This window comes from Crotalus tigris, unplaced genomic scaffold (genome assembly GCF_016545835.1).
Source record: "Crotalus tigris isolate CLP2741 ecotype Arizona unplaced genomic scaffold, ASM1654583v1 scf7180000018549.3470463, whole genome shotgun sequence".
Taxonomy (NCBI): Eukaryota; Metazoa; Chordata; class Lepidosauria; order Squamata; family Viperidae; genus Crotalus; species Crotalus tigris.
The window spans coordinates 2,821,388-2,965,566 of record NW_024097072.1 but is presented as its reverse complement, the minus strand read 5'-3'; the positions used below and the strand labels follow the sequence as shown (position 1 = coordinate 2,965,566).

The 144,179-nt window shown below is 40.9% G+C and overlaps 1 protein-coding gene across 5 annotated transcripts; it reads right to left on the bottom strand.

Annotated features, from left to right (window-relative positions):
* Window positions 1-38,352: 38,352 nt before the first annotated feature.
* ZMAT4 (zinc finger matrin-type 4) lies at window positions 38,353-136,086 on the bottom strand. Of its 5 annotated transcripts, XR_005557994.1 has the most exons (8): window positions 135,349-136,086; window positions 111,586-111,687; window positions 95,657-95,746; window positions 82,859-83,015; window positions 77,347-77,567; window positions 55,770-55,807; window positions 53,575-53,671; window positions 38,353-38,794 (listed from the first exon to the last, which is right to left on the bottom strand). XR_005557994.1 is itself a non-coding variant. In XM_039354300.1 (7 exons), the coding sequence occupies exons 1-7, from the start codon at window positions 135,394-135,396 to the stop codon at window positions 38,779-38,781; spliced, it is 738 nt and encodes a 245-aa protein (XP_039210234.1). In that variant the 5' UTR covers window positions 135,397-136,086; the 3' UTR covers window positions 38,353-38,778. The 5 variants fall into 5 exon arrangements, 4 of the variants coding, with proteins under 4 accessions (XP_039210234.1, XP_039210236.1, XP_039210235.1 ...); XM_039354300.1 differs by lacking the exon at window positions 55,770-55,807 and having other exon boundaries at window positions 77,340-77,567; XM_039354302.1 differs by lacking the exons at window positions 53,575-53,671; window positions 55,770-55,807 and having other exon boundaries at window positions 77,340-77,567.
* Window positions 136,087-144,179: the final 8,093 nt, after the last annotated feature.

Sequence of the window (144,179 nt, the reverse complement as noted above, 5' to 3'; positions counted from 1 at the left end):
AAACGGTCATAAGTCACTTTTTTCAGTGCCCTTACAACTTCAAACGGTCACTAAATGAACTGTTTTAAGGTGAGGACTACCTGTATTATGGCTGAGAAGGGACTGGAACCTGCTCTCTCCACTGCTGGTCCAACACCTTCAATGCTATCTCACCTGTTTCTTGCTAGGCTGATTAAGAAGCATTCATCTAGTCCAGTGTTTCCCAAACTTGACAATTTTAAGACATGTGGACTTCAGCTCCCAGAATTCTGGAATTCTGGGAGTTGAAGTCCTCATGCCTTAAAATTGTCAAGTTTGGGAAACACTGATCTAGTCCAGAGGAAGGCAATCTTGGCCTACCCCTGATCTAGTCACTGTTAGAAATGACTAGATGTAATAACCAGGTCTCTGTAGCTGTTGTTTCCTTCCTCTCTCTTTAAATCAATCAATCAATCAATCAAACAAAAAAACGACTGTGGGAACAGGGGCTAATTCATATGCCACGAAGGGAAGATGGGGCTGTCTCTTTGTGTGAGGGAACCATTGAATCAAATGCAATCTGAGGAACGCAGAGGTTGTGGGCAGATCAGGCAAATAGGTGTCCAAATCCCTCCAGATTTATAGCTTGGTTTTGCTCACTGGCTCAATTTTCTATTTTTTCTTTTCTTTTGTTTTTAAAGACAGCAACTCAGTGGCAGTAAGTAGGGTTTTTATTGATGGTGCTGAAAAACAATATAATTCTATCCGGCAGTCAATAGGGAAAGAAAAGGAAGATCAATTACCCAGTTGAGCTGATTTGATTCCATTGTTTTATTTGAGACATAATTAACTCTTGGGGGGTCTTTTGAATGAATTGTTAAGGGAGAATTGCTTTTTTCACTGTCAAATGTAACCGAGTTTTATTTAAAGGGAAAAATAAGGTAAGAAATATTAATGAGGCAACTGTGAGAGAAAACTGGGAGAAATACAAAAGAATGTGATTGAAAATAATTGTTCCTTCTTGCCGGATACAAAATAATCTCTTCCTTGTTTATTAATAATTACCTCTCTCCTCTCCTTCCTCCTCCCTTAAAGCTAATTTAAAATTCTGCAAGATCTAAGGGCCGTTGGGCACTTTTGACACGAATAGCATGTGTACATGCCTGAAAGAAATGGCTGTCACAAGAACATAAACATAGAACAATACAATTGGAAGGGAGCTTAGGGGTCTTCTAGACCAACCCCCTGCTTGAGCAGGAGACCCGGCCTACACCATTCCAGACAAATGGTTGTCCAGTCTCTTTTGAAAGCATCCAGTGATGGAGCACCCACAATTTCTGAAGGAAAGCCATTCTACACTGGCTAATTGTCCTCACTGAAGAGCAGATCCATTCTTGAAATGGTCATTTACAGAGGAACCGGTGATGTCATCTGTGTAGTGTATTATGCCAGATTAGGGGCTGGGTTGCTGTCATCTTACCTTTACATGCATGCATTGATTTTTCTGAAAGTCCTGGGGGAGAAGAAAGGAAGGAGGCAGATATATTTCACTGAATAATATAAAAGGACAGATCTATTAGATTGGGATAAGGTTAAAGAATCTGAAGGTCCTGACATTTATTTAAAGATTCATAAGACTGCACAACTTTGCATAATGCACAATGTAAACAAACAATTAAAAAAACAATCTAAGAACAAGCAACGAATATATCAACACAAAATCTAAAATCTGCTTATATAGACAGAGAGAATAAAATGGAACAAAAAGTCTGGAGCTCAGACTTCTGGAATGGATGGATGGATGCATAAACATACTTATAGTTTAGTGGTAAGTCATGCGATGAATAGAGAGATTGAGAGGGACTAGAGAGAGGGATGGATGGATAGATAGGTAGGTAGGTAGGTAGGTAGATAGATAGATAGATAGATAGATAGATAGATGATAGATGGTAGATAGATGATAGAGAGAAAGATGCTATATGCTATATGATAGATAGATAGATAGATGATAGATGGTACATAGATGATAGAGAGAAAGATGCTATGTGCTATATGATAGATAGATAGATAGATAGATAGATAGACAGATAGATATAGATGAATAGATAGATGAATAGGTAGATAGGTAGACAGACAGATAAAAATTGGAAAGGGGATTCTGGAGATAAATTACAGATATGGAAGACTAGATGTCAGTGAAGATGTGGGAACAGTCTTATTTCTAGACAGACTGGAACAAAAAGAGCTTGACCCAGGGATCGCTCAAAATGGGGATCCACGAATGCTGCTCCCCCTATTTCATTTTTCCTGCTCTATGGCTCTTCCCTAAAGATTGCTCTGAAATGCTAAAATGGTTCTTATTCACAGGAAGTTACAAAGTAAATTCTGGAATCTTCCCATGAAGGATCCAGTCTGGGATCTTGCAAGCCCAAAAGGTTCTATAATATCATTTTAGGTAACTTGACATGCGTCCTTTCCTTTGCTCTCTTCCCAGCTTGTTGGACCCTGACTTTGAGTGCTACTTGCAAACGTAGCTTGTATGACGAAGTTGATGGAAGAGAGGTATGCAGTTCCCTGAGCTATAATTCATTTTGACTTTATTTATGATGCCTTCCTCAAGATCTCTGAAGTGGGCAATAGGACATTGTCACATGGCACCCTCCCCATGGAAAATCTAATTAAACTGCCTTTAAAGTGGAGGGATTTGCCACCGTTAGGGCAAGGTGACCTGAAACTTTTGCGAAACTCTAATAAAAAATACCTCCCCCCCCACCTCACATACACACGCAGGCTTCAATATCTCCTCCCCAAAGGGCATTCAAAGTGAAACACGCTGGAGCATTTTTATTGATGTAGCCTTTAGATTAATGTAGTTATTAAAGTGCTCGGAGTAGTGCAGAATGTCAAATAAATATGTGTCTAATTTTCTATCAGCAAAAGTGCTTGGCATGTCCCTTTCCTTAATGAGTTAGAAAGCTCCGTGCCAAGTAGATCCAGAAGGAATTTATAGTTTTGTTACTGACACTTTCAGGCAATCTTTTGGGTACCAGCACCTTGAAAAGACTCAGCCACATTGACCCTTGTTCTGGCTCTCCTACCATCTTAATTACTCTAATGGAATATGGGAATGACCTTGAGGGACAGGAGGAAGAGCTGCAGGCCAGACAAAGGCCAGACAAGGGGGCAGCTGTGTCCACAGAAGGACTAGGAGAAATGGCAGACATCACAGAAGAGACCCTCTCTAGTTTCTTAGGCAGTAAAGGTGAGGGGGGAAAGATATACTTTCAGACCCGCAAGTTTCTCTTAATGTAACCTTGCAATAAAGTCAGGGCTAGTACTTTTGGGTGGGCTTCTGGTCTGACAACTACCTACCTACCATGCTCAAGAAAGGGATTTGGCCTTCAAGCTCATAGTTTGCCAATCTTCCAGATCTCAGGAACTGAGCTCCCAATAATTGAAAGTACAATGTCTTCTGCTTAGGTGGAATTCAGCTTAGAAGAGATGCACAACTTGGATTATTTGCTGCTTAATATATTATGAGTTCATAATATAAAATGCAAATGTACAAAAGAAAATAGTGGGAAAATAAGGGAAGGAGAAGGGAAGGGGAAAGTGTAGGACAACGGGAAAAAAGAAAGAAAAGACACTGACTTCTGACTCCTTTTGGTGCAATAGAATAAGATCATAGCAGCAAACCTCACCTTTTTACTTTTACATCGTAGTATAAACCAGCCATTTCTATAACAGCAAACCTATCTAATCGGTAAAGCCCAAAATCAAATTTTCATTTTTTTCCCCACCTCAAGCACAAAGTCCAGAAGCGGTTTCCAAGAAGAAACAAAAGTAATTGTGTTTTTTTCCCCTTTAATTAAAGCCTTCAATTTAGCCATCTCTGCTAACTCCATCAACTTTTGCGGCCATTCGTCCATTGTGGGCATCAAGAGATGCAACCAACTCAGTTGAACGCCTCCCAAAATAATGATCTCAACAACTGTGCAAAAAACAAACCAAAGTGTGATGATTCCATGAGTGCCTGCAAGTAGAAACTATCAATCTTTTGCCTTAGATGGCCCAATGCCTTGTGATGGTTTGGAGCCATCATGTTTCCAGGTCGCTCTGTTGCTTCAGGGGTCACCAATTGTTCTCCACCCATTACACAGCTGTATTGATCACCGGAGGCCTTTCCAATGGAATGAATATTAATAAATTATTTATTAAATTATTAATGAAATGTTTGGATAGACTTGTTTTCCCAGCAGAAACACCTAAGCCCCGGGCCTTAGACCTTGTTCTCAGAGAGAAGGGAAGAGGAGAGGAGAGAAGAGAAGAGAAGAGAAGAGAAGAGAAGAGAAGAGAAGAGACGAGAAGAGAAGAGAAGAGAAGAGAAGAGAAGAGAAGAGAAGAGAAGAAGACCTAGTTTCAGAACAGGGTGAAGTAGAATTTAAAACAATGGAAGTATTTATTAAGCACTAAAAATAACTCATGAGCCATAGGCGTGACATTTTAGGAGCTGAACAAAGCTGTGTCAGCTGTAATTACTAGTAAGAAAAAGAATGGGGTGTCTAAATCTGCCTGGCTTGACACATTTCCTTGGTAGTAAATGTGGAAGGAGAATCTACCATATCTACGGTATCAAAAGGGAACAAAAAATTTCACACAGAGTGCTCAATGCTGTTTTCTTTGTTTATACAGAGAAGAATTTCCCAATGAAGTTGTCCACAGCAAGCCAGCCACTGCCTAAAATGCTGTAGACCTGAAGAAATGCCTGCAAAAAAATGAAGACTCCTCTCCTCTCCTCTCCTCTCCTCTCCTCTCCTCTCCTCTATCCTCTTCTCCTCTCTCTCTCCTCTCCTCTCTCCTCTTCTTTCTTTTCTCTCCTCTCCTCTCTTCTCCTCCCCTCCCCTCCCCTTTCATAGGGAGGGTATTTGCTGAATGTGCATATATAGCTTTCAACAATAGTCAAAGTCAGTAAAAAGAAATGTTTGACCAAACTCAAATTATATGCCATGCCTAGATGTGCCAAGATCATCTTCAATTTCAGGAGAGAGGGACTTATCTCCAGTCCAGAGCAAAGTGACAGTGACAGTGAATTGATAAGTGTACAAATCCACACTAGCCAACTGATTTTCTCCTGGGTGGGGAGGGTTGTCTTTTTGGCTCATCGTAGTGTTGATGAAGTATCCTTCCCAACGTCACAGTGCTTTTAGTCACCAATAAGTGATTTAATCCCCTGGCTACCTTTAGTGGAAGTTAAATTAAGGCTGCAAAAATGTAATTTTAAAGTCTTTCTTTCTTTAATTGTACATAACTACAGCATCTGAAGTTTGGGCGAGGGGCTGTCCATTCTCTGCAGCCATTGTGTTGTTATTCTCCACTGAAATGTCTTTTTAATGGCTTCCTTTGAATTAATCTGTCAGCATTACAGATATTTCTCCTGCAAATGCAGAAGATCCCAAAAGTAATTAAGCAACATTGCCAGGTCTTCCTGATTCTATTTATTGCCATTAGTTGAATCTATTATACCAGGATGAACAGTTTGTTAACAGCCAACTACACAAGTTATTTTAACATATGGCGGCAATGTCTTGGTAGCATGCCAAAGATGTTAACGAAAGAAAGGAGGATGGGACATGTAAACCGTGTTGTGCGTGGGGGCAAAAATTATATTGTTAACATAAATATTGGTGGTTGGCAAGAAAGATAAGACTTGAAAATGTGGTTGACATTGGTTTTACATTTCACGGGGCTTTGAAGAAGCAAGAGAGAAAGTGTGTTGGTGTTTCTGAACATTGGCGTTGAAAAAGTTTCATGAGAATCCAAAAGACAGCTAAGAAACAAACGAATAGACCATTAAATAAATCAACCCAAATGATTGAGACCCAAATGATCAGGCTCAAGTTATCATATTTTGGAACTTTATGTGAAGACTTGACAAATCTGTAATGCTGGAAAAGGTGGAAGGAAAGAGAGGAAGGGGGTCAATCAAAATATAAGCCGTGGCCCCAAGATCACACATGGGTCTCACAGGCTGAATGAATGTAGTTCTTGGAGCGCTTCTAAAGTTCCTCACTTAATTTTAACTTCTGTTGTGAGGGTGGAAGAATGACTAAACAAATGGATACTCAGCAATCGAAGCTCACTGCATAACCTGGGCAATCAGCCCTATTGTCAGGAATGGGAAACCAGGAGTCCAAGCAGTTCAAATGGACAATGGTTTATTGCAAGCTTGAATGCTCTACAAGGATCTGAACTATTAGCAATCAAAACAAATTGATGGTAGATGATAGTCAACAGAATTCAAGGTGGGATGGACTTAGATCTCTTCTGGGCCTGAAGGGATTCAAGATTTGACAGTGTGTTAGACCTCTGCCTTGGGCTCATGCTGGTCATCTCCGACACCTATTCCTGCCATACAAAGGCTACATATTTGAGCTGCAAATGTCTGCATGACTACTAGGTGGTTCAGAAAGTTTACTCTTTTTCCATATCTCTTTGACCCATCCTGATCTTTGCAATACAGATCTAATCCCCCTATGTTTAACCTAGTCCACATACAGTAAATGGAATTGATAAATAATGGCGCATCCAGCATTGGATAACTACCACACTACAACATATACAGGGTTGCATTTGAGAGTTGACGTGCAACAGGTTTTAGAATACATTTGATGATATACAGTACAATGCTATTTAATATTTGCAGTATTTAATCTCATCCAGAAATAAGTGTGTCCAAAAGAAAACAGAGCAGCAGAGATGAAAATGTATTGCCCATGCAAATAATGGAGATATATTTCTCTGCAATATTATTTAAATTAGGAGAATTTGCATGACAATTTCCCTCTCTCCCCATAATCCTTCAGCTTGATGCATCTACTTCATATGACTTTCTAGCTGCAAGTTGTTGAGCATCCACATTAATTGGATTTACTTTCTCTGTAAGTTAAATAAATATGTCTACCAGTGACATAAATGCAGCATACAATATAAGACAAACGGCATGTCCTCAATTATATTTTGTAGTGGCATAGCAATAATCAAATCTGCAACAAGGCCGTGCTTCTTCATTCAGCTGACAAGTGGGCAGCGAATGTTTATGTTCATCCTGCATGTTGATTGAAATCTGGACTGGGTGGTGGGAATGGTTACTCATTTGCAAATGAGGCTTGTAAATGAGATGGTGGGAAAGCAAAAGTGTTACAGAGGTTGGAGTCTTCTACCATTCCAAGCCTTGATTAAGGTGAATTGATAGCATCTTCTATTCACTTTCTCCTTTCAGAATACAGAGAAGAGCAACAAAGATGATCAGGGGACTGGAAGCTAAAACATATGAAGAACGGTTGCTGGAATTGGGTATGTCTAGTTTAATGAAGAGAAGGACGAGGGGGGACATGATAGCAGTGTTCCAGTATCTCAGGGGCTGCCACAAAGAAGAGGGAGTCAAGCTATTCTCCAAAGCACCTGAGGGCTGGACAAGAAGCAACGGATGGAAACTAACCAAAGAGAGAAGCAACCTAGAACTAAGGAGAAACTTTCTGACAGTTAGAACAATTAACCAGTGGAACAACCTGCCTCCAGAAGTGGTGAATGCTCCAACACTGGAAGTTTTTAAGAAGAGACTAGACAGCCATTTGTCCGAAATGGTGTAGGGTTTCCTGCCTGAGCAGGGGGTTGGACTAGATGACCTCCAAGGTACCTTCCAACATTATTATTATTATTATTATTATTATTATTATTATTATTATTATTATTATAGAATCCCTCATGTTCTCCAAGAAAATATCATGGCCTGTCCAGTTCTTTGGAAATCACATGATTTAGAATTGCGTAGGCTTAAAAGGTGTCATGATCCTACTAAACATCTTCTTGGAAACTACTGTCAGAAAAATAATTTGGGATTCCAACTCAAACTGCGGTTGCGCAAGAATAAATAAAAATGAAATCCAAATAGCTGTGAGGAAAGGAGAAATATTTATTCCCCAAAGCAAAAAGTTTTGCCTTTAGGGGCAGCTGCAGAGAAAATGAGTACAGAGACATTCTTTTATAGGGGAGCTTGTCCTGAGTGTGGAAGTGTGTGCATGCTGATTCTAGGGTGACGCTTGAGGGATGTGGGCAAGTATAGGTGCTGACCCCAGAGAAGGGGTGGATTAAATCAAATGTTGTGGATTGGGTCTCTTCGTTTGAATTGAAAGCATTATAATTGTGTTTACATTGTATTAATTGAATTTTGTCTGCTTGTGTGTGTTTACAATTTGAAATAAGTGTTTAATTAATTCTTACATATGAATAAGTTTAAAGGATTTTGGGGGTTGTAAATCAGTAACTTTGGGGAGACCTGAATCACTTAACGTATGATTCCCTATACTATATTTCTAACACAGCTGTAACATTTATAATTTCTTCCCACATTAGATAAAGAAGTTATAGGACATCTGGATCCTCTAAATCAGACAAACTCGCTATGTCACGTGACATTACGCGATGTATCAGAGCCCACGGGCCGGCAGTTTGACACCCCTGCTCTAAATAATGAAACTGCAATACAAAAGCTGGAGAAGGATTCACAATGGGAAATCTAGCTTAGACATACCCAGCAATTTTCCAGTTTGAGAAAAAGAACCTGGAACCAAATTATTATTTAATGACATGTCTTCTATACTTGTGTCTTTGGCTCTTAAGGACCCCACCTTCTTCTGTCAATAAGGTGAGGCAGAAATGATAATGGTAGCATCTTACTTGTAGAACACTATAACTGGTAAGAGTCTCCTTCTTCTCTTCTCACAACCAGGTGAAAATACTTTATTTTCCTAAGGATTTTAGAACCCATTCTTAGCGTGGCTCAAAACTCTTTGACTATTTTATGATGTTTGTTTTATACTTGGTTTTATTTGGTAGAGCATATGTTTTCCGAGCATTAGTTCTCCCACAGTTGGGGAAAAACAACATGACAGCAAATCTGATGGTTATAAAAACAAAGGACAGATGGAGGTAAGCCAGCCCACCAAAAGGAGGGGGCAGCGTAGTCCATTAAGAAGGGCAGGGGAAAAATGAAATATGGGGGGGGGGGTGTTGAACATGTTTTCTATATTTATGTTTCTGATATATTTCTGGTTCACTTCATTGGCTCATTGTCCTTTGATTTTTCCAGAACTTACCAAAGTTTTCATTCCTGGCTGAGAGATGAAATGTGACATTTTATATCACAGAATGTATTATTGGGCAACTGAGAAGAAAAAAAAAAGATGTATCTCCTAAGCCTAATTCTTAAAGTTAGCTCACGACAGTCTGGATCTCTGGGGAGGTGCCCCATATAGCAAATGTGAGGCTGGCAGCTTCTCTGTTATGTATCTTCACACTGAAGTTATCCTAAAGATGATTTTTCCACAAAAACAGCTCTGACTGGATGGTGAGGAATGGAAAGATTTATACCCCTTACAGACAGCTGGTCATTTGCATTCTTTTAGCAAGTTGTTAGTGCTACTTGCAAATGTGTGTGGAGCCTTCTTGGAACTGCCGAAAGGACTGTGTTGTAGATTGGAGATAGATCATGTCGAATCCCTCCCCCTCCGCTGAGAGAGGGATATTCAATTTTGACATAGATGGCCTCTTTGACCCCACAATTCCGTCAGAGATGAAGAAGCTTCTTGGATGAGAAGTGAAACGCCTTCAAAGAAAAACAAGAAAGTCCAGTTGCCTTGTGAAAAAAACGTCTTTGGGATAACTATGATCTGGATGCCTGAGAATCTCCATAGAGTCTTCAGACTGAAGTTATCAGATCTGGGCTGCAGACATTTGGATGACCACTAGATAGCAAGAGAGAGCTCCTGCTGCTATGTAGTTGTCTACATTTTGGGGGATCAGATCTAGTAGCTCAAGGTTTAATGTGGTGACCAGACCAGACCTGAAATCCTTCTTCCAAACCCAGTATTACAAAAAACAACTCAGATCAACTTTTTTGTCCGGGGCAAACTTTTACTGCTCCCTCCCCTGTCCCATAACTACTGTTACCACATTCATTGCAGCCCTCTAAAAGCCTCCACTGTTGAATTAGCACTGGTTCTCTGGAATGTTCTTCCTCTGGCTCTTTCTACAGTTTAGGCGAGCCTCAGTTCAAATGGTTACCCATGACCAAACCTTGATCTGAAACCATTGGGTTTTGCTGATTCCAGTGTGGAATTCATCACAAGCCCTTGGTCTCTGGAGGATGAAGGAACTTCATCCCATCTGAAAATTTACTGAAATAATTACAGACCAGAATTAACAAGTATTTTCAACCACAATGTGGTTGGTTTAGTTTTGGCTTAGAATGTTATCCATATCTGCCTACATATTATAGAGCTATGAGAAAGGAACTCAGGTGAACCCAGTCCCACAGTTTGCCGATCGCCTGAACTCCGCTTGTCATACTGTCAGCAAGAGATTTACAGGAGGGTGATTTTGAAACATCACTCCAGGAGATAGTATGTCATTATACAACATCGTTTGTAGCTTTGTTTCAACCCTCGTGGAACGTTTTAAATTTTCTCTGTGTTATGCCCTTGCCAAATAGCCTTTGCCAGACCCCAAATCTTTTGAATTCATCTCTCCGAGTTTTGACAGTCTGAAAAGCAATTGTGATGGATGTCTTTTAAAGATGAAGTATCTTATTGGGACCAAGGCCTTTGCACCCCAAGATCTGATTACCACTGCAAAGATCCCCAAAAAGTCACTTTGCACCCTTACCAAGAGAGTTTTTTTGGCCAGAAGTTGCCGCATTTGTGATCTAATTTAATTTCCGCCTTCCTAAAAGCGTCTTGTAGGAGTGAGTGGAAATGTTTCCTGAACTTCTACAGAACTATATATAACCACAAGATATGATGTTTGCAAATATTTGTGTTGTTCTGGGTAGTTGTTTGGTTGTCATCAAGTTGCTGGCAATCTAATTTTGATTCCCTGAGGAAAGAAAGATTGCTACATAAATGAACATCTTCGCCCACATCCTTCATGTCCTACTGGCTTAATCTGGAGGCAGATCACTAGATTTTTATTGACAATTTCCCAAGTTGATGCAACTTGAATATACTGGCTCTGTATCGTGATTGTCCTGCATTTTTTAATTAGTGCCAGAAAGAAAAGCTGTTTAGACAAGCTAGCTCTTCCTATTTACTCTTCTAAGTTGTGAAGTAACAAAGTTCCAACTCTCCCCTAGTTATTCCCCTCTTTTCTCCTAGCCGGTGTCAATGCCTGCAAGACACTTAATCGTCATTAATATCTAATTTTCTTTTGCTGATGCCTAAACTAAGAAAGTCTGAGAGTGGAGAGAGGAAAGAGAGGCTGCAGGGCTATAAAACCTGCCCAACGAAAGCAACCCCTTGATAAATTGAATTCTAGAGAGCGTCCTTGCCAATTGGGCTCGCCATGGCAATTGGGGCGGACCCCTGGTGCTGTAAATAATTAAAGGGGACAATTTAAATAAAAATGATGCTATTTGTTTCGGTCTTGGTATCTCATTTAATATCCTCCTGCTTTGGTATCCATCCTGCAAATTATAAAGTAGCCAGCAAGACAAGAATTTCAGAAAAACAAAGCCTTTGTTAACAGAATAAAATAGTTATAAGGGACCTTGGAGGCCATCTAGCCCAACCCACTGCTCAGGCAGGAAATCCTGTATCATTTCAGACAAAGAACTGTCCAATCTCTTCTTAAAAACTTCCAGTGTGGGAGCATTCACAACTTCTGGAGGCAGGTTGTTCCACTGGTTAATTGTTCTAACTGTCAGAAAGTTTCTCCTGAGTTCTAGGTTGCTTCTCTCTTTGATTAGTTTCCATCCGTTGCTTCTTGTCCTGCCTTCAGGTGCTTTGGAGAATAGCTTGACTCCCTCTTCTTTGTGGCAGCCCCTCAAATACCATGTCACCCCAATCCTTCTCTTCATTAAACTAGACATACATATTTAGAACATTCATATGTTCTGAAAAGATGCTTTTCTGGAGTATTGACTAGAGCTTTGGCAATGCCTGATTCAGGAAATGATAAACAAGCAGGGTTGATGATGGAACATCCCTTCAGACATTCATGCAAATATGACCAAGTGACAAATACTTTGGCTTAAGCACAGTTTGAAAACCCGATGCCTCAAATATGTTTAAGATTCGCATTCTGGGGTTGGGGTTTTTTTGTACATATGGACTGATAAACATGCATATTTTTTGTTTTTCACTGCATAGTGTTCACCTCTCTAGTGGCATGAAACCTTCCTGGTTTCGTCTCCTTTCATTATATCTCAACAGAAGATATCAAAGGAGAATTCTCTGCCCTGGGTTTTCACAGACTGACAAGTATGAGCAGGCTGCAGATGTGATGGAAAGACAACACCAGCCACTAACAGCCTCCATCACCCTTAAGCATAAAGTGACCTCAAAAATACCCCCCTCACTTTCTCTTTCATTGTGATGCCTTTCTCTGCCTGCAGCCTTCTGATCGCCCGTGTGTCTGTTAAATCCAAATCAAAAAGGAACTTCTTGCATGGAGCTATCAAGGATGAAACTTGGGCAGCTACACCTCTGTGTTTCAACTTGCCTTTAGATTAAAGGGGAGGGAGTTGTTACTTTCAAGTGGGTTAGATGGAGAAACAAAACTTCTTCAATTCAGCTGAAGACTTGTCAAGGACACCAGAACAGGTATGGATTTGAAGCAGATGGTTCCCATAACAAAGTGAACTTGTCGATATGGATTACATAAGACATTGGGGGTTTGGCTGGGAAAATTATTGTTTCTGTCTATGAATTGGTGTTGGAACCTCAGAGTTAGTTGTGCTTCGACAAAACCATGCAGTGTGTTCAACAGACCATAAGATTTCCAGAAACGGAATGAACCTGGAGTTTTATGTGGATTCTCAAGCTAGATGTTGACAGGAGCTTTTTTTTTGCTGCCTAAAGTAGTCCCACAGTGGGACAGACGGCAAATAAATCTAGCAAACAAATAAAATTAAAAACAAATAAACTTCTTTCCCCAAGATTTTTTTTTCCTATAGTGGTGCTTCTGTTCCTGCTAAGAGGGAATCCTATGGAAGAATCCTACTTTGGGGAAATTACAGATAGTCCTCGACTTACAACAGTTCATTTAGTGACAGTTCAAAATTACAATAGCATTGAAAAAAGTGAGTTGTGACCTTTTTCCACACTTAACGACCATTGCAGCAGCCCCATGCTCACGTGATTAAAATTCAGACGCTTGGCAACTGACTCGTCTTTATGACGGTCACAGTGTCCCGAGGTCCTGTGAGACCCTTTTGTGATTTTCTGACAAGCAAAGTCAAAATTCGCTTAACAACTATCTCACATAGTAACAGGAATATTGGGCTCAATTGTGGTTGTAAGTTGAGGACTACCTGTAGGGAAGAATATTTCCTTCTCTTGGGAGGCGTTCAGAAAAGCCATTGTCTCTCTTTCTTCAGTGGAGAATTTTAAAAGGTCATTTGTGTCTTTTCAAAATCTCAGGCAAATAAAAGGCATTCCATTGGCTCGTTTCCGAGACTGAACCTGACTGAATGCAAAATATGGATTTAGTATTCAAATCTTTGAAAATGAGCAGCAGGGATCCTTTCTGGCCGAATGAAGGGTATATTGAAAGGAAAAGCATGGGAGATATTTTTGCACATTTAAAAAAAAAAAGCTGCTAAAAGAAATTTCCTTGTCTAATTCCAATCCTTCAGGCGTTACTTTAATGCCTCCTGCTATATGATACAGAAGACTTTTGTACGAGGCATAAAGGCTGCTTTCTTGTGCTTTCAGATGCTGAAGCTCGGTCTTTCATTTTGCGAGAATGGATCCTCTAAATCTCACCCCAGCCATCTCGCCGTGATCAACTCTCGGTGGGACACCTCGCCACAGAAAAATCCACGTGGGATAACTCAGCACGATAAACGTTATCCACCAGGCATCATATAAATATCACACAGAATAGCCTAAAACACAAACTCTGCTAGATAGAAGTTTCCTGGGAATCAGCTCCTGCATGAGTCTTGAAAGCTCAGAAGACTAAATCTTTGGTCCTGACGACCAACCCAGATTGGATCCATCCTGCAAACCATTTAGAGAGCCATCCGGACGTTTCTGCAATGAATAATTCAACCAGTTCAAAATGGTTGCTCCCTCCCCCCTTCCTGGGTTGTGTAATTGTCTGAAAATGTCTTAGTTAGGGAAGGTATAGAATATTACAGTTGAGTCCTGAACGATCAAGAGAGAGGTAGGAGTGTTGTTACAATGGGGAAGGTCTTGTTTTAAATTTTAATTGAGATCAAGGACTCGTTTATCAATCTGTACTCCAATCAGGAACCAGGGCATGAATGCAGAAAACAGATGAAGGGGCTTGGCTTATGTAAGATTTTTAAAAGCATGACTCACGTCTTCACCCTCTTTTCTTCTCACCTTTTGAAATCAAATTTCCTTTTCACGTTTGCTGAAAGAATGACAAATAGAATATTGTAGCTTTGTTTTGTGCTGCTTCTTTCCATAGGAACAGAAACAAAATATCAAATACTTGTTTTCCAAAGATAATGAAATCTCCAGACAAATAGGGCAACGTGAATAAGAACATTCACAAAATTCTTTTTTTTTTTAACAAACTGGAAATGCATGGTCAAAAAATCAAAATGGAGCCCATAAAAAGGGTGGGTTTTAAATTGCGTCAGCACAATTGCCATCTTGAGGGTCTTTCCCCCCCTTTCCTGTGGCTACTTTTGGAAAAGTGGGTGTGCAGGCACTGCAATCACTGAGATTGGGATTACAATCTGGTTAAAATTACTAACTTGAAGGAAAGTCTTCCCTCAAGCCACTTGCTAATTTAAATACTAAACCAAACATTGGGAAGGACAGCAAAGTGGGGGTTTGATTCCAGGTCACGATTGTCCTTAATCTGACAGCTACTTTCCACAATCTTCAACAGAGGGTTGGAAATTGATTCAATTTGGAGAGATTTCTGGATCAGCAAAACCATTCATTTTCACTAAAGCTGCATTAGAATACTAGAGAAAAAAGGAAAAGTCTGCCAAACTATGAATATTTATCTGTCTTTCATCTTCGTCTGCCTGCCTGCCTGCCTGCCTGCCTGCCTGCCTGCCTGCCTGCCTGCCTGCCTGCCTGCCTGCCTGCCTGCCTGCCTGCCTGCCTGCCTGCCTATCTATCTATCTATCTATCTATCTATCTATCTATCTATCTATCTATCTATCTATCTATCTATCTACCTACCTACCTACCTACCTTCCTTCCTTCCTTCCTTCCTTCCTTCCTTCCTTCCTTCCTTCCTTCCTTCCTTCCTTCCTTCCTTCCTTCCTTCCTTCCTTTCTTTGGTCTTTTGTTCACCTGGGGAAATGGCTGGAATATTCAGCTTCACTCCTTTTGGTGAACATTAGTACATTAGCTCTCAAAGGCTGACAAACAAAACCATGGAGTCACTATGTTCACTACTGTAAACTATAGGAATTAGAACTCTGTTTATTTCTGATTTTACCCAAAGAATTCATTCAGGTTACTCAATTTGTAGGACATCTTATTTGTTCCACCTTATTTTTCTAGGGGGATTACCATTATCCTCTCCATGCACAATATCTGAGTTATGTAAACTGGGGATTATCAAAGTTGAAGTCTAGCAGATCTGGAGGTGGGCCAATTGTTAATTAAGTGATGCAACCCAATGGTCAATTTTCCTGTTGTGACATGTAGAATCAAATTTTAAGAGTGCTTCTACTATTTATATCATTTAAAACAAGCATTAAAATGTAATAAAAAAACCCCCTCACTGTCAAATCCTGGAACCAGAGAGGGAATAAATAACACAACCATTTTAAAACATTGCATCAAAAAACCCTATGGTTGTTCCTGAAACCTTCAAAAATACAATCAAATTGTGTTTGTGATGTGGTAGAAGAGAAAAACTATTAAATACAAAGCTGGAGAGTAATCAAATCAACCATATTTAATTTTATGTGTAAATAAAATCAAATTTAGTTTTTGCCTCGGCTCCATCTACGGATTCTTGGCATGCAGCCCACAGCATGTCCTTCAGAATGCAGCCTTCAGCCAAAATAATACACCCTTGTATTAAAGCAAGCTTGGCAGAGGAGAAAGGAAAAATTATAAATAGATACTAGTCATTAAATCTACAGTTCCTTCCATAAAAAAATAGGATCAAAACAAAATGAGTCCACACTCTTTTGTTTAAATAACTTTTGGTGCCATGACAACGAGAAGAAAGGAAATTTGGGCCACCTCTTTCTCAATTTATGGATCTCTCAGGGACAGAATTCAGGAAGATCTGGCTAAAATTAATTGACCTTCCTAAGGAGAAGCCATTCATCACTGGAGTTGACAATGAGGCAATTATTGTGGACCCAATTGTATGCTTGAAATTAAAGCTTTTGAAGCAGTTGAAAAGACCTTAAGTGCATAAGGATAAGGTCACTGGGACGAGGGACAAAAGAGACTGCTTGTTCAGAGCAGGGATATGAGAAAAATTTCATCTGGCAATTTTTAATAGAACAGTCCTAAGTCACATTCATGTGAAATTCAGTGGAGATCAACGGCTGTCTTCTAGATAAATGGAACTAATAATTCCCGTAATCTCTTGACACTGGCCAAATTGACCAGGAAATCAAAATCTGCAAAGCATCCAGTTGTCTTTTTGGAGGTCAGCGTCGTATCTTTCCAGCTTCTCATTGAATTCAAGCAATTTAAGCCAATCCCACAGTTTTAAAAATAGCATAATCCATAGGAGCAGGAATCTTGGTGGTACCAAACCTAGTATCAGCTGATGGGATTTGTAGCTCTTCCATACTCTTCCATCTCCTTTCTTAACCTTTTAGGAGCCAAAATATCAATCTTCTCTGTCTTTTCCAATGTCAAGAGGGTTACCTGAAGGACAGGAAGGGGTGGGAATTCTTGCCAGAAGGTGAATCAAACCAGAGTCCATAAACCAAGCAAGACATGTAGAGTCACTTCTAAGAAGTTCCTTTATTGTTTTTCATCTATAGCAGAAATCTTGCCAAACTAAAGCAACTACTTGCATCGTAACAGATATACTCTGAAAATGTCTAGGGAGTCTTCCTCCCAACCAAACTCTCTGAACTTTGCTTGGTACTCTGGAATGCAGCCCCTCCTTCCTAGGAATTCAGACTACATTCCACCACATCATTTTAGCAAAGGAAAATAATCTATATGTGCCCTTTAATCTACTGTTACATCTATTCTCCTACTGAATTTCATCCTTTTTTCTTAACTTAGTTTCCCATTTAACTTCATGGTTTCTTTCTTGGGCTGTGTTTTCTTTTTCCAAGTTGTTGTCACCGCATCTTGTTGCTGGCCCCTTCTCAAGGTCATTCTTTTAACCTCCGGGTCAATCTACTTGATTTATTTATAGAAATTATTTGGAAAGGTGAAGTGAACGGACAGATCGATATTTTTAATGAAATGTATGCTTTGATAGAATTCGTAAAAGCTCATTGATCATTAATTCCCAGAAGTTAGGTTTCTTCCAGTTGATATTGCTATAGTGTGATTTAAGATGACCACAAATGCATCACCACTGGATGTTGTCCAATTGATACGGTATCTCAGGAATCTTCTTTGCCAAAATGGCCTCATTCAGAATTTTGAAGCTTACATATTATAGCCTTAGATGTGTAGCGTTTAAACAAAAGATGCAATTTCCATGCCATCTGGACACCAGGCCCAGCACAGCATATTATCAGTCAGTTGGCATCTGAAGGGAAAAGCAGATTAAGCTACTTACTACATTTTCATTCTTAAGGCATAACCCAGCAAGCTGGCCAGCCCAAAATTTGTAATTGGGATAGATTTAGTTAGCCATATGTTAACGTTTATGTTCTTTTGTATTTAGTTAATGCTTTTGTCCCTTCATATGGTTTTTTGTGCATATATACACATACACACACATTGCTTTTTAATATACATTTTGTATAGGCTGTTCCAATATTTGAGGGATTCCTACAAATATGAGGGGGGTCAAACTATTTTCTAAAAACACCAAAAGGCAAGATGAGAAACAACGGGTGGAAACTAACCAAGGAGAGAAGCAAACAAGAATTAGGAGAAATCAAATAATGGAATGGCTTTGCCTTCAGAAGTTGTGGATGCTCCATCACTGGAGGCTTCCCAAAAGAGACCGGACAATCATTTATCTGAAATGGTATAGGGTCTCCTGCCCAAGGAGTGGGTTGGACTAGAAGACCTCTGAGGTCCCTTCCAACTTTATTGTTCCATGTTCTAAGTAAATTTAAAATTTACAGAGTTATTTCACTTATGGAGCCATACGCTCACAATTCTCAGCCATTCTTCCAAACTGGGAATCAAAGGACTCATCCAGTAAAGGACATATATAATCATTCCAGCCATTGACACATAGAGTGCCAGTCCAGCATATTTAGAAGGGGTGTAAGGGTGAGAATATAAACCTTGTGGGCACCTTGCATTTGTCACCTGATAGTTTGGCCGGCTGCCAGGAGGGGCACCTGGGTTGAATGCCAGGGTCTACTTGGCTAGACTTGCCAACACAGCAAACAGCTTAAAAACTTTTTGCTTGTGACTGCATCACATTCAGATCAGATTCAAGGTCCTGTTTTGTTTAGGGCTTCCCTTTCACACAAATCAAGGAAGCGCTGGCTTTCCTAGGCTGGAATTGTCCTTGGTCTTGAGAAGATAAGAAGTAGAAATTAAATTCTATTGAGCTGGACAGCCAGACCTATACATTGTTAAACTGAGAAATTTAATAATTTGGACCAATTGCTAGTTATGTCTCTAAATGTTTCTATATAGTCTAGGTCAGTGTTTTTTCTAACTTGGCCATTTTAAGCTGCGTAGATGTCAACTCCCAGAATTCTGTAACTATGGATATTACATAATTATTTTCCAGATAGGTAAATAATTCTAAAAATGTGCAAAACCTCATTATAACAAATCCATTTGACAAAGCTTTAACAATTTGATGCAATGAATCATGATGCACAGCAATTAGATCGACTGTGCATGTGTAAAAGATTCATTTTCTAAATCCTACTAGGAAATTGAAACTATCTGCCTTGCCAAATAAAATTGGAGGAACAAATCAAATCACTGAATCAATTTGGTCTTCTTGATTAATCCAGCAAATTGCATTGGCCCTCATTGCAAATCTACAATGCCTCTTTTCTCACACACCTCTCTTTTTTCACATTACAAAGTATAAATCAGCTGCAAATTTGTAAGGGATCTTTGGGGCCAAAATAGGACCACCTAAAGCTGTGAGTTGAAATAAACTGAGTGTTTGAAATAGAACTGACATGGTCCAACTAGAAGTGAGACTTCCTAGAGACCTTGTAGCCTAGTTAATAATTTCACAGGAGTCCGCTTGGGTTTAGATTTTGGAACTCTCTCAACAGAGATCAACTCCTAACCCCTGTCAATGACACTTGCAAGTGCAGAACCTCTGCCCTTCAAAATGTTGTTGGGGGTCTCCATTACCAAAAGTCTAGCTAGCATGCCTAATCAGAAATGATGGAAGTGTAGTCTATCATGACTGGAAAATTGCATTTTTTCCACCTGAGCTATAAATATTAACAGTAAAAGCAGAAAACTGTTTTCGTGTTCCTAAGTATGGCTAAACTGGACTGAGGAAATGGGTCAAAAAATTAAATCCTCTTGCATCCTTTAAGTCTTGGCCATATAATAAATCTTTGTAGGCTCCTCATAGAATTCGGCAAGAATTTTTGTATTTATCTCAGCTGTATGTTTTAATATACAGACAAATCTCCTGCCTATAGGTCAAGCTGAATGCCGAAACTGGAATTAATGTGGGAGATTCAGACTGATCCAGGGAATTCAACCAGATTAACTGAGGAGATCATTTTGCTCAACTTTATTTCCAGAAGGAATCCACAAGGAATCTATTCTTGCTTTGTAGAAAGAATGAGGATGTATAAAGAATCAGCAGGAATTGTCTTGCAATATTATCATTTTTCTCTGTCAGAGACTCACTATTTCTCAGAGTAATTGCCATGCCTATGTTAGATATGAGGTGATTACATCCAAATCCCAGAGCCTGCATTGCCTGGTGTTAACTCTAATTATCAAAATGAAGAGACAGGCATAATTACTAACCAGCTATTGGGAATGATGTCCTTATTGAATAAAGACAATTTCCAGATATTCCTCATGATGCATTCTTCAGGCAGTCTAATTAACTCTCACATACACATATTAGAATATTGGCTTTGGATGTTTGACTCAAAGATCCCAAAACGTGTCATCAAATAAGAATAGTTCTCAATGAAGAAAAGTATATATTTTGGATCCTTTATTATTCTAGGTTGGGCTCAAGGATCTTCTGGAAAACACCACACAGTAGTATTACATATATAAAACTGGGCAGGGCTTCAATTGCCTTGTTGTGGCTGCCATCTTGACTGTTTTACCACACTCTGCAAAAACCCTTGATTTTTGTATCTTTCTTTCTTTCTCCATCCTGTCTTTAATCCCCTGTCAAGGAGAAGGAAAAAGAGAAGGAAGAAATGCAGAAGGAGAAGAAAGAGAAGGTGAAAAGGGAGCAGGAAAAGGTGGTCTTTAAAACAATATTTCCTGAAATGGCCATGCTGACTGCTTCTATGGTGACCATCTTATAGTAGTCCCTCAGAGTAGCTGGTGGGATAAAAAGTTGCTGTGGAGAGCCACGTGCTTAGATAGCCGTTCCAAATTCTAAATCTGAATTGGATTTGGAAGCTAGCGGAATTTTCCCAGCATCCAATAAGAGAACCGGTTGTTCAGGTATTTGAATTTCACCACTGGTTGGATACCTCCGCCTTTGAGGACTGCATCTCTAATCTCTGTTCAAAACCTTCAAGAATAGACCAAATCCAAATCTAAATCTAAACTTGTTCTCTCTCTCTCTGTGTGTGTCTCTCACTTTGTTTTCTTACCTTCTTCATTACTTCATTATTGAGGTAGAAAAGCGTACCTTTAAACATTACCTGCACAGGGTAAAAACTCTGCCTGGGAATCTGCATAATTAATAAGCCACCTCAACATGAAGCAAAAGCAAAGTCCTGTCTCTTCTCCGTTGTCAACTCTTTCATGCTGAAAGCCTGCTGAGTTTCAAAGAGGAATCGGGCTTCCAGCCAAGACGAGGTTAGAGCACAACCTCACTGCAATCCATTAGTGCTAATGCTCCTTCTTGCCACCGTTTCCATTTCCACATTCCCTGCATTGTGCTGAGTGGGAAGCTGCTGCCGTTGTGATTTTGCTACTTTGTGCGCCACATCCTCTACAGCTAAATGGTCTGAAAAATAATCACCATATGGAGCCTGGCACGGCACAGCACAGCTGCCCTACAGAGAGAAAAAGCTGTGGTAAAGAGAAGGATGTTTGCAAAGCCAACCCACCATGCCATCATCAGCCCTGATGTCAACGTTAGCGTGACTTTGTAGAACTCTCAGTCACATAAGCGTTTATTGAGTTGCCCTCTGGAAAACCTAAAGGGAACTTCAAACATTGGCTGCCAAATCATCTTTCAAGAACAGGCTGATTTTAGAAGTTAGTTGGACTGACATAAGAAAGCTCCAAAGAGGATTGTCCTTGTGGACTCTTTTTCTGACGGCCCCTTCTGCTCTGCCTTTGCAATTTCTCAGTGTTTTCTTCTCTTGAGATACTGTGGAAGGACTTACTTGCAATGGAAGAATGGATGACGACGGTGATAGAACTGATGGAGATGACCCCAAAGTCATTTCCCTATTTATTCTTCAAATGAAAACTTTGAATTAAAATTCAGCAAACTCAGAGAGCATTAGGTGTTTGGTGGAGAACTAAATCAACTATCTGGGCATATGGGATTCCTATATGTACTTTATTCTGTGCTTGAATCTAATTATCTGGAGCTTATTTGGATTAGGGATGTGTTCTTTATTCTAACTCCAGATTGACTCTGGGTGCCTCACAGATTAGAACAGGATTACCCACAAAGGAGATGGGTGTCAGAGAAGTCAAGGTAGCAATCATAACCTTGTCAATGTGGGAGAAAACCTCTGCCCTTTTATTTGTGCTTTTGTTGGAGCTTCTGGATGATTAAGGTCACCATCCTAATTTGTTTGACCTTCCCGATGGATGTCTCTGGGTTAGAAATTTAGAAGAGGGGGGAAAACTTCATAAAAACCAGAATAAATCCAGCAGCTTTACCTATGGCTGGACACTTTGGGAGGAATTTTGAAGAAAGTGGAGTCTCTAATGCCATCTCCAGATTTTCTGGAATCTATTTCTGTCATCTGTTGGATCCTCCAAAGAAGGAAGAGCATGGCTGAAATCTCCTGGTCTGTTTTTCTGAATATTGGTTAATATTAAAGTCGACATGGTGGCCGGAGACCTTAGGGAGCTGACTCATTAAATACAAAATATTATTTTTTTCATCCTGATTTCAGTCTGGGATTTTATTATTTTTTTCCCAGGCAAGAGGAGATGGAGCAGTTTGCGGGCGCTAAATTTCATTTTTGTTATGTTATTGTTTTTTCTGCCATGTTTAGCTTTGGCATGTTGTAATATTTTGTATTTATTGCTGGTAATAATTGGATTACATTTTGCATCATCAGATTAGCAAAGGAATTTGCCCTTTGGAAAAGAAAATATGGCTTGGAAAATGTATTCTTTCTAAGTAATTAAACAGTTTAAATGTGCGTGATTTCTTTCATGCTGCATAATTACTTCTTCAATTCTAAATTTTGTATTCTAATGTTGCACAGAATCCAGGCAGAAAACCAGAAATGGCACTGAAGTTTTCCCTCTAAATAAGGGCCAACTTGATCACTCCTATTGATGAGTGATCACTCAATTTCTGCAACATACTCTTATTTACATAGGAAGGAAGGAAGGAAGGAAGGAAGGAAGGAAGGAAGGAAGGAAGGAAGGAAGGAAGGAAGATTAAAATCAGTAGGAATCTCTGATTTGCATCCAAACTTTTTCACAGTGGAAAATTGCTGATTAACCAAAATTATCTAGTTCTATGTATATATTAAATAAATATGGAAATCTTTGAGAGAGATTTAATTCAAAAGTATCTGACTGAATCTCTGACTGAAATCTTCAGAATCAGATTGACAATTCAGTCTCTCATCAATCCAAACTGGATGTCTCCAAAGAGATGCATCGATTCACACGGCATTTATAATTGAATCAGGAAATCAGATAGAATGACCTGATTTGACTTTCTGAACTGAAACATTGATTTTCCAAGTCAATTGAAATAATAAAAGTGGACCCACTCAACCATCAGAACTGACTGGAATGGGATCAGAATGCTTTTTTTTTTTCTTAAAAGGGGTTCGTAGAAATTGGAGAACGGGACACACAACACACAACCAAGTAGAGATTGGTTTATTGACAGCACCAGAGGCAAAGATAGGTCTGAAAGAGGGGAGAAATTATGGTCTTCCTTTATGGGTTTCTGCAAATTAGACCATATAATTGAATATAGCAGGCATTAGATATAACACAATAAGGTGAAATCAATAAGACCATTAGGGTGTAACTAAGAGATAATGGGGCAGGATTACAAAGACAATGAGGCTTTGAAAGAACAAGGAAATATTTGAAGGACACAGTTTCTTTCTAGGGAGTTATTTTCTTGAGCTTTCCCAAGGTCCTGCTCACTTCCTAGGATCATTTTGCAGTTTATCATTATTCCTTGACCTCCATATTATTATTATTATTATTATTTATGGCTGAACTGACAGGTTTAGTTTTCCAGAGAAACATATTTTTGTAATGAGAAGAGCTGCCCAATTTAACAATGTAGAGCTGGATGCAGAGATACAAAAGGTGTATTTGGGTTAGGGACTTTAAACTTAACTTTCCCCTCCCCAAAGTTCCCTTCAGAACCAATGCTCATCAACAGCACTTTTGAACAAAACCTTGTCTGTGATTCAAGTATAAGGCATTGAACATTTTAAGGCTAAATGCAGCATTCACACACTGTGGAAAGAAGGATTTTAGACCTGAAAAATCTATAGCATGTGAAGTGTTGCATTAGTTGGAACTTTGTTTGTCAACATCAGTTACAATATTTAACATTTCCTGCAAGGTTAGGAGTATATTTATAGAAAAATTATCTCTACTCTTTCATTCTGCAAATGGGAAATTACACTCCAGTCATGAGTATATATCATTCTTTGAACTCATTAGTTTAAAGGATGTCAGGGGGGGGGAACCCTATATTTTCCCTTGAATATGTGGGCAAATTTTAAGTTTACCTTCATCATAAGTTCAGTTGAAACATAAAGGCTGCAAGCTTTGGAGAGTTTATTTTCCTCTAGCCATTCTCTGCAAAAAGTACAGAAAAAAAAAATCCTGATTCTGTTTTCTATCTCTAAATGTGCTGTTTTCTATCTTCTATTTAATTGGAGGCAAAGAGGGCAAATGCAATTATATTGCTGATTGTGTGAAATCACCTTGTAATATTTTAAAATGCTTCACCTTGGCCTGAAGTCTTAGTTTGAATCCATTATAGTTGTGAATCTTAGGGGGGGGAGGAAATGAAAGGAAGCAAATGGCAGCTTATTTGAAAAAAATAACCTTGATCCAGCTAAGCATGTTTATTACAGCAGAATATGTTCACGAATATATCAGTTTTGATCCCTTATGCAGACAAATCCACATGCACGTGCCCAATAAAATGTGCACCTCAACCACTCAAATCTTACATTAAAGAAGAAAAAGGGTGCAAAAATCTGGGTGCATAAATCTCTATTTTCTAATGGGAAATTAGCTTTTCAACAATGTGCATTCTAGACGTCTGTCAATAACATCTACTTTTGAATATGTAGGTTCACAGTTCAGGATTTGGCTTCTAGATTCCCTTAAAGTTGGTTTTGTGATTGCCTATTTTTTTTTTTTTTTGTCTCATGCTACTTCAGTAATTAAATTTTTTCCCCCCTTCAAGCCAACTTTATCCTCTGAGGGTTCACGTCCCATGTCCCTATAGTTTTATTTGCAACAATTATGTCATTGTTTTTTTAGCTTATCTTTTTTTTTTTTTTTTGCAGAGGGGGGTGGACTCGTTTTGTCCGTCTTGTTTTCTTGGCAACAACGCGGGCGTCCTTTGCCTCTTTCCAGGATGATTTTCTAACTTCTTAAGCTTGTCCACACACCATCCAAGTCCTACTATAAGTAGGTCCATTCTTATTTAGCCTTCTCAAAATTCATCCAGGTTGTCTACGCCTGGCTACCTGCCATTATGACCTACTTGAGGGCATCCTAAGTCTATGTCATCCCCTGCTCTTCAAAAGCGAGCTAGCTGATGTATCTGTGTTTAATCCAGATTTAAAACATTCTTCTGAGAAGGATATTTAGAGGTATAAGATCCACTGTTTCTTCTAGCTAGAGAAAGATAACATCATCTTTGCCAGCTTATCCATCAATACAGGAGTTGATTCAGCTAATTTCAATGAAAATGACTCCTTTCTTTTCAGAGTTGCAGCCTTAATTACCCAAAGATCCATCATCCAGATTTTCAGAGATGTTTTTTTATTGTTTTTCTTCTTCTTCCGGATCTCCTATGTAACCTTTTCCAAAATTACTGGATAATGGTCTCTCTCTCTCTCTCTCTCTCTCTCTCTCTCTCTCTCTCTCTCTCTCTCTGTTTCTCTCAAGCAGCTAAGTTATTGCATAAATATCATTAGTTTAATTTATGGCAGGAGGTAATTCCAAGATCAAGGGAGCTCTGCTTGCTTGGCAGGATAAATTATTTCAGCAAACTGGCTTGGCATTTAACGATGCTCTGAGGTGGTTCCTCTAAACTGGTCCGACGTGAAAGCAGGCCTTGGAAATCTGTGGCTAAAGGATGGGTAGACAGGTGGGAGCTGATGATAATTTCTCAGCTGATCCACAGAACAACAGTCTGCTCTCCAGCCAAGCTGGGCATTGCTTCGGTGTTCTGCTGTCCCAGTGCAGCACATGGGCACCTATGAGCCTTTGCAAACTGCTTAGTTTGCTGGATTCTTAGCCAGGTTGTTTAACTGCATGTGTACCCGAGATGCTGTTTAGGCTGAGTCTGTTTGCCATTCCACCTGGTGCAAAAGGCAGAAGAACAACCTCCAACGCCCTTCTTGCTTTGCCTGTTTTGAAGGATCCACCCACAAAATGTTAAGTGTGGAGGCAGAATTCTCACTTTCTATTTTCAGGCAGGAAAAATGTTACTTGCTTAACAGCGGAGATTGGATGCAATTTCTTCCTCATTTCCTCCATTGGCACTTCACAATTCGTGCAATTCCATCATTCATGGAAGCCAACATTCCAGGGAGTTAGCATCTCAAGGAGAAAGGTACACAATGACTCTTCTGCCTGACATTCATTTTTTGGCAGTACATTAAAAAAATAACAGAGATAGAACAGAGTGGAATGGAATGGAACGGAACGGAACAGAATAGAGCTGGGAGGGACGGAGGTCTTCTAGTCCAACCCCTGCCCATGGCAGGAGACCCTATACAATTCTGGACAAATAGTTGTGCAATCTTTTCTTAAAAACTTCCAGTGTTGGAGCATTCACAACTTCTGGAGGCAAGTCGTTCCACTGATTAAATTGTTCTGACTGTCAGGATATTTCTCCTTAGTTCTAGGTTGCTTTTCTCTTTCATTAGTTTCCATCCATTGCTTCTTGTCCTGCCTTCAGGTGTTTTGGAGAATAGCTTGACCCCCTCTTCTTTGAGATATTGAAACACTGCTATCATGTCTTCTCCTGGTCCTTTTTTTCATTAAACTACAGGCATACCCAATTTCTGCAACCGTTCTTCATACTGTATGCCTTAGCCTCCAGTCAGCTAATCATTTTTGTGATTCCCCATCCCACCCCATTCCAAAAGGGAAGCATTCAGAAACACAAGCCTTGGTATTGGTACCATGCAGGAATGATTTGAGCATGTGAGAAGCTGTATGGCCACCTCTCACTCCCTTTCTTTCTAGTTTTGATTGCCAATTGACCAGAAAAAAAATCCCTATAGCTTACCAATAAAGGAGAATATTTCTAGCTTAGGGTGCCCTATAGCTTGCTTGCATGACTTTAAGAACAGAGTGAAAAGCTGCAAAGTTTTGAAGTAACCTATCAAGTAGTTTCACATTTGGAAAGTAATAAAAGGTATCTCTAAAGGACTAACCTTCCAACTGCATCTGAGAAAAGCAAAATCTTTATCAAGACACTGATATGGGCCCTCATGAAGAAGTAGCAACTTGTTAATTATTCAGTTGATTTTCTTTCTCTCTCTTTGGTCAAAGGTGCCAAATTAATTTATCAATATTGAGCACTGTTTCCCATTACCGGATGGATGTTCTGTATTATTTTAGGCTTGATTTCCATGCCAGGAAAAAATATATACCAAATTCTCCAAATCAAACAGATGCTAGATCCATGAAACACAACAACCTTTCCTACAATTATTTGGCATCCCTAATAATCATAATCAGCAAGGAAAGTTCACAACACAAAGATAAATATTATGCCTGTACATAAAGCTGTTTTAAGACGCATATTTATAAGTCACGGATGAAAATGTTGGTAGTCTTCCCTTATGAAACCAATGTAGAATCTATTTCTTCAGGATTTGGTCAAGATGGACAACGGCTATGTTTATCTGCATAGTATCTATTTAATATATATTATCATGTTTGGCTATATGCATATTCATTCCAGTTACTGAATCTCTGAATGTCTGCACAAACATTAGAAACGGAAATATATAATTTATCCTTGTGATCTGATTGATTCCAGAGAGAGATTACCTCTGAACATGGAAGTGCTATTACCATCCCTTATCATCCCTCAAGCTTTCCTGGCTTCTTCATGTATTCTTTTGTTTCTTGTTTTGAGGGACCTTTTTCTTTGTCCACCAAAGAAACCAAACTCCAACAAATGCATCTTTTGAATGCAGAGCAGCTGCATAGTTTATTCCCCCAATAGTGTTAATATGGAAATTTCTTGTCTGGAAAGGCTTGTTATTTTCCCAGTGTTTGTTATTTAGTGAGCATAAGAGAAGCACACCCCAGCGGTCTTTTAATGAAGGCAGAAGACAATGAGAATCAGTCCTTGTAAATATTCCTTAACAACACGCTTAATAACATGAGGTTCTTATATTTTATATTAAAATCACACCAACAGATTATTAAAAAACATATATATTCAGGGTTCCCCCCCCTCTGGTATGAAATGTCTTCAAAGGTATCTGTTGCAGAATTATACAAAGAAGATTTCAGTGAAATCAACACCTGATAGGAGGTGTTGATTCCTTGTTTATGATTTGGTAAAGAAGGCATTTTTTTCCTACCTTTGATCTGAGCCTTCCTTCCTTCCTTTCTTTCCTTCCTCCCTCTCTCCTTCCCTCCCTCCCTCTCTCCCTCCCTCTTTCTCTCCCTTCCTCCCTTCCTCTCTCCCTCTCTCCCTCCCTTCCTTTTTTCTCCCTCCCTCCCTCCCTCCCTTCCTCTCTCTCCCTCCCTCTTTCTCTTTCTCCCTCCCTCCCCTCTCCCTCTTTCTCTCTTTCTCTCTCCCTCTCTTCTTTTTTTGCTATTCTCTTTTTTTACTCTCTTTTCTTTCCCGAGGACAACCGTGTCACATTTTTAGCACACTCGGTTCCCCCCTTTTTACAACAAAACAAAACAAAAAGGAAACATGGGTGGCCAAGCAGCTATCTTTTCAGTTCAAAGCCTTGAGTGACTTGGAACTGGTGACCTTGGAAATTCTTCTTCTTCTGAGATATTGTTCCCCTGATACTGAGATTCTCCAGGGCTAATCTGTGGGGGGTTGTGGGCTTGCCAGCATCTTTGGCTTCATGTGTCCAATACTGTTAAAAGTAATTCCTTTCAATAAATTAAATCTATTCTTCTGTAGGTAAAGCTATCAACAGAGATGAATTTATAGCATACAACATAATGGGATTAAGATCCACACCAGAAAATAGATGCACACAAGGCAGATGTTTGCATTCTTTTCTGTGTAAACACTTCCACAATGCCACTTATTAATTTAAGAACAACTCAGCCATTTAAATTGGTTGTTTCACTCTGGCTGGAAAAGGGAAGAGAGGATGATAAACGGTTGAAACAGAACTTCAATAATTACCGTATTTCTAAAGCTACATTCCCCCCACACACATTTTCTATACCATTAAGTATCATCGTATTATGCCCCAATGTCTTATTTTCACTCCAGGCTTCTGTGGCAGTATTTGCTGAACTGCCTTCAGGCACTTTGGAGAATAGCTTGACTCCCTCTTCTTTGGGGCAGCCCCTGAAATATTGGAACACTGCTACCATGTCCGCTGTCGTCCTTCTCTTCATTGAACTAGACATACCCAATTCCAGCAACCGTGCCTTATATATAACTTCAAACAGTCACTAAAGTAACTGTTGTAAGTCAAGGATTATCCTTTAGGAGTGTTTTTGCGATACCCGAGAACAACGAACTGAACAGGGATGGACAAAACAACAGCAAGAGCAGATGCAGCCATGCCATGCCAAAGTAGAAGGCAGATACATTTAGAGTAAATGAGCACCAAGCACAATATTTTGATAGAATCATGCGAGATAATTACTAATTTCAAACCCTGTGAAATCAGGTCAGTTTTTGCAACTCTTTCAAAAGTCCTGGCTCAAAGTCAGTGGGCAATTAGGCAATTGAATCAAGCCAATTAGCTGCTTGGAGTTATTAGCAAAATCTTGGGAATGTGACATGCCTGTCAATGCTGTGGCATTTTCTCCAAGGCATTTGAGTTTGTTAACCGTGTAATCTTGCTGGATGTTCTCCTCTCTACAGGCCAATTTGGCCTACGTTTATTGAATTGTTACCGTCTTTTCAGGGTAGGGCTAACAGGTGTAGCAGCAAGAATCCAGATGATCACTTGATGGCAGGAGAGAGAATGTATTGTGTCTCTTTTCTACCATCTACCAGTTGGCTGGATGAGTTCAGCTTAGATCTGGTAGATCTTCTGAAACTACCAACTGTTTCCTTGCATCAATAAATATGAGGGTAAAAAGGTAGATGCTATATTTTTTTTATTGTTGATCTATTATTCTATTTTGATATCATTTCCTCCAGCCCATCTGACAGACTTCTGTTGACCCAGAGATTGTTGGATTGAAGGGGTCGTGGAAAGTCTGGAGGAAAGCTTAGTGGAAAAGCCATTTTGGATCTTTCCAGGGGGATCCTGGGTTATGGCAACATCCTACAGCAAAAGGTTCCTTGGGTGCCGACTGCCTCATTTCTTTGGAGGCAAGCAGAGAGGTCTATTGTCTCACACTTGTTATTGTTACATTTATGGAGACTGTGGTATTATTAGCCCTGCTGTCTAGTGACAGTTGGAATTACTTTCTTACAAATGTTCCGCTGGGGTCCCTACTTTCAATTGTTTGAAAAAGGGTTATGATGTGTTTGCCAGTCATCGGGGAAACGTTTGGTTTGAGGAATGATGCAACCTAAATGAATTCACACATACGTTTCAACAGGAAAAGCATCTTAAAAAAAAATATTGAAACAATTAAACAGATAGCTGAATGGAAGAAAAGGAAATGTTTCAATGTGGTTAATATTGTTTGCCTCTTAATATTAAATTGCATTAACCTCCAAGTCTTAGATTGCTTTACTGGGCCTGGAGTCTCCCTAGATAGAACAATATCATTTTAACAATTCTCATCCAGCATAGCCTAAGTCTGGGAATGACAAAAGTTGCAGTCAGGCATTATAGCAACTCTAAGATGGAGATTAAAGACTTTTTTCCAAGTTGAGATGCCAGATTTGGAACCTCAAGTTTTCCTAACGTGAAAACAGGATTTCCCTGCAAGATGTAGGTATTCTGTACACGTACCAGTAAGCCCAAATTGTCTGAACTTTTCTTTTCCATAAACAGGACATATTGGATCTATACTAGTATGGATTTACATTCAACTCTCATATTTAACTTGTATGTAATAATAATAATAATAATAATAATAATAATAATAATAATAATAGTAATAGTAAAGTTGGAAGGGACCTTGGAGGTCATCTAGTCCAACCCCCTGCTCAGGCAGGAAACCCTACACCATTTCGGACAAATGGCTGTCCAGTCTCTTCTTAAAACTTCCAGTGTTGGAGCATTTACTGCTTCTGGAGGCAAGCCGTTCCACTGATTAATTGTTCTCACTGTCAGGAAGTTTCTCCGTAGTTCTAGGTTGCTTCTCTCCTTGATTAGTTTCCACCCATTGCTTCTTGTCCTGCCTTCATGTGTTGAACAGATGCATGTTGGAAGCATGGAAGGCCTAGCTAAGTAAGCATCTCTAATGCATTAAGTCAGGCTGTGTGCAAACAAGGTAATTACTGGAAAATATGCAGTTAACATATCTCAGTGCCTTGATATTGGCTTCATTCTGAGAAATCAACAAACGGAGATGTAAATTATTCCACCATTTAGAGCACTTGCTGTCCAACATCCAGCAGATGTCACCGAGGCCAAAAGAATTCTGAAGTTTGATCTATATCCATCTTCATCTGATGATATATATTCACGCTGGGGGTTGCAAATAAAATTATGCATTAGCATAAATTAGTGAAAAGAAGCTTGTGTATTCCAGGGCATTGGTTTATGTCAAATGCTTTAACTTTGTGAGCCCAGAAAATTCATTATCATAGGGATAAATGATGTATTCAAGAAGCAAATGTCTCTGTCATAATTGATTGTTCCTAAAAAGGTCAGATTTAGTAACTGCAGAAGTGGCAGCTGCTGACTGCAATAGGACCGCTCAATATACACAATCCCCGGAAAGCAAAAATCTTGGAATATTTTTTTTTAAATAGAGCGAAGGTAAGGTGACCAACTTTTTTACAATGAAAAGGGGGACACAAATAAATTGAAGAAAAAATATCGTAAATAAAAGATATTCATTGCAACAATAATACAGACAACTTGCATGTGCAAAGTTTGCCAGCCGAGTGTTTTGGCGCGCTCAGCAGCAATTCCTATCGGCTTTCGAAAGCCAATAGGGGGAGTAGCACAGCTCATGCAAAAGTTGAAAAAAAAATCCATCAAAAAAAGGGTGCCGGAACGCCGTTCTGAGCGTTCTATGAGAAAAAAAAAAGCCCTGCAGATTAGTCTTCAAATATCGAAAAGGAGGACATGTGGGAGGACACTTTTCGAGAGAGGACAGAACTTACAAAAGGAGGACGGTTGGTCACTTTAGTGAAGAGAGTGTAGGAAAAATGGATTCTGGTGAGTATGGGGCAAATGGGTGAAACAGTCCTCCTGTAAAGCTAGCCACCTTAAAAAATATGTCCTTTAAGATGGCATGGGGTCAGGTTACCTGTGGGACTGTCTTTCTGATTGAGTCTACCTGATTGTTGTCTATGAGGCATGCTCCAGGTCCTGTCCATTAGGCAGTGTCATTCTAGAGAAGAACCTTTTCAGTTATGCCAGCCACCCTTTGGAGCATGGCTCCCCTAAACCCCTCTGGAGCATTGTTCCCCTAGAGATCAGACTTGGCCCGATGCTGCAGGCTTGTTAAGGCCCGAAAAACCGGTTTTGTTGCTGAGTCTGGAGCCTGCTGAACCCATATCTTGCTTGTGTGGTGTTGTTGATTTTATCTCACCTTCTGTATTTGTTATTTATTGTTTGGCTACAATGCTTTTGTTTGGGTTTTTTCCCCGAATCATGTGTTAGAAACGGGCAGGCATATAGATTGAATGAATGAGTTAAGTAAATGTATGTATATATGTATGTATGTATGCATGTATGTATGTATGTATGTATGAACTTTTAATTTTAATTCATTCTCTGTTTAAACAGTCTCAATTTGCTCTAAAGACCAAGACACTTCAGAAAGGAGTGCTGGACTTTGAACATACCAATCAGCTGTCAAAAGGCAGAGAGCCCAAATGATTAGGGAAATGAATAGTTATTGCCTTCTCCAGATCTCAAATTTCCATTTATATTACAGTAGTTGCTTCTATATGTATAATTACACATTACATAAGCCTATATTTTCCCCTTCTCTTCCCTTTCCCCCCCAAACTATTAGTGGAAAATAACTGGTAGAGATTAACTCCCTAAAAACTAAATTACTGGCTAATTACCGAACAAGTAAGAGTCAGGCTGTTAAGGGAATCCTTGATGATGACCTTTTTCTTACAACGAGGGAAAAAATATGGAATGTGCTTCATGACATCATTAGACAGACTTTGCCTTTGTGTCCTGGCATTGGGACATCACGTGCAAGTAGAGATAGTTCTCAACTTATAACAGATTGAAGTTATGATGGATCCACCAAAAGGGACATGACCCGTGAACTTCCAACAGTCCGCAGTCATGCCTATATTTATGGCTGTTGCAGCGTCCTGCGGTCACATGACTGCAATGTACAATGTTTTTGCTGAAAACCAATCTTCTGGTTTCTGGCAACACTGCCCCATAGCAAACACTTACTTAATGACTGTGGATTTGCTTAACAACCATGGTGATACACTTAAAGCACACACACACACACACACACACAAAGATTGTAAAATCAGGTCAGTCATTGATGACCTGCTTCATGACAGTCCCAATTAATGGGCAGGCTCCATTGCAGTCATAAGCCGAGGACTAACTGTATAGAACAGGCAGAGGTTGTGTCATGGTTTTGCAACAAAGGTTTCATCGCCCCCCCCTTTCTGTGGGTGTGACATATATGTGTAGAAAGCACTACCCAACAGAGCAGTCCTTTTCAGCTTTGGTGGGTTTAAGAGGGGTGAACTTCAACTCCCAGAAGTCCCCAGCCAGCCATGGGGAATTCAATTCTGGCAGTTGAAGTCCACTCTTCTTAAAGTTGCCAACGGTGAGAAACACTCCAATAAAGGCAGAAGATAGATGCTATATATTGCTGAAAAAGCATGAAGTGGCTGAACGCCTCATAATCCAATGAATATATTTCTGGCTATTTTAATACTAATCTGCAGGATGAAAATCCTTACCGTAAGAAAAGAGTACAATGGGTTGGGTTTACCCCAAATTCACACATACCTACTCCCTAAGAATGAGCAAAGCAGCTTTTCACTGCTTGCAATCTCCTCTTTTCCCCAAGATGAACTTTTTGTGATCGCAGCGGGGGGGGGGGGAGAGACTGAGGAAGACTTAAAGAAAGGAAGAGAAAGTTAGAATGTGGGTCAGTGTTGGCCGTGAAAGCTGCTTCTACTTCAGGACGGCTGCTTCTTCCAATACTTCAGCACAATTGTTTGCAAAGTCGGTTCCCCTCCGATAGATCTTGTGACACTCCTCTGCACAGCTGCTACCAAATTGGAGGTGGTTGTGTGAAGCAGGCTGTGGGGAAAGTGAGTCAGAGCAGATGTTTATCTGGCTCATAATCAAAGCACTGCTGTGTAACTGGTGCTAGTGAGAACACCATTAGTTCCAGATGGTGGAAGTAAGCCACTGGCATGATGGATACATTAATATGCCTTTCATTTTTTTCCTTTAAGTGGCAATGAGAACTACTCTTAATAAAGTTAAGTTTAAAAATCAAACTGGAATAAACAGGGGTCTTCCTTCCTTCCTTCCTTCCTTCCTTCCTTCCTTCCTTCCTTCCTTCCTTCCTTCCTTCCTTCCTTCCTTCCCGGATTCTAGAACTGGTGACACAGTGGTTAGAATGCAGTATTGCAGGCTAACTTTGCCGACTGCCAGCAGTTTGATCCTGACTGGCTCAAAGCTGACTCAGCCTTCCAGCCTTCTGGGGCAATATGCTGACTCAGTAAAGCACAGAGAAGCCTTGCTCTTCCTTCCTTCCTTCCTTCCTTCCTTCCTTCCTTCCTTCCTTCCTTCCTTCCTTCCTTCCTTCCTTCCTTCCTTCCTTCCTTCCTTCCTTCCTTCTTTCCTCCCTCCCTCCCTCCCATCCTCCCTCCCTCCCTTCCTTCCTTCTTCCCACCCCCTCCTCCTTCTCTCTCTCGCTGGTCACAAGCTCAGTTTCTAATTAGTCTAAAGGTTTTCTCCCTTCAAATTCTAAATGCATAACTTTCCTTCACCCCCCCCCCCACTCCTATCCCCTGTCCCCATTTTCAAATGCATTCGGAAACACGAATCATGAGGAATTCTGGGCACTTTGGGACTCAAATACTTCTGGTGAGCTCTGGATCAGGAAATTAATCAAAGCAGAATATCTCTTTGTTCCTTCAACATGCTGAAACGTTTGGGAATGCAGTTTATTCTCAGTACAGTCAAGTTTGCTGACTGTTTTGTGGAGCAGATGTCTGTTCGTGCAAATGTGCGCCTGTATTTTTTATAAAGGCAGAAGTAGGTCTTTGTATGCCTGAAAACTTAGAAGATGGGCCTGAAAAAAAAAACTTGCATAAAAGTCCCATTGGAGGTCCCGAATAAACTGTCCTATTTTTATTTTTGCTTTCAGACACTGTTGTCCAATCATGTGTCGAATTTCTGGCTGGATTTTTTTTTTTTTCAGATCGAAAATACAGTTCCAGGTCTGCAAGGAACACGAGGAAGTTTAACTTACTGTATAAGGATAAAGGAATAAAGAAGGAATAAAGAAGAACAGTAACAAAGATAATTAGGGGACTGGAGGCTAAAGCATAAACCTGGGGTAGGCAACCTTGGCTCTTTTATGACTCGTGGGCTTCAACTCAGAGAATTCCTGAGCCAACCATGCTGGCTCAGGAATTCTGGTAGTTGAAGTCCACGAGTCATAAAAGAGCCAAGGTTGCCTCCCCTTGGCATCATAGATGAATGGTTGCAGGAACTGGGTACATCTAAGGCAGGGGTAGGCAACCTTGGCTCTTTTATGACTCGTGGATTTCAACTCCCGAGTCCATAAGCGAAGTGACAAGAATTGTGTGCTTATGATATCATGAGGCAAGTATGTAGTGACATCAAAATACAGTATTGCCATTCTGATGTGATTGCAACATTAAGTGATGGGGAAAATCAGGAGATTCAGGCAATTCAAATGAGTATCATGATTTATTGCAAGCTTAAGTTCTCTACAAGAATCTGAGCTACAAATGGTCAAAACACATTGGCAGTAGATCAGAGTCAAAGGAATTCAAGGTGGGCTGGACTTACACATCTCTTGTGGGCATGAAGGGATTCATGACTGATGACGGGCAATTTGTTACGGATGCTTATGCGTTTTATGTGTCCTACTGGCCTTCTGAAGGATTTCCGTTCTTTTCCCCTTGAAAGTTGTTCAACTTTTCTCCTATTTCCACTTCTTAAGCTGTCCCTGGATGGTCTGCTCTTTTGATTTAATTCCACTTTTCCTTCCTTCAGTCAGCTCTCCAGTGACTGATGACATAATCTTTGGCGGCAACTGTTTAACTGACCCTTAGCTGGGACATTTCTTTAATCTTCTTCCGGAGTCCATCACTCATAGTGTTTTCAGGAACATTTTTTCACTGGCTGACAGTGAAATGTCTGAACTCAAGAATTTAGTTTTGGGTTCACCTTTGTACGTGCCGTTATTTCGTAGCCAAATAAAAATGTTCTTTGAGGAAGAAATCCTTGCCTTGAAGTTCTTTTTTAGCTGGTCTCATCGATCGGAACCATGACAGCAATCAAGCAGAAAACAATACCTAATCAAGGAACTACCAAAGAGAAAACCACATCTTCACCAACAATGGCAGGGCAAGGTAGTTTATATAAAAAGGAAGCAAATCCCACATTCCCTTGCACTGCTAATATTACCCAGTCAGTGAAAAGTCTGCAAGCAAACATCCAAGCTCAGAGAGCAGTAAGGACTCCACATATCTCTAGGTAAATCTTCTCCATTGATTTGCCTTCTAGATATGTTTGATTTTTTAATAATTATAATTATAATTTCCATTCAGCTATAAATTCTGAAAGTTGAAGTCCAGCACCTCTGCAGGGCAACAGATTCTGGAAGGCTAATGCAGAATGAAATGCCTTTTATTATAAAATATGTCTCTTTCATTCAAGTTCTTCTTATGCTATACCCAAGTTGTCATAAAGTCATCTCATCCCTTTTCCTAAGCAAAGAGGGAGTTCCAGAAACAATTTCTGAAGGAAGTATGAGCTGCTAGTACATTTGAGAGGGCTAGCCCAGCAAATTATTCTGTGATCACCTGAAAGGAGATCAGACTGGATTTTTTTCCATTTATCATTGCATTTCATGGAGTGTGCTTTTTAAAGGTCAAAAGTTGCTAATTAAGTGGATTCAGCAGGAAGCTGACAAAGACAAATGACTTAAAATAGTCAGTAAAGAGAAATTAATCATAGGAGAGAGAAAACTTCATGAGGATATATGTACAAAAATAAATTGGCATCTGCACATATGAATTAGCATGTGTAAATTTTCCATTATCTTTTGTTTGTAAATTTTAGTTATGCACAAACGACCATCCTAATAGGCTTCCTCATTTGGGATTGATCTCTGAGTTGGACACTCATTCCCATAACTGCTAATATCTTTCTTGATCTGCCATTGATTAAATCTCCCATTAACTCCACACAATCTGTGGAACAGTGATGAGAGATAACTCCACTTTGCCAGCCATGTGGATTAGGGTACACTGAAGCTAAAATCTATCCCATTGTGCCTGTGATGACTTAAACTCATACACAACCAGTAGGGCAGATGGAAACAAGCCCATCTTCATTCCAAACATGGTTTAAGTTGATGGAAGCATTTGTTTGTCCAGGACTTTTCGTGTTATCCCCAAGCAGAACATAAATTTCAGGGCGCAAAGTTAGCAAAGATTAACTGGATGGGTCTTCTGACTCAGGGTGAATAATATAGATAGTTCTGAAAGGAGAATGTAATGAACCAAGGAAAAAAGGTAAGAACGCCTAGGGACTACATGGATATAATTTCCCAGCCTAGTTTAAAGCTTTAGGATGATCTGTGATCTTCCACGTGAGAAATATTCAGGCTTGTTTCTGCTTCTCTCCCCCCCCCCCCCCCGAAGATCAGCCAAGGTAAATAAAAGATAGGTCATCGATAACTGTGACAGCAGGAAGGTTAAAAAAAAATCAGCTTGATAGCCTTAACCATGTGATGAAAAACCCATCTTTTTTTTAATGCGTTGCTGCCATCTTCACTTTTTAAACCCTTTTGAAGACATCCCTGCAATGGATACTCAACATTCCTCGCAAGAAGCTCAATTTTGGGTTGGGGAAATTAGATAATTGTTCTATTAGTTTGTTTTTATTAACACTTTAAAGTTTTCCCGATATTTCTTTTCACTTTGTAACTCACTATTCTTTTAGAGAAATGGAACCAGAACAGTTGGAAACGAGTCCTATTTTGTTTTCCTTTTTGCAGTTAACTTTACGGGAAATCAAATATTGGAAGAAATAATTAATTCTACATTACTCAGGAGTAATGTTTCTCTCCCTTTTTGCTCCCCCACTCTGGATGACAAAAAATCATGCAGGAATAGGGTGAAGATATCAAGTTTATTTTTTTTGAAGACTTGTTACTTACATCACAATTATAGATAATTTAATAGGATCTTATACTCTCTGAAGAAATCTGAGAATAAATATGAAAAAAGAAAAAAATATTTTATTCCATTGGCCTCCGAAGATGGATGATATATCTTACAATTTAAAACATACTCTTGGTTTTATGTTGAATATATAGACTCTATCTCCAAAGGGTATAAAAAAATCTGTCTGAATCTTCTTACTCACCACAAAATAAAAACAAAAAGTAAAATCCATTCATTGCTCAAAGCAAAGATTAGCTAAACATGAATGATGTCACATAGGAAGTGCTCATTGTCCAAGAAAGCATCTGTCCCTGTGTAAGGGCTGGTTTTTGAAGAAGTATTAGAGGTTGAACTTCATTCTTGGATGATTGTCTACTGATTCTTCAGGCTGGAAAAAAGAAAGGATGATCTTCGTATTAGTAAGAAGCTTTTTATTCTGGAATGCCAAGTTTCTATTCAGTGTTTTATTTACCTCTACCAAAGGAGAGAAATCTACTTAATTCATATTAGCAAGCAAACTTTCTCCCTTCCATATTTTTGAACTGTCATTACCAGTTACTGAAATTCACATTTCTCCAAATTTTGCAATGTATTTTTCACCAGGAATGCTAATTAAAAACACACCGGAGAAAACTTGGGAGACAAATCCATATATCTGTGAACCTAGTAGGCCCAAAAAAATGCATACGGATGTTGCTAGGCAAACTCACATTGGGAGTAAGGCAAATAAAGAAGCGTACGTTCCTATTTTAGGACTTTTTTTAAAAAAAGAAAGATAACCGAACACACCTACAAAGAAATGAGACATTGAAATGGACAAGCTGAATGAGAAATGGAAAGAAACCAAAAGAGTCGTCCTTCTCTATGTGCTTCACGATGCTTAGCTTTTCCTAAGATGTAGCATTCTTATCCAGTTCTCTTATTTATTATTCCATAGTTCAGTGTCTGCTAGCTGGGGAATTCTGAAAGTTGAAGTCCACACCTCTTCAAGTGGCCAAAGTTGAGAAACACTGCCATAGTTCAACCTGCTCTTGATCTCATTCCTCTTGAGTTCTGCCTAACAAAATTAATGGTACTATGGAAAGTTGGGAACTGAAGTCAGGCTACTGGACTGTGATCTCAAACTGATACATCGGAACACACTAAGAAGAGGAATAATAAATCAAGGTTCTATCCTTTGTTTTTATTTATTTATATCCACCCTTTGTTACTTTTATAAATAACTCAAGGCAGAGAACATACCTAATGCATCTTCCTCCTCCTATTTTCCCCACAAAAGCAACTTTGTGAGGTTGGTTGGACCGAGAGAGAATGGCTGGCCCAAAGTCACTCCTAGCCAGCTTTCATGCTGACTGTAGTGGGGACTAGAACTCACAGTCTCCTGGTTTCTAATCTGGTTTGTAACTTGGTGCCTTAACCACTAGACCAAACTTGTTGTTGTTAGTTGCGAAGTCATGTCCAACCCATCACGACCCCATGGATAATGTTCCTCCAGGCCTTCCTGTCCTCTACCATCTTCTGGAGTCCATTGAAGCTCATGCCTACTGCTTCAGTGACTCCATCCAGCCACCTCATTCTCTGTCGTCCCCTTCTTCTCTTGCCCTCCATCTTTCCCAGCATTAGGCTCTTCTCCAATGAGTCCTCATTAGGTGGCCAAAGTACTTGAGTTTCAACTTCAGGGTCTGGCCTTCTAAAGAGCAGTCAGGGTTGATCTCTTTTAAGACTGACTGGTTTGAACGCCTTGCAGTCCAAGGGACTCACAGGAGTCTTCTCTAGCACCATAGTTCAAAGGCCTCCATTCTTTGGCGCTCAGCCTTTCTTATGGTCCAACTTTCACAGCCATACATTGCAACTGGGAAAACCATGGCCTTGACTATACGTACTTTTGTTGGCAGGGTGATGTCTCTGCTTTTTAGTATGCTGCCTCGATCAAACTAGTTCTTCCACATACCAGTAAAGAATTTCCCCGCTTCCCTCATTTCATCTGCCTGCAATCATTTCTTCCTTTCAGAGAAGAAAATCCGACAGGACGGCAAAGTGATCTCAAGAGCATTAGAATCTTATAAAGCAAATAATGCCTATTTGTTTCATCGTGCTCGAGATAAAGAACCAGCCTAGCATGTAATGTGGGTGGTAAACCTTTTGCTGGGTCTGCATGTGTTTAACTTGCTTAAAATGGCAAGTTAAAATCCAATGAAACAGAAAGCAAATCAGCTGGGTGACTGCGCTAACACAACATTGCGCCAAACGTCAAACCAGTCTCAGATTGTAGCATTTAGGTCTCTTCTGTGTGCTGCTTACTCAAGCACACAGTGTCAGAAAACAAAACAAAACCCTGCCAAGCACCTGTAGTGTGTTGTGTTGTGTTCCTGCACATTGGCCTCTGGATACAATCAAAAATGCTTTTTTTTTGGCTAATGCACCTTGGTGATGCTGCAGAACTGAACAAAAGTAGAACAGCAAGAATTGGACGACAGCAGTGAAGGGTGCATCATCGGAAGATCTGAAGGAGCAGCTTGGGGGCTAATCTGTGTGGTCATTAAGAGTCAACAACAACTTGATGGCATCTAATCAATGGCATGAAACCTGTAATAAGATACCTGGTATCTAGAACAAAAGCTGGGGAGAAAGGAGGGATAATTTTTTGCCTATCAAAATTACAAAAATAATCCCAACATTTGGAAAACAGACTTTTTGAATTACAGATCCACATGAGTAAAGGATCTATCAGCCAGTATGGATATACATGACAAGATTTGCAAGCTTATATACACTCAATTACACTCATTAAAAGATCATATACTGTATGTAAAGGCGTTGCTTTTTTTTTGCTGTAATTAGCGTGCTGAAGGTAAACAGCCTACATTTATCATGCAGCGCATTGTGCAAGCTTAATCCAGGGCAGCTGGTAATAAACAAAGGTTAAATAAGACATGGCTCACTGCAGTATGTGAAAAAGTCTAAATTCTGGTTTGTTTTCTTTTCTAAATGATGAACAATAAGAATGAGGCTGGATTTGCCCAAAATGCCAAGAAAGGCAAAATAAATCAATTTAGGCAGTTGGTGATTCATGAGTCAACATATTGCGAGAACTCGGGGAATATCTGCATGAATCTAGACTAGACTAGACTAGACTAGACGCTAGAAGGGATCTTGGAGGTCTTCTAGTCCAGCCCCCTGCTCAAGCAGGAGAACCTATACTATCTCAGACAGATGATTGTGTAGTCTCTTCTTAAAATTTCCAGTGATGGAGCGTCCACGATTTCTGGGGGTGTTCCATTGGTTGATTGTCTTCACTGTCAGAAAGTTTAGTTCCAGGTTGCTTCTCTCTTTGATCAGTCTCCAACCATTGTTTCTCGTCCTTCCCTCTGGTGCTCTGGTGAACAACCTGACCCCCTCTGCCTTGTGGCAGCCCCTCAGATACTGGAACACTGCTGTCACATTTCCCCTATTTCTTCTTTTCTTTAGATATCATTATTAACTACTACTGCTCCTCCTCCTCCTCCTGCTGCTACTACAACTACTACTACTATTATTATTAACTATTATATCATTATTAACTATCATTAATCTAGAATATAGTTTATTGGAAGGCTGGGGGAACACTGCATGAGATGTGAGTATAGCAGAGCCAGGATTTAGAATCTACAATGCAACATGAAAACAACTCAAATGTTAAATGTTGAGATGGGTGGACACCATTTTAGTCACTCAGAACCAAAATAAATAAAAAATATTTAATGATATTCTAACTACTATTTTCTGCTTAAGCTGAAAAGGAAAGATGAGAAATTAAATCTCCTGACAGAAATATTATATCCTCCCTTTCTGGAGGAAGGATAATTATTCAGATTCTTTTAGGAGGCAAGAAGTGATAAATTAAAATGCAGTTAAATCCCAACTAGTTTTGATAATTATTCATCTGCTAGAATGTTGATTATGTTACAGACCATTCTCCTCCTTCATATTTCAGATGGTTCCCAGCATGAAGCAGAAAGCACATAGAATAAACCCATAACTATTAATAAACGTTAAAACAATTCAGATCAGCCCTAAATTTGGGACAGATGTGCTTTATGGCTTCGGTGCTTAATAACATTTCCTGGAACTCAATGGAAGACAAACCATGGGGAAAAAAATTTGAATCTCTACTGAATATGTAAAGAAGTGGAATAAAAAAATATGACTTTCTTAGAGCATGAGTGGCAAAAACATAACAGCAACTTTTAAAGGAAGATCTGGAGAAGCTTCAACAGATCAAAACAAGGGCAATCAGCATGATGATCAAAAGACTAGATACAATGTCCTATGATGACTACTCAGGGATCTTGTGTGATTGTAGGCCTGCTCCTTTTTTTAAGGGACATGGCTTTGATCACACACAAATGAAGGCAATATATGTGTCCCAGGATAATGTTGCAGGATCCAAACTGGGTCGGTCACTGGGACCAAAGGTTTAATCTTCTGAGCTTTTGGACTTGTGCTGGATCCCATCCCCAGGGAACTTCTCTCTACCAGAATGTAGAGCTATTCTATTTATTTATTCTATTTACCACCAGCTTATCAAGTACTTACGAGCTGAGGACTTGGCAGCACAGAAAAACAACAGCCAGTGAGTGACTTAATAGTGAGCCATCAACACCCCAATCAACAACTAAAAAGCCACACACAACCAGGCACCACATAGTTCTCTGTATTCTTTGAGGATGGGCTCCAGCACAAGTCCAAAAGCTCGGAAGACTAAATCTCTGGTCCCGGTGATCGACCTAGATTGGATTGATCACACAGTCATGGATATCATATTGACTCTTTTGACCTCGTCTGTGGACACCCTTAATATATTTAGACTTGAGCAGTCTGTCAAAGGTGATGCCACCTGGAAGTTCAGTTGCTGTTTTCTATCATCCCAGAGTGCACAACACAGAATCATGAATTTAAAGGATGGTAATTAAGATTCCAACCGAATGTTAGAGGAAACAAGGACAATTCAGTTGTAGAAATAAGAATCCAGAGAAATGATGGGTATGCTGAAGTAGAAGAAGACAGTCATCTCTTGGGATTCTGAGTGACTGGGTCCTAAATATGAAAAATGGTCATAAGACACTTCTTTCAGTGACGTTGTAACTTTGAACAGTCACTAAATGAACTGTTGTTAAGTCAAGGACTATCTGTACAACCGATGATCCAGAATAGTTGAGCAGTCTTAATCTTCCATTGTTCTAGATGGAAGTGGTTCTCCAAAATATTTGAGCAAAAGGATAATTCCTACCTAATTTTTTTAACTGGAGCTGCCAGAGATTAACTATGATCGTCTGAACCCAGAACATATATTCTACCACACTGAAGTAATCGTACATCAAGTCTACATTTTTTTAGGTCAACCAGCTTTTGCAAGTGGTTTATAGATTCCAAACACAACCAAGGTGAATATAGATGCAATCATAGAAGGACACGGTATTTCCTTCAGCACGCTAGATCTAATATTATGATTAGCTCAGATCTTGGTCTGACAAAACAGCTTATGTTAATAAATACCAGCTCCAATTAAGCATCTGTGCACAAAGTCTAAATAAAACCAACTGTTTTTGTGCAATTTCTCACACTGGCCCCTGTAAAATTTCCAGGCTTGAACTGGAGAATACATTTTCTATGATTATGGAGTGATCTTCTAAAGAAAAAAAACTTAACTATACAGTCATTATCTGGATGGCTACACTTTCTCAAAATCCCATGAACAGGGCTGTCAAATAATTTTGTCACAGAACTGGCTGAAAGCAGACTTGAAATTCATTTCATGTGACTCCATGGTGGGTCCAATCTTGCCTGAATGATGGAAAACAAGCTCACCCCTATTCATCTTTGGCAATGTATGAGTTTCTCCATGCCCTCATAGCATTGTGAAGTTGTGGAGATCTCAAAAAATTGTCTGGTGAGAATTGGGCTTCAATTCTCATAATGTACAGGCTTTTGGGGGGAAGAAGTATGACTTTTTCAGTATTTCATCACTGCTTTTTTCTTCTGAAAGACATTCCTGATATTTTGAACGCTGTGCTCCAGTCTTCACCTATACAAGTTCTTCGTGGAATCATTCAGCTTCTGAAGGCACTTTTGTGCGTGCGAGATCGGCGTTAAGGATTCAAACACATGAAGGGGCTCACTCTGTCCACCGGGACCAGAGAGTTATTCTGCCAAGCTTTTGGGCTCATGCTGGTGCCCGTCCTCAGGGAACTTCTGAATATGAGCACTGGGCAGTTCTACGTGTTGCCTTTTTGTTTTCCCAATAGGTTTGGTTTCACAGGTATTTTACTGGTCATCTTCAGCCTAAGTAGAAACACATCATACTTCTAAAGTTTCACTCCTTTCCTCTCTCCCCAAACATTTTACTTTTCTTGGGTGATGGATAAGCCAAATTTACAGTTCAAAGTGTAATATTTAATAAACAATTCACTGCTTTTGTATTATTGTTTCAAATTGTTAAACATTTTACCTGGCTGGCCTTTGGCTGCGTTAACATTTAATAACATTATTATTTTATCCCTTGACACCCAAAGCGATAGAAGAGGAAGTAGGGAAGAAGATTATTGCTTTAGACCTACCATTTAGCAAGTTCTCTTCTACTTATTTATCATTTTACACTATTAACATTTTACACATTATAATTATCTTTTAATGGTGGCCTAGAGGCCCAAGATAGCCTAGGCACCCTTCCAATCTCTTTAGTTTTGTGCCATTTCATGCAGGGCTGTTGACACCAGCTGTCCAAACTCAACAAAGGCTTAATCTGTGGCCTCCCCTGAGGTTATTTAGTCTGATTCCACCCCTGGCCCTGAGATACCGCATCAGAGATTGGAAGCAAGTTTGGGCTGCTTTCTCTTTTGGCCTAATATTAGAAAGAAACATAGAAAGGGCCATGTGCATTACTTCCAAAGTTTTGAAGCTGGTATGCCCCCCATTAGTGGAGCTGCACAAAACTCCTGCCATCCCTTTACTGCTGATCCCCATGGAAAGCAGGATGTTCTTGAAGCTTGTGATCCGCACAAAGAGCCACTCTCAGCAAATGGCATGGCAGCCCCGGGCCTTGTTCTTCTGAAGCATCCTGGTTTTGTTTTGGTTGCACTTTCTTTGGAATGGGTAGAAAAAAACACACACTTCGTTTCGGGAACAGCCGGTTAGACAATGACTCAATCAGTTCAGCTTGTGTCCCAAGCCTCTAATTAAAGTTTTTATCCTTGGCCTCCACAGCAGATGTTCTGAAAGGTCTAACCCCCTTTTAACGTGAAGGACTGTGGATGTCCTAGTACTCCATAATAACTGTTGCTATTTTGAAACTATTGTGGTATTGCCAAGAATAGCTGACAATCAATGGGCAGAATGGGCCCAGCTTGAGCAAAGCCTCTCTTCTTTGAAGCAGACTGGCAATATTGGAATAAAGCTATCTTTTTTTTTTCCAAAACGTTTGATAAAACAGGAAGATGTTCTGAATTGTGATGGGCTCAAACAAAAGAATTGGCTATGCTTTGGGAGACCTAAAGTCCTTCATTTCTCGGCCTGAGCTCACCTCATTTTACTGGAAAGAATACTAAATTTATTAAACCCAAATTAGAAGACTGAATCCAGCTATCACTTTTGGAGATAGAAAGAGACTACCGAAGGAGTTGAAGTCCACGAGTCATAAAAGAGCCAAGGCTGCCTACCCCTGCTCTAGGGGGATAAAAAGTGATAGAAATTAACAACAATATAAGGTACCCAAAAAGTTATTTTTGTCACAAAAAAGTGGCCACATTGCAACTGTCATAAACATGAGCCAGTTGCCAAGCATCCAAATTTTGATCACATGACCATGGGGATGCTGCAATGGTTATTAAGTGTGAAAAAGTCACTTTTTTCAGTGTTGTTGTAACTTCAAACAGTCATTAAATGACTTGTTGTAAGTTGAGGACCACCTGTATCTCAGGAGCCAATCCTGCTCCTGAGGCAATAAAGGTTTTCATGCTAGAGAACCTACATTTCTTGTCTATCTGCCTCTGTGCTCTGTGGCTACAAGCCATTCCAGTTAGCGCTTCTCAGTGTGATTATTTGCGTACGTGTGTGTTCATTTTACAACCAGAAGCACGATGGGATTTTGGCACATTAAAACCAAATAACATCTGACCTCCAGAGTCCTTTTTGTTCTCGTTTAGCTGGTCCTCTGCCAATTCAATCTGAGAGTTCAAATACATTGTGATAATATTAATGAGAAAATAAATTGGACCCATGAAATGGCGCCCTGGAAGAGGTGGTCTAAAATTTCTCACAAAGGGGCTTGAAGCAACAGCCAGGGCATGCAGACAAGAGGGACAAAAAGCAAGCAGATTTTATCCAGGGAAACAATAAAGATTGGATGAAAATTCTCTTGTCAAGCAGAATTTGTGAAAGTTCAAGGTTGATTATGGAGATAAAATCTGCCTGGCCAGCTTTAAAGCCAGAATCAGCCATGGTAAATGGTCAAGAGGCTTTAGGACAGCCCCTCTGTCTCAACCCAGTCTACTTCAGAAGGCTGTTGTGGAAATAAAAGGAAAAGAAACTTTCCTTTTATATCCTGGAGAAAAGCTGATATATAAAACTAAGAGATAATATTACCCTAAAAGTATGTCAGTACTTATGGTATTTAATTCATTCATTCATTCATTCATTCATTCAGTCAGTCAGTCAGTCAGTCAGCTGAGAACTCTGGCTATTGTTTTCCATTTCTGCTAAGTCAGATTTTTCGTCTCTGATTGGTATTTTAATAAAAGTCTTGACACAAAACCTAATCATCCTAAAGGACATCCATCACCTTTTGCATAGTTGCATAGTTCTATATTTGCATAATTTGCATAATTCTACATTTATACAATTCCACACTTTCAGAAATTTTAATTGTGAATGATCCATCCTGTTCCTTGTACTAAAAGGCAAGGCAAATATCCAGAAAACAACTATATATCCATAGCTGCTCCTTTTCCTCTTTCCCACACCCCCAGCTAATTTTTTTAAATCAGGTATCAATCATATTCCCCTGAATTCCTAATTTCTCATCACTAAAGGAAACCATGTAAGAGCAATCATAAAGATGAAGGGGAATGATCAAAGCAATTGCTTATCAAAAGCTAGCTGGCTGAGCTTCTTTAACTACTGTTTCAAATTAAATTTATGAATGTTCTGGCTGCTGAATCGGATAACATCACATTGCTTCTGCTTTATTAAGTGTCTCTGGAATCACCCGTCAAATTTATATCATAATGTATATGTGAAGGGAGATTAGCTAGAAACACTAATAAGAATGTTAATTCAAATGAAGAGTCTACAAAGAGAAAATCATTGCTTCCCAGAATGGTTCATTTTTGATCAAGGTAAGGTTTGCATCCATCCTTCTGTCATAAATAGCCGGGAATATTAAAACAACAAAGGTTCTCTCCTCTTTTTTTTTTGAGGATCTAAAATTTTTACCTAGACATTTGAGGCGGTCCAACCTCTACCTGGAGGAACGTTGTCCATGGGGTCGCGATGGGTCGGACACGACTTCGCAATTAACAACAACAACCTCTACCACAAATGTGTACTTTGTGACTTTGATCCCTAATGATGAGGAAATAGAGCACTTCAAGTTTACAAGAGTGAATGAACACCACAAACTTAAGAGGAAAAAAGCAACAGAACAGCCACCCAAATTTTCTAAGCATGATTCTTACAGAGTTCAGTTTGATAAGAGTTATTGAAGAAAAAAGGGATGGATTACAAGAATGCCAGCAGCCTTAACTATTTCTCATTCAGAACCAATTTATTCCTGTGACGATTAAGATGGAGACACTCTCATTTTCTTTCTTCCTTTCCTTTCCTCTCCTTCCTTCCTTTACAGAATAACAGAGTTGGAAGGGATCTTGGAGGTCTTCTAATCCAACCTCGACTGAATAGGAGACCCTATACCATTCCAGATAAGTGGCTGTCCATTCTTTTCTTAAAAGCCTCAGTAATGGAGCATCCACAACTTCTGAAGGAAAGCTGTTCTACTGGTTAATTGTTCTCACTGTTACAAAGTTTCTCCTTTAGTTCTAGGTTGCTTCTCTCTTTGATTAGTTTCCATCCATTGCTTCTTGTCTTGCCTTCTGGTACTTTGGAAATTTGCTTCTTCATTGTGGCGGCCCCTCAAATATTCCTCCCTCCCATGATCTGGCAAAGAGACAAATGTCTTCACAGATAATTGAGAAACTTGTTATTTATTTACAAATCTCCCATATTTTTATCAGTCCAAGAACCAACCATTGCAACCATTTTCTATATTAGGATTTTGGTCGTAAAAAAAATCAAAATCTTGCAGAAGTACTATCAAGTAAAGATGCTCAGCAACCTGGACCATAAAAAACAGACACCACTGCTGAATTAATATTTAGTTGCTTGGACTCTGATTCTCAATTAGGTATTTTACTATGCATTCAGTCCTATCCCTTGGACTTCACATTATTATACTTTTTTTTCTCCAAAGAAACATAGATCAAAGCTGACAAATTAATTAATTTGATGGCATTCAGCTGAGCTTTTTGATGATTGCATGGACGGCTGGCCACCAACTTTATTATTTACTTATATATAAATAGAATTTATAGGCTGCCCAATTTCTATTGGCTCTAGGCAACTTATAATTAAAAAGTTAAAAAAATACAAAATACGGGGAAAAAATCATGAGGGGCCTAAAGAAAACATCTAATTAGAAAAACACATCCAGCAGGGGTTCCATCTTCACCTATCCTGAAGCCTGGGAAAAGAGAGTCTTTAACAGCTTCATGAACATAATCGGTGTTGGAGCCATTGGGATCTCTAGGGCAGGGGTCCCCAACCCCTGGTTCATGGACCGGTACTGGATCACGGCATGCCAGCAACCAGTCCACACAAACAAGCAAAGCCCCATCCGTGGGATGCAGGCAGCATACAAAACCACACACTCTGGTCCGCGGAAAGACCTCTCTCCATGGAACCAGTCCCTGGTGACCAAAAGGTTGGGGACTTCTGCTCTAGGGAAATATCATTCTAAAGGCCAGGCACCATACAGAGAATGTTCTTTCCTTTCAATCTCTTTATTCCTATTTTTATCATTTTGTAACTCCACTTGTAAAAAGTTTAAATATAGGGTTTCTCCATCTTTCTTGAAGAACTCATCAGTTCTCATCTGTGATTACTTTTGAATATTGTTATCTATATATTTTTCTGGGATTCCTTTGAATTTCTTAAATATTTTCTCAGTTTTCTTTTCCTTGCTATCTTTTTAAGATTCCCTCTACTTCTCAATATTCTTGACTGAGATATCATTTCCTATCTTTTCATGCTTGACACTCTAAATCTATTTTCATTCATCATGGAGTCTTCACCTCTATCAGAACAGCTTGTTCTGAAAGTCTCCTGAATCTTTTCTTTGAAATTTTGGGATTTCTTTTGTCATTCAATGTTGCTTCTCTTTTTTGATAGCTCCTGTGTTGACTTCTACACGTAAAGCGAATTAAATATATTCCTTATGTTGATCTTATATTTTGGCTGTATATTCTACAGGTCAAAATATAAGATTGATGTAAGGAACATAGTTTAATCCTCTTGCTAAATAAACTGACTGTAATAGACCTGCAATATATGCTTCTGAACACATCTTTCTAGAGAATGCTTCCTGATTTCTCATTCCAAGTCTATAGGATACAGCAAGTCCATCTTCTTTTCTGAATTATTCTCTATTTTTATCTAAAGGGATACCTTGGTACTTTACTTTAAAACTCATTGCATTTGGTATTCAACAGATTTTGACGGGAAAATTTCATCCTGATACTCATTGTTTGTTTAGTACTCAACACACAAGCTAGAACTTGTCGGTGTCAGCTGACTTGTGACCCACTACATCATTCCTTATGGGAAAAATTTGTTTGGTACTCATCATTTTTGGTATTCATCGTGCCTCCTGGAATCAATTAATGATGAGCACCACTGCATATAAAAACTCCAGTTGATTCCTAAATATGAATTAGAAGTAGACAAATGTTCTGAATGTATTAAAATGGGAATTTGCTTGGACAGCCTGTGTGTGATCATTCCTCTAGATATCTATGTGGAACATTCAGTGATTTAAATTTATTCCATTCGATTAGCCATTTGCCTCAGGTCAAAAGTGGTTTGTTCCACTGAATTCAGTCAATCTATTCTGCAATCATTACACGTTTTGAGTGTACCTTAAGAGTTCACCTGGCCCACGTGTGCCATCAGCAATTCAATTTAAACTAGGCTAGCTCCATTTAAAATCCCTCTAGAGTGAAGGCCAGCTTCTCCTTATTAAAGTAAGCTTTGTGTCTTTGACAACAAAAGGTACAAGGATGTATAGAGCAAAATTATTTGCATTTCTGAAGAATATTAACAATAAAAAAACTTCAGTGGAAACATTTTGGTTGTGGCCTTGAACAGGAATAAGATGTGCAGAGGAAATTGCAAAGAAAAGTAGATGCTATTGTTTTGACAGAATTTATTTTTGGATGAAAAATAACACAGGGAAAATAAGTAGAATTCTGTTTTGGAATTTTCCCCAACCCCTTTACCAGCAGCACTGTAGAATGCATCTGTATTTCTTCCAAAATAACAAAATATGTTGCATCTGTACGCAAGTGCCTGCTCTGGCCTCATGTTGCACGTATATATGTTTGTGAGAATGTGTGCACTGTGAAATACAAGATCGACTTCAAATGAGCCGCTCTGAGTCACACGATCAGAATATTGTAGAGACTTAGAATGGAGCAATCGCCAATATTCTGAGCTGCTGTCCAAGTGCCTCTCCCACAGGAATGCAGATGGAGAATTTTTCCTGGATTTCCCCCCCCCCCCGCAGTACTTTGCTGGATCAAGCCCATTTCAGATTCACGCCTTCCTTTTGCCACCTTCTCCCCCCATACTAAGTTTGTTCCATTTTCATTTTTGGAGAGCTATCCTGCAGGCTGAGTTTCAAGCCCCATTACCTCATTTATTTCCAACACATCATAGGGTTGGAAAAAATAACAAGAGAAGACAGTAAGTCTGAAGAAAGAGACAAGGGTTAACCTAATTTAGACCTTATTTCCAGACTGATTTCTGAATCGGTCATAGGTGAGATAGATAGATAGATAGATAGATAGATAGATAGATAGATAGATAGATAGATAGACAGACAGATAGACAGACAGATACAGACAGACATTTTTTTTACTGTGGGCACAATGGCACACATTAAAAATGAAATTTAATTGCTTGCTCTCAAAGTGTACACATATATAACACAACACATATTTAAACATACTATATACAATACTATATATACTATATAAATAGAAACTCACTGTGTATAGAAGCGAGTTTTGGTTTTCGTTTCCAAAGAAATGGTTATTCCCCACCCCTTCCCCTCTCCTAAATACCTTTTTAAACATGCAAATGGTTCAATAAAGCAACAGGGAAAAGATGCAGCAGTGTAGTAGTTGCATTAGTGTGCCATGCCACAGCTTCATTTAAACAACAAGGGTGAAATGGGACAGTGCCCTCACTCTAATTTTCATTGAACAGCTCACACAAAGCTGAATTCACTACAGTTGTTATCCTTCCCCCACCATAAACAACTCTAGAGAGAGACTTTTTCTACCATGGCGCTATCATTTAGCTATAATGGAATATTTCTTAGGATGTAAAAAGGGAATACAACCCAAAAGATTTTTTTTTTAAAAAAATGAAAGTATCGCTTTTTCATAAATTCATACTTAGGCACATATGCGATGGGCTGGATCTGAATAACAGAATAGACAAGACTATAAGAGGTATTGCCAAAGGTGAGAGGCAGATTTACATTGGCAAACTGCATAGAGACCTTATTTACAGACGGTTAAACTCTTCTTTTGCTCCCAGAAAATAAGTGCTATTCATCAAATGCCGAAGTGCTTCACTTTAATCTCTCTTTCTGTGCATCTCCCTCTCACACATACACAATTCATAAATGCATATATGCTGCATCACAATCTCCCATTCTATTTCCATCTTCCTGATTTTGACAGCCTCCTGCTGTCCTTCTTTCTGCTTTCTGAATATATGGCATTTTCACATTCACGGCTTTTTACATGTGCCAGCTGTCAGGCTTAGCCCAAGAGCAACATAGAGCACTATGATTGTTCAGTTCTTTATTTGCTTACACCAGAGGTGCCCAACTCTTTGGGCACCAGGGACCAGTTCTGTGGAGAAAGGTTTTTCCACAGACCGGAGAGTGCGTAGTTTTGTGTGCTGCCTGCATCCCAAGGATGGGGCTTTGCTTGTTTGTGTGGACCGGTTGATGGCATGCCACGGCCCAATACCGGTCCGCAGACTGGGGGTTGGGGACCCCTGACTTACATCATATAGACCAGTGGTTCTCAACCTGTGGGTCGGGACCCCATTTGGGGTTGAACAACCATTTCACAGGAGTCGCCAAACAATGCAGTCCGCCATTTTCCCCCCCTTTTCCTTAGCTGTGCTAATCTCTTTTATTCTATTGGCTTTTGAAAGCCAATAGAATAGACTCTCTTGAATAGAGTCTAATTCTATTGGCTTTCAAAAGCCAATAGGAATTGTCCAGGCTGTCTCTGCCCTGCTGAGCCCGCCAAAAGTCCCATTCTGTAAACGGTGCTGCACCAGTTGAGTAGTCCTCAACTTACGATCGGTTGGGGGTCGCGGCATTAAAAAGGTTGAGAACCACTGATATAGACAGAATCTTGCCAGACTAAACTTATACTAATGTATTCTTAACAGCTATAACTCTGGGAGATTCTTGGGAGTGGCTATGTCAAATCTTTCTCTTTTTCCGATCCAGCTCTGGATTGTACAGCTTCTTATCTTGTCATCCTCCTTGAAATATGCACATCCTTCCTGGGAAATTGCCTCTTGACTATAGTCCATCACACCACCTCCCTCTTTGTGAACGCAATCTACCACATCAGCAAAAACCATGCCATTTGGGGAGTATGACCTACACTTCTTTCTGATTGCTAGTCTCTTTATTTAAATGTGTGTTATTTTTTAAATTTTGCTTGCGTCCGATATCCAGAAATGCAGGTTAATTATAATGGGAAGGGGAAATGATCCTGTCCCTATGTCTTGTTCACTCAATCAGAGCTAACAGAGAGTCAGACTTACTTGTTCTGATGTTTCGAGCCCTTCAAGTGTGCATGATACTGTTCTATTGAGTTTAGAGTGACGTTACAGATGTTGCAAGTGTATGTCCGTTTCAGACCTGTGGACAGAATATAGAACAGGATGAACTGCACCATCTTATGGAAACAGCCGACGTGAGAGCTGCATTTACCCCAATAGGCTACTGTTATCCTGAAATCATCCTCTCTTATGGAAGTTCCCACAGAAATTTTCTAGGTCTGATTTTCCAAACTCTCACAGAAAGTCATCATCTTCCATAGCTAGAAGACATTGAAAATTGCAAAGGAAGCTTCTAGGTCAGGGGTAGGCAACCTTGGCTCTTTTATGACTCATGGACTTCAACTCCCAGAATTCCTGAGCCAGCCACGAGTCATAAAAGAGCCAAGGTTACCTACCCCTGTTCTAGGTCTATTCTTCTTTTCCCAGGCCTCCATCTTTAGAGCCAGAGATTCCATTCCTGGTTCTTAATCTCTGAGTTGACAAAAGGATGGCCATATTTTTAGGGTAAGTCATCAATAATATCTTGTAGATCAACTGAAAAAAAATTTTTTTTGCATAACTGTATCACAGCATATGTATGCATGTGAGCATGTGCATGAAAGAGAGATTAATTATTGTGAGCTAATTCATTTTCAGGGAACAAGGGGAGATTTACTTTTGTATAAATAAGTAAACTTCTTATGACCTTCAAGATCTCATCTTCTGCTGCTGTTCCTTCGTTTTGACTCATGATGTCCTTGCCTAGAAAAATTTGCATTCCAAATGACTTCTTTCCCTATGCACTCTTTCTGTTATTATGTACTGTTCTGATTGTGCTACATAGAAATTTTCACTGCAGCATGTGAAAAGGATGTGGAAGAAATAATGGCTCAGTCCTTTAAAACAGCCATGTCAGAACACCACCAAAGTAGTTAATAAGAAAACAATTACTAACTGAAAACCGAATTACAATTCTGGGGAGAAATGGCAAACTGAAGATGCTCCGTTAAAACCCTCTGGACAAGGAGAGGGCTTAAGATCATCCATAAATACTCCATGCATTTGCTTCTTCTGAGAAGAAACTCCAATGTTTCCTCAAAATTATTATTAAAAAATGAGAATAACCGTGTGCACAGTTCTCTCGGCAGATATCTGAGGGGTTTCATGATGCTTGGATTGTGTCCTTAGTGTGCAACATTATATTATATTTCCCTATTGCCTGAACAGATGGCTGTGCAGCCATTATCAACTTAACATATTTTACAATGAATGTCTGAAATTTGGTGACAATCCCAGATTAATTTTGCAAATGTTGAGAAACTGAGAAGATTTTAGGAGTAAATCTTGACAGTTATCAACATGTGACTGCCAGCATTCATTGCTGTATTTCTGAAAGGTGAAGAAATAGGTAAACTAAATAGGCAGCTGCCAATATCCATACTGCTGAGGTCCTTGTCTATATTAATACCTCTTTGTTTGTGTCAGTCTTGCGAGGTAGTCCAGACAAGAAGCAAATCTAGGAACTGTTAGTCTAACTTTGCCTTGTGCAAAGATCAATGGTGCAATGGAAGACACAGTTGCTGATCAATGGTGATAGACTAGGAGAGGTTAATATCAAGAGAGAAATCTTTCAAGGAGACTCACTATCACCAGAGTTGTTTGTCATTTCATTGATTCTTCTGTCAACAATACTGAAGACCATTGCTGTCAGGCCAACATAAAAAACCATCTCCTTTATCTGGACGATCTAAAGCTATATGGAGAGACACCTTCTGAAATAGAATCACTGCTCAAGACAGCCAAAATGTTGCGATAGAGTTTGCAACCTTTACCATCCACAGGGGAAAGATAGTGATAACTGAAGTAATTAAGATGCCCTCTGGAAAAGAGCCTGGATGAAGAAGGCCACTACAAGTATCTGAGCATGCTGGAAGTTGACAATATGGAGCACACTAAAGTCAAGAAACTTAGTAGTGAATACTTCTTGAGAATGAAGAAAATCTTAATGTCTAAATTTTATAGAGGGAATACTATCAAGGTTATTAACATCTGGGCACTTCTAGTCATTAGATACACAGCTGGATTAATGGACTGGACTCAAGCAAAACTAGATGTCATAGGGACAAAGAAGACCAGAAAAATAATGTCAAAGAATCGTGCCCTTCATCCACACAGCAAAGTTGAACAATTCCACTTACCACAAAGCACAGACAGGCATGGAAAGTTCCTCAGAGATCTAAAGAACAAAAAAGGGCACCAGAAAATCACTGAAGGAGATTGAAGAAGATGCACTGAAGCTTTATACCATGAAGGCTTACTGAACACTAAAGCCAACATGAGTTCTAGGCCATGTGATGCTTTCAAAATAGATTTATTCCGAGAATTAGCTTAACCAAGTGAGAAAATCAATCAGAAACAAACAAACAAAATCTGCATGGATGCAGGACTACTTTTAGCTGCTGAAAAAGGGATGAAACAATGAGAAACTTTTAGACGACAATGTCAAAATTCAATAAAAACTGTTATTCCATAGAAAAGAGCAGAGAAAAATCCATCTGCACCTGGCAGTGGGTCAAGAGCACCAAAGCTCCTCTCCTTCATTCTTCTGCATTTGCTTTGGCACGGCTACAATAATGTACACAGCCTACTCTGGATTCAGGTGTTGGTTTTGATCAACTCCTATTTGTGAAAAGAACCGCCTCTTTATTGATTCACAAAAAAAGCCATTGGGGAAGTGAAGTGAAAACATTGGGGGAGGCAGGGAATGAATTGGTTTTAAAAGGAAAAGAATTCAGTTGCTAAAAATCTTGTAACCCTCCCTCTTTCATCTCCATAAATCTTACTAATAAGATACTGCAATTATCCTTTTCAAGAACCTGACAGTCACCTACCACCATAGTGATTCCCAGTTCCTCAGAAATGACAGAGAAAGGGAACACATGGCCTCCTCTCCATGTTCGTGTTTCCCTGAATATATATAATTAACACAGGGAGTGTTGGCCTAGATAGGATCTGGAAGAGAGGGCTCACTCCTGATTCTGTAACTATTTTAACATTCCCCACACGGTTCAGGGGAGATACTACAGAAGTCTTCAGTTATCTGAAAGAATGTCACACAGAAAGTCTAGACTTAGAAATATAGAATCACAGAATTGGAAAGGATTCCAAAAATAATTTGGTTCAACTTTCTGCAGTGTACAAGAGAACCTGCACGTCTGTAACAGAAAGCTGTCCAACTACTTCAAAAACTCCAGAGATGAAGAACTTACTATCTTCACAAGTAGACTGTTCCATTGCTGTCTAAGATCATCTAATCAGAAAGATTTTCCTTATATTTAAACAACATCCAGGGACCTGCAGTTTAAACCTATATCTATATTGTAGTTAATGAGGTTTATCCAAGGCGCAATGATTGCCAATTGAAAACTACAGAATGTTGGACTTCAGTTTTAAGAAGGTGTGATGGACTGCAGTCTGGATTCCCGGGTGGGAGGGGCTGCATTCCAGAAGACCAAGAAACAGTGAAGTTCAGATAGTTTGGCTGGGGGAAAGAGAGAGTTAAGAAGGCTCCTCCCTAACTGTTCCCTGAGTATATCTGTAGTGATGCAAATAATTGCTTTAGTTTGGCAAGATTTCTGTCTGTAGGTGAAGAACAATAAAATAAACTGTTCAGAAGAACCTCAGTGGTTTTTCTTGGTTTCTGGAGCCCGGCTGAAAGCCAACCCCATGTGAATGCTCGAAAAAGCTTCCTAGCAGTTTGGCGGTGTAACCAATTACTCCGATAAAGGATGGATGTGTTGAAGTGAAAACTCATCATGCATCTGTCTGGGGATTCTGCACTGAGGGATTGGAATTGAGGACATAAATGCTCCTTTCAACTCTACAATTGTATTTTTGCCAATTTCAAGAATCCATTTAAAAAGTAAGATCTGACTGCTGGTGAGAAATTGGAATTGTAGATTTCCCTCTCTTTAGCTTTTATGCTTTGCTGTAATACTACAGGATTAGATCTTGAACGCTACGGAAGTTACTCTTCCACAAGTACCCAAACTAAATTGGAGTCTTTAATTTGATTGCAGTTTAGGTAACTGAGCTTCTTTTTGTACCCAGCTCTTTAGCAGGAATCAGATACGATAACAAAGAGAGAATCTCATAAAACGGGCTTTAATCCTTACATGGAGAAAACAGATGAAATGTACCATGGGTGGAATCATAAAAACTGCTTAGCCTGGTTATATTAAAATCTGCTAGGATGAATCTTTAATATGTGACGTTCTGCTTATCAGTTGCTCTCTACTCTGAGAGGAACTTAATGAGCAGAGGGCATATTTGGAGTAGATGTGAGGACATTGCAACTTAAATCTCATTTTTGGTCCAATATGCTTAGAAAATGTTGTAACCTTCAGAAGTAGTAAAGTCTAAAGGAGAATATTTGTCGCTCAAGAGTTGAACGGTGGGGTCTTTGGTGCTCTCTGGGCTTGGTGGTTTTCTTGCGGACATTTCATTACCCAATCTAGATAACATCATCAGTGCTAGTAAGGAGTAGGATTTGCTCTCAGTCTATATTCTAGTGTGCTTACCCTATCCCACCTGTGTGGATGGGAGTGGCCTTGGAGGTTCTTTGATTGGGTTGTTTACTAGTAACTTGACTAGGGTATTGTTTACTTCTTGATTGTTGGTTTGATGTTAATCTTGGGAGTTAATCTATGCTCATCTGGGTGCTGATTGCTGGCGAGGAGGTGTTTTCATCTTTTTGTTCCCATTTTGGCTTGTGGATTGTTTCTTTTGCATAGTATGTAGATATTGTTTAAGCCTATGTGTCTATTGATAGGTAATTTGACAGAGTGCCAGGCTTCTAGAAATTCCCTGGCATTTTGGGACTTGGCTTGGTCTAGGACAGGGGTAGGCAACCTTGGCTCTTTTATGACTCGTGGACTTCAACTCCCAGAATTCCTGAGCCAGCTATGAGTCATAAAAAAGCCAAGGTTGCCTACCTCTGGTCTTGTTGTTAATTGCAAAGTCATGTCCAACCCATCACGACCCCATGGACAATGTTCTTCCAGGCCTTCCTGTCCTCTACCATCTTTTGGAGTCCATTTGAGCTCACGCCTACTGCTTCAGTGACTCCATCCAGCCACCTCGTTCTCTGTTGTCCCCTTCTTCTATTGCCCTCAATCTTTCCTAGCATTAGGCTCTTCTCCAGTGAGTCCTTCCTTCTCATTAGGTGGCCAAAGTATTTGAGTTTCAACTTCAGGATCTGGCCTTCTAGGATGGCCATAGTTTCCTAGATGAAACTATAGTTAAGTCTGTCCATATGTTGTGAAATTAAAGAGTTTTTATCATGCCTTCTGACTGCTAGTAGTAAACTCTCTCTAAGGCTGGCCTTTTCCTGGTCACAATATATTTCTTAGTTTCACAGTGGGTCTTAACCCAACACTGTCACAAGAAGTAAGTAGGATTATTCTACCTGTCAGTTCAATTACATGGATGCAATCCAAGATAGACTTATTTAAGGCCCACTTACACTTCTGAACTGTAGAAATCATATATAGAGATTAAATGGATTTGGAAGTAATATGTGGGATGTAGGATTAAGAGAGAGAACCATTTATTTAAAAAAAAACAGCTTGGAATGTTTAAAAAAACCCCTAAAAATTCTTTTAGGAAGAAAATACCATAGGTTTATGAATAAAAGCAAACAACCTTAAAGATATTTCAACTGTACTTGTTCAATATTCAGATATACGTAATGTTGTTTGGGTGTTTCTGCAATAAATAGAAATATCTGAAAACAGAGATTTCTACTTGCTGTAGAAATCCTACTGTTATCTGTATCAGTCCAAATATGAGACATTTTCAGTCTCTTGAATAAGACAGAAATGTGGGAAGGACATGTATTTTGTCAAATGACATGACAGCTGGCTCTTTCTCCTGGTGGCTTTCAGATGTGATGGGCGGAATCTATTCTGGTATCTCTCTGGTGGCTTTCATAGCATGGAACACTACTATGTTGAGGGTAGTTTTCTAAGTCACAGTTGCTCATTAGCCACGTAACAACAGCTCCAAGGCCCAAGACTGCAATTGCTGCCTTAGCATGTTCGTTATTTTTAATTAATGTTCTGTCAACTTCTTAATTCTGTTTTGCTATTGTTTTTAAGAAAATCCAGGATAGGGTTTTTATTTTATCATTTTACTGTTTTTCTACATGCTTTATTTATTGGTTTTCTGACTGTTGTGAGCCACCCAGATTTGCTAAGATGGGCAGGAATATAAATCTTTTAAATCAATCAGCCAACCAACCAATCAATTTCCACTGAGCAGCATACTGTAATCTGGGAAGCAAAAATGGGGGTGCCCTTATCCCTCTTGGCAAGCTGCCTTCTGTTTTCACAACTACTCAATCAAAATATCATCTAGTCAAGCTGCAAATTCTTTCCAGACCACTTTCACAGTTTCTGTAGAAAATTTCCAGACTTGATTATTCCTTCTATTAATAGTGTGCATTTTCTTCTAGATCAGTGTTTCTCAAACTTGGCCACTTCAAGACATATGGACTTCAACTCCTAGAATTTTCCCTATGGGTACTGGAGAATTCTGGGAGTTGAAGCCCATATGTCTGAAAGTGGCCAAGTTCGAGAAATACTGGTCTAGATCTTCCTCTAACTTTGTGCTGCTCTTGGCAACGCAAAGAAGCTACAATTGCCTAAAAGCAATAGCAATGAAGGGGGAAAAAATACTGTTCAGGGGAAAAGCATCAGAACGTGTGTTGAAGCATGTGCCGTTACCTAAAGAGATCCACTCATAGCAATAGAAATAGCACTTAGACTCATATACTGCCCCATAGTGCTTTATAGCACTCTCTTGGTGGTTTACAACATCAGCATGTTGCCCCCAACAATCGGGGTCCTCATTTTGCTGACCTCAGAAGGATGAAAGGCTGAGTCAACCTTGAGCCAGTCAGGATCGAACTCCTGACTGTGGGAAGAGTTTGCCTGCAACACTGCATTTTAAACACTGTGCTACCAGGGCTCAGTGTATGGATCTGCTCTTGATATTTAAATCCTTAAATTCACATACAGAATGGGAGTTTTGGAAAATGTTGCCCCAACATATCTAAACAGCACAAATTGTTGCATTCAGCTCACAATTTTTTGGGGGGAAAACTATTCAATCTCTCAGCATATTTTTATTTGGTATCTCCAAAAAGTAACCTATGTATATAATAATTGTTCTGCAATAGATTGAGGCCCATCTGTGTGTAGCTGGTCTTGGCTATGGCATACTGTCCTCATTTAATCTTCCCTTTTTTGGAGGGTGAATGTTTTTCTGCTTTTTAAAGGCGTTGTATTGATTTTAATTATATGCCATCCGGAGATTATGCTAAATGAGGGAGCCTTTATAAATCTAAAATTATAACTAAATAAACAAGTTGTGATAAAGGTTATTTAATTGGGCACAGCATGTCTATGTAAACAAATAGCAGTTGTGTTTTGTTATTCGTAGCTTTAGTCAATAACTACCACAATTGAATTCTCTGTAAGAAAGTGGTGATGATTAGAAGCCTCTAGCAAATCTTAAGGTGAAGATGAAATTGCCCAAAAAAACAAAACAAAAAAAAACAACAAAAAAAAACAAAGCAAAGCAAAGAAAAACCTTCATATTTAGCAGCATACCCAGCTGTGAAACATAACTGGCTTCCACATGTGTAAGATTCTTTTTCATTGATCCTCAACTATTTGTCATCTGTCCAATTCTAGTGCAAAAAACCCAACAATTTTGATTGTGACATTGGTAACAATAGAAATGTGTGGGCGAGGAAAGGACAGATTAGGAGATGATTTGTTACTTTCATTTGGGGCACTTAAAGTGGGTTTCTTTGGACCACATTGCACTGACATTGCACCCTGATTTGAGTTAATTAATTAATTAATTCAATTTAAATAGTCACCTATCTCAAAACCAGTGACTATGCAGTGAAACTGACTAGACATTTCAATCTTAGTTAATTAGATTTTCACAGATTGGAAAAAGCGGACACTTTGTTAACCAGTATCCAAGCAGCAAGCAAGATTATAGTTTCATGCAAGAAAAAATATTTCTGTCAAACATTACATGTATATGTGTCATGCACTGAGGAAATCAGGAAATTCAGGCAGTTCAAGTGAGTATAAAGATTTATTGCAAGCTTAAGCTCTCTACAAAATCTGAGCTACTAACGAAATGAGCAGGAATTAGGAGACATTCAAGGCATTGTCTTCCGACTCCCTCTAGTGCAGTAGAATAAAGTAGTAACAACAAACCTCAACATTTTACTTTTACATAATAGTGTAAACTAGCCATTTTGATGACAACAAATCTATCTAATCAGTAAAACTCACAATCAAAGTTTCATTTTTTCCCACCTCAAGGGACTCAAGACTTATGATGTGTTTGACCCCTCCCTCGGGCTCAGCCTGGTCATCTCCTCCTCCATCATGCATACCACACATGATATTGCTATCCCTCTCTTTCAGCCCACATTTTAGCATTTTAATCTCGGCCGCTTTGTGCTCTCATTGCAATTTAAGAGGTGAAAAGTGTTTAAATGGGACCTCGATCAGTTTGTGGCTTCCAACAAATTGCAAGCAGATTTATGTACCCATCTTTACTTAAAGTACAAAAACACTTGTGGGAAATCTCAGAACGACGGAATTGCAGTGAAACGTGTCAGTTGGTCTCTCTGAGGAAGAAAGACTCAGCCGAAGAAAAGAAAATGGTGTCTACATGGAACATTTTGACAGAGGTAACATGCTGTTTTTAATCATCCCACCAGAGGTTTTAAAAATAAGTATTGCTATCCTGCTGAATTTAATAATTTAGCATGAAGAGCTGATGTTCAGGCAGTTTTACTACTCCTCTCTTTCATTATTTTGGACAGCTCCGTATCCTCAGCTGTTCCAGCCATTCCGCTCTTCTCACAAAGTGCTTTTGAAACAACTCTGAAACCATTGTCACTTCTGCTGATTTTGAAATGTGGAGAACATAAAGCAGATATTGCAAAAATAGTCCCTGCTCAGCTCCTTTTGCTCCAACTGACCGGTACAGAAATACAAAGATCATCAGCACTCTCTCTGCTCAAAGAATGGTAAACTGTCTCTCACTCTGCAATAGAGAATGGATTGGAGGAAGTTGTCATAAACGCTGTGATAGAAAAGACTTTCCAAAGATAGAATGCTGGAGCATTAAGAATCAATTGATGTCAGAGGGAACAATTTGCCTGAAACAGAAGTCAGGTGACACAGCAAAGTAAGAGTTCTTCAGGCAAAAAAAATCAGGACCATTTGTAAGGTTGCAGCCTAGAAGATTTATTCAGGCTTATGCACAAGAATCTGGTCAACTAAAGTTCAACACTAAATTGGCACCACATAAAAGTCAACAGAATTCAGGAGGGGTTGGACTTGGAGCACTTGTGGGAATGCAAGGACTCTAAACTGATGACGCATTTAATTCTGCCTTCCCTAGCTCTGCCTGCTCTTCTCCTACAAGTTCCTACCAGTGAGAAGAAGGAAAGCTTGCTTGCTCTCATGGTTCCTCAAAGGAGAACACCTGCTTTCCAAAGATCAAACTAGAATCAGAAATAAATCAACTTAGCTACTAAAATCAGATGATGATCTGAGATCCAGATAGATAGATAGATAGATAGATAGATAGATATAGATATAGATATAGATATAGATATAGATATATAGATAGATAGATAGATAGATAGATAGATGGAAGATTTCTGCTATATATATATATATATATATATATATATATATGTATGTATGTATGTATGTATGTATGTATGTATGTATGTATGTAAGATTTCTGCTTGAAATTCACCCTTCTTCAGTTCTGTCCAAATCCAGAAAAGGAAACAACATTTTCAAACACAAATAAATCAACCGCAAACTATTTTTTCTTGTGCCTTTGTAGCAAGCCACAGAGGTGATCTTGGAGAAAATACACAGCGACAATAACAAAAACCAAAGCATACTTTCAAACTGGGAAACAGAGAAAGCACAAGAAAGAAGCTCAGATTGGTTCCCCCCACCTCTAAAAAACCCCTCCCTAGGATATAGGAGGGAGAGAAAAGAAAACCCAGCCTTTTATCTGTCTGATACCGTCCCCTATATCAGTAGCGTGTAGTTCCAGTTAAACTTCTGAAATCTATTTCCTGCCCTGGGGTACCTCAAAGGACTGAGAAGCTTTTCTTCTTCTCTGGTATCCTGTCCCATCTCTTTCTCCTGAAAAGAAAAAAAAGCTACTACTCAAAGTTTGAACTCAGCTCCACAAGGTAGTGGAACTCCATTTCTCTTTCCAGAGCTCCAGGATTAAAAAAGTCACATTTAACCTAATCCACAACATTTCTTCTTCTCAAAGGAAGCCCTGAGACAGATTTCAAAACTTGCAGCACTGCTGTTTGATTCCAGAATTCAACCAACCAAATATTTAATCTTTCCAGGAGTAACTCCCCTTGGTATATTGCCTCTACATTGCATCACAGAGACCCACAACTTCCTGCAAACTGTGAGAGCAAAGTCAGGTTGAGATGCGTGAGTTTCTTTTTGATAGACCTTCTCAAATATCTCTGCACTTCTATCCCACAGTTTCTGGTTGGTGTCAGTGGAATACTTTGTGCCTCTGGTACACTTGATTATCCATCTCCTGCTGCCTTAGTCATTTGAAATAGATTCCTCCTTAAATGGGGATTTATTATATCTCAGTAGAATTTATTCTGTTCCCTTTTATAATGTTCTCTCTCCACCCCAACTGCAAAGATTATAAAAACATTCTACTCCCTATAATTGGAGGTGGGAGGGAAGAAATGTGAAGAACCCAGCCGTTTTGCTCTTCTTTCTATTGATGAGGCAGCTCTAAAGCCAGAGAGATCAAAACTAGCGAGAAAGTTTGGGCAAATGCTTGATAATGGAAAGAGTCTCTTATTAGATTTAGCATCAAAATGCTCATCAACTCAGTGTCAGGACCTAGCCAAGCTAGCTGTTACAAAATAAAAGCTAAGGAGGTCCAGAAAAATTTGTTAATAATTGTTTGGGAGCCCACCAGAAAATCCCAGGGCTATAAAATAGAGGGAAAAGTCTGTACCCTTTTTAGAGTCTCATCATCTATTTTGCATCATGGTCAATGTTGAGACTCTAGAAAGAATACAGAGAAGAGCAACAAAGATTAGGAGACTGAAGACTAAAGCATATAAAAACGATTGCTGGAATTTGGGTATGTCTAGTTTAATGAGAAGAAGGATTAGGGGTGATAAATTAATCAGTGTTCCAATATCTTCCATAAAGAAGAGGGGGGCAACCTATTCTCCAAAGCACCTGAGGGCAGGACAAGAATCAATGGATGGAAACTAATCAAGGAGAGAAGCAACCTAGAACTAAGAATAAATTTCCTGACAGTTAGAACAATTAATCCATGGAACAACTTGCCTCCAGAAGCTGTGGATGCTCCAACTCTGGAAGTTTTAAAGAAAAAAGACTGGACAACCATTTGTCTGAAATGCTGTAGGGTTTCCTGCCTAAACAAGGAGTTGAAGACCTCCAAGGTTCCTTCTAGCTCTGTTATTCTATTTCATGGAAACTTTTGGAGTGTCAATCAGCTCACTAAAATTGGATATTTTCCTGGAACTAAGTCTCCATGTCACTAGACTGGCAGAGCATTAAAAAAATATGGGTCTGAAATAAGAGGATATTGACAATTAAAGGCAAAACTGACACCATGAAATTGAAGACACCATATCCATGACCAGATTTCACAGTATGGAGGCCAGTGGAAAAACAAGATTCAAATGAGTTTCCTAAAAAAAAAAGGGCTTAAGTATATGAAAAGATGAACAGCAAGTCCAGCCTTATGATGGATCTTTAAACAAAGGAATGGAATTGGGAGGAGGAGGAGGAGGAGGAGGAGGAGGAGGAAGAAGAAGAAGAAGAAGAAGAAGAAGAAGAAGAAGAAGAAGAAGAAGAAGAAGAAGAAGAAGAAGAAGAAGAAGAAGAAGAAGAAGAAGAAGAAGAAGAAGAAGAAGAAGAAGAAGAAGAAGAAGAAGAAGAAGAATAAGAAGAAGAAGAAGAATAAGAAGAAGAAGAAGAAGAAGAAGAAGAAGAAGAAGAAGAAGAAGAAGAAGAAGAAGAAGAAGAAGAAGAAGAAGAAGAAGAAGAAGAAGATTATTTCCATTTTTGAACCACTGGCTCACAGATGTGGTGTCTCCACATCTGCTACCCGAAGCAGAGATGCTGGAAAACCAATTAATTCTCTCAGCCTAAACTTCTCAGTAAATGAATCATTTCAGGCCAGCGAACCACAATGCTGAATGATCAGTGCAGACAAGGGCTGGCCTTGCAGTTAAGCAGGATGGGCTGATCATTTCAGAAAAGGAACAAGGAAAGATAGGAAAAAGAAGGAAGGGTGGGAATGGAATGGAATGCGATGGTAGCAATTTTCACAGGTATTGGTGAAGCAGGCTAGATGTGGGTAAATTGGCAGGATTTCCTGGAGTGCTTCCATAGCAAAAATCAATAAAGCAATCATTAGACAGGAGAATGAGAATCTAAGCCAGATAATTGTGTTTTCCATGTCTTCCACAACCTGAAAGGAAAGTGGAGAACCTGAGAGGGATGAACTGGTTCTCTGAGCATAAAAGCTATCCTATCAAATTCCATGCACTGGAGAGCAAGTTTATTGCAGTATCCTTTGAGTCCCAAGGGTCCTCCTTTTATCTACCTTCCAAACTGACCCCACACTTCCTGTTTGGGAACCAGTTTAACATCATCTGAGATTATTAGAATGAGACTGAGAATGTTGGAAAGCAACTATCCTGGTTGGGAGGAGGGCTCACATCGGAAATTAGATTGGAGTCGCTAAGTAAACACAAGAGGGCAAGGTCTGACCCCACCCCCTCTCAACGCCTTTGAGCCTTATCTAGTGTTTCCCAGTGAGAACTGTCAGTCTGGGAAGATTCCTGAATTATTGGCAGTGAACAATAAAATAGGTAGCTTGAACTCTACATGTGTTGAGTCTGATTGTTCGCAGCTGACAGTGATAGGGTAAAATGGCTATCATCCTATTCTGTCTGACCTCAAAATAACTCAAGACAATGAGTTGTAAGAAGCAATGGATGGAAGCAGAAGAAGCAATGGATGGAAGCAGAAGAAGGAATGGATGGAAGCAGAAGAAGCAATGGATGGAAGCAGAAGAAGCAATGGATGGAAACAGAAGAAGCAATGGATGGAAGCAGAAGAAGCAATGGATGGAAGCAGAAGAAGCAATGGATGGAAGCAGAAGAAGCAATGGATGGAAACAGAAGAAGCAATGGGTGGAAGCAGAAGAAGCAATGGATGGAAGCAGAAGAAGCAATGGGTGGAAACAGAAGAAGCAATGGATGGAAACAGAAGAAGCAATGGATGGAAGCAGAAGAAGCAATGGATGGAAGCAGAAGAAGCAATGGATGGAAGCAGAACAAGCAATGGATGGAAACAGAAGAAGCAATGGATGGAAGCAGAAGAAGCAATGGATGGAAGCAGAAGAAGCAATGGATGGAAGCAGAAGAAGCAATGGATGGAAGAAGAAGAAGCAATGGATGGAAGCAGAAGAAGCAATGGGTGGAAACAGAAGAAGCAATGGATGGAAGCAGAAGAAGCAATGGGTGGAAACAGAAGAAGCAATGGATGGAAACAGAAGAAGCAATGGATGGAAGAAGAAGAAGCAATGGGTGGAAACAGAAGAAGCAATGGATGGAAGCAGAAGAAGCAATGGATGGAAGCAGAAGAAGCAATGGGTGGAAACAGAAGAAGCAATGGATGGAAACAGAAGAAGCAATGGATGGAAACAGAAGAAGCAATGGATGGAAACAGAAGAATCAATCGATGGAAGCAGAAGAGCCAATGGATGGAAACAGAAGACTCAATGGATGGAAACAGAAGAAGCAATGGGTAGAAACAGAAGAAGCAATGGATGGAAGCTAATCAAGGAGAGAAGCAACCTAGAACTGAGAAATGTCTCAGAACAATTAACCAGAGGAATGGCTTGCTTTCAGAAGTTGTGGGTGCCCCAACACTGGAGGCTTTCAAGAAGGGACTGGACAGCAATTTATCTGAAATGGTATAGGGTCTCCTGCTCAAGCAGAGGTTTGGACTACTAACTAGAAGACCTCCAAAGTCCCTCCCAACTCTGCTCTTCTTATTCTATTCTATTCAAGACAACAAAGAAAGAGAAGGCATTGTTAAGAGTGTTCCCTAGAATCTGCAAGGTTTAAAAGAACGAATTCTCTAGTCTACTCAAAGAACTTTGAAATTAAATGCCACTCAAGGAAACAGCAGAAGAGAGGGGAGAAGCACTGAGGCAAGCATAAGCAGGAAGGAAAAAAAAGATGCTGATATTTAATGAACGTCTATCTACTTCTTAGCCAAGGCATAAACTTAGAAGGCGGTTGAAAGTCTTTACAGAAAAGATGAGCCTGGGAAAGGGATCTGACAGAACAGGGGAGGCACCCAAAGGAACTTAGTCTTTGGAGTGATTCATGGCATGAAGCACAGCAAAGAAAAGGTGTTTTTAGAAAACCGAACGAAACGAAGCTGGAAGAGCAAAATTCGGGGCTGCTTTGTAATGGTACTTCAAACTGGGAGGTGAGAGAATTCAGAATCACGGTTAAAAGCCGGCTAGTGTGTACCCAGGCCCATATAACCATCAAGGTTATAAATATAAATTAAGCTTTATTGATGCCTCTCTCCTCCCCCCACTGCAGAAATTCAATTCTGCTCCTCTCCTCTCTCCTTCCTTCCTTCCTTCCAGAGGTAGTCTGGAAAAATGAAGGCGTTAAGCATGACTGCAGCTCTCTCTGCAATGCACCCAAAAGTTACAGAAATGGGAGAAATAAAGTTGTCAGTACTTGGGAAGGTTAGATGAGGAGAGAGAAGCAGAGAAAGCTACAGAGGGCAGGAGGTGGAAGAGGAAAAAGGGGGCTGAATTTATACAAAATGCTCAAATAAATAAAAACCGAGCAAATGCATCCACACAAGGAACTACATTTGACAAGGATTTACTGGGCTTATGCAAGTTAGCCCTAATTCATTTCTAACATCAGGCTAGCCCCAATTCATTTCTAACACTAATTCATTTCTAAAATCCAAATTCAAAAATGGTATTTATTTGATTCAAATATGCGATCTCAAGGTCAAATTGCTTCCATTCAAACTGCTTCAACATTTAATTCAGGGGGAAAAAAAAAGTGTCCCGAAGCATCAAAATGCTTGCAGTTACATTAATCTGAGGAAGAAAGGAACAAAACGAGTAGGGATGGGATATACCTTTGAGTGATTAGAGATGTTGCAAAGTTTCTACTGGATTTGCCTTTAAGGATTTCATTGCATTTTTGAAAACTCCCCATGTGTTTTTTTTAAAAGGCAGATAGCAGACATATGCAAAGGACAACAAAAGAACCCAAAGAACCCTTTTCCTGAATCCATGCAGAAAATGCCCCACTCAAATATCAAATCCTCCTTAACATCCTCCTCAAACATCAAGACTTTCAAAACCTTTTAAAAAAGTTTTCACATTCATTCATTCATTCATTCATTCATTCATTCGATTTCTATAGTTGCCCATCTCACTTTGGGCTGCTTACAATTAAAAAAAAGGGTCACAATTAAAATACTAAAACATTTCGAAATAACAAAAAACAATAGAAACTTCCAAAATAAATAGGCGTAGTAGCCAAGATACTTGGTCAGGAAACGGGGTTCTTATTACATTCAGCACCCCAGGCTTGGGAATACAGCCAGGTATTTAGGGCGTCACAAAAGGCTAATTCTAATCTCCAAAGGGAGGATGTTCCATGTAGAGCAGAGAGCACTGGTTGGACTGGATTTAGTAAAATAAAATGGAGATTCTATTTTCTACCAAGTGTCCTCTAACTAGTTTAACATCACAATGCAAACTCTTTAAGCAGCAAGCAGACCGGGCTGTAGAATTAGCCTCTTGTATTTATAAAGAAGAATATTTGTAGCTCAAGGCTGAAATGAGGGGTCTTTGGTACACTCTGAGCTTGGCTGTTTTCTTGCAGACGTTTCATTACCAAACTAGGCAACATCATCAGTGCACCGATGAAATGTCTGCCGGAAAACAACCAAGCTCAGAGAGCACCAAGGACCCACTCTTGTATTTATTTTAATAATTTAAAATACTTCTCTTTATTTGGCAAGTTAGGCTCAAAAGCTCCAGTCAAGGTCTTTTAGTTTAGCAGTCTCCAACTCCCAGGTCATGGATTGGTATTGGTCCGTGGCCTGTTAGGAACCGGGCCAGGCTAGTGGTGGGCGAGCAAACGAAGCTTTATCTGCACATGCGCAGGATCTAAACCACCACTTCCCCTTGCTCTAGTCCATGGAAGACAATTTTTCTTCCAAAACCAGTCCCTGGAGCCAGAAAGGCTGGAGGCCATTGTTTTAGTTTATCTTTTTTTTTTAAAAAAAAAAAAATCCAATATTTAAATATTGCCAATATTATCATAACTCTAGGCAGCTCACCCACACAAGGCAAAGCACACTCCCTTCTGCCAAATCGAAGACAATAAAATTAAATGTAGAATTATATCAAATTAGAATAAAATTGGAAGCAGAAACAGAATTTATGTGGCTGCTCTAAGCACACAACAGTCTGAACAGCTTTTCTGAAGATAGCTTGTGTGGGGCCATCTGGATTTCAGAAAGGAACGCCTTGTTGTTTATCTGTGTCTACCTCCCATCCTCCACCCCAGGCCAAAGAAACTCATAACAAACCCTTTGAACGGAATAAATAGGCCAGGCAGAATCTACTGAAAGTGTTGTTTCCAAATATAATGATTATTTCTCTGAGGATTTTATTTCCAAGATTCACTTCAGAGGTAGACACCACCCAATCAGTTAAGCGAATTGACCAGATGCCTTCAGACCAATGAGTGGGCTTTTGTGAATGACACATAGACAGTTTTAATTGATTGGAATCAACAGTGGGAATCAACTTGAATCTAATCAGTATTTTGAACTGGATCCTAGGTGCTTCACCTCCTCTATTATTTTATAAATGTTAGTTTCAAAAACAGATTAAGCGTGCACGTCAACATTCTTCTCCCCCCCCCAGTTATTTTACTTTTAAAATCTTATCGTTCCATAAAGCACAAACACAATGATGTCACAGTCAATTTTCCACATTATGCAGAGAACAGGGGATTAATCTTCAGCGAAACAGGTGCTTGCGCCCTCAATATCTTATGGTGGAAATTATGATGCAGAAAGATGGAGGGCTTCTGTCAAACATAGGCATACTAAGTAGTCTTTCTTTATAAGGTTTTGTTGTGAGTCTGTGCCAGCCACTGGACCCAGCAGCTGAGTCCGGGGAATCAGAGGAGGAGGAGGAGGAGGGGCCTGGAGAGCCATCAGAGTCAGAGGAAGGCTCTGATGAGCTGCAGGACTTACAATCTGATTAAGAGCCTGGCTCCTCCAACCGTGCTCAGGCTGAGACTCAGCTGTGCGGGGAAGCTGAGTCAGACTCTGAGGATTCACAGCTGGAAGATATCATAGATGCTCGCAAACACAGACAGGCAACAAGAGTAGAACAGAGGGAGGCAATGGGGCATTCCAAGGGAGGAGGAGAAGGCATTGAGAAGCAAGAAACAATGGATGGAAACCAACCGAGGAGAGAAGCAACTTGCAACTAAGGAGAAATTTCCTAAGGGCGAGAGCAATCAACTAATGGAACAGCTTGCCTTCAGAAGTTGTGGGTGCTTCATCACTGGAGGTTTTGAAGAAGAGACTGGACTGCCACTGGTCTGAAATAGTATAAGGTCTCCTGCTTGAACAGGGGGTTGAATTAGAAGACCCCCAAGGTCCCTTCCATCTCTATTTTGATTGATTGAAAGATGGGAAGGAAGGGAACAAGATGCAAACAGGAAGAAGATGGGGCTTTATCTTAGTCCCCGAATGATGGTGCAAAACTAACCAATTCTCAGTCCTCCAGGTCCCAAACCTGCTTTTTCAAGAGGCAACTGGACTGTTTTTTTAAAAAGACATTTCGCTTCTCATCCACGATGGGAAAATCCAGTTGCCTCTTGAAAAAGCAACTTTGGGACAACCAGTGCTTTGCAAACCAGGTTCTAGGCAGTACTCTGCCCAAAGTAATCAGAAGAACCCCTTCTGAGTTTTGCATGGCCTTAGTAGACCCTAGTTCAATTTTGCTGAGTTACTGAGCACGTGCTCCAATTAACTGAACTCCCTGCAAACACAATCAAAGCCAATGTTTATTCCTTAGCTGCAGCCCTTGCTGGGACCACCTGCTTTGGCAACATCAGCATTGCTGAATAATGCTATTTACAATGTAAAATGTGTGAAATGCAAGTTAATAGAAGGCAATTCACACCAGGCCTATTACAGTTCGAGCTTCGATTCGTTCAGCTGGAGTGAAGGAGGCATTAGTGCAACTTTCCATTTTTAAAAACCTAAATGATAATGCTTGCAAAGCATCGCAGCAGCCTAAAATTAAATGTTCTCATCTGGAGGTGTCTAGGCTCTGACGCTGAGCTGATTCAAGTCTTCATCCGAGCCTAGCTATGTAAACAACTTTCAAAGTTATTAGATCATGATTAGCAGACAACAGATGTGGCCAGGGAGCCTATGTGAGGCAGCTCTGATTCTCCCTGAGAGGGTACTTCAAACCACAAAAACAACGAAATTGTCCTCAACCAAGCGGCTTCAATCACATCAGGAGACAGCTTCTGATCTGCAAGTACAGTACATATAGTAGTATTTCTTTAAGTCCCAGTGCTTTCTTTTCCTATAGGCTTGCATAAAAGCCCATCTGCTGATAAGCAAAGCCTTGAATTTTTAACCTTTAAATCCGCAGCTTATCTGCAAGCATAAAGCACATTTGCCTTGTATCTTCATCACAATAACAAATCCATCCAAGTAGATCTGTAATGGCCCAATGACCAGCCCTTTTTCTTACTCCACGGGTTGGTTCGGAGAGCTTCGGTGTTGATCCTGAGAATAATTTTAAAATTCATTAGTTGGCCCTTAGATTTATGCTGCAGGATCCCATTTGCTCTTTCCAGACTTAAGTTTCCCTCCAGCCGCAGATTTATTTTTCATAAGCACATCTGTGCTTTGATTCCAAGACAGAATAAGGAATGAAGGGAAGGGCATGGCTCTTGTAGGAGTACGAAGGACAAGCTGAGAGGCAGTTTGGTGTCATGGGTACCAGGTTAAAAACCAGGAGACCATGAGTTCTAGTCCTGGTTTGCGTCCTAGATGATTATGGACTGCTAGTTTTTTTTTCTTTGAGCCCTAAAAAGAACACAAACTACTTCTGAAAATTTGTTGTTGTTATTTGAAAAGTCATGTCTGATCCATTGCGACCCCATGGACAACGTTCCTCCAGACCTTCCTGTCCTATACCATCTTCTGGAGTCCATTGAAGCTCACGCCTCCTGCTTCAGTAACTCCATCCAGCCACCTCATTCTCTGTCGTCACCTTCTTCTCTTGCCCTCCATCTTTCTCAGCATCAGGCTCTTCTCCAGTGAGTCCTTCCTTCTCGTTAGGTGGCCAAAGTACTTGAGTTTCAACTTCAGGATCTGGCTTTCTAAGGAGCAGTCAAGGTTGATCTCCTCTAGGTAAGAAAATACAGGTAGTCCTCAACTTACAAGCACAATTGACCCAGAAATTTCTCTTGCTAAGTGAGACATTAGTTAAGTGAGTTTTGCCCCAGTTGATGACCTTTCTTGCTACAGTTTTTAAATGAACCCCTGTGGTTGTTAAGTTAGTAACATGGCTGTTAAGTGAATCTGGCTTCCCCATTGTCGGAATGTTACAAAAAGTGATCACATGACTCTGGGACACAGCGACCGTCATAAACATGAGCCACTCGCCAAGTGTCCGAATTCCAATCACGTGGCCATGGAGATGCTGCAATGGTCCTAAGTGTGAAAAATAGTCACGGATTGCTTTTTTCAATGCCGTCATAACTCTGAATGGTCGCTAAATGAACTGTTGTAAGTAGAGGACTTACCTGTATTGTGAAAAGTCAAGTCTGACTCTAAGGTCTCTCTCTCTCTCACTGACTCTCACATGTATACACACACACACACAGGCTAGCTAAATTCGTAAGAGAACAGAGATGAAGTCAAGAAGGACAACAAAGCAATCTAGATCAATAAAATTTGGGGGTGAGCAGGGCAGAGTCAAGGATCTACAGCAGGGGTGTCAAACTGCCGGCCTGGGGGCCAGTTGTGTCGTGCAGAGGCCGCACCCACCCCAGCTCCGGCAAAGTGAAAAAAGTCACGATACGTTGCGACACATCATGTGATGTGGCGAGTTTGACCTCCGCGATCTACACAAAACATCAAATTCTGGGAGCAAATACACAACAGTTGGCTTTTCATGACCAGAAAAGCAAGTGTGAGCTGCAACTGTGATTCAGGATGGTGCCAACCAGCCATTGTCTGTAACAGGCCATCCTAGCAGTTCAGCAGATAAATGAGCAGATATGTTTGCATGCTAATGCCCCCAATTTTAAATCTTTTACCCCATTAAACCCACAGAATAGAAATGACAAGTTAAAACTAGATAAACTGTAATCAAGTGACTTGTTCCACTGAAAAAGTGAAAGAAATGAGTGAAAGAAAAAGGAAGAAAAATAACATCAACACAGTGGTACATAAAAAAGGGTTGGGATTCAGCTGCACAGCCACAGATCTTACACAGTCACAAATCTTACACAACACATTCAGATCACACACACAGAGAGAGAGAGACAGACAAATTGAGGTGTTTGCACTGCTGATGTTGATCATGAGATCTTTGGCTACTGGGAAAAAGAGATTATGAAGACATTGGATTGACAGGTTAGAAAATCTTTGGGAAAGGACTCAGAGGAGTTATTTGGACTAAGGGAGATATTAAATGTGTGTTGCTGAATCACCTGGTAATCTTCTTGTGCTTACAGAACACAAGATTTTCTGAGCTGGGAGAACGTGAGAGCGTTCTTTCCTCAATTAAAAACCAAGATGGAAAGACCAATTCTTAAAATAAGGATTTCCACCTTTTGTTATTATTATTATTTCTGAAATCCTTCCAAGTAAGTAGCAACTGCTAAGAGGAAACTGCCCCTTCGGAGAAATATCCTGCCTATTCACTTCATTCCTCCCTTTTTGCCCTTCTCATTCTGGCCTCATTCCCTCACTTGCTATTTAATCTTCTGGAAGGCAACGTGATGTTGACATCACAGCATTGTGATTTCTGTGACAATATCACAGGCTGAAACACCCCAAGGATGGCCCTGGCAGCCAACTGAACAAGACAAAAATAAGGGTATACAAATGAGAGGTCAGGGAGAGAAGAAGAGGTAAGAGAAAAGGGATGTTTTAAAAAAGAATCAAAAGCTAAAGGAATAAAAGGAAATGAAACAGCATCAAAACATCTAGCAAATTGAGGATTGAGAGCAAGAAAAGTGTGTGTGTGTGTGTGTTTGTGTGTGTGTGTGTGTGTGTGTATGTGGGAGGGTTAATGGAAGATTGAATACTGGAAACAAGGAACAGGCAGAAATAATTGATGCAAATATTTGGCAGAGAAAGAGGCTGGTTGGGCAAACTGCCTGTAGGAGAAGGACAGGCAGAGACGGGGGGTAGAGTCAAGAGAGGAATCAGCCTGGAGTTGTTACATTCTCACAAATGGTTCCAAGTCCAACCCCTCTTGAATTACATTAACTCTTACCTAATGCTAATTTAATGCTAACCGTTACTTGACTAAATTTTCTGTATAGGCATCAGCAATAAATCGTTTTATCTGAAATTTAATGTGTGGTCCTGATTCTTCGTGGATCTCCTACTCTCCAGACCACAGGTATGGCCCCCTTTACACCAAGATCCAAACCTCGGTGGCAAGATGGCAACTCTATTGCTGGTGACAATCTGCAAATAGGAAAGAGACCATCTCTCATCCATTAGGGATTTCCATAAGAAGAAAGATGTTCAAACATCTACAATATTGCCGTGAGAGGTTCTACAGCTAAATTTGCTGCTCTGTGTTAAAATAAGGACAATTCTTTCATCTCAGGGATTTTAATATCATCAGTAAAAGACTTGTGATCTGAGCTCGATCTTAAGGGAAGGATACCCTTCATTAAAGATGAACTTTTTAGCTTTTGGTATATCTAGAAGCGCAATCTATATTGTGTAGAATTGGGAAATGAGGGTATTTAAAAAAGAACTGGGATTTTTTTTTAAAAAAAAATCCATCACATTTAATGTTGCCCCAGGAAAGCTTTCTATTTTCAATCCCTTTTTGTGAAACATAAATGGATAAAATGTTCCACGTTTGATGGGCTATCTGCTAATAGTCCTTGACTGTAGGAAGTTGAAGGTATTATTTAGAAAGAAGGAAAAAAGGGAGATGAAAAACAAGGGTTCGCTGTGATCTTTCAACCTCTTTTGAAGACACTTCCCTTCCCCACCTCTTATCCTGGAGAAATAGGTGTGACGTTCCAATTTTGCTTAATTAACCGAGATTTTGGTTAGTTTGTTTTTGCAAGAGGCAGAAAAGGTGACGGTGGGCTGCTTTAAACATTCATTCACATATGCCTCTTTTTATCGCTAAAATTACTGCTGGAATGTCACGCTCCATCATAAACTGAAAGGTTTTTCTCCCTTGAGAGAGAAAAGTGCAATCAGAAGCAATATGGTTTCCATTAAGGTGAAAGAACAGCTCAGAAATGAAAATGGCAATGAACAATTTAGCCAAACTCTAGTCTGAGTAGAGCTTTTTTTGAAATTTTGAGTTTAGGCCAAATCAGGCCATCAAAGGGTCATCCTTGGCATAGGTACTGTAGTCCTCCACTTACAACTATTTGTTTAGTGAGCATTCAGAGTTACAATGGTACTGAAAAAAGGGACTTATGGCTTCACACTTACGGCCATTGCAGCATCCCCATGGTCACGTGATCAAAATTCCAACACTTGGCAACGGGTTCATATTTATGATGGTAAAAGGGGGCAAAACTCACTTAACAAGTGTCTCACTTAGGCACAGAAATTTTGGGCTCAGTTATGGTTGGAAGGCAAGGGCTACCTGTATTGTGAGAAAAGCAGTCTTACCTCAAGTCCTCATAATTGAATGCACATCCTTATTAAGACAACACTCCTCATTACAAAGGCCAACTCAAAAAGGAGAGATACAATCAATTGACTTAATAAAGTTCTCCTCCTCCTCTTCTTCTTCTTCTTCTTCTTCTTCTTCTTCTTCTTCTTCTTCTTCTTCTTCTTCTTCTTCTTCTTCTTCTTCTTCTTCTTCTTCTCCTCCTCCTCCTCCTCCTCCTTCTCCTTCTTTCCTGCTCCTTCTCCTCATCCTTCAATTTTACCTTTGATACAATTTGATCATCCTTCACTTTTATCTTACCTTCTATATCTTATTCTATTTTATCTCACTTCATTGTATCTTATCTCAAGTTTATTGTATTTTACTGTGGCTGGTGCTCATGTTTGAGATGGCCAATTGACTAATCCATAAAGTACGTCATATTGTATTTTGATCAGGTCACTCAACAGGCCTGATGATAACCCACTGTTAACACAAGGAGTCATCTCAATGGCTTCTCAGGGCTACCAATTTGTGCCTGGTTTTAATTTTTGGACGGGTGCCCACTCAAAGAATACAATCACTTTCATTTACCCAAAGACTTTTGAAGATGATTATTTTAGAAGACTAAAATCTCTTACCTCTTACCTCGCCTAGGTCCAATGTCTTTCCTAGCTGCTCTAGTAGATCAGCCCTGGCTGCATTCTTTTTGTGCTTTTTTCCATCATAGTGTTGCTGTGCCATCATTGGGTTGTTAAACCAAGCTGCACAGAGCTGGCAATACCTGTCAGAATCTCTTCTCTGATGGGGTGGAGACACTGCTGGAGAGCTCTCCACATGTGGCTCCTTAAGAGAACTCAGGTTTGTTTCTGCAAAAGAAAGCAAGCAGAAATGGAGTCACCCAGGTTCCTATCCAATCATGGAGAAACAAGGCTTCCAATAAACAACTAATCGTCATATTTTGGTCGCCATGATAGAAAGGATTCTAGAAAGATTGGAGAGAAGAGCAACAAAGATAATTAGGGGACTGGAGGCTAAAACATATGAAGAACGGTTGCAGGAATTGGGTTTAATGAAGAGAAGGACTAGGGGTGACATGATAGCAGTGTTCCAATATCTGAAGGGTTGCCACAAAGAAGAGGGGGTCAAACTATTCTCCAAAGCATCTGAAGGCAGGACAAGAAGCAATGGATCGAAACTAATCAAGGAGAGATCCAAACTAGAACTGAGGAGAAATTTCCTGAAAGTGAGAACAATTCATCAGTGGGACAGATCTGAGGGTCTCTGGCAGAATGGAGTGGGACCGGGGCAAGCACCAAGGCATGGTGCATTTCTTCATTCCTGATAAAGGGTGATACCTCCCCAGCATGCACTCAGGGGGTGGGGCCGACACGGCAGGGGCTGGTTCCTTGCTGTTTCCGGATGGCCTTGTGGAGCTAAGTCTGAATGCATTTCAGCATAGATGGCCACCACAAAATTGTACATTGGTTCCTGACCAGCCTGGGCCAGGGCCAGGGCAGTGGGGGCCGTTCCCTCACTGTTTCCAGGATGGCTTCGCGGGCCACATGAAACCACTTCGCGGGCCGCATCCGGCCCCCGGGCCTTGTGTTTGACATGTCTGCTTTAAGATGTAAATGACCAGAGTTGTCTTAAGGCAATTCATGTTCCATCATAAGGCTTATAAATTGTCTAGAACATTAACATGGATAGTTTAAACCTGACCTGGGCCCAGAAGTGCAACAGGAAGAGGATTCTACTTTCATATTTATCAGACAAAATGGAAGGTCAGCATCTAGTTACTTAAGATCTCAAAACCCTGGAGACTTCATGTTGTTATTTGACCTCAAGAACCAAAACTGCATTTACCTAACTCAATAGGGCTGGAATCAGGCAGCACCTAAACTGAATTCAATAAATCAATACATAATAAACCCTCTGTCAAGCACAGGAAATCAGGAAGTCCAGGCAGTTCAAATGAATATATGCACGCTAACATTCTCCACCAGAATCTGAACTATTAACGGTCAAAGCAAATTGGTGATAGATAAGAATTCAAGGTGGGCTGAACTTAGATCCCTTATGGGACGACTTGAGGCTGATTGTGCAGTTGACCCTCCCAGGTTCAGCCTGGTCAATGCCTACATCCTCAGTTGAGCACGAAGCCCCAAGTAAATACAAAAGAGTAAAAGATGAACTAGACTGAGCAACGGGGTAGCGAGAGATGGAGCTCTCGCCTCACAATCAGGAGGCTATGAGTTCGATCCTAGGATGATCCCAGGTCATCCTGACTCCACCCTGAAAGAAGGGATTACTGGATCATTAAAAGATGAACTAGACTAAATCAGTTCAACAGCTCATCTAATCCTATCACCCATTTTCCCTGTTTGCTAAAAAGAGCTCCTTGGAAAGCCTAGAGGTCAGCCATTAGCTTGGTGGCATCCTCCAGCTTATGTTTCTCAACAATTAATAGTCTAGGCCAGGGGTAGGCAACCTTGGCTCTTTTATGACTCGGGGACTTCAACTCCCAGAATTTCTGAGCCAGCATGAGGGAAACTTTGGCCTCTTCATGACTGGTGGACTTCAACTCCTAGGATTCCTGAGCCAGCATGGCTCAGCTTGGAAACCTCTCCCTTTCCCCTCAGCACGGCTGGCTCAGGAATTCTGGGAGTTGAAGTCCACATGTCATAAAAGAGCCAAGGTTGACTACCCCTGGTTTTGGCCAATGTTTCTCGCCCTTGGCACCTTTAAGATATGTAGACTCCAACTATCTGGAAAATAGTTAATTTCATAAATCATGTTTAAGCTAACAATGCATAAGCATGTCATATATATATATACTGATATTCACCAAGATGGAGGTTTTTTTTTTCTTTGTTACACTACACCTCCATCAAGTTGTGAAAGGTGTAGATTTGGGTAATGGATAATGTCACAGTGTGACATGGATTTAGATTCTTAAAAATAGATTTAAAAATCTGTTCTCATGTGTCATCTTTCTAAAATACGGTTGGTACATATACCACATCCTCAAATGATTAACATACTTTCCCCAATAAATCTTAACACTTCTCTGGTGTGATTCTTTATGTGAAGTTCTGCAGGGAGGGTTTTCAAAATGAAAAAATCACTATTTTTTCTTCATACAGACCCGTCTTCGTGTAACACAAATTTCAAAATCATTCATTCGCAGGTACCCTTCTAAGTCAATGTCTGGCTAAAAAAATGTACATCCTGCCTAAGAGGTATACAGGAACAATCAGGCTTGCAAAATTCTCTTATTATAGCCAATTGCCAGACGTGAGCAGTTTCAGGCTACCTGTGGAGTTGAGTCTCTAGTCTGCTCTACTTAGTGGGGCTGACATCTGCAGACTTTGTTCAGTGTTGTCATTTGCATAATGGGGTTTGTTTTGGCAACTCTATTTCCATAGAAACCTGTGATAAATTCCTTTTAAATTCTGACAATCTAGGTTAGGGGTGGGCAGTCACACTGCTTGCGCATTTTCCTAACCTATCTATTCTGCTGGAAAATGCACCAACAATATAAACGAAGCATTGGCTTGACATCATTTATAAAGCAGAAAAATCCCATCACCCTACAAAACAGAAGAACAAAACAGAATAGCAAAACTGGGCTCCGTCCGTTGCTCGCCTTCCACTTTCCTTCGCAGGCTGTTTCCCCTGATTCAACTCACCTCCTTTCCCTTCCCATCAAAAGGCTGACCACCTGACCATCTACTTTATCATCTTGCACCCAACTGGTCAACCAGATGCCCCAAGAAAACCCCAGACGGGGCGTGAAAGTAATAGTATTCTTACTTTTGCAAAAAAAAAAAAGCACGAACGGTTACTTCTCAATTGCGAAGAGTTTCTAAAATATTAGATTTTAATCATGTGGAATAAAAAATCAATTAAATAAATGGAGTTAATACAGTGCTGCTCATTTACTTCTACTACTTTCCTCATTAGACCATATCAAAAATCTCAGTTTGGGCAAACACTTGGAAAGGGGCTTCGAAGCAGATGCCCCTTCCAGAAGTGAAGCCTTGGATTCATGGCTATGTTAATTTAGCATTGTAGCTCTTCAGAAGCTGTAGTAGACAAGCTCCTTCTTAGTGATTTCCAAAATATATATTTTATGGTGCAAGTAGAGGGCATTAGTTAGGTAAGATTTCTCTCTATAGGTGAGGAACCATGAAGGAAACCACCTAGAAGAGTCTTGACAGGTCTTTCTTCGTTTTTTTGGGAGTTCAACATCAATCAAAGGCATCTGGGAACTATTAGGGAGGAGCCGTCTTAACGCTCTTTCTTCCACACAAATTATCTGAGCCGACTTATCTCTTGCTCCTCTGGAATGCATTCTTCCTCTCTTCTGGGAATCCAGACAACATTCCATTACAGTGGATATCTTAGCGCCAACTATCATTAGTCCTCACCAAGTGGCTAGTGGCGGGGGATTTCTATCCCAAACTACCCCACCAAGATGACTATTTTTAGTTTACCCCAAATGGGATTTGCAGATTTGCAGCTGTAACATAAGGCACACAACATGTTTACAGCGCTAGTCCTAGGTTGATTGTGATAATGGGATTTTTCCCTTAGAAGTAGGAAATGCAAGTGTAAAATGCAGGGTACTTTATTGCAACTCCTGCTTGTCGTTTTATTCTTCTATTTGGGCTTTTGAGCACAGCATTGGGAAAATGTAGCTTCTTTGCATGCAAGAACGTTGCATCAAATGTTGCAATTGACATTCCAATGGCTAAATGAGCTGCTACTGACATTTGATTTCTTAAATGTGAAAATTAATGGTGTCTGCATAGTCTAAGCAGAGGAGGAGGAGGCTGAAACATCAGACAAAATTCAGGAGGCCAACCAATCAAAGAAGAAATTCTTCTTCTCTTTAAGAAGAATTTCTCTCTTCCCCTCCCCCAAACATCTCTGCAAAGTTAAAAGTAAAATGATATTTTACTCTGTGAGATGCTGGAAGGAGATATAAATGCATTCACGGAGTGAAAGGCAATTCCAGAACAGGTTATGTATCGCCAGAGGGAGGAGTGTCAAACTTACAAGTACATTTCAAGCAAATGGAGTTACTTTCAGAATGACAGAACCTGATGGATGGTTATGTAGATCAAGCCTTCCTCATTTTCTTGCCCTCAAAATCTGCCAAGCTGTGTTTCTCATTATCTACAACACAGTAATGCTGGGAGGAGTACTAATCAAGGATAGAAGCAACCCAAAACTAAGAAGAAATTTTCTGACAATTAGCACAATTAACCAGTGGAACAGTCTGCCTTCAGAAGCGGTAAATGCTCCAACACTGGAAGTTGTTAAGAAGAAATTGGACATCCATTTGTCTGAAATGGTATAGGGTTTCCTGCTTGAGCAGGGGGTTGGACTAGATGACCTCCAAGGTTCTTTCCAACTATTCTATTCTATTCTATTCTATTCTATTCTATTCTATTCTTACTCCTACTCCTACTCCTACTCCTATTTCTATTTCTATTCCTAAGAATTTTAGACAAGTCCCTAGTTTATATGATGGAAAGAAGTACTTTTTAAACTCTGTCCTAGCTCTTTCCCTATTTAGTTTTAATGGATGACCCTGAGGTCTAACACTGAATGTAGTGGAGAAGAACCTCCTTCTATGCACATTTCAGAAGTAGGCATCTATTCCATGTTTCCCAGTTTGGTACCTTTCACATCAATCAGTTAATTTTTATTACGGTTACAGACCAGCATTGCCCTCCAAATAGCTTAGTTTTCATAAGAGCAGAAGAAGAATCCTGAGGTTACCACGGCCTATCTAAGCCAGGTTTCTGGGTCATATGGTGGTCAAGCAGAGGCACTGAGGAGTTCATAAGGAGGAAAATGGGAGTACAATAGCTCTCTTCTAGTAGCCAGTTCTTAAAATCTACTCTCTGTAATTCTGTGATAGCATGGAGACATCAAAGCTGAGAACTGTTGATAGGTTGATCGCCCGTGAAGTTCTCCATTCTCTTCTAAAAATAATCTAAGTAGATGGCCATAATCACAATTTCATCAGAGGGTATCAAACCTACGTTCCTTCCCCAATCAGCACAGTTATTTTTAAAAAGCTGCTGTAGCAAAGAGTAATGATATCTTATTGGCTTCAATTTCTTACCAGCATGGTTGGACTTACCAGTAGCTTTTAATGTCGGCTGCACTCCTAGCAAGAGTTTTAATCTTTTGGCATGGATTTTCCCTTGATAATGTGACTCAGCCACCACCGCCGAGGTAAATGACATATTGCAGAGCGTGCAGCACTTGTTCTTATCCACGGAATCATCATCGCTTCCCTGGAGAAGACAAGAAGGAAGAAACAGGGAGATTAGCTCATGGTGAAGCAACAGAGAGAGCAGGAATTGCAGGCAAATGCCAGATAAATCTGATTTTGGATGCCTGATTTTGAACTGAGATTTCAGAAGTGCATGGAATCTGAGAAGAGACCTGAGGGGGATGTGGAGAATTGTCTTTCCGTGCACAGAAATTTCCAGCATCTACCTTTTTTTTTCAGACAGTTGACTTCTACCCCAAGGATCGTAAGGATTCAAGCGACAGCAACAGGAATTCAAGCAAAAACTTCTAAAACACAAGTGTGTACGTTGACAAGGTATGTTTTTAAAAAAAGAGAGTTGGCGTATACATTAAGATCACAAAAGATATACATACGTATGAAAAAATGGTATTGCCCCAATGGATTTCATGAGATCATCCAATCTTATAAGGTTATAAAATCCTACACTGAAATCACTTCAAATTCTGCTGTTGAGATGGCTGAAATCTGGCAGGATTATTGCTGATCCCACCAGACTTTTGAATGTCAGCATCTGGGATCTGAAAAGAGCAGTGTCTGCTATCTTTGCTCATCTGCCAGCGTCTAGCCCATAGCTGGCTCAGGAATTCTGGGAGTTGAAGTCCATGAGTCATAAAAGAGCCAAGGTTGCCTACCCCTGGTCTAGCCTTTCTGAGAAAAGCTGCAGAACATCTCCTTTTTCTGCCTTTTTTCCCCCTGCTAAATCAAGGAAATGTACCATGTTCCAACCCAGAGTCATTACAAGTGTGAAAAGACATTCCATTTTGCTATTCAAGACAATTTTATGGGCTTATGAATGCTTTAATATTTTCATACTTTTAATTGATTCTTTAATGGGGGTGTTTCTCAAGGTTTTAATGAAAGACAAAGTCTTATGTCCCCAAGCCATAATCACAAAAAATGCCCACTTTTTTTTTTTTTGCCAAATTAGAATTAGGGTCATAAGATGCGCTCACCTCCAAGATTTCCCCACCAAAATGGTAGGAGCAAATACACAGAGAGAGCAGTGTTTCTCAACCTTGGTGCCTTTAAAAAGTATGGATTTCAACTCCCAGAATTCCCCAGCCAGCATGCATGGTTGATGATGGGAAGCATGCTTACTAGGCAATTCTGGGAGTTGATGTTCTGCATATCTTCAAGTTGCCAAAGTTGAGACACACAGAGAAAAAGAAAGCAAAAGAATGCAAAATAGACACATTAGAGTCTCTTGTTCTTAAAACAACTTTTAAAAAAATCAACACACACCACCAAACTGGCAGAACATTTACACTCTACCTCTTCGACAGCAAATGTCACTATGCCTTTAGGGTTTAATCAATCCCATCTCTTAAAGGCAAGTGATCTAGAGTGCACTATATAAACTAGGCTGAAAACAATGGCATTATTCTATTGTAGTGCCAGAACTGAGACAAATTTCAAATTTCTCCACCCAATTTATGAGGGAAGAAACTGATTAGGCAGAGGCACCAAAGCAGTGGTGGGACTCAAATATGGGAACAACCAGTTCTCTGTGCGGGTGCCACTTCCGGAAGTCCATTCTGGGCTTGGGCAACAAAAAATTAGCTACCGGTTCTGCTGAAATGGTGCGAACTGGCTGAATCCTGCCATTGCACCAAAGGAAGGAGAAAGTGCCAGTTTGGTGTAGTGGTTAGGCACTCACCTAGAAGCCAGGAAACTGTGAGTTCTAGTCCTTGCTTAGGCATGGAAGCCAGCTGGATCACATTGAGCTAATAACCAAGAGACTGTAAGTTCTAGTTCCAAAGCCAATGGGATGACTTTGGGCCAATCACCAGGAAATGGTGAGTTCTAGTCTCTTTAGGTATGAAAGCCAGCTGGGTGACTTGGGGCCAATCATCAGAAGATTGTAAGTTCTAGTCTCGCCTTAGACATGAAAGCCAAATGGGTGACTTTGGGCCAATAACCAGGAGATGGTGAGTTCCAGTCCCACCTTAGGCAGGAAAGCCAAATAGGTGAACTTGGGCTAGTCACTCTCTCTCAGCCCAACCTACCTCACAGGATTGTCGTGGTGGGGAAAATAGAAGGAAGGAAGAATATTTGGTATATTCCTGCCTTGAGTTATTTATATTAAAAATAAAGGGACAGATATATATATTTTTAAAAAACAAGACTCCTTTTTAGTGCCACGTGTATCTCAACAGACGAAGCCCACAGACGAGTTCCTAGCAGTAAAGCAGAGAAGCCAGAAGACCACAGAGAAAGGCAGTTACTCCCACCCAGCCTCCTTCTCCTGGTGGGTCACCTTCATCACTAAAGCAGCTTAGCAACACGATGGTCTATCTGTGCAAATGTCACCGAGCTTCTACGCTTCTTCTACGGAACTTCAAAAAGCAAACTGACTTTCATCAAACGGAACGAGGGGAAAATGCAAGGAGAAAATTACATGCAAAAGAATTCTGCCTGGCACTAAATGGAGCATGGCAGGAGAAATGGAGGCCAGAGGGAAGAACACCAATTCCTGGGGCTTGATAACTGTCATTTTTGGAATCACACTGCCATTTCTCTCCTCTCCCATCGGTGCAAGTTCGGTTGCATCAATAACGGTCATAGATTTCTTCCCATTCTAAAGAGAGCTGCTAAAACAAGCGTTTCTAGCAACATTAAAAAAAGACTGAAGAGAGGACATTTTAAAGTCATTTGTCAACATACACACTCAACTGGCAGCTGATATTTCCACATTAGCAGCAGAAAATGCCTGCACAAAGAATCCAACAGTTCCATGCTTATTTTTAATCAGGAAATAGGCCAGTGGTCTAATTAGTTCGCCAGACAGAATTGCTTCCTACCATCAACTTACTAGGAAGATTTATAAACAAAGGTTGCTAAAAAGCCTCCTCTGTGACACAATACCTTTCTAAAACTACTTTTTTCCCCCTCTACCATTTAAGAATAATCAATCACATCACACCAATCATCAACCAAAGGAGAAAGTTCTAGCTTGGAAGTTTTCTAACCCTGCACAGTGATAGAAGGAAAGATTGCCTACTGCATTTTATCAAACATAATTACACACCAGCGATCTTGCAAGCCACTGGGTTTCTAGTCCAGCCCTAATCAGATTTACTTAGGAGAAGTCTGATCAAGTGAAACACGAAAGAATATAATTTTTGACAGTGACAAACACTTCCCTACCCCTATCCCCCCAGGAATTATTCCAACACTGCTGCCGAAGACTGAAAAGAATCCTCTTGCTTTCACTTCACACTGGAGTTTTACTGAGTTGAAAGAGAAAAGAGGCGGACCAGTGCACGGGAAAGTGGGAATGACCTTGGGAAAGGGAGGAAGGGAGGCTACCTGGGGAACAGTCAGATAAGAGACGGCCTAGCCCACAGCTGCATAAGGAGCAGAGAAAGGAACTCAGAAGGGGATACCGCCAAGATTCCCAGGCTTATGAAAGAGACAGTGGGAGATTTGTATTTTCAGCCTTGCAAGATTCTGTTAACATAGTCTTACAATAAAGTAAAATTTGTTCCTCTGATCATAGCTTTCTGCCTGCTTTACCGGGAAAGGCTGACATCAACCTTGCAAGTCTGAAAGCACAAATCTCCTGTCTCTTTCATAGCCTGAGAAATTGAGGATTGGGGTGGGTGGGTGGTGGGTAGCCTTCTGAGCTGCTTTCTCCCATTTTGCAGCTGCAGTTTATGCTTTTTCTTATCTGACTGATCCCTAGGTAGCCTCCCACCACCCCAGGTCATTCCCACATACCCTTACAGTTAGGGAGAAAAGGGTGCTTTGCTCACTTTAAACTCCAGTGCTCCCTTACACAGCCCCTAGTGCAGTGTTTCTCAACCTTGACAATTTTAAGGCATGTGGACTTCAACTCCCAGAATTCCATAGCCAGCAATGCTGGCTGTGGAATTCTGGGAGTTGAAGTCCACATGCCTTAAAATTGTCAAGTTGAGAAACACTGCCCTAGTGGAAGGTGACCCTCAGCTGAAAAAGACTGACATATTTCTGCTGCAGAATCAATCGATGCCGGTCAATACAGAAAACAAAGCTGCATAGACCAGCAACAGAAAGTAGCTTTGGATATTTGTACTGAAGCAGGGAAGCATGATTAAAAAGAGTGAGTGCTTGTTTTCTTGCATCACATCTCTTTTATGTCGGGGGCCCAAATCACTCAACGCAAGGCAAACAGCAGCATTTCATAGGCTGATTCCCCAGGAAAGGCTCCTAATTGTGCGTGACTCCTAATCTGCCTGACCCAAATTTACAGCAACAACAGTGACTTACAAAAGGGTGTATGGGCATGTCTAGTTTAAAGAAAAGAAGGACTAGGGGTGACATGATGACAGTGTTCCAGTATTTAAGGGGTTGCTACAAAGAAGAGGGGGCCACCTTATTTTCCAAAGCACCCGAAGGCAGGACAAGAAGCAATGGATGAAAACTAATCAAGGTGAGAAACAACCTGGAACTAAAGAGAAATTTCCTGACAGTTTAGCAGAACAATTAATCTGTGGAACGACTTGCTTCCAAATGTTTTGGGTGCTCCAACACTGGAAGTTTTTTTAAGAAGATATTGACAACCATTTGTCTGAAATGGTATACTGTAGGGTTTCCTGCCTGAGCAGGGAGTTGGACTAGAACAGGGGTAGGCAACCTCGGCTCTTTTATGACTCATGGACTTCAACTCCCAGAATTCCTGAGTCAACTATGCTCAGCAAGGTTAATGCTGTATGGAACGAAACTCTGGCTGAATCTGGATGTTCTGCTTCGGATACCACGAAGCCCCCCCCTCCCAGAAGGTAACAAGGAAAACAGGTCGTGGAGAGGATGTGTAGTGTCCCAGATAATCTTACAGACCCTGCTCATGCAGCGCTTCTGTGCTATGTCCTGGATGGGAGGGAGGGAACTGCCAATGATCTTTTCGGCCATTCTCACCACTCTCTGCACTGCCTTCTTGTCTGAAGCAGTGATGCCTCCAAACCAGACTGTGATGCTGTATGACAGGATGCTCTCGATTGTCCCCCTGTAGAAAGTGGGACAAACTTCCAGTGTTGGAGCATTCACCGCTTCTGGAGGCAGGTTGTTCCACTGGTTAATTCTTCTAACTGTCAGGAAGTTTCTCCTTAGTTCTAAGTTGCTTCTCTCCTTGATTAGTTTCTACCCGTTCTCTCATCTGAGATGGAAGCATCAACACGGAGTTCTTTCAACATAAAATATGTTTATCATTAGCCTTCAGTAGAAGAAATTAAAGGGAAATGTCTTCAGGTAGAGGAGCTATAAATGCTTGTTAGCAGAGGGAAAAAAAGCTTGTTTTTAATGCCCTGCTTTTTTTTTCCTATTTATTTCTCTCTCTCCTTTTATATATTAAGTTTTCTTCTTGTCTCGGGCCCTAGGGGATGATTTCAAAGTAATTTCAAAGTTGAAGTGCAGTAAGAAATTGTTGTGAATTCACACATCAACATCCAACGATGCTCAAACTAAGTCACCCATAAAGACCTTGTTTGAAAACTCGAGGCTTGAAAAGTGTTTGTGGCTGGAGTTGTTTTTTTTCTCATACATCCAGGTCATGTGGGAGGCATTTGTCTTGAGCTTTACTGAGATTATTCCCCTTCAAAATCAGATAACTGTCATTATTGATTGCATCAGTTTCAGGATTCTCCTATTCCATCAACCAAGTTTTTGTTGTTTTTGTTCAGATGTTACACTGGAAATGATGGAAGAGCCTCTTAGGAGAATTCAAAGACCTCCATTGCTAGCTAAATAGCTTTCATATTTCTCTTCCCCATTTGGGGTCTTTCATAAAGATTTGGAGAAGGGAACAATTGGATTTTATGCGAGAGTGTTCCTAAACATCTAACAACCAGGAAAGAAACATGTTGTCCTCAGGTCGTTCCCGACGCCTTAGTTTTCATGGATTCCGTGGTCCAGCGTTTCTCCCGCTTGAAAATGTGTGGATGCAAATTGCACAGCTGTATGGGGAGGCCTTCATGCCTTCCCACCCAGCATGCTCGGTAGGGAATTCTGGGAGTTGAAGTCCAAGCCTCTTCGAGTTGTCAGGGTTGCTCTAGTCCAGGGGTCTTCAAACTTGGCAACTTTAAGACTTGTGGACTTCAACTCCCAGAATTCTTAAAGTCTTAAAGTTGCCAAGTTTGAAGACCCCTGCTCTAGTCCAAGTGACTTGATTCTGTTGGATTTTTTCCACTAAAATGTGCACTATTAAGAGCAGTAAATCAGAGAATTGGTATGAGGGGATAGCCAAGTGGTGCCAGAGGGCGCCATGTTGCCCATGATAATGGTCAGATAGCATACCTGGGAATAATAGTGGAGTGGCTGTACCCGGAGATAGCGGAATAGAAGAGAAAGAACTCTTAGAACAGAACAAAATTTTGCAAATAGAAATAGAATGACTGTGGCAAATGAAACTGAAGGCAATACCAATACTAATAGGTCCCTTGGGTGCAATCTCAAACAACTGGAGCACTACTTGAACCCCATCGGCATTGACAAAATTACCATCAGTTGGCTGACCTCCCAAAGGTGCTTTTTTCACTTCTCATCTAAGAAGCTTCTTCGGTTACGAAGTTCAGAATTTGAAGAAGCTTCTTGGATAAAAAGCGAAACGTCTTCAAGGAAAAACAAAGATCAGTTGCCTTTTGAAAAAAAGCACTTTTGGGAAAACCATAATAATAAGTCTCATGAGATTTTGAGCAAGACTACCAAAATTTGTACAGTTTACTAATTGTGCAAGATTTCAGAGACTGGGCTGTTGATCAATATAGAATTATTTTCAGCCTGTCTCCTAAGACAGCAAGCTATCCCTTTTTATCTGGCCAAAAGTTGCGGTGTATAAAGGTGCACAAATAAGCCAATATAATCTCCAGACAGCCTCTTATAAATCTCCCAAACTCAGTGGACCTTGTCCAGATGGTTTTGTAGGAATGAAATAGAGAGATACTCTTTACAGAACAGTGACTATGACTTGAAATCCAATATGTCATGGTCTGAAGAAATACAGAGCTGCATTCTTCCTTGAAAATCTGGATCAGGTCAACAGCAGAACCTCAGATATGGCTCCACCACAGAATAGCAGTAGATTTAAATATATTGATCAAAGATTATATTTTGATTTTAAAGGATCTAGTAAAATTCTTGGGTTACAGAATTTTGTGCCATTCGCTCTCTTAGAAGGTCTGTTCCATGCATAGGCAATAATAGATTTTAACCTATTTGCTTTACGAAGTTTGGCTGGTTTTCTTTAATGATCTGTGCCCTTTGTTAAAACGTCTTTGTAATTTCTTAATAATAATAATAATAATAATAATAATAATAATAATAATAAGTTGGAAGGGAACTTGGAGGTCATCTAGTCCAACCCCTTGCTCAAGCAGGAAACCCTATACCATTTTTAAAAAATGGTTGTCCAGTCTCTCTTAAAAACTTCCAGTGTTGGAGCATTCACAACTTCTGGAGGCAGGTTGTTCCACTGGTTAATTGTTCTAACTGTCAGGAAATTTCTCCTTAGTTCTAGGTTGCTTCTGTCTTTGATTAGTTTCCATCCGTTGCTTCTTATCCTGCCTTCAGATATTTTGGAGAATAGCTTGACTCCCTCTTTTCTGTGGCAGTCCTGGAGATATTGGAACATTGCTATCATGTCCCCCCTCGTCCTTCTCTTCATTAGACTAGACATGCCCAATTCCAGCAACTGTTCCTTATATGCTTTAGCCTCCAGTCCCCTAATCATCTTTGTTGCTCTTCTCTGCACTCTTTCTAGAGTCTCAGCATCTTTTTTACATCGCGGTGACCAAAACTGGATGCCGTATTCCAAGTGTGGCCTTACCAAGGCATTGTAAAATGGTATTAACACTTCACGTGATCTTGATTCTATCCCTCTGTTAATGCAGCCTAGCACTGTGTTGGCCTTTTTGGCAGCTGCAGCACAAGGCTGGCTCATATTTAAGTGATTGTCCACTAGGACTCCGAGGTCCCTCTCCGAGGTCCCTCTCATGATGTCATCATGTTTTCTGACTTCAGGGCAGTCACCTTGGGGATCCATCCGGATCAAGTCAGATATACAAAAGACACTCTTTGTACAAATTCCCTCTGTCGTTGTTTGTGGCCCTATTACCCCTCATGCGTCTGAGGCCTTGGGACTGTCCTGCTCAGCTGTCACTGGGACTCTGTCCCAACAGTAGGAGTAAACTTTGGAAAAACGTCTTCATTGCAAGCTCTTCCTTACCTATGGGGATCGTGTGGAAAACAGACATCATTTCAGTAGACTGGAGATGAAATAAATCTAGAGGCTCATCACTACTCAATTACCACAGGGCCACAAGGGGCCAGATAAAGCTAAGAGGAACAAAAGGCAGTGTGAAGCCTTATAATGCTTGTGATTGATGCAACAATCATTTACTAGAATTTATTTCTCCCAGCTTTTCCCCCTGGGGATGAAGGAACACATTATTCAATTTTTCTTTCTTGCTTGCATTCAGAAAGAGGCTTCAGGAAGCTTTTTTTTTTTTTTTTTTTTTTTTTTTTTAGCAATTCTGACCTGATTCACAACTGGTAGACTAGTAAGGGGTTTGAAATTTATTTTGATCTGGAAAAGATTGGTTTTAAATATATCAACATGCATTTCCAAACCTGCCTTTTGAGCAAAGGAGAGGCGTTCAAATGCCATTTAAATGAAAAAAAGGTCTTGCTATTTTTTGAAACACAAATAAATGCAGGGATAAGGTCGAATCTCATTTTCCTTCCGCTCCACAGCCCCAATTCTGTCTTATCCATTTCCCCAATTTTCTTTGCCTAATGAAGCAGGGGTCTCCGAACTTGCCAACTTTTAAGACTTGTGGACGTCAACTCCTAGCATTCCTCAGCCAGTCATTCTGACTTCTGGTTGAAGTCTACGCATCTTAAATTTGCCAAAGTTGAAAAACATTGTCCTAAGCTAACTCAAATCTCCTCTAATACACGAGGGCTCACCATCTGCCATTAGCTTTCAGGTGGAAGAGAAAAGGCTCATGCTATGTCAAAAATCTACACTGCTTACAAATTTCTTCCTACTTTACAGCCTGGTGCTTCAGATTTATTTTGTCTTTCCCTCCATGTTGACCTTATATTATAATAATAACATCAACAACAACAACAACAATATACCTGTAATAACATCAAACATCCACATCTGCCTATCCCAGGTCCTGGGTAAGAACTCGATAGGTAGACAAAATGCCAAATCCAGTCTGAACATCTGGCTGACTGTGCGATGATCCATAATAATAATAATAAAGTTGGAAGGGACCTTGGAAATCATTGAGTCCAACCCCCTGCTCAGGCAGGAAACCCTATACATTTCGGAAAGATGGCTGTCCGGTCTCTTCTTAAAAACTTCCCGTGTTGGAACATTCACCACTCCTGGAGGCAGGTTGTTCCACTGGTTAATTGTTCTAACTGTCAGGAAGTTTCTCCTTAGTTCTAGGTTGCTTTCTCCTTGAGGAGTTTCCATCCGTTGCTTCTTATCCTGCCCTCAGGCACTTTGGAGAATAGCTTGATTCCCTCTTCTTTGGGGCAGCCCCTGAGATATTGGAAGACTGCTATCATGTCCCCCCTTGTCCTTCTCTTCGTTAAACTAGACATACCCAATTCTAGCAACCGTTCCTTATATGCTTTACTCTCCAGTCCCCTGATCATCTTTGTTGCTCTTCTCTGTACTCTTTCTAGAATCTCAACATCTTTTTTACATCATGGTGACCAAAACTGGATGCAATATTCCAAGTGTGCCCTTACCAAGGCATTGTAAAGTGGTATTAACACTTACATGATCTTGATTCTATCCCTCTGTTAATGTAGCCCAGCACTGTGTTGGCCTTTTTGGCAGCTGCAGCACATGGCTGGCTCATATTTAAGTGATTGTCCACTAGGACTCCGAGGTCCCTCTCACAGTTACTACTATTGAGCAAGGTACCCCCTATGCTATACCTGTGCATTTGGTTTTTCTTGCCTACTTCTATTCTTCTGGTTTTCTGCCCCTTTTCATCCCTCTGCAGCCTCCTTGGCTGCCTGAATCTTTCACCTTGTTGTCTTCATTTGGGATTATATGCAAGTATGGGAAAAGCCAGGGAAGCTGGAGGTGGCCGGAGGGATAAATGCACAGCAAAGGACAGGAAATTCAGATTATAGCCCTTCTCACTGCATACACGAGAACATCTCTGAATTTTTCTCCTTGTAATGATCAAAAGCAAATGCCCTTCCATCAAATGGAGCGCAACCTCGAGGAAAGGAAAATGTAGAGGATTTTTTTTTAATCCAAACTAAATCAGGTGGGATTAATGCCTAGCCTGGAAACAAAAGAAACCGTGAGGATATTTCTTCACAAGCACCTTCACTGCATCTCCACAGGTCCACTTTTTCCTACAATTAGACAGCTTCTGCCACTGCAGTTCCCACGTGCCTGCCCTCTTGATTCTCCCCAGGAAAAAGGCATCATTAAAAAAAAATGATGTTAGCCCCACGATTATAGCATAGCCAGCCCAGTTTGGTTTGCAGCCTTAATTTTCTTAGATTGCAAGGGACAGCTGCGTGTAATAAATCAAATCCCATAAAATAAGTTGCCAAGCATCCTTTATGCTGTCTGCCAGGCTGAGATACTAACATTTTAGGACAGCAGTAAGGATTACCTAAATAATATTTTGTGTAACCCCTTCTCCTCCTTTCTCCTGCTCAGTCGCATTGGTTTTCCCAGCTGCTATCATAACACTTTACTCATTTACAGCATCTTTCGTTTTGCTTTTCTTTAAAGAAAAACCCAATTGCAACAATAAGTGGAATAAAGTAGGGACAAAATTGCGCAGTTTTTTATAAAAGAAACATTAATGCCAACCATTTAGATAAAAAGTAAACAGCAATCAAGGCAACAGATAAAATCTCCAAAAGGCCCCAACTAATAGATAAGTACTCGGTGAAAACATATCGGGGGGGGGAGCTATTTAATCTTTAGGAAGATTATTCCTGAAAAGAAGATTATTCCTGAAAACCAGAAGAGAAGAATGCCCTACTCTTGGATCCACAGATGAGTGACTATCAGCATAGCAGTCTGGTTAGTAGGGCAGCTACTCCAGAGCTAAAAGACTATGTGACCCTATATTGAAACAGGCTGTTCCTTATAAACCTGGACCTTGATGAAATGTTATGATTTAAATTTTGAGCTAAGCCTTAAGGGTCCGTGGCCATGGTCTGTGGCCACAAATGGTATTTAAGGAGGTCCATCGTGAAGACAAGATTGGGAATCACTGGCTTAGTATCTACCAGGAAGTATAACAGTAATGTTTTAACACCCTATTCTAACTAGTCCATCTCTTTCTCCATACTGGATTGATTAGTCCAGACATGTCAAACTCGCGACGTCACATGACATCGCACGACGTATCGGAGCTTTTTCCCCATTGCTGGCAATGGGATGGGTGCAGTTTCGTCGTGACACATCCAGCCCATGGGCCAGCAGTTTGACACCCCTGGATTAGTCCTTTGAAGAGTCTCAACCAATCATGAGTGGAGGAAATTCAAAAATATGAGACCAAGAGAATTTGTCTATCGGCTGATAACAATCAAGTCAAATGAGGTCATGGCAGGCTAGAAAGAGACGCTGTGATTCAACTCACACATTGTATTTGGACAGAACATCACAGTCACCTACAATATTGTGCCAAAGTTACACCCCCTGCTTTCTCTTTCTCCCTTGATGTGCAAAATAATGCTTTCGCGCTTGAGAAAGAAGATAGCTAAATTATTTAAAAAGTATCCTCATTTTTACCGTCTTCTCAAGCTATGACGGCTACGGATCAACTTGGAGTTATCCTTCAGGCTGAGTCTTTCTCTGAGCATTCCTATCATGTTCATCTCCACATGCATTCTTTCTCTAAGGGTGTGCTGTTAAGACACCAGCTTCCTCCAGTTATTCTTGCATTCTGCTGTAGCCCCTTGTGAAAATAAACAGCCAGGACATCAATGCAGAGTTCTGCTGGGCAAAATTTCAAAAGACCGACTTGGTTTGAAAATGATTTAGAGAAGATATGAAAAGAAGAATTTTTTACTTATGAAAAGAGCTAAGAGCTCTTGCCACAGTCCCATAGATGCTTTTTCTAAAAGACCATTCGACTTTCTTGTTCTCTTTCTTTGAAAACATTTGGGTTCTCATCCAAGAAGCTTCTTCAGTTCTAATTGATAGGTGGGGAATGGAAGGATTTATTTACTGTATATATATAAAGAATATAAATCCTTTCCTTCTCCACTAATCAGTCAGAACTGAAGAAGCTTCTTGAATGAGAAGCAAAACGTTTTCAAAGAAAACCATGATCTGGATGATTGAGAATCTCCATAGATTTTTTTTTTAAAAAAAAAAAAACCAGGAAAGTCCAGTTGTCTTTTGGAAAAAGCACCATTGGGATAACCATGACCTGGACGATTGAGACTCTCCATAGGCATTTAACCCATGCACAGAAACCACTTTGCTTTAAAGATTGGGTCAGACTGTGCAATCTTTGACGCTTCAAGTACAGTAGACTCTACCCCTTCTGTATTGGTCCACCTCTAAATGTTTTTGCAGGTATGAATGCTAGGAAATCCAATCTGGGTCCCTGTTGGGCAAGTAACAGACAGAAGAACACTCACATTTTCTGACCGAAGCTTCTTCGCAGGACATCCTCCATCAATTGGGTGGAGCATGTAGTAAAGCCGAACTTTGCTTGCATGTTTCCGACTCTGTGGAGGAAAACCAAGGAGCCTTTTTTCAATGAACCAAGCCTTTGCAAAGAACACCAAAGCCAAGTCTTGCCCTACTCCTTAGATTGCGACAGCTCTCTTTTCTTAAGTTTGAAGAAGAGCTTAAATCCCCAGCCTGTTTTCTGGGTAACAAACCTTGAGGATGTGATTTTTACGGCCCTCTCTAAGCAGTTTACAAAGTCAGCATCTTGCCCCCGAGAATCTGAGTCCTCATTTTACCGACCTCGGAGGGATGGAAGGCTGAGTCAACCTTGAGCTGGTGAGAATCCAACTGCTGGCAACCGGCAGTCAGCAGAAGTAGCCTGCAGTACTGCATTCTAACCACTGCGCCACCACGGCTCAGATAGCTGAACATAGAGACAAGAAAAGTTTAAATTTCTTGTTTGAATACCTACGAAAAAATGTCTGGTTTTCTTCACATGAATTCCATGTAAAAAAAAAATACCAATTAAAGTACACACCATAGCAATTGTTACATGATTTTAATTGCCACAGGAAAGTCATATCAAAGCCACTAAATTCTTTCGCTGGGACGAGCAGGGCTTGGAATCAATTAATTTTAGCTGGATGAGGAGAACCCTATTTTGCATTGTTCTGAACAAGATAATCACCAGTTTGTTAATTAACCATCAGGGATGTATTTTGATTCCCCCCCCCCCCGTTTCATTCCTCACTCTTGGTACTCCTGATGCTGTCTGTACACCGTCTGCTACAGCGTGCGTGCCTTTATGGTAGTTTTTCATTTCCAGACTGGAGACAGAGATTTGATCAAACTGAGATTTTGCAATCCTTCTAATATTCCTGCTGGTGTTTTTTTTCATATCTATCTATCTATATAAAACATTTCTATCCCTACCTTTCTTCTGAGCCTGCTGTGGTGCTCAGCTGAAGCTTCTTGTGGCTTGGGCAGCATTTCAGATTGCAACCTATGAATACTCTCCACGCTAGCAACAATGAATACTGGAGCAAAGCAACTTTCCAGCCTTCAGTCTCTTGTTTTGGGTGCTTCACAGTCTCTTTTGTTTAGTTTGATTTAATTGGAAGAGATATTCTCTGAGCCAGCCAAAACACACCCAACGAGTAATTTTGCAAGGGAAGTGGTTCTAGATTGCCTTCTGCATATTAGCCATTTTGCATTGGAAACAAGGTCATTTCATTCTAAGTCCAACAGCATTCTGTGCCATATTTCTGGGGTTGGCCGTGCCTCTTATTAACACACTTTAATCCATGGTCCTCCACTCTCTTAGAGATAAAACTCAACTGCCTTATATTTTGGTCTAGTTTATCACTGCATTTTGATGCATGATCTCAAAGAGCTGCAGAGGCAGGGAGGCATTCAAGGTTTAGCTTGCTATATGAATTTGACAGTAGTTCTAAAAAAAGTGGGTTTAAGAATCATCCTCCAAAAGAAAAGGAACAGAAAACTGCTTTACCCTCCCATGCACATAATCCCATTCCCAATATTCTTAGCCAACTGGCACGAGCCATACGAGATGTTTAAAGTGGGAGCCAATCTGCCACTTTATTTTAGGTCCAATCCTACCTGAAATTTTTCTTTAGGTTTGAGTTGCAATATTTTAAAGGAAGGAAGGAAGGAAGGAAGGAAGGAAGGAAGGAAGGAAGGGAAGGAAAGAAGGAAGGAAGAAAGAAAGAAAGAAAGAAAGAAAGAAAGAAAGAAAGAAAGAAAGAAAGAAAGAAAGAAAGAAAGAAAGAAAGAAAGAAACCCATCCTGGAGCAAGGGAGAATGGAAGGAACCTCTTTAGACATCAAAAACTAGCATCTCTAAGCAAAAGCTTGGAAGAATTGCTCACTGATTTATATACTTATTTATATGATTTCTAAAGCCTGCCTTTCATTCAGGACCTCACAATGGCATCTGGTCTATTTGTTTTCCTCACAATAACTATACTGAGTGGTAGAATTGGATGGGAGAGGAGGACGAGCCCAAAGTCACTAAGAAAGCTTGCAAGGCCGAGGAGAGACTAGAATCTGGGTCTACTCTGCTCCTAGTCAAGGACTTTCACCCCTACATCGCTCTGCCTCTCAACTTTTCTCCCATCTCCCATCAAGAACAGAATGGATTAGAAGCGCTAGTAAGCTCAAAGGTGCTTCCCCCCCCCCCAAAAGGCAACTGGACTCGTTTTTCCTTGAGGAAGATGTTTCGCTTCTCTCCCAAGAAGCTTCATCAGTTATGGCAGGATGGTGGGTGCGATGGAAGGGTTACTTATGACAGGAGGGGCTGATGGTTTGGAAGGATCATATTTCTTTGCAGTCATCTGGTCGTTAGTACTCTCCCTGAGAGCTCTTGAGACCACTTGGGGAGTTTATCTGTGCCCTCAGAATCACCTGTATCAGAGTGGGATCTTTTTGGGACTGCTGCAAGGGCTGCATTGTAGATAGGAGGTTCTTATCCCCCCCCCCCGGCTCAATGTTAACATTGTTGTTGTTAGTGGCAAAGTCGTGTTCGACCCATCGCAACCCCATGGACAATGTTCCTCCAGGCCTTCCTGTCCTCTACCATCTTCTAGAGTCCATTTAAGCTCATGCCTCCTGCTTCAATGACTCCATCCAGCCACCTCCTTCTCTGTCGTCCCCTTCTTCTCCTGCCCTCCATCTTTCTCAGCATTAGGCTCTTCTCCAGTGAGTCCTTCCTTCTCATTAGGTGGCCAAAATATTTGATTTTCAACTTCAAGATCTGGCTTTCTAAAGAGCAGTCAGGGTTGATCTGCTCTAGGACTGATTGCCGTCCAGTCCAAGGGACTCGCAGGAGTTTTCTCCAGCACCATAGTTCAAAGGCCTCAATTCTTTGGCGTTCAGCTTTTCTTATGGTCCAACTTTCTCAGCCATACATTGCAACTGGGAAAACCATGGCCTTGATTATATGTGCTTTAATGTTAACATAAATGGTCTCTTTTACCCCTCTTTCAAACCAATGGTCCTCTCTATCCGGAATGTGGACCGAAAGCATGGGTAAAGAACTGGTGTGGTGGAACGTAGTCTGGATTCACAGAGGGAGGGGCTCCTTCCCAGAATGCAAAGAGACAGCAGATTTTGGAATGTCTGACAGGCAGGAAGAGGGTAAAGGCAGACCCTCCCTAGCAATTCGCAGAGTATATCTCTAACTATGCAGAGAGTGGCTTTAGTTAAGTAAGATTTTGTCTGTAGACGAACAACAGCGAAGAAACTACTCAGAGGTAACTCCATTTGTCATTCTTGATTCTTTGGGCCCGGCACTGGTGTTTTATTGCCACAACTGCAAATGGCAGAATGACAGCGACGTGCTGTTAAAAAGGAAGACAGGACTGCACAAATCCTAGGCAGACACAGAAAGAGTTTGCAATGATACTTGGATTGTTGCTTCAGATCACCTGCTTGGCAAATATACCACTTGCATGAAATAGCAGATCATAATTTAGCAATTGCAACAGGGGGATTAAACTTCCCTTGCAAGGATAAAAACCTCAGGTTTCTTTCCCCTGTGCCAGAAAGACATTTATATTTGCATGTTCCCCTGTGTTCTTAATTTAAATAAAAATAAATGTATGCGCATTAGAAGGCAATGGGGGAGATAGAGGACAAAATGCTTTATACTTTCAGGGCTTGGATGCGTTTCCTGAATATGTTATTTTTCTCTGATAGGCCCCAACTGACGCAAAGGAATAGAGATTTTTTTTTAAAAAAAGGATTATTTAAAAACATTTTAGCATGGCATTGCAGAGAAGTAGCAAAATCTAAGAATTCAGTCCCAAGAAAGGGAGTCTTTGCCTCCGAGTTTAGCGCTAGATGCAAGATGGTTTTCTTGCATTTAGCTCAGTTCATTGTCTTTTGAGAATATTCTTCAGAAAATATATTTCCAGTTTTCCACCTTCTCTTTTATACTGTGCAGTTAAGCAGTGGGACCATTTTAGTTTCTGTCACCTTTTCAGAGAAGGCCTGTGGCTATCTATCTAACATGCTGTAACTCAGGGATCCCAATCTTGGTCACTTTATGACTTGTGGACTTCAACTCCCAGATTTTCTGTATTAAAGATTGGTTGATGTTGATTCTATCTATCTATCTATCTATCTATCTATCTATCTATCTATCTATCTATCTATCTATCTATCTATCTATCTATCTTCTATCCATCCATCCATCTATCTATCCATCTATTCATCCATCATCTCTCTCTAATCCAGCGATTCTCAACCTGTGGGTTGGGACCTCATTTGGGGTCGAACGACCATTTCACGGGGGTCGCCAAACAACGCAGTCCGCCATTTTTCCCCCTTTTCCTTAGCTGTGCTACTCCCTTTTATTCTATTGGCTTTTGAAAGCCAATAGAATAGACTCTCTTGAATAGAGTCTAATTCTATTGGCTTTCAAAAGCCAATAGGAATTGTCCAGGCTGTCTCTGCCCTGCTGAGCCCACCAAAAGTCCCATTCTGCAAACGGTGCTGCACCAGTTGAGTAGTCCTTGACTTACGACGGTTGAGTAGTCCTCGACTTACGACCGGGTGGGGGTCGCGGCATTAAAAAGGTTGAGAATCACTGCTCTAATCGTACTAAGAGTTAACCTTAAAATACTTAATATACTTGAAAATAGACAAATACACAGACTAATACACAAACACAAATATCTGCTCTCACATATGTTAGTCTTTTGTCTAAACCTAATCCTTCCTTTCAAAAGTACATATGAGATCTTTAGACCTCTGCTGTGTTGTGACACTTGAAAATTTAAAGAATTGAAACATCTACCAGTTAGGAAACCAATTTTTTTTTTTAAAAAAAATATATCATTCATTGGTATCCCATGCCAATTGCACTAAACTAATTAATCTTAAAAAGCCTTCTGGAAGAGCCCTTTTGAGCAATTTCTTAAAAGCCAGAAGGATTGGGGAAAAACAGGCAAATCTGAAAATCTGAAAGGCAGATTCATGTTTTAATCCTTTCTCACATACATACAAACATACTGTACACAGAGAATAAGTTGAAAATCATTGCAGTAGTTTAAAACTGGATCTCAGAACTAACTTTAAAGCAGTGAAGCTGGCACAATAACGACATCACAATAAGTGATGCCATCTCAACAGCTCCTTCCAGTTAAAAAATTAGCTTCCACTTTTTGGATCAAATCATTTATATAAAGTACTGGTATGTGAGAATGACCTTGGGGAGGAGGAGAAGAAGAGAGACTGCCTCAAGGAACAACCAGATGAAAGATAGGCAAGGAGGTGGAGCCCACAGCTGAATAACACCAGAGAAAGAAACTTAAAAAGCATCTGCCCTAAATTATAAGGTGAAAAAAAGAGAGTGGGGAGATTTGTACTTTCAGACTTGCAAGATTGACTGCCAACCTCCCAAGTAGACTAGAATCACAACAAGATGAATTAAATCTACCTTATTGTAAAGCAACTTTAACAGAATCTCGCAAGTCCAAAAGTACAATCCTCCAGCTGTCACTTTTTATTGCCTGATAAGTTAGGGTGGATGCTTTCTAAATTTCTTTCTCTGCCCATCTATCAAGGTCATCCTCACATATAATTACATTTATTTAGCTACAAACTCAGTGGAGACTTTTTTTTCCTCTCTGGATGGCTTGAATTTAGCAACTCTTCTCTTGACTCATTTATTGTTCTGTACATTTGCATGATATTACTGTTTCTTGGATGCTGTGCTCAGATGTTCTACCTGACTAATTAATCTCAAAATAGAAATTTGCTCCTCTTTAAATAGAATACAAATTTCTGGTTCTTGTACAAAAGGGGTTATGTAGCCCTCCCAGTTTCCTATCCAGATAATAAGAGCACCAATATTATACATGCAATGATTTCACTTGAATGACTTTATCAAACGGAATCGTACGATCTCAATATATCAAGGGGAAAATAGCTGAATCTTTTATCTGTGCCAAATAACAGCTGAAGCCATTTGTTCTAAAATGGGCAATTACAGAGTTTCCCAAAAGTCTGACAGCTAAAGAACACCAGGGTGGTGTTGTTTTTTTTTGAGACATTCTTCATTTTTTTTAAGAATGAACAAAAATCTCCATTTTCTTTGTTGCTGTCCTTTAAGATAAGACTTTGAGGGAGAGGATCTTTTCTGCAGACTCTATAAAAGGCATCCAAATGTAGTAAGTTCATTATACAATGAAATAATGAGAAAATGATTTCCCCCCCTCCTCAGACAAAATCCGTGAGCCCCAATACGTTTTCGCTTTGCTCAGGTTTCATTGTCATGGATTTCAAAAAGAAATTTTCCTAATCTGACTTCTGGAACTGGATGTTTTGGCTAACTTACTTAAGGCATTTAATTATTTATGCTTCCGTTCATTTACATTTTTCTCCTGCTATATTGCCGCTGCATCAATAAAACATGAAAAATTGGTAAACAAACTCCAGCCTGCTCTGAACCATCATTTAATTGTTATCAAGATGATTTTTTTTTCTGTACTGCTTTTACAGAAACAAATGCCTTCTTCCCCCTAAAACATCACAATAAAGAATCTTAATGCAATGAAGGATATGTCTAATGCTACCAAAATGGCTTGTCTGGCACCGGATCCCTCTGAAGCTGAAAGAGACATACATCATCTAACTGGTAGGAGGAGAACATTTTGGGAAAGGTTTAAAAGCAGGGATGGACAATCTGCAGACCTCAGTCTTGTTTGGAAATAACCCTGTCGTAAGTGCAAAAAACCAGCCATAAGTCACTTTTTAAACTAAATCACTAAATGAATGGTTGAAAGTCAAGGGCTACCAGTACTTGTAAGAAACCAGGATGATTACAGGCAAGTAAGAGATAATTTTACAATGAAGGGCAGGATATTTATATGCTTAGCTCTTCATTATCCTTATCATTACATACAGTAAGTCTGACATATACCTATAACAGTGATGGCGAACCTTTTAGAGACCGTGTGCCCAAACTACAACCCAAGACCTCCTTATGTATCATCGGGTGCCGGATGGGCATGGCCCATTGGGTGGGTGTGGCCCATTGGGTGGGCATGGCTGCGGTGGTAACGGTAGACTAGGTGGGACTAAAAAGTTCAATCAATCAATTCCAACTTTGCAGGATCTTTTTTTTCCCGTGAGAAGTTGAAATTGATTGACTGAACCTTTTTTTTTTTTTTGCACACGGCAGTGGAGGCCTCAAGCAAAAAGGTTTTATAAAACCCAGCCAAAGGTCTAGGACTGGGGCGACTGCGCACGTCCCCACAGAGAGGGCTCTGCACGCCACCTGTGGCACGCGTGCCATAGATTCGCCACCACGGACCTATAAGAACATATACCTATAATAATTTCACCAAAATTCTCTTTGACAACAAGTTCTAAAGCAAACTGCCTCTCATCAGACAAAGTGAGAACTAATAGAACAATGCCAGAGAATAGTTTTGTATAGTACTGGACTGAACCCAGAATAATGCTGGGTTTCCTCAAATGAGACTTCCTATGTAATGAGAAATTTTTGCAACTCAGAAGGGTGTCTGATGGTAAGTGCAATTTGCAGAAATCCCAAACAATAACTGTTTGGGGGGTTTAGGCTCTGCTGTTAAGACTCTAACCTTAATTAAAATGCAGTGCTCGATAAGGTAAGATGGCAGAGTATTCATTAACTAACCTTCCTTGGCTCACTGCATTGTGCAAAAATAATCAGAGATTCCCTGGAACTGCAGTCCACCTTATCATCTGAGGTTAAAGCCGTATCTTCCATAATTTCTAGCTGTGAAAATGTATTCCTAAAGCTCCCCCCAGCATCTCTCATCGCCTCCTTCTCTGTAAAGGTTACCAAATGGGTATAGCACTACGCTGATTTTAATTAAACTTGTCATGGCTTGTGTTGCTGCATTGACCTCGTGGCTTTCACAGGCTGAGAAGGGGAGAGAGATAAAACAGCCTCCTTCAAAAGAAGAGGTCACTTATTTTCAACCTCAGCCTGAATTTCAAAAAATAAAAAAAAATCAGTAAATCACATCAGAGTTCATTGCCCTGCTTTTGTTTTCTTACAGGCAACGTAGACAGGGGGGAATGGCAATCCATTTAACAAATATTCAGAGACAGCAAGAGATGATTGACCTAGAAAAGAATGAGAAAAAAATGCATTTCCCAGAAAATTTCAGGAAAATACATACTTAATTACACATTAAAATTGGTTTCCGGATGCTTTTCCTTGTTCTCCTGTGGTACTAGACTTTCAATTTCTTTCCCAATTCTGCGAGAGCTGTGAGAACGGATAACTCTTTCTAAACACGTTGCTTTGTTGGCTGAACCCTTGTGAGGCGCTAACAGCCAGGTCTACCCATGAAGAGTTCAATTAGCAGTTTCATTTCTCACATCTCTACAGTACACAGAAATGTCCGCAGACCGACAGCTTACATCTGGGTAAGACTAGCTAAGGTTCCATGGCATTGAAGAGGGTTGGACTTCAACCTCTTGCGCCCACACAGCGATTCCTGACTATTTCCTTGTGGGACTCTTTCCCCTGACTTGGCCGGTCTCTCTTCAACAACTCTGCAGTATTGTAAGCAGTTAAATCCAAATGCATACCTCATGCTTAGACAGACAGACAGATAGACAGATGGATGTTTGGATGAATGAATGACAGATGATGGATGAGATAAACAGAAGGTACATAGAGACGTGCTTACACACACACACACATCAATAAATGCTTCACTTTGATGATCTTTTAAGCTAAGTATCTCCTCAAAACTGTTGGCCTGCAAACACTGCCCTCCAAGCAAGCTACTTGGGACTCCTCTCCGTCTCCTCCTGCAGAACTGATAACGGGGAAGATGAGAGATTTACCCAAAACCCCTTCTCAGCCATAATGTCTCTGCATGGCACTCTGCATGGCATGGGAGCTTCAGAAGGAGTGGCTTTGGCATGCCCACCTTTTGGGAGAGTCCTGTAGTATGCATGGATTTTGTCAGGTCTCTTTCATCTCCTGATTGTTGTGAGAAAGCAAGCAGAAATAGTTTCTCACATCTCCCTAATCTTGGAAACTCTTGGCCACTCTGAGGAGATGCCAGATTTTTTAGAGAAGAACAAAGGGGATATGCTGCAAGATCAGTTGTTGCCTACACTCCAACACTACAGTTGAGGAGAATGTCAAATGAATAACCTTCCTCCAGACCTTTTAGTTAAGGAAGCCCCAGTTGATCACAGAGTCTCCTTTTCATTCAGCCATGAAAGCCCATTGGGAGCGACTCTGTCCCTTGGTTCAACCAACCTCCCAGAGTTGTTGTGGTGATGGAATTTGATGCTGGCTGTCCTAAACTTGCACGGAAGGGGCAAGATATAAATCATCATAATCCTCCAATGAAGTTCTGCAATATTCAATCAAATTCCTACCGCACGTATCATAAATCCATTAGTAAAGAAGCAGAAAAGTGCACTCAGGAATCTAGCAAAATCCCTGGGTGCCTGCCTGGATTTGCCTTGATTAATGAATTTATCTGCTCCATCACGGTCCTTACTAGATTGAGAACAAGATGCAATAAACGCAGATGTCCCTAGTGTAATCTGATCTCCGTTAAGAGTCTTGCAACATGGACATTGAAAGGGTGTCTGATATGTTGTGGAAAGGAAGTAAATTGGATTATTGCTCTAGCACTTGGGCTGCATAACCCATAACAAGCTGCCATTATTTCTGACAATGGAGGAGGAGTCAACACATGGTAGAACATCTGCTTGGTATTAATTGCTTTTTTCAAAAGATGGTTGAGTTTAGGACCAATGTGGTCCCTAACCCTCCTTCCCCCACCCACTCCTTAACAAAAACACAAACCCGCATCCACCTCCTTAAAATTCTTGGAAAATCTTCTCAGAATGTTTTCAGGGCATGTCAAATATTCACCATCTTCAGATTCTTATTTTGTAATTCAAGGAAATAAATCCAGCTACATACTGAATAGTTGAATATTTAAATAGTGAGTATTTTTGTAATTCAAGGTAATAAATCCAGCTATACTGAATAGCTGAATATTTAAATAGTGAATATTCAGTAAGCCAGAGGTTATATTAGGCTCAAAAGGACTGTGATCTTTGTGCTTAAGTATTTATGGTAATCTAGCTGACATCTTAGCAGACTGTGTAAAACATAGCATTACGTGTAGCTATAACACGGTTTCTTTGTTCATGCATAGCATGTTATAATAATATAGAAATGTAGTTTTGTTAATCTGGGCTTACGATTGGCATATTGCATGAATCTAATAAAAATTAGCCATTTTTTTTCATTTAAAAATCCTCAAACATAATTCAAAAACCGAAGTGAATTCAGATTGAATTTCTATACTTTAAACATTAGATGTTTGGGTTGACAAAGATACAATGTGCAACCAAGCAATCAGGAAAGATCAGCATATAAAAAAAGGTAAAGAAAACAAAATAGAGTCTTGTGCATTACTAAGCAATTGCATTATTCACAAGAAACAAAATTTTGCTTGAAAGCTCTGGGGACAGAGTCATATGGAGAGTCAGAAATGCTAAATGAAGAAGCAACTTTCAGAAAAGGGAGAGAGAAATCAGATAGCTCAGATGGATAATGGAGAGAGCCAGAGAATTCGCGAAAGAGTCTGGCTATTGTTGCTTTATTAATTGCAGAAAACTCTGTGATCGTGCAGGATATATTAAAAGCAAGGATGCCAGAAGACCTGATAGTTTTTATGAGGAGGCCTTAAAATGTACATGAATAGGGAAGGGAGTGGGATGAGAATGCATACTGTTTACATGTTTGCTTCATAGCATTATTCTATGCCCTGACCTAGAGTTGAGATGGTACCCAGTTAATCAGATGTTATCCACGAGGGCTTGGTTAATGCAAAATACAGCTGTATTGCTGAATCTTTAGAATTACTTCCTTTGGACATAAAAAAGCAACTTGCCATCAATTTCTCCTTCTCAAATTGTTACCCATGTAGAATTGGGTTTTTCCATTTCTCCGGGGCATTGTGGAGGAATTAGGATAGGATAGGATAGGATAGGATAGGATAGGATAGGATAGGATAGGACAGGACAGGACAGGACAGAAGTTGGAAGGGGTCTTGGACATTTTCTAATCCAACCCCCCCTGTTCAGCAGGACATTTTATACCATTTCAGACAAATGGCTATCCAATCTTGTCTTCAAACCCTTCAATGATGGAGTACCCACAACTTCTGAAGGCAAGTTGTTTCACTGGTTAATTGTTCTCACTGTCCACAAATTTCTCCTTAGTTCTAGATTGGATCTCTCCTTGATAAGTTTTGATCCATTGCTTCTTGTCCTGCATTCAGGTGTTTTGGAGAATAGCTTGATCCCCTCTTCTCGGTGACAGCCCCTCAACTACTGGAAGACAACTATCATGTCACCCCTAGTCCTTCATTTCATTAAATTAGGGATACCCAGATCTTGCAGCCGTGTTATAGCCCTTAGAATAGTACAGAAATAGTTGGGCAATGCTCACATACATATTGAAAGTAAGAATAAAAGTAACTCCATCCCCACAGCACACATATGGATAATGCCAAAAATGATGAACTATCCTGAGCAGCAACTTTTCAAAGCTCCCTCACAAATAAAACAAACAGCATAACAAACAGCAATTACACCTCTCAGATTGTCGTGTGAGGACTTTCAGCTTGTCAAAAATAGTTCAACACTTCCCTTCACAATGACAGAACTTCACCCATCAACTCTTAAGCATGTGCTACTACCCTGAAGTTGTAGGACAGCCTTAAAAAAAATCAGCGACTTTCCTTTCTATCTGCTGTTCAGCTCCAGAATAGCACTTCTTGAATTCTTTAGCTTGATTGTTAATATACTATTTCATCAACAGAATATAGTGTAAAAACTTATTGTCAGACTAAGAAGTCAAAGAATTGCCATCCAGAAACCATCCAGACCCACCTACTCCTGTTGGGTCCACTTTAAACCTGTGAGAAAAAAGACTCAGAAAATTTCTGACATAAGAGACACCTGAATATATGGGTTCACTTGCTGGAATGCTTGCATCATTGCTTATTTCACTTCAATAAATCTTGCTAAGATTTATTGCTTGGGAGGAAAAAAAATACAAAATTCATGCTTGGGAGGAAAAAAAAATACAAAATCAGACAAACAATACAGCCAGTGGTGGGATTCAAATAGGTGAACAACCAGTTCTCTGTGTGGATGCCGCTTCTGGAAGTCCATTCTGGACCTGGGTAACAAAAAATTAGCTACCGGTTCTGCCGAAGTGGTACAAACTGGCTGAATCCCACCACTGAATACGGCTCAAGTAAAAGGAGATAATTATTTTAAAGATCTTTATGTTATTAGCCTTTTGCTCAAACTGACAATACCCAGAGGCGTCACCTATGACAATATAGCAGTTTTCACAGAAGCAGCTAAAACCTTGGAACCAACATCAAAGAGTCAAAGAAATGCTTGCGTTGTTTTAATTTGGCAACCATCTCATTTTAATTATCTGCCCTTTCATAATCCCTGGAATGTTATGACACCTATATATTGCAAACGGTTACAGAATACAATGTTTATAAATTCTTTAATAAGCAAAACAATATCTCTTAGCTTATGTACAGCATGTGCATTTTAGGGTGGTTATTCAAATAGTTTCAAAGCCCTTGGAGCAATATTCAAAGAGCAGCTTAAAAGCTACATGTGCATATTAATAATTTGGCTCCACATTAAATCTGAGCGCAATACAGCCTGGATAATTTTACTGCAAGGTTTTTGGGGCAGGTATGAGAAACAGTTCTACTTCTTCAAAAGGTGTTGTATATGAACAGGATCGTAAGTAATGCTATCAAAATCTGCCTTGTGGTGTTTTTTGTTTTTTGTTTTTTAAAAAAAAGGTTTCTGGTTTTGTATGAAATTTTCAGGATGCTTGGGAATTTTTCTAGAATTCCTTTTAGGGGGTCCTTGGATGGCATGATTGTGTTTAGTTATAGCTCTGTAGCACTTTGTTTATTTTGTGGAAATAGCCAGGAGAAGTTCTCGATATCTCAAATAGGCCCCATATGAAAAAGACCAACCAGTTCATGGTCCAGCCTCTTTACAGAAGTTTTACAACCCATCTTACGCCATCCTTGGTGAAACTAAATGAAGAAAACAAAATGAAAACCACACACAAACAAACACAGCGAACCCTACCAAGCATCCTTCTATCGCGAGAGGTGCCTGTTGCTTAGTCTTGCCAAGAGAGAGGCAGCTAAACACACAGATTGTAGAACAGGTGGCAAATGCTGAAACACTCGGCAGGCACAAGCACGGACATTCAGAAAGAACATGTTTGAGACTGAAAAGAACACTCTGTTGCTTTTCATCCAGTGATTCACTTCAGTAATGGAGCAAGAAAGGCCGTAAAAATGGGGCAAAGCTCACTTAACAAAAGTCTCACTTAGCAACATAAATTTTGGGCTCAGTTATGATCATAGGTCGAGGATGACCTGCATATGTGAATCTTCCCTGTTTTAAACCTGCACTTCATGGTTGTCTCCTCTGCAACTGAATTTAGCTTGACTCCCCACCCACCTACCCAAGTTGGTCCCCTGAGAAGTGGGCCAAAACCCTGATGCCCTGTGATGAACATGAAACTGAGATGAACTGGAGTGATCCTTGCTACCATCATTAAAAAATGGAGCAATTCTTCCTCTGTATTTCCACTCCCCCCCCAAAAAAATTGTGACAATTACGGCCTTCCAAAAGTGCAATGAAGCTGAGCCAGGAATAAACCTGCATATTAAAAACAGCAATGAAGCAATTAGTGTGCTTTTGGAAAAGGATAGATAGAAATTGATATATTCTGATACAGAAGACTGCCTGGACCAAGAAAGCTGAGATTATAACATTTTTAGAGGAATTCCAGCCCAGTACGGTTAGTTCTGCATTCAAAAGGAGGCAACAAATTATTATAAAATGATTTTATAATAACTGGTTTTTTTTTGGGGGGGGGAACAGGGATCAGGAAACAACCAGCGTGGAAAAAGAAATTGTAGGCACAGTATGCAATCTTATTACAGCAATTCAAGACGGTAGCGTGTAATGCAGTTAGAGAACATGTTTGGCAATAAAATTATCGTGTATAAAAGATTATTCTTTTGTGTCTGGGTGGTTCGTTCGATTTGCATTTGATTGTCTCAGCTCCTACAAAGCCAAGTTACTGTGCCCGTTCCTTTCTGTATCCTTTCTATGCTTTCGATATTTCAGAATTGGGAGATTTTCTGTTTTCGCCTCTCTCTTTTCTTGAGAGGTGAAAAATTAAGATTCGCCTTTATTGCAGAGATGGAGAACATATTCCTGATCAACAGCCACACTTGAGGGAACCAGGGAGGTGTGAGACATGCAGTGGACAGGTGAAAACAGTGAGAACAATTAACCAGTGGAACAACCTGCCTCCAGGTGAAAATGCAACCAGAGTGGCATCACTCCTGGTCTTGCACCTTCACCACTACACCACGCCTGCTGTCTAATAATAAGTCAAGTAAGTAATGGAATCTACTTGCAGTTTACATTGGTACAAATTGTCTGTCTGTAAATCAGAAAAAAAATAATGCTGCTTTCGGCTGCCTTCTCAGGAACACCTTGCTTCACCAGCCATACCATCATCATAATAAAAGGGCTACAGAGCTTGACGAAGATTGGCAAAGTGCAGGAATTCCTAAGGTCACACTCCACAAATAATAATAATAATAATAATAATAATAATAATAATAATAATAATAATATAAAGTTGGAAGGGACCTTGGAGGTCATCAAGTCCAACCCCCTGCTCAGGAAGGAAACCCTACACCATTTCGGACAAATGGCTGTCCAGTCTCTTCTTAAAAGCTTCCAGAGTTGGAGTATTCACCGCTTCTGGAGGCAGGTGGTTCCACTGGTTAATTGTTCTCACTGTCAGGAAGTTTCTCCTTAGTTCTAGGTTGCTTCTCTCCTTGATTAGTTTCCATCCGTTGCTTCTTGTCCTGCCTTCACGGGCTTTGGAAAATAGCTTGACCCCCTCTTCTTTGGGGCAGCCCCTGAGATATTGGAAGACTGCTATCCTGTCTCCTCTCGTCCTTCTCTTCATTAAACTAGACATACCCAATTCCAGCAACCATTCCTTATATGTTTTAGCCTCCAATTCCCTAATCATCTTTGTTGCTCTTCTCTGTACTCTTTCTAGAGTCTCAACATCTTTTTTACACTGCAGTGATCAGAACATATGAGACATATTATGTATATTTTTTTCCACCAATGGACAAAAAAGTCTCTGTTATGAGGTGGTACCACTTTTCACTTATATCCCTGTATAAATATATTATGACCCATTTTGCATCACTCTGCAAATTAAAGAAAGCTGCTAGAGAAAGTACATTTAATTTTACGCATGTGTTCTTGAAGCATGTCTCTCCTCAAAGGGAACTCTTCCAAATGTGTTCACTCTCTGACGATGCCTGCTTCAACTACACTTTTGAGCTAAGACACATATAGATATTCAGAACATGAGAAAATGGGCAGAGCATGTGTCAAATCTGGCAGAGAGTATTGAAAAGAGACTGGACAGCCATTTGTCTGAAATGGCATAGGGTCTCCTATTTGAGCAGGGATTGGACTAGAACAGGGGTAGGCAACCTCGGCTCTTTTATGTCTCATGGACTTCAACTCCCAGAATTCCTGAGTCAGCTATGCTGGACTAGAAGACCTCAAAGGTCCCTTCCACCTCTAGTCTGTGTTCCACCATAAAATGAGGACCCTCCTGCTTTGTATACTTCCTTCAAACCCACTGTTAGATTACCAATTTGCAACAACCCTAAAACAACAAACCAGACACCATGATTTCCCACACCCTCCAGCATCTCACGTCTTACCTCATAATGAGCCACACGCTGTGATTCCGATATTAGCTGAGCACTGCATACTCTGCAATAACTTTCTGTGAATAATTCTTGATCGATCTCCGATGGCTTCATCTGTTTAAGAGAAAGGATTTTTTTAAAAAAAAAATGATCGGGAGGGCGTTACGATCACCTCCTCGGCATGTAACTGTGGCAGATACTAACTACGGTTTACATCCACTCTTGAGAAGCTCTGACCAAATTTTTTTTTCCAGGGTGCGTACGTCACAATTAGTCAAAACGGGCATTCTAACAGAATCAGACTTTACAAGGAAAAAGAAATGCCTCTTAATTATGTAGACTGTCATCTCCCTGAAGCCTCAGCTGTCAGTGAGCTTTTAGAAGTCTTGTCAATCTCGGGAGAACTTACCAGAAAAGGACAAGTTATAAGTGCAAAAGTATTCAGCGGAGCAACAGCAACAATGCGTTTGACGTTGAATGTTAAGTTTTGTGTCAACCCACATGCATTTCAAGACTGGGGGGGGGGATACATCTTGCCAATCAAATATAACCAGAGGGAGGGTCCATGTGATTTTTTTTAATGTCATCAAATCTTCCTTTCTCAGAGGCTGTTTTGCCCTGAGGTTGGAGAGGGTTTTGCCTCCAGAAGTTGTGGGTGCTTCATCACAGGAGACTGGACACCATTTGTCTGGAATGGTACAGAGTCTCCTGCTTGAAGGGGGGGGGGCTGGACTAGAAGACCTCTGAGACTTCCAACTCTGTTATTCTTTAGTTTGTTCACAGTCCCAGAGAATTAATATCCATCAGCCACAGGATCTGAAATGCTTGCCTGAGCTCAGAGCCTTTCCAACTGAAGCAATTTCTCAACTTCGCAAGCAGAAGGGGTCTGATAGCACCTTTTCCAACTAACAAATGTTATTAAAAGGCATAAACTTTCACGCGTATTTCAAGCTTTGTTCTCTCCTTTTTCCCTCGGGACTTTTCTGCCTTAAGCCTCTTGGTTATGGATAACTGCTGTACAGGATAAGGTCTTAGGCAGCAGACTTAATGTGCAAGTAATTATCTGTCCAGTCCCAGAATGTCCAAAATCTTCTTAACTAATTTACTGAAGTGAAAGTTGAGCGGCAGGAATGTCAGCAACTAAACTACTTTCCATTAGAACTTATTTACCTCCTAATACCTTAAGGCGGGGCCTGTCTTAATTTCTTTGTGATGGCTTTACTGTGAGCAGGCATGTTTTTGTTTTTAGTTTATTTAATTGATAATGACTGCAGGTGTCTTATTTGCAAAACCTTCTCCCGAAGCCTTATCAGTCCAAGAACATATTCTTACTGGGTTGTTTTGTCTATTTCTGTCACATCACAGAAGTTAATAAATTCCCTGAAATGGCTGGGGGCATCCAACTGTTTGTAACTTTTTTCCTTGCTGAGCATCTCCACAGATAAATTGGGAAGCAGGAACACCATGAAGCCTTTAACAGCACTAAAGACAGCCTAACCGTTCTTTAAAATGTTGGGGAAATGGAATTTTTTTGGGAAAGGGTCTTGCAAGAGCCAATCATCCCTGGAAAGAGTTTAGGATGAGCCAGGATGATCTTATATATACATGATGAACATTTTCCCCTTACAAAGCCACTGTCCAATTTGGCCACCTAATGAGAAGGAAGGACTCACTGGAGAAGAGTCTGATGCTGGGAAAGATGGAGGGCAAGAGAAGAAGGGGACGACAGAGAATGAGGTGGCTGGATGGAGTCACTGAAGCAGCAGGTGTGAGCTTAAATGGACTCCAGAAGATGGTAGAGGACAGGAAGGCATGGAGGAACGTTGTCCATGGGGTCGCGATGGGTCGGACACGACTTCCCAACTAACAACAAGTGACTGACCTGCATTTTTCAATCATCAGCTGGAAGAGAGTCCAGCTTAGACAAGCTAGCTTTCCCAATTTACTTTTGCAAGTGGTGACATAACAAACATTTGCTCATCCTCCAGTCAGATAATTACTTTCCTCCTTTGCTGAAGCAGGGGCCCAATAACTGGTAGAAACTTAATCCAAATCCTTCCCTTGCTGATCCTAAACTAAGCAACTCTGGAGATGGAGGGCTATAAAACCTGCTCAACAAAAGCAACCTCTTATTGAGCTAATTCCGCAGACTTGTCCCTGCCACTTGAACTCACCTGGCAATTAGGGAAGGATCCCTAGTGCTGTAGGTAATTAATGAAGACAATTCAAATACAACACCACTTGTTTTGGTCCTGGTATCTGTCTTCATGTCCTATTTCAACAGCCATCCTACAAATTCAACATTAGCCAGCAACGGACCCCTTTTCAAGAAATTCCTAATTGTTTTCTTGAAGATCTGTGGTGGAATGTAGTCTGAATTCCCAGGAGGGAGGGGCTGCATTCCGGAGGGCCAAGAGACACCAAAGTTTAGATCGTTTGGTAGGGAGAAAGAGAGTTAAGAATGCTCCTCCCTAACAATTCTCAGGGTATATTTATGGTAATGCAAATAGCTGTTTTCATTTCGAAAAAAATTCTGTCTGTAGGTGAAGAGCAATAAAGGAAACTGCTGAGAAGTAACCCTATTTATCTTTCTTAGTTTGGGGACCTGACAAGATCATATTTTCTCCAAATCAAGTTGATCCCCAAATGCATACTCTTTTGTATACACCTAGGATTAACTCAGGGACTACAAACTGGAGAGACACGCAATGTGAAAGCAAGAAGCATTGACACTCATAGTGTTGGTTAATTCACGCATTCTTAAAATAGAGTTGATCTAACCTCAATTCATGGGATAAAATAATGCTGTCTGGGTGCCTGCCTTGTAATTTCTTCACATTTTTCTTCCTTTGCAAAAATAAAACTTCTCTTTTTCCACGGATGCCCCAGGGTGGCTGAGAATTTATTTCATATTTCTCACAAGTAAGTTTTTTAAATTTTTGTTTACCCTGGCAGTGACTATGGTCGCTGCAATTTGTTTTCCTACTAAATGAGCACACATTGGAAGCGTTCTCTCAAAGGTTGCCTCTAAGAATTATTCAGAAGTACAGAGATATCAGGGAGCTGCAGCCAGCCAACAAGGGGATTGCAAGGATGCAAGACAAAGCCTTCACACGCATTCCTCACTCGCCCATCACCAACAAAATAAAACACACCACCCATGAGAACATCACTCAAAGTTTCTGGTCCTTTGAATGACATTTTAAAAGAGCATCGCTTTCATGCAAAGGAATGAGAACTGCTAGCAGGGGAAATGTAGGAAACGGGCCTTTGGGAAAGAAAATGGTCCAATGCGTAGGAAAGAAGTTTGAGGAGGGCTGGGAGACATGTTCATTGGTGTAGGACTAAAGACAACTCCATCAAGAGCCCCTCTGCTTTTATCTTGCATTCCTTCAAGGAGAAGTGGAGAAGCCACGTTGGGATACTTTCATGTGCACGAAGCATGACGTTGAAGCTGATGGCTTCAAGGGCTTCCTTTCAGCCCACATTTCTATCATCTGTCCCGTAATATAGAATTTTGGGGAAGACTCCAACTATGGATAAAGGAGAATATTTGTAACTCAGGATTGAAAAGAGGGGTCCTTACAGCTCTTTGAGACTGACTGTTTTCTTGCAGATGTTTCATTATCTAAACTAGGTAACATCATCATTGCCGATTTGGTAATGAAGTGTCTACATAAAAACAACCAAGCTCAGAGAGCATCAAGGACCCCTCATTCCAACTATTCTTTGGGCTGTCCTTTTCAGAAGTGTTGCAAATGGTACAGATTCCTTTCCTATGGCTATCAGGCATATCACTGATAGCATCCAAAGATCTCCCTTCCTACAAGCTGCTGATCCCCAGAACAAAGATAAATCTAGAAGCTAAACACCCTGCAGTGTAATTATCGAAGTGCAATGCCTGTGAGCTCACATTCCGATAAGGGATAGATATTACTTAACATACGCCGGACAAGTTCCTACAAGAAGGAAAACAGATCTATAATGCCTCCTTCTGATCAGGAGTGACTATAGCCACATTTCAGAAGGTTTGGGGAAAGCCCAAGGGCCAAAATATTTCAAGATCTGATCCAGGCAACAAATGGCAAGTCGTCTTTACTTCTTACGACAGCAAAATATGAGCTCAGCACAGGAAGGACTGAGTTCTGTTACGTTCTGGTCCTGGAGAGAAACTCTTAAGTCAGGATTCAGTCAGCAGAAATGTGGCTAGGAATACCAAGGAGCAGAATGTGTACACATGACTCATTGCACTGGGATGCATTATACAAGGTTAATGTCTCATGTCCTCAGTGAAGGAAGCAGGAGCTGCATCAGAAGACAGGGGGACCATCTGGCGGAGTTCTACCATCATCGATCAGAATGAACTGGTGGGATTCATTTCCATTGACACATGCAGATATTTGAGCAGTAAATGAGCCACACGCGAAGACGGTATAAATACGCTACAGAGTCATCAATGATTCCCTCCTGGTCCTCCATTTAGATGCATGGGTCCCATCGTGTGTTGGTTGTTATGGTAACAGGAGTTTCATCCAAAGAGCAGCGCGTATGAGTTTGCTAGGACTTAGCCCCAAGCTCTGAGAACCTCACTGTGGTGAAGGACACTGTGGTGAAGGACATCAGAGGACTTTGAGTGGGTTGGATTATTTAAACACACAGTCACTGTGGGACCAATTCTGCTAGCCTGTGCTCAAAAGATGCTCAGCCCAGAAAGTTACACGGGTAGGATACATATGCATGGAAAAAATATCAGCCCGCGGATACATGCTTTCTTCCCAATGATTCACTCCACAGCAGATGCTTGCAGCCGTGGTTAGCAACTTGGCCTTCGACAACTTCCTACTTCTCCCATCCAGGTCACAGACCCACCTCAATGTGAGTTCCTGCAGAAAGCAGGCAAAGGCCAATAGGCTGCGTGCATTATCTATTTGCCTACTGATTCCTATCCAAAAACATGCGTGCTGACTGAGAGGGAATCCCACAGATTTCTTTCACCGCTGTATAGCCTAACTAGAGATCTGCCAGCACAAGGTGGTGAATAACCTGCTCCAAACAATGTTAAAGAGGGATCCCACCTAGAAGGTAAGGAGAACTTTTCTAACAGGGAGAACAATTAATCAGTGGAACGACTTGGCTTCAGGAGTTGTGGGTGCTCCATCACTTGGAGGCTTTCAAAAGGAGACTGGACAGCTACTTGTTTGGAATGATCAAGGGTCTCCTTCTTGAGAAGACCTCCAAGATCCCTTCCAACTCTGTTATGCTGTTCTGTTATTTTTTCCCTGATGACTTTTTCCCTTGGGATCCCTGTGGAATGAAAGCAGGATATTCGCACATCCCTCTTGGTGACCTCATCATTCAAGGACACAACACTCCACTCCAGAATTCCCAGCTCCCAAAATTCCTGAGCCAGCATGGTTGAAGTTGAATCCTTCAACTTTCTCTTTCTCTACATTCAAGAACTGACACCTGGGTCATCACAGCCTTGCTGGGTTTGGACTGCTAAGGTCTCCAACTCCATTCCTGCTCTTGATAGTGTTGCAATGGTTATTTTCCATTTCCACACAAAACTTTGATTGAGATAACATGAGCTGGTCTCCCAAGGTCATTCCTATTTATCCATCTTTCTCAACCTTGGCAGTTTGAAGATGCATAGACTTCAACTCCCAGAGTTCTGAGTAATACTGGGAGTGGAACTCCACAGATCTCCAAACTGCCAAGATTTGAGAAACATTGATAGATAGCATTCCAATTTCAACATTTCTTTGATTACCATACATAAAGAAATATATCGAGCCCCCAAACATCCATTTAAGCTGACGGATGCAAACTCTGAACTTGTCCATTTGAGATCCCTTCCTTTGTTGCTTTAAACATGTTGCAGGTCCTTTTAAAGCAGACATGTCAAACCCAAGGCCCGGGTCTGGATGCGGCCCATGAAGTGGTTTCATGTGGCCCGCGAAGCCATCCTGGAAACAGTGAGGGAACAGCCCCCGCTGCCTTGGCCCTGGCCCAGGCCAGCCGGGAGCCAATGTACAATTTTGTGGTAGCCATCTATGCTGAAATGCATTCAGTCTTAGCTCCACAAGGCCGTCCGGAAACAATGAGGAACCTGCCCCTGCTGCTTTGGCCTCGCCCCCTGGGTGCATGCTGGGGAGGTGTCACCGTTTGTGAGGAATGAAGAAATGGACCATGCCTTGGCGCTTGCCCCGGTCCCACCCCCTTCTGCCAGAGACCCTCAGATCTGTCCCACTCCTGTTCAGGCCCCCACAGGCACCCTTGACGCGAATGATGTAGGGCTGGCCATGCCCACCCAGTAGGCCACACCCACCGAGGCCCCCCAAGGGCAACCACAATGCTGATGCGGTCCTCAATGAAATTGAATTTGACACCCCTGTTTTAAAGCAATAGCATTTTTTATTTATATCGGCTCAACACTGCACCATTGGTCACCAGTTGGAAAGAGACACTTGCGCCTGTGTTGTATAAGTCGGAAGGAGAAAAGACACTAAAGTTTGATGCAGCATCATACTCTCTTCAGGTTTTATAGGGCTTGGATGTCCACATGCTTCCTGCGGTAAGACTAGAAGAGGGAGAAAAAAGTCACATCCCTTAACGGGAATATTGAATGGATCATGCTTTCTTAGCTTTACCAAAGCACAAGAGGATAATCTGCGAAGATCATTAATTTGCCAGCTTTTAACGTATTTTGAATGCGTCATGCAAAATGCACAGAAAGGCCCTTTAGTGGGGAAAAGGGATTTGAAAGGCAAAATGCAGAAACCTACCAAGACTATAGCTGGAAAGAGGAGAGAGAAAATAGCCTGTTTTACATCCCTAATTTATTAGAAGCTGAAGGATTTACCTACTATAGTGGCAGGTTTTATTCATTTAATCCACCTGGATGCATTGCCTGGCTCCGACTCTCTGCATCTCATTTTTATTCACCTTCCCTGTAATTTCCGCGCGCCCCCCCTTACAAGTAATGCACTGCTAAAATCAAATTTGCAATTTCTCCCATTTTTTCCCCCTTAAAAAAAAAGGTTGCTTTCTACTTTATTCACTGGCTGTCTGAGAATTTATTCCTCATTTCTCTCAGGTGGTGTTTTGAGCTGACTTTTATTGACACAGAGAAGTGAGAACTGCTACTGCTTATAATTTCTTTCACCTTTCCTTTCCCTGGCTACCCGAGTTTCCAATTTCAAAAAGATTTCTTTGAGGAGTTCCTTTGAACAGAACAACATTAAAAGGTGGGAGGGGAGGCAAATACTGTAGTAAAATGGTGTCATGGTGCAAACTCCAGACCTTTTGTACTTAGAACATAGACCATAGGATAATACGAGTTGGAAGGGACCTTGGAGGTCTTCTAGTCCAACCCCCTGCTCAAGTAGGAGACCCTATACCATTTCAGACAAATGGTTGCCCAGTCTCTTTTGGAAAGTCTCTAGTGATGGAGCACCCACTATGTGTTATGATGTTGTTAAGTAGTGCTCCATCTAGCACTTGTGTCTCTCAGAGTGAAGCGTGTTTTATGACACCATGGCTCACATTTTGTCATTTGGATGAAAACTCAGTTTGCTGCAAGTACCTCATGTAATGGAATGTGGGGATGACCTTGGGGGAATGAAGGAAGGAGATGCTGGCCAGAGAACAATCAGCTAGAAGAGGGAGGTGTCTACAGACACTCAACAGTCAGAAATTTAGGAAGAACCCACCCTAGTTGGTCAGACGGTTAAAAGTATGATGGAAAGTTGATACCTTCAGACTTGCAAGACTCTGTTAATGTAGCCTTACAATAAAGTAGATTTAACTCATGCAGTGATGTTTCCTGTCAGATTCACCTGGGAGGGCTGACATCTGAGGAATTACAGAAAGCCAAGGAGTTGTCAAATGCTAGAAAGAAGATGGTTGTCGGCTTTTTCAGGTAAACCAAACAGATGAACTTTGCAAATCTGAAAGTACAATTCTACCCCCTCCCCTTTTACATCCCAAGAAACTAGAGAGGGTCCCTTCCAAGCCTCTTGTGTCATCCACTATCTAGTTGCCGGCTCAGCTGTCTCTTATCTGACAGCATCTCTTCTCCCAGTCTCCCAAGGTCTTTCCCGTAATACCATGACAATTGTATAATGAAAAACCGGGTGTTAATGCATCCAATTTGGCCAGCTATTCGCCAAAGAAATGCCAGGTGATTCTCACTCCTCTTAAGCCTTTGCTTCAGAGAGACATATCAAAAACCAATTCTCTTTTATCAAAGAGAAAGGATGAAAACTACAGAGGCCTTTTCTGTATTACATGATGCATTTGGTCATTAAGCATAAACAGAATCACAATTCAGATGAAGCATAGCTTCTCCCGGGCACATTACAGCAAAGAGCCACGTAGATTCCTAATTATACATGGCTAATTTTACCTCTTTTTCAACTCCCGATCAGTCCTGCCTCCCTAAGGATCTCTTAAGACAATCTCACTCCATCTTTCCCATTCTCCCCTACACAGGCAACGCAACGGGCCATTTCCAGAAGCAGAACCAACGCAATTAAAAGGCGGCCATCAGTTACCCTGTATCCCATTTGCAAAATGCGTAACAGAGGGGGGCGGAAGAGATAACATTAAACCAAAAGCTGTCCCAAGCCTTCCCAGCCTGGTGGGAATTCTAGGAAGTGGACGCATTTGGAGACCTCTCATGTTAAGAAGCTTGAGATAAACAACGCGCTCTCCTTCCCTTAATCCAGTTTTGTAAGCCACCTTTTTGTTAAATAGGGCAAAGCCGGCACTTAGGAAAGAAAAAATACTGATGGCGTTACGGTTAACCACGAAGTGAAGCGGCAATAAAATTAGCGAGGAATTAGGGAATGAATCCCCCAGGATTGTTTCCCCAATTCAAGGTTGCTTGGTGAATTAGATCATTCTCAGATAACTTCCTTTTCGGCTAATAAACATTTGTACACAAACAGGAAGGCATCCAGGGACAGACCGTCCTAAGCTATTTTGTGCCTCAAATTCAGCTGCTCCTCCTTTCTCACAATGGGGACCCCGGGGCACTCCTGCTAAGAGGAAAATAAACTAAACAAGCAATTGCAACAGGTTCAAACGCAGCAGCGGGAACAACACCACAACCAGTTTGGTCTAGTGATTAAGGCACTAGGCGAGAAAAAGGGAGAACTGTGAGTTCTAGTCCTGCTTAAGCCATGAAAACCAGTTGGATGATCTTGGGCCAGTCACACTCTCTCAGCCTAAACCAGCCTAATTCAGGGGACTGGAGGCTAAAACATATAAGGAATGGCTGCTGGAATTGGGCATGTCTAGTTTAATGAAGAGAAGGATGAGGGGGGACAGGATAGCAGTGTTCCAATATCTCAGGGGCTGCCCCAAAGAAGAGGGAGTCAAGCTATTTTCCAAAGCACCTGAAGGCAGGACAAGAAGCAATGGGTGGAAACTAATCAAGGAGAGAAGCAACCTGGAACTAAGGAGAAACTTCCTGACAGTTAGAACAATTAACCAGTGGAACTACCTGCCTCCAGAAGCGGTGAATGCTCCAACACTGGAAGTTTTTAAGAAGAGACTGAACAGCCATTTGTCCAAGACAGTGTAGGGTTTCCTGCCTGAGCAGGGGGTTGGACTAGATGACCTCCAAGGTCCTTTCCAACTATTATTATTATTATTATTATTATTAAAACTAAGGAGAAATTTCCTAATGGTGAGAACAATTAACCAGTGGAATGGCTTGCCTTTAGAAATTGTGGTTGCTCCATCACTGGAGTCTTTTAAGAAGAGACTGGATAGTCATTTGTCCGAAATGATATAGGGTCTCCTGCTCAAACAGAGGGTTGGACTAGATGACCTCCAAGGTCCCTTTCAACTCTGTTATTCTATGTCTATGTTGACTTTTTGACCCTACCTTGGGCAGCTTACATCTTCGAAAGAATACTGGTAGCACCCCAGAATAATTTTCAAACGACAATGAGTTAAAGAAATATACATTCTACTATTCCAATTTTTGGTTGGAAAAGAAAAAAGACGTCCAATATAAATCATACCTTCTAAAAAAGCATTCTTTTTTTCCCCATCTGGTTCTCATTTGTTTTGATAAAAGGCCATTTATCTTTGAAAGTTCAACGAGACATTGTAGAGAATGGTTCTAAAAGTCCATTTTCTAAATATCTGGAACTAGCTGGAAAACTTTCATCCCAGCTTTTAGAGGCCTGGAAGAAAAGTTTCATTTGAGAATGAGTGGTTTCATGAGCCAAACCCTCCAATTTTTTAAAACCTTGTCACAGATTGCTTAAGTCAGGCAAGCAGCTTTCTTATTGCTGAGTTGAAGACTTTTCAACTTCTCTTGTGGAAAATTAGAGCAGGTTATTTGCTATTCTTATGGTTAATTTGTATTGTCTTTTTACTGTCTTTGTTTTAAGTCACTGCAATCTTTTATTTTCCTCTGAATTAGGATGTAACAAAACCTCACAGACTCAACCTACTCAGGTTGCCCTTAGATGCTGTCACAATAAACAGGGAAATACTACTTTAATACCAGCATAGCCGAGTGAGCCAAAACTGTCTCACACGAGAGCAGAAGATGAGAGAAAGGTATTAAAGTTTTTTTTCCCTGTGGATACATGACAGTGAAGAACAACCTGTAATATAAAGACAGATAACCTTTAGATAGATAGATAACCTTTATTGTCATTTCCCCCCCCCGTGGGCACAATGGCACACATTAAAAATGAAATTTAACTGCTGCCTCTCAAAGTGCACGCATACATAACATAAAGCTGTCAATTTGAAAATTCCACAAGTAACATTGGGACGTTTTAATATAGGTCAAATCTTGAACTCAAAAACTTCTTTTTAAAGTTTTGTTTCTTTTGGGACTGTGAACTTCCTAATGAATCTGAGTTCATTTGACACCAGCTTTTTAACTACAACCTGGATTAATCACACAATTAAAACAATGTTGCAAATAGTTTACACCTCAGCAGTGATACCTATTTTAAGAGAGTGGTGGGTGTGTAAGTAACGGTTTTATAAGCAGAAGTTAACACTTGCCAGCAAGTGATCACTCAGTTCCTATGCAGCCCTGATTTAAAAAAAAAAAAAAAAAAGTTTTAGTCTTTTCTAGACTTTTCCAATCTGGAAAAATTGCATGGTATTTTGTCTGTATATGAGGACAGCAAGACTTCTATTTGCCTGACATTAGAAGGATTTGCTGATTCCTACAATAGTAGAGAGAGCTCCCCCTGAGTTGGTGAAACTGATAGCTTTGATTGCAGAAAAGACATTGGCTAAATTTAATACCAACTGGAAACCCCTTTTGGACTTTTTGCACATAACTGAACAGAATGAAATCATGACATTATGGATTTGAGTATTAGAAATATGTGTAGATTATTAAAAAATGAAAGGTACATTGTTATTACAGAGCAGGAATTGAACTCAGGTTTTACTTATATTTGCTGTAAAAGAAAGCATTCTTTGTTGTGCGCATTTTTGTTTCCACATATACACATATGCATAGCATTTCTGCTATTTCTATATTCTTTCTATTCTCTTTCTTGACTATTAACTTTTCAATAGTTTTTTATTTCTTTCAAAAGACAATAAAATTACACAAACTTTTTAATTTTAGTTCGTTTTATCACTATTATACAGTTTGCCTTGTTTTTTTATTGTATTAATAAGGTTGCATCATTTTTATTTGTGTTCATTAAATTCCTTGATTAAAAAAATATGCCACTCTCAATCAGGAGTGTCCTCAGGACAGGATCAAAAAACTCAAGATGATGGTCACAAATTAGCATCAAAATCCTTCTTCTTTTTATGGGGGCACATATGTGACCCATATAACAGAAGGGCAGGGCTACAATTACAGTCCTGACTACCATGTTGACTTTTTTGACCACAACCTATGAGTATCCCTGAAGACAGCCTTCTTTTGCCTGAAAATCTGCCCACCTCTGAGGTGCAAAGAATCAGACTACATATTAAGTTCAAATTAAAATGATTTATTGCTCATGTCTATAGACAAGAATCTAGATAACTAATGGTCGTCACTAAATTGGCACTAGATAATTCAAGGGGAACTAGACTTAGAACTTTTGTGGGAATGTAACAGTTCCAGGCTGATTACTATCTTGACTCCATCCCCAGACTCTGCCTGCTCTTCTCCTACACCATCCTTTCCAAAATGTCCTTTTATGGTATCCTAGATCATGGTAATGTCTTTCCTCCACTATGTTTTTGTCTAGTAAACAGGAATATTGGGGGCAATTCCCCCAGATTTATAATCTTCTGTCTGACTGGATTCCCTGGTTTGAATCCATCTACTCCTTTGAAAGGCTGAATGCTACTTTGATTGCTGAGGCTTCCAAGGTAGACCTGGGCCAATCATATCCATCAGAGCCCCCCCCCTAATTTTTTTTTTAAAAGATCAGTGTCTTTGCTACTGCCAATTTTTATGGAGAATAACACTGTTTGCTAATTAGTGTCGATCACAGAGTCGTTACAGAACCAGCTGAGAAGTAAAACAGTATCTGTTGCAGGCATTTGTTCCTGAAGACTTGTATGATACGCACAAAAGCACTTCTTTTCTTATAGGAACTTATCAAGTCCAGTTGCCTCCTGAAAAAGCATCTTTGGGATAACAGATAAAAACTTATCAAAGAGAGATCCAACCTTGAATTAAGGAGAAATTTCCTGACAGTGAGACCAATTAACCAGTAGAACAGCTTGCCTCCAGAAATTGTGGGTGGTCCATTACTGGAGATTTTTAAGAAGAATTGGACAACCATGGTACACAGAATGGTTTAGGTCAGAGGTAGGCAGCCTTGGCTCTTTTATGACTTGTGGACTTCAACTCACAGCTGGCTCAGGAATTCTGGGAGCTGAAGTCCACAAGTCATAAAAGAGCCAAGGTGGCCTACCCCTGGTGTATGGTCTCCTGCTCAAGCAGAGGGTTGGACTAGAACAGGTGTAGGCCACCTTGGCTCTTTTATGACTCGTGGACTTCAACTCCCAGAATTCCTCAGCCAGCCACGCTGAGGGGAGAGGGAGAGGTTTCTAAGCTGAGCCATGCTGGCTCAGGAATTCTGGGAGTTGAAGTCCACGAGTCATAAAGGGCCATAGTTCCCCCATGCTGGCTCAGGAATTCTGGGAGTTGAAGTCCACCAGTCATAAAAGAGCCAAGGTTGCCTATCCCTGGACTAGAACATCTCCAAGATTCCTTCCAATTATGTTATTCTGTATTCATTCTCTTTTGAAACAGTTCACTAAGGAAAGACTGCATCCAAAACCCATTCCAAACCTTTGAGATAGAACAGAGCAGGACAGGATTATGGGGCAATATAGCCTGGAATCTAGGACGAAGGGGCTCTTTCCCAGAGGCCAAAGAGACAGCGGAGATTCGAATGTCTGGTAGGCAGGAAGAGAGCAATTTGGATCCTGCCTAGCAATTCAGAGTTTATCTAGTAATTATGCAGCTAGTTGCTATAGTCTGGCAAAATTTCTAACTAGGTCAGTGTTTCTCAACCTTGACAATTTTAAGGCATGTGGACTTCAACTCCCAGAATTTCACAGCCAGCAATGCTGGCTGTGGAATTCTGGGAGTTGAAGTCCACATGCCTTAAAATTGTCAAGGTTGAGAAACACTGAACTAGGTGAATAGCAATAGGTGAATATTCACCAGATGAATAACAATAAAGAAACTAGTCAGAAGTAATTCCATGTGTTGTTCTTGGTACTTGGGGTTTGACAAGGAAAGAACATCCCTTAGGTCTTTAAAGAAGAAGTTTCAGGAATTCTGTTTTGGCCAGGAGAGCGAACAAGCAGCTTTGGACAGCAGCAGTCTACCTTAAAGCAGCTCCAAGTAGCCAAACTGGCAAAAAGCAAAACGGAATATCAAAATATGTGAGCATATGGCTAGCACCATTGGTGTGTTCGTTCTGCTGGGTTGTTTTTTTTTTTGTTGTTTTTTTTTTTGACGGAGCAGACTTTTTGGGGGCTGAACACATTCCCAAAGGATGGGAAAGAACGAGAGCATACTGCATGCATTCACCATACGGAGACACGTAGCCACTCCAGCAAAGCAATGAGTCTTAATTGTATTCGTTCCCTTTCATTTGTATATGATGCAATTTTCTTTGGAAAATAATCCGCATACTGTATGCACCACGTGTATGGGTGATGCATTGAACTGCCAAAATAACAACAGCTACCATCTCACGATGCTTGCAGATGAGCATCGCAGGCAGAAGATGGATCGAGGACATGGCCATTTTGTCTAGGCACCAACCAAAAAAAGAAACCCAACAGGAGAAGAAGAGACTGACATCCGATGATGGGTTGGAAGAAGGCAATTGCAAAGTGTCAGGAGCTGATTAATGGAGGAGGCCCATGGTTTGATTTTCTCAGCAGCAGCAGCCAAGTCCAGGGAAGTCACCGGCTAGAGGGCAACTTGTAGGTCATGCACAGAAATAAGGCAGAACATTTTCCATGCGCTTTCGGTATATCTCCAAAGTACGTTTGCCAAGAATTGGAAAAACTATCGATCTTTTAGCTTTTGCTGAATGTCGTGCAGCCCACCCAGCCATGGCTGTAATGCAGAGCATTGAAGATCAGCAATTCTTAAGAGCTGATGTTTCTCGGCCCTGATTTATGCTCTTCACATTGTGGAATAAATCATGTTGTGTTGCACCAAATGAGAAACTCCGCTTTGTTGAATACTGCTTATGCTTCATCAATGCTTATCAATGTCTAGACCAGGGATAGGCAACCTTGGCTCTTTTATGACTCGTGGACTTCAACTCCCAGAATTCCTGAGCCAGCCTGGCTCAGCTTGGAAACCTCTCCCTTTCCCCTCAGCATGGCTGGCTCAGGAATTCTGGGAGTTGAAGTCCACAAGTCATAAAAGAGCCAAGGTTGCCTACCTCTGGTCTAGACAAGTTTTAGAGAGCTGGACTTCAGTTCCCAGAATTCTCTGGCTAGCCATGCTGGTTGGGGAATTCTGGCGTGGAAGTGCATCCATCTTAAACTTGACAAGGTTGAGAAATGCTAGTCTAGATCAAGAAGGTGATTCATTTGGGTTGCTAATGATCTTTTATGGCTGGTAGTGCTTAGTAACTGAATGCCTGCTAATTTGGTTTGACCCTAGTATGACAGGTGCCAGAAGTTAGAAATTCTGGGAGTTAGGGATACTTTTGGAGTGCCCCAAATTGGAGAAGGACTGAGACGGGAGAGGAAGTTTGGGACTGCAGCATAGTTGGAAAAGGAGGCAAAGATGAGCTTCATATATCATACATAAATTAAGAGTTCTATTCAGTCTGATCATCAGTCTTGGCTACAGCCTCTCAGATACAGTATACAATTCAGCAAAGGGGAGGAAGAATTTTGACTGTTTACTATGAAGTAGTCCAGGGGAATCCAAACTTTGACAATTTTGGCCATGCTGTCTGAGGAATTTTGGGAGTTGAAGTCCACCAGTCCTAAACTTCCCAAGGCAGGACACCCCTGACGTACCCATATTCAAAAGGAATATGCAAATTCCTTCTTTTATCTCAGGGCCTTTCTTCCCCATTGCTTTTTCTTCTCATTATGGTTCAACAAAGCCTTTGCTGTAGGCTTCATGGCCCAGTGGGTTAGTAATAGCCTTGACATCTCTGTTCTTGGAAATCGTGGTTCTTGGCTTCCCTTTGACAAAAAGATGGAAATGTTTTTGGCTACCCAAGCACTTGTTCTGGCTGGTTAACCTTATTTTACTTTTCTTTTTTAAAAAAATGTTTTTAAAAGGTTGCTTAGACAAACTTGCAAACGACTGGGGCTTGACTTTCTGGAGCTACTGTTACCTGTCCTCATGGTGTCTTCTTTACCATCTAGATCAGGGGTAGGCAACCTTGGCTCTTTTATGACTCGTGGACTTCAACTCCCAGAATTCCTAAGCCAGCATGGCTCAGCTTGGAAATCTCTCCCTTTCCCCTCAGCATGGCTGGCTCAGGAATTCTGGGAGTTGAAGTCCACGAGTCATGAAGGGGCCAAAGTTTCCCTCATGCTGGCTCAGGAATTCTGGGAGTTGAAGCCCATGAGTCATAGAAGAGCCAAGGTTGCCTATCCCTGGTCTAGACCAGGGGTCTGCAACCTTGACAACTTTAAGACTTGTGGGCTTCAGCTCTCAGAATTCCTCAGCCAGCACATCCACCACACATCCACGCAAAAAGCAAACCCAAAGCCACACCAATGAGGAGGCACGACCACAAACCAGAAGCCAGACCACAGCTGCATCATTAGCCACTTTAAACCCCTCCAATCCATACATGAAGCAAACTGACACCCACCATGAAGATGAGGCACGACCACGAACACGAAGCCAAAAAAATAGCAAGGCAGACCACCATCTTAAACCCCCTGCAACTCAGACTAACCTGAGCACAACAAAGCCCCCACCCAAACAGAACACTCCCCCAGCCAATCAGAGCACAGCCAACCCCCCAGCCAATCAGAGCACAGCCAACCCCCCAGCCAATCAGAGCAGTCAAGCCCCTAACCAATCAGAACACACCTCCACCCAATCAGAACACAGCCAAGCTCCCACCCAATCAGTTCATACCCCCACTGGCAGTTAAAAGGAAGAAACAGCTAAGACCAACATTGCTCCTCGAAGCACGAAGCTGAAAACACCAGCCTGAACATGACGAATGGGACTTCGTTGAAACGTCGCCAAGATACTTCCAATTTTACACGGGAGAAAACCCGAATAACCAAAGACCTACATACATACATATATGTCTGTGTGTGTGTGTGTGTGTGTGTGTGTGTGTGTGTGTGTGTGTGTGTATCCAGCCGAACACAATGTTCAGCTCAGCTTGATATTAACGGCCAATAAATCCTAATGTTATTGTCCCTGTTGCGTATATGCAATCATACAGGATGAAAATTGCACTGCTTGTGTTGGCTGGACGCCTCTGATTGCCAATCACAGGGGAGCTATCTTGTCCTGCTTCTCGGGGACCTAAATGGGAGAGAGGCTTCTAAACAAATCTTTTAGTCTGACCCAGCAGGCTCCTTGATCATTTGGAAAATGTCCATTTCATTTAAAGCTTTCTGTATGATCAGCGTAGCTCTTGGAGGATCAGCGCTGTTATGCTCCCCTCTTTGGCTCAAACAAAGCAATATTAATTTCAAAGCCTAAAAGATATAATCTTCCCTTGGAACCATTCCCATAAGAAGTAAGCTGCCTCTTGGCTTGAGAACTTTGCTAGATAACCTGTGACCCATTGGGTTATTGTTTCACAGATACCTCCTTGCCTAAACAGAGAAACAGAATGACCACGGGAAGGTAAAAAAAAACAGTGGGCATGGGAACAACTTATGATTTCCCGCTGGCTTCCCCATTGACTTTCCCCGTAGGAAACTGGAAGAGATTGTTGGAAATGAGGATGTCACGATTGCTACTCATAGCACAGCCACAGTGGCACGGCAGGATTAAAGCCATCCAAACTTTGCCCAGTTTGAATCCCAGGTTTCACAGGTCTCAGATTTTGGACCACTTTAAGATAGCCTACTTGAGATACATTGGTTTGAAAATTATTGCCCTAGGACACACCATTTCACTCAACCAAAATCAAACAAACATGAGAGTTTAGTAATGTATAGCTAACCACTCCTCCACCTTTTCCATTGCAATAGGTGACCAACACCAGGATTTCAGCACTCAAATAAATTCACTTTAACAAGACTTGATTTTCCCAGCATGCACCAGAACATTTTGAATGGATTTGCACAACAGGCTTAACAGGGTGACTGTTGGAGATAACCAGGCTGTTTCCGAAGGAAAGGTGAAACAAGTCATCAGTCATGAGTCTCTGCGCCCACAAGAGATCTAAGACCAGCCTTCCTTGAATTTCTTCTTATCTCCCGCTTATTTCCTTTGACCATTAGTAGTTCTTGTTAAGAACTTAAACTAACAACAAATCTTTACACATATTTGAACTGCCTGGATCTCCTGATTTCCCTGGTGCTTGACAGTGACTGAATTAACCCATTTTCCGGATCCGAACTACATACTGAATTATAAAGTAACCACAAGCCACACAGAGAGAGACACACACACACACACAAAAGTGTTAACGCAAGATGAGCCCGATGTGGGAATGTAACAGAAAGTTTTGAGTTGCCTACGCTTCTGGTTCAAACCCAGGTTAGATAGATTCTAATCCCCAGGATGCTCCAAAATATTTTAAATAATACTTTCCTTTCCTTCCTTTCTTTTTTTCTTTCTATTGTTGAGGTAAAACAAAGAAAAGAAAATCAAAAACAAGCCTAAGGGAAGGGTAAAGCAATCAATATAATTCTGGCAGTTGAAGTCCACAAGTCTTAAAATTGCCAAGTTTGGAGATCCCCTGCGCTATAGAAAGGTTAAAGGAAATATGTGATTATTGGAAAAATTTAAAAAACAGGATAAACCAAAAAAAAAGAGGGGAGGAGAAATGTAGGTAAAGCATTATAGCATCCCTTTCTCCCCTCCCCCCATTTTCCCCCAACCACTACTTCTTCCTGAAATATTGTTATACTCCACTTTAGATTTCTGCGACGATTGCTTAATTCTATTTCAGTCCCTTTAATTTTATTTTTTTTGCAACGTTGTCTCTTTTTCTTCAGAAGCATTCTAACTATCTTAGCTTGTCTTGCTGTATAATAAATCACTATCATTCCACAATCGAAAGGGGGGGGGGAAGATCCCTGAACAACAAGTTCAAAACACAGTAATTATTTAAAAACAAACAAATCATTTCTGCTGCTGTATATTGTTTTACTGAAGTTGTGTAATATAGTTGTTGAGCTTGGCTTGCTTTGTTTATCAATTAGCTAAAGCAATTAGCTCATTCTGCAAACATCATAAGGGAAGGTATTAATATGGTTCCCAGAGTAGTCCTATTACTTCAGTTGGGCAGAAACACGGAAGAACGGCTTGCACAATTTATACTGAATGGTTTCGACTAAATCCCAGGATGGTGTTCTTGCTTGCTTGCCTGCTTAGACTGTTTTAGAATATCTAAAATAAAAATGTAAACCCATCCCAAAATCCTTGCATCCTTCAGAAAGCAACCCAGAAAAAAAAGAAGAAGAAATTATCATGAATAAAAGGCGTTGAGTCTAAAGAGATTATCAGCTGTTTTCTCTCAGCTGTCATTTCAGGAGCGAAAGTGGAGCAGATGATACTCCAAAAATTTGCTTCTGAGTGCTAGAACAGTGGAGGTGGGGAGAGACCCCAACCGAAGATATGCTGATCTTGGCCCTAACCTCTGAGTTATTCAATGTGTTCACCTGCATATTCATACTTGCAGTGTAGGAACTTTCTGAGTAGCACAGGAGCAGATGCCTGTTTGGTGAACCTCGGATCTGGCTATCCTTTCCATCCTCAGAGGAAAGGAAGAGGAAAGAAAGAAGGAATGTGTACGGAGAGGAAAGCAACCCATTTCTCCATTCTTTCCTTTCTCTTCCCTCTTTCCTCCAGTTCTTTCTGCAACCGCCGATTCTTGTCTGCAACTCTTTTTCAAGCCACCTCTTCTAATATTCTCTATCAGCCCAAACACTTTTGCCAGTTGGCAGCAAAACCCCCTCAGAAAACAGCCACAACATGTTTCTGGAAAGCAAGGCGAGGCTCTTGAGAAGGAATCTGTCTCCTGCTTGAGAAGCCTGCTATTCCGTTGCGCTGGGTGACAATGCCCAGCGCCTGGCTTTCTAAACGAAACTCTTCACACTCCTCCCCACACCCAGATGCAGGGCTGCCTGTTGAGGCTCTGCCAGACACATTTTGCACTGTTTCTTGCACAAAAACATCCCCATTAGTAAAGCAAATCATTTTGTTTCGATTCTTAATTCCATCAGTGTTTCAAAAAAAAAAAAAGTGAGAAAATAACAAAGGGGCCTTTTTAAAGAAGACAAGAATTCAGCTGGACACAGATCAGGGTTGTATTCTGAAGGTGGCTGGTCTGATACACACATGGTGGGGAATGTACGGCTCCCGACACCTCTAGTTAAATAGGTTTGGCAGATTTCTGTAACACTGAAAAAACAAAAAAGCTTGCCTGAGCAGGGATGACAGATGGATAATAGAAAACCTGCATGTTCCTGCCAACAATGCCTCCATCCTTATCACCCTCAGCTTTCACAAAAATGATTTATTTTCTGGAGACGTTCACACAACACACTTCCCTTGGTGAATTAACCTATTTTCTGGGCTCACACGATCCTTCCAACTGTCTGCTGACACAACAGATTGGGTTTGTGCGAGGCTGGAAGAAGTCTAAGGCAATAAGACTCACTCGAGTTTCATGCATTATACGAATGCTACCATTGAGTCCTTTTTTTTTGACCTGATTCAATGTATTGTGCTGACACTGTTGCTGCTTACTATCTGGAAAACAAGCTTGACACTCCGGATCCCACCGAACGATGATCTTTGCAATCCGATGCAATGAAGAGATGGATTTCCAGGCGGGAAGGGGTGAATTCCAGAGAAGTAAAAGGCAACTTAGTCCAGATACCATGTGTGAGAAAAAAGAGGGTGAAGACAGCCACTCCCTAATAGTTCACAGAGTATATTGTAGATGCAGATTACTTAGCAGAGTCCTCAGTTTGGCAAGATTCTGTCTATAGGTATGAAACATTAAAGAACTCAACTTGGAAGGATTGTAATGTGTTATTCTTGGTTTTGGGTTTGATGCTCTTGGGAGGGTCCTACCAAGCCAATCCAGAGTGCCATTTCCTTGTTGGCATCAGTAATTCAGTCCTGAGATGTGTTTAAGAGAAACAAAAATTGCGCTGAACCTCTGCAGGAAAAACACCCATCACTTCCAGGTTAAAAAAAAATGAGGTAACTGTTACTATAGAAGGATCTCTCCCAAGACAGACGCTACCAAGTGTCATTAGATCAGGACTGATCAACCTTAGCAACTTTAAGACGTGTGGACTTCAATTCCCAGAATTCCTCAGCCAGGATCGATGGATGGATGGATGGATGGGGAATTCTGGGAGTTGAAGTCCACATGTCTTAAAGTTGTCAAGATTGAGAGGCACTGCATTAGATGCTTCAGTAGAGAAGAGGTTGGACAAGGAATGGGGAGACACAGTTTCAATTCCTCTCTCAGTCTGACAGCCAAGCAGTGTAATGGTGAAGATGCTGGGGAAAGGGGGGGGGGCTGGCTCATTACATATATGACCCTGAAGGAAAAGCAGATATAAATCTAAAAATAAAAAATAAAAGAGCCTGCAAGGTGTAGTGGTTATGGAACTTGGCTAGGCATGGGGTCCTAGTCTCCTGCCTTGAGCAGGCAGTTGAACTAGAAATCCCCCATGCTCCCTCCCAGCTTTACGATTCTACAATTCTCCACAACCTTGCAACGTCCCTGGCGATTTGATACTGTTCCTTCTCTCTCCACCCAATAAAATTGTTGCTCTGGAAATACAGTGAAGGAAGATAATAATAATAATAATAATAATAATAATAATAATAATAATAATAATAATTGTCGATAAGAAAGACAAAAAAGTCTGGATAGTGGACGTGGCAGTGCCTGGAGACAGCAGAATAGACGAGAAAGAACTGGAGAAGATAACAAAATACAAAGACCTACAAATAGAAATAGAAAGACTGTGGCAAAAGCAAGCAAGGGTAGTACCAATAGTCATAGGCGCCTTGGGTGCAATCCCAAAACAACTGGAGCACCACTTGAACACCATTGGCATTGACAAATTCGCTATTAGTCAATTGCAAAAGGCGGCCTTACTAGGAACTGCTTCCATCCTGCGACGATATCTGTAATACCATCAAACATCCACATCTGCCTATCCCAGGTCCTGGGTAAGGACTCGATAGATAGACAAAATGCCAAATCCAGTCTGAACATCTGGCTGACTGTGCGATGATCCATAATAATAATAATAATAAAAAAGTTGGAAGGGACCTTGGAGGTCATCGAGTCCAACCCCCTGCTCAGGCAGGAAACCCTATACAATTTCGGACAAATGGCTGTCCAGTTTCTTCTTAAAAACTTCCAGTGTTGGAGCATTCACCACTTCTAGAGGCAGGTTGTTCCACTGGTTAATTGTTCTAACTGTCAGGAAGTTTCTCCTTAGTTCTAGGCTGCTTCTCTCCTTGATCAGTTTCCATCTGTTGCTTCTCGTCCTGCCTTCAGGCGCCTTGGAGAATAGCTTGACTCCCTCTTCCTCTAAGTTCCCCAGAACAAAAAGAGAAATCACTCTAACAAATGATAAATATAACACTAGATTGAAAGGGCTGGACGAGGAGATTCTGGATGAATCATCTTGCTGCATATGTTTAATGCATATATTTAATACAATAAATGGGCATGTGGATTTGGCCCAGACTTATTTTTATACTCCAGGTGTGTGAAAGCACCTCTGAGCCTTCGCTTTTAATCCATTTCCAGCTGGCTGACACTGTCTTAAGCTGAGGCATCAGCTACAATCGGAATTGCCAGCTGCTTTCTTCCTTATTTCTTTCCTTTCCCATTTGCAGGGGTTATGCCAGCAGTTTTTTCCCCCTCCAGACATGGGAAAAAGCGTGGAGCAAAAAATTTTTTAAAAAAATCACCTGTTGAATATCTGCCTCTCAGGTTACTGCTCTGGACACTTGCATGCATTTCCAATGCCAACTTGGGGCAAACCTATTATGGAGAGTGTTATGAATTACATGAATTCAACTGCACTCCAGAAGCGCTGAGAGCTTTGGGGGCGCAATTAGACTTCGTCCCCTTCAAAAGTTGTTTGGAACAAGCTCACATTGTGGCAGGCCAGGGAGGGGAAGGTGCCAGGAACAGCCTTTGTACACGAAATGTGACTTCAGCAGCAGGAAAGGAAGCGCAGAGACTTCACGCTAATTGGACACAGGACTGGCTGTATGCAATAGAAGAACATATTCTATAGCAGTGTTTCCCAAACTTGACAATTTTAAGGCATGAGGACTTCAACTCCCAGAATTCCACAGCCAGCAACGCTGGCTGTGGAATTCTGGGAGTTGAAGTCCACATGCCTTAAAATTGTCAAGTTTGGGAAACACTGTTCTATAGAAATCTCCACACAGGATCACCAACATGAGGTCTGCATGGTCCAAATCCCTATCCTATAGCAGCAGCATTCTGTTGCAAATCTTCCCAGCTTAATTTGCAACCCGCTTGCTTTACTATCCATCTACCCCCATCTACAAGTTCCTGAAAACAAACTTCATCTGGGCCACCTCGCCTCTGGAAAATTGGCTAGCCACTTCTTAGAGAGGCATTTGCTCAAGAGTAAGTAAGCCCCAGGGACCACTCACTAGACTAGCCTTCTACAGGAACAGATCATTTCCCCCCCTCCCCCACCATTAGAAATATGTCAGATCCACAGCGATTACCCCTCCCCGCCCAACCAGGATTGATGAACCTCGGGAAAGATTTGAACCCAGCGCTTCTCTTGCTTTGAGGCCTTCTTCCCACGAACGGAGCCCCGCGGAGTTTTCCCGAGGCCTTCCGCGTGTCGTCACCCACCCCTGCCCTACGGCGCTCGGTCCCTAAAGCTGGGGGGAGGGCAGAGAGGCACCATTAGCCCCGCTGGGCAGCCAAGAGCCAAGCGCGCATCTTGCCCTCCCCTCTTGCGTTCCCACGCAACGACAGCCAAACCCAGGTTGAGGAAGGACGGACGTGCGGATAGACGACACGCGTTCATCTCTCCCCCCTCCCTCCCTCCCCCCTCCCACGCTCCCCCCCCCCCAGCCTCCTAAAACTTTTTCCCTACCTGCAGAAGCAACACGGAGCCGGGCGCGTCCTCGGCGCCAAAGGGCATCCCCCTTCGGGCAGGGAGCGCCACCGGCCCCAGAGACGGGGGTCCCGCAACCCTGCCCAGCTGCGGGGGCCGCGACTCCCGCTCGCCTCGCCCGCTGCAGTCAGAGCGCTTCGCTGCCCGGTGGACCGGCTGGGCTCGCAATGCATCGAGCGATTATTTGCTGGCTCTCGGGCTCCGCCTTCCGCGGCTACCATTGGTCGGCCGGCCGACTGCTCGGCGCGGCGCCCGCTTTGGCCGCAGCGCGGAGGAGCGGAGGGAGGAGGAGAGCGTTCTCACGACCGAAGCCGGGCGCGCCGCTCGGGTCCGGAGCTGGCCTGGCCTGGCCTGGCCTGGCTTGGCTTGGCTTGACGGCCGCGTAGGACGGGGGGGGGCAGCGGGCGGCGTCCGCTTCTCCCACCAGGGATGGAGAGTGGTACCCAGCGGGCCTCTGCCACCTGTAGGTTGGATGGAGCGGCGTTTGCCAGCATCCCTGGGTGCGGAAAGGGGTTGGCGCGCTCCCCGGATCGTGGGGAAGGTCGGAGACAGGGAAGGGTGATCAAGGACCCCGGAGCTGCGTTTCCTAGCGGATAAAGTTAGCCTCTCTTCGCCCCCGCCCTCTGGCCTCAGTCTTCCCTGGCTGTCTTCTGCTGGAATAAACGAAGCCCCTGGTCCCCGGAGCCCCGCAGAGCATCCTGCAGCAGAAAAGGGCGGGCGGTTGGAGTTTGCGCCACGTGCGAGGCGAAACCGGGGCTGGGGGCTGGAGTAGTGTGTGTGTGGGGGGGGTCGGTGTAGGATGAGCGCCCCGTCGGAATTCCTTGGGGGAAAAAAGGACTTAAGAAGCCTGTCTAAACCAAAGTGTCCTCGCCCAATTAAACCACCAGTCATGGTAAAGAGCGTAAAGAATTGATCGTGGTTTGTTGGTTGGTTTGTTTAGGTGGCGGGGAGTTTTTTGTAGTCGTTCTGATGACACTACTGAGATAAAGAGCATAAAAGAATTGGTGGTGGATTGTTTGTTTGTTTGTTTGTTTTGGTGGCTGGGAGTTTTTGTAGCCGTTCTGATGACACTAACTGAGATTTGAATATTTCTGCATTTAGAGCATAAAGAATTGATTGTGGATTGATTTATTTATGTATGTATTTGTGTGTGTGTATGTATGTGGCTGAGAGTTTTTGTAGCCGTTCTGATGACACTAACTGAGATTGGAATATTTCCGCATTTATCTCCGGGAGAAATGAGACAGCTCCCAGCTTGAGGGTGTTGGCTAAGGCCAGGAAAACTTGCAGCTGTTTTCTAGGCTTTGATTGGGTTCTGTTTTATCTAGTCTTCCTGGATGCAAAACATCTACTTCTCTGTTGATGATGTAAAAGTGTCCGGAATCGTTTAGAATCGGGTGGTCTCTCTAAATCTATATTTAAATAAATAAATAAATAAAAATAAAGGCCAGCCGCTCTGTTAGAAAACCACTCCGATGGAAAAATCGACCAAACCAGCCATCAATATTATGATAATGAGGATGATGGTGTTTTATCCAATCTGCTTGAAACATGTTAATTATGTACAATGGGAGCGTCCTAATTGTTTACTATCCAGCTCCTAGTCCCTAGATAATAAAGAGATGAATACTCTGTGTTTATATCTTCTTTTCTATATTGTAAATAACTTTTTTTTTTAAAAAAAGGGCAAAGCGAATTTCAGGTTGGTTCCTTTGGGATACTTAGAATGAAAAAGGCTGTGGATGAATTTTGGGACACCTTAAAGCAATGTATTTCAACCTTGGCAACTTTAAGATGTGTGGACTACAATGCCTAGAATTCCCCAGCCAGCCATGCTGGGAAGCTGGGAGCTAAGACAGGCATCTCCAACCTTGGGAACTTTAAGACTTGTGGACTTCAACTCCCAGAATTCTCCAGCCAGCGAGAGTTGGAGACCCCTGAGCTAAGACATGCAGGGCCACAGACAGGTCATAGTGGAGACTTCTGACCAAACATGGTCAGAACATTCTTCACTGGAGAAGGAAATGGAGGATGAGATGGTTAGTGTCACCAACACAATGACCATGAATTGGGCAAACTCCAGGACATAGTGGAGGACAAGGGGGCCTGGCGTGCTATGGTCCATGAGGTCACAAAGAGTTGGACATGGTTTAGCATCAAAACAACAATAGCACCAAGTCTGGGACTGTTGTTTATTTCTATATTTTTTATTGGGGGTAGTTGTGAGCCTCCCTGGATTGCGTCATATAAGATGGGTGCCCATATCAGTCTCTCAAATTAAAGACAACAAAACCAGATCTATAATAACACCAGATTTCTGCTGCAGAAAATCCAGATGGCAGCTAAGGGTTAGGGAGAACTTAAGAGAATTTAGAATTCTCCTTGTTGCCTTCTAACGGCCATCAGAATATTTGCAAACTATTCTGGTAGCTGTGTTACATACATATTTGCATTTATATATACACCTGTCATGCAATTCCCTTTTGGAACAAGCAACATTATGCAGTCGGGCAGGGAGAAAAGAAGGAAATAAAGGAATAAAAGGCTTGAGATGAGAAATGCAGCATTCACACCATTCATATCATTCATTACACCTTCTATTTCTTTCTATTACCACAAACCATTGTCTTTAGTAATTAAATTCCTCTTAGTTTCGGAGGATTTCATCAACGCCGCACAACCACAAGTTTCTTTTGTCTTCCCCTTCCTCTCTATATATTTGTTTTGTTATTCAATCCTCATCTACATGACCAAAACATCTTAGTCTACCTTCTTCATACTCATCACTCATTTTTCTATTCAGTCACCACAATGTAAAAAAGATGCTGAGACTCTAGAAAGAGTACAGAGAAGAGCAATAAAGATGATTAGGGGACTGGAGGCTAAAGCATATAAGGAACGGCTGCTGGAATTGGTTATGTCTAGTTTAACAAAGAGAAGGATGAGGGGGGACATGATAGCAGTGTTCCAGTATCTCAGGGGCTGCCACAAAGAAGGAGTCAAGCTATTCTCCAAAGTGCCTGAAAGCAAGACAAGAAGCAACGGATGGAAACTAATCAAGGAAAGAAGCAACCTAGAACTAAAGAGAAACTTCCTGACAGTTAGAACAATTAACCAGTGGAACAACCTGCCTCCAGAAGTGGTGAATGCTCCAACACTGGAAGTTTTTAAGAAGAGACTGGACAGCCATTTGTCTGAAATGGTATAGGGTTTCCTGCCTGAACAGGGGGTTGGACCAGATGACCTCCATTATTATTATTATTAAAGCTGATGTTCATTCGGGACTCTTTCATTTTGTACCTCATCTTTTCTTGTTTTACGAACGACACATTTTTAGATTTTTTTTATTCTACCTTTATTATTTTTATAAATAACTCAAGGCAGTGAATATACCTAATATTCTTTCCTCCTCCTGTTTCTCACCCCAAGAAAGAACCTGTGAGATGAGTTGGGCTGGGAATGGGTGATCAGACCAAAGGCCTCTCAGCCAGCTTTCATGCTTAAAGCGGGACTAGAACTCACCGTATCCTGGTGACTGACCCAAAATAACCTAGCTTTCATGTCTAAGGTGGGACTAGAACTCACCATCTCCTGGTGACTGGTCCAAAGTCAGCAAACCAGCTTTCATGGGTAGGGTGAGACTAGAACTCACCATCTCCTGGTGACTGGCCCAAAGTCACCAAGCCAGCTTTCATGAGTAGGGTGAGACTAGAACTCACCATCTCCTGGGTTCCTAGCCTGGTGCCTTCACCACTAGGCCAGATTGCTCTCTACACTCAGCTTCTTAAATATTAAACCCCACAGCATTCAACGTAGTTAGTTTGCCTTGACATACCCTTCTTAAATGCAACTATTCTGGATTTCCCATGGAAAAAGCATTCATTGCTAACAACAAATTACAAACCTATAATTGTTTTTTACAACAATTTCTTTGTCCATTTCCGCATTTTTAGTAAATGTTTTATCCAGACACAGAAATTCACTACTGGCACTGCAATTAAAGTATAACTGCCGATTGTTCCTGTCAAACACAACAACCTTGGACTGGGGATATATTAATTTTCAGATCCATAAACCTGAATGCCACAGTCTCCTATTCCCTGGGAATCATTTGGATTCTCAGCCAATAACGTAGCATCTTCTGCATACCAAAATTCCTGTGCATTCAAGGCCAGCATCGCCACAAGCCTTTTCATGCATTTATCTATAAACATTTTGAGTGGGGGAGGAAATGTCACACAGTATTGTATTCTTTTACCTCTGCTCGATACTGAACCACTTTGTAAGTGTTCTATTTATTCTCCTGCAGGCTTTCCTTCCTTCCTTTAGCAACAAACTTTGAGTTCTATATTCATGCAAAACACTGCAGAATTCAAACCTGTTCACTTTATCACTGCGATGCTCATAATACATTTTGCCTCAAATACAGTCCATTTTACACACTTCCACCAAATATTCTTCTAAGACTTCCCAAAGGTGTAGCTCTACACACTACTTGGGTTACGCCGTACAGGTCATCTTCAACTTACAATCATTCATTTAGCAACTGTCAGAAGTTACAACAGCACAGAAAAGAGTGACCTATGAGGGCTTTTCCACTTAACAATCATTGCGATATCCCCATGTTTAAGCGATCAAAATTCAGAGGCTTGGCAGCTGACTCATATTTACAACAGTTGCAGTGTCGCGGGGTCATGTGACTCCCTTTTGTGACCTTCTGACAAGCAAAGTCAATGGGGAAGCCAGATTCACTTAACAACTGCAGTGATTTGCTTAGCATCCGAGGCAAGACAGGTTGTAAAATGAGGCAAAATCTACTTAACAACTATCTTGCTTAACAATTAAAAAGCGGACAGTGAGAACAATCAACCAGTGTTGCCTTCAGAAGTTGTGAGTGTTCCCTTACTGGAAGCTTTTAAGAAGAGACTGGACAGCCAGCTGTCTGAAATGGTACAGGGTGTCAACTCCTGCTTGAGCAGGGGCTGGACTACAAGACCTCCAAGGTCCCTTCCAACTATGTTCTTTTCCAAACTCCGTCTTAATCTGCTTGATACGGATTTTTGCCCGCTGTTGGAGAGCCATGATGTCATCTGATTACCATTTTGCCTCCTTAACTGTTGAAGTAAAGAGAGGTTAAGCTTTTGAAATGGGAATAAGCAACTTAAAATGTTGCCTGGAGCCTTGGCTCCTTAAACACCAAGAATGAAGATGGATGGATGAATGAATAGATGATATTAGCTGAAAAAGGGTTATAAGGGAACTATCTTGATGTTAATGACTATAGGAAGTTATTTAACTTCCAAACTTGATGGATGATTCTGCCTTGGAGGCCTCACCTAATCAAAGGAGAGTTAAAAGGAACTTGCACGGTAGAGAGCCTTTAATCCCCTATCAGTTATTTCCTAAGAGTTGCTTAAATATAAGATCAAAGTAGTGTGTGTGGTGGTGGTGGGAGGGAGAGGATGTTATCATTACACTAGATAATTAAATGTGAGTGGGAAGAACCCTATTTACACAGAAGGAAACTTCACACCCTCCTTATGTGGGTCATCCTCAGCCATCACAATTGGGACAGAATTTCCATTGTTAAGCAAGACAGTCATTAAGTTGGTTGCACCTGATTGGGATTAGGACAGGGGTTAGGACAGGGGTAGGCAACCTTCGCTCTTTTAGGACTGGTGGACTTCAACTCCCAGAATTCCTGAGCCAGCCACGCTGAGGGGAAAGGGAGAGGTTTCCAAGCTGAGCCATGCTGGCTCAGGAATTCTGGGAGTTGAAGTCCACGAGTCATAAAAGAGCCAAATTTTCCCTCATGCTGGCTCAGAAATTCTGGGAGTTGAAGTCCACGAGTCATATACCTAATAACTTTATCTCCATCTATGGATGCTGCCTGAAGAAACCCCTCCCTGTCCAACCTCAAGCCAGGTTCAACAAAATCTTTGTTGTGATGGAAGAGTCAGGACAGGGCAGGGGTCTTCAAACCTGGTCCTTTTTATGACTTGTGGACTCCCAGAATTCTTCAGCCAGTGTGCCTGGTTTACCCTGAAGAATACACTGCTGAGTGTTCGCCTGGACAGCACTTGGTGCTGAAAACAAAATATTGTTCCAGAATGTAGCTGAGCAGGCAAGCAATACATGTTTTGAACTCCTTCAACAAATGGCTCTTTTACTGGGATCTCCTATCCTCGGTGGAGACAGAAGGACCAGCTGTGTAAGAAGTTTATTTTGAAATATTGTAGGGCTGCCCCTCTTGGAACAGAACCGAATGGTTCATACCATCAACAGAACTACAAGCCATAAAACAGAAAACTCCGTGTTTCAATCCTCGTCCTGGTATGTCCCAATAACCATCCGTAGGATCGTCTTGCTTAGAAGAGATGTGTTTGGTTATTGGACAGTGGTCAGAAGTTTTTGTGGTGCCGTGGTGTTTTGTTATCCCAGTTTTTGTACTGCAGAGGGTTTTGCAGGCCATCTGTTTTCAATTGTTGGCATACGGGTAGGAAGAGGCTTTAACACAACATTGTGTTTGCTCAGCTCCTGCTTTGCAACTCAACCATTAGCTTTAACTGGTCATAGCCACAGGCCCACACTTGTTTGTTTTTTTAATTATTATGTCTTGCTAATCATGTGTTGAAGAATTTTTGTTCACTCCAATTTCAAAAATGTGCCATTAGCTGAGATGTAACACTCGGCTGGTAATGGCACTGCTTGTGCATGATAAGTGTTTAGTCTTAGGTACATAAAGAGAAAGAGAGAGAGAGAAATGTAAATTTAGAATGGGAGGGTGCGGGATTAGATGATGCTTATGCTGATACATTACTGACAGCCATCTTTTGCACCATTTGATATCACTGAGAGTCCACTGTAGCTTCTAGATCGGGGGGGGGGTCTTCAAACTTAGCCCTTTTATGAGTTGTGGACTTCAACTCCCAGAATTCCTCAGCAAGGCACCCAGAGGTTCTTCTTGAAGACACTTTAATAATCCAGAACGACAGAAGGCCTCATGAGATGTCAACATAGACCAGTGGTGGCGAACCTATGGCACGGGTGCCAGAGGCGGCATTCAGAGCCTTCTCTGTGGGCACATGCACCGTCGCCCCAGTCCTAGGCTTTCAGCTGGGTTTTATAAAACCTTTTCGCTTTAGGCCTCCACCACCATGTGCAAAAAAAAAAAAAGGTTCAATCAGTCAATTTCAACCTTGTCGGGAAAAAAAGATCTTGCAAAGTTGGAATTGATTGATTGAACTTTTTAGCCCCACCCAGTCTGCCGTTACCACCGCAGCCAAGCCCACCCAATTGGCCACACCCAGCCAATGGGCCACATCCACCCGGCACTCGACGATGCATAAGTGGGTTTTGGGTTGCAGTTTGGGCACTCTCTAAAAGGGTTGCCATCATTGACATAGACGATCCCCAATCCCATAAAATTCTGAAAAATGTCTTTCCAAGCCTTTACATCTGCATGCTGCTATTGAACACCGATACACCATTTCTTCATTAAGTACTCTGTTTTGAAATTCAGAAGTGGGAATCATCTAAATAAAGCCAGTTAATAATCTCAACCCATTCCTTATCCTCCATGCCCATCTAGTGCATAGCCAAAAGAGAGGAAAGAATTGGGAATAAAATGCTTGTTGAGTTGTCAAGAATTCCCGTCTTTATGCATCATGTTGTACGGTCACAGGATCTGTTGCAAGAGAAGGCAGCCATGGAAAAAAAATTCAAATATTTTTTTCTGGAGGATCCAGTTCCATTTCCAAGAAAAGCCTTTAGCAATTTGGACTCAGTCCTAAAACTGGTTTCAAAAATCCTGTTTCAAAGACACTTTTCATGATGAAAAGTACAAACGCTTGTTGTTACCACCTGTCAGGATATAACCGACATTAGGAAGAAGACATGAAAAAATGGGCTAAGTTTCAGAAATAAGACCTTTGATTTTTTTCTTAAAAAAAAAAAAATTAAAGCAGAGGCTTCAGATGTCATGAATGATTTATTAGCTGCCAAATAACCAATTTCACATCAACCTGAAGAGGTTTTGCTAATTTTCCTTTGTCATTAAAAGGAGGGCTGTAGGACGTCATGCTTAATGAAGAGGCTAAGAGCCAGCTCTCTAGTAAAAAAGGAATATATATATATATATAGAAATGCAATTAAGGATTCATTCAAAGTGGAGATAATAGTGGGGGGAAGGCAGTATATTTTTCTTTTTAATAAGCCACTTGAAAACTTTCTGGCTTTTATCATCATGCGTTACAGGCTCTGGAAGCTTTTAAAACAATCATAATTCTGTTTTTTGAAAATCTTCCAATTATGGCAGTCATAAGACAACACAGAAACAAATTATCCTTCAGGAACTCTGATGTTGAACAATAATGTCCCAGCAGACACAGCATGAATTCCAATTTCCTTTTTCCAAATTTGCATGCAAAGTTTTTGCTGCACTTTAGAATATTTGCTGGGAAATTGACTTCTGGAACATTCACAGTTTCCAATCTTCACTGCCAGAAGTCTCAAAAGATAAGTCTAAGAGGAATCTTCACAAGCATGAACGTGGGGTGTGTCTAGATGTTGGACATGCTACCCGCTATTTTCTTAACCCCCCTTTGGATACTGTACCCATGTTTTCATGTTGGGCTGCAAAAATTTTATCAAGCAAAAATCAAGAACATGGGGGCATAACCTCAATCTGACAGAGGAAAGTTCATAGAGTGTAGAACATAGACTAATAGAGCAGGAGACCTTATACCATTTCAGACAAATAGTTGTCCAGTCTCTTTTTGAAAGCCTGCAGTGATGCAGCTTCAGAACTT

Excerpts from the sequence above, each read along its gene's own strand:
- ZMAT4 (XM_039354300.1), bottom strand. The coding sequence starts at position 135,396 with ATGCCCTTTGGCGCCGAGGACGCGCCCGGCTCCGTGTTGCTTCTGCAG. Across the intron at positions 95,747-111,585 it reads AGCGTGTGGCTCATTATGAG|AGTCGGAAACATGCAAGCAA; the intron begins GTAAGACGTGAG and ends TTTCCTCCACAG. Across the intron at positions 83,016-95,656 it reads AGAAGCTTCGGTCAGAAAAT|GGAAGCGATGATGATTCCGT; the intron begins GTGAGTGTTCTT and ends TGTCTTCTCCAG.